Source organism: Carassius auratus, unplaced genomic scaffold (genome assembly GCF_003368295.1).
Source record: "Carassius auratus strain Wakin unplaced genomic scaffold, ASM336829v1 scaf_tig00215399, whole genome shotgun sequence".
NCBI classification, from domain to species: Eukaryota; Metazoa; Chordata; class Actinopteri; order Cypriniformes; family Cyprinidae; genus Carassius; species Carassius auratus.
This window is the reverse complement of record NW_020528066.1, coordinates 334,412-478,590: the sequence shown is the minus strand read 5'-3', so window position 1 is coordinate 478,590 and position 144,179 is coordinate 334,412. Positions and strand designations below refer to the sequence as shown.

The following is a 144,179-nucleotide window of genomic DNA, read 5'->3' as shown; positions in this document are numbered from 1 at the left end:
TAGCTCAGCAGGTAAGTGTTTGTTTGATTATTTGTTCTCAATTATTATTATTAGTAGTAGCAGCAGTAGTAGTAGTAGTAGTAGCAGTAATAGTTTATGGTATTTTTTCTTTCCCTGATGAATGTCATTAACTGGTATCTGTGTTGTTAGTTATTATGTGATGAAAGGAGTAATCTATACAATCTGGCTGCCCAACTGCATTCTTCCATCTTAGAAACATTGCCAAGCTACGAAACATGTTATCTGTTTCTGATGCAGAAAAGCTAGTTCATGCATTCATGACCTCTAGACTGGACTATTGTAATGCACTTCTAGGTGGTTGTCCTGCTTCGTCAATAAACAAGCTACAGGTAGTCCAAAATGCAGCAGCTAGAGTCCTTACGAGGTCAAGAAAATATGATCATATTACCCCAATTTTATAGTCTCTGCACTGGCTACCTATTAAGTTCTGTATCAATTACAAATTATTATTACTTACCTATAAGGGCCTAAATGGTTTAGCTCCTGTGTACCTAACTAGCCTTCTACCACGCTACAGCCCACTAAAGTCCACTAAAGGAGGTAGAGCTTTCTCACATTTGGCTCCCAAACTCTGGAATAGCCTTCCTGATAATGTTCGGGGTTCAGACACACTCTCTCTGTTTAAATCTAGATTAAAAACACATCTCTTTCGGCAAGCATACGAATAATGTATCTTTTAAATTGTGAGTGTAGTTGCATCTGATCAAAGGTGCATTTTTATTCATTAGCTTGGGTTAAACTAATTTTACTTTGTTGGATCAGCAGCTATGCTAACGATGTCTCTATTATGTTTCTATGTTTCTATGTTTACATCCCGTGGTTACTAGGATTTACACAAACTCCAGTCTGGATCCAGAACACCTGAGAAGAGATGATGCTGACCCTCAGAGGACCTCAGATGATGCTAACCCTGAATCAACAAACAGAACTAACAATTATTTCTACATGTGTGACTGCATCATATAATAACTTAATTAATAATATTGATAGTTCATCGTCTAGCTGACTACATCTTGTATTATTATTATTATTATTATTTCTAAAATCCTGTCAAATGTGCACAAACTACTAGCTACTACTAAATATTGTAGAAACATAATTTTCTGTAAAGTTGCTTTGTAACGATTTGTATTGTAAAAAGCGCTATACAAATAAACTTGAATTGAATTTAATTGAATCCATTATTACTGTAAGAGAAATTAAAAATACTGAATATTATGAACTGTACAGATTATACTTCATACAGAAACATACACTACTGTATAGTATGTATATAAATACTAGTCAGTATTGAAAAGCAAGTGTGAAAAGTGTAATTAAAGTTTAATAATTATTAAATAGTATTTATTTTTATTTTTTTGCATTTAGTACATTCAAAACAGATGAGCATTATGTTCCCTTTGAGTCGGTCACGTTCGACGTTATGAATGGGATCTTGACCGAGAGCCCAATCACCTTGAGTGGTACAATACGAGCCAATGGTACACAAAGTACTTTGGTCTGCGGAATTTGCATCGCGAGCTCCGCCCCGCCGAGCTGGTATATAAGGAGCAACGCGAGCAACTCGCATTCAAGCTTTCGCTTCGGAGCCGAGCACATCCCTTGCTGCAATCACCGGAGTGTTTACAAGCAAGAGCTGGTGTTGGTGTGACGGTGCGATTCAGCGGTTCGTCATGGGTTTCCTGCGACAGCTCTCGCGTTCCCCTGAGCGCTTCAACACCCCTAAAAGAGCAATTTATCTCACAAAAGAGATACAGCCCGATTTGCGTCTTTTTAAAGATGTCATTTTGCGCGAGTGTTTCTGGGTGCGGTCGATATATCGCTCCTCGTGACGGTCACGATCGCTGTGTCATGTGTCTGTGCTTCCAGCACGCTGAGACTGCGTTCGTGGATGGCTCATGTTCTCATTGCGGGGACATGACCATCTCGGCGTTGAGATCGAGACTTGATTACCTTAAAAGGTATAGAGTCCCCTCTGCCACACCCCGTTCTAGCTCTTTTTCTCGTAAGAGGGCTACTTCGGCTGGTGGTCAGGGTGATCTGAGGGTTACTGTGTGGGCTTCCCGGACGAGCGAACCTCCTCGGGCCACACCCCACTCACATACGCCGCAGCCAGTTGAGTTCCCGGGATTGGGGTTGCTGGACCCTCTCAGGCTCCTGACATCTCATTCGGGGCTCGCGAAGAGGACCGTATGTCGATCGCCGCATCACAAGGCGGGCTTGAGTCCTCGGGAGATGAGGGTTTGGCTGCGTTGCCTCCCTCGGGAGTGCCAGCGTTGTCCGAGTCCGATCCCGATCTGACGGCGTGCTTTCCCGGGCAGCGGAGAGCATCGGGCTTGAGTGGAATCCTCCACCCTGTCCTGAGCGCTCAAGGCTGGACAATTGGACCGACCTCGCTCTCCGGGCAACGAAGGTCACTGCGCGCTCCTTGGGTCAGGTGATGTCCACTTTGGTGGTCCAGGAGCGCCACCTATGGCTGAACCTGGCAGACATGAGGGAGTCTGATCAGGCTCACCTCCTCAACTCCCCGGTCTTCCAGGATGGCCTCTTTGGCGACGCAGTAGAGAGCTTTGCCCAGCAGTTCTCTGCCGCCCAGAAGCAGTCTGAGGCCATCAGACACATCCTGCCCCGGCGGCCCACTGCTGCTTCCACCCTGCCGCTGACACAACCGCCTCAGCCTGCTCGTCACCGAGGGTGCCCCCCTGCGGCAGCTCAGCTCATTAGGAGATGGTAGCAGGGGGAGAATCCTTTGTTCTCATTTTCTTTTTGTTCCGCCACTGGCCCTGCGGCCGGTGGTACCCAAACCTTCACTAAAAGAGCTGTTTCCTCCTCCTCCGGGTCCCAAGAGGCCACGAACGACAGTTGGCGACGTGCTTCCTTGCCGCTCTTGTTCTCCTCTCCCCTTGCCAGTTTCCATGCAAAGACGGCTCAAGAACACTTCGCCTTCTCATGCCCTCTTTGCTACTTGGAGTCAGACTAGTGCCCGCACTCCGCCCCCGCTAAGGGACGCTATGCCTCCCATGCCGGGGCTGTCTGCTCCACCATGCTTCCCCACTGTGGGTACGCCTGTAGTCCCCTTGACCCCGCTGGTTCGGTTCCTGGGAGCCTGGCTAGGGCTACCCAGGCCTTCCCGCTGGCTCATCCGGATGCTCAGGCTCGGCTACACGATTCAGTTTGCCCGGTATCCCCCCAGGTTTCGGGGTGTCCGCACGACGATGGTGGGCAAACACTTCGGATACACTCAGGTAGACCTGTTTGCCTCTCCAGAAAATTCCCACTGCCAGTTGTTTTACTCCCTGACCGAGGGCACCCTCGGCACGGACGCCCTGGCACACAGCTGGCCGCTGGGCCTGCGCAAGTATGCGTTTCCCCTAGCGAGCCTTCTTGCACAGATGTTGTGCAAGATCAGGGAGGACGAGGAGCAGGTCCTCATGGTTGTGCCTTTTTGGCCCGGCCGGACCTGGTTCCCCGAACTTGTACTCCTCACGACAGCCCCTCCTTGGCCAATTCCTCTGAGGAGGGACCTTCTTTCTCAGAGATGGGGCACCCTCTGGCACCGACGTCCCGATCTGTGGAACCTACATGTGTGGGTTCTGGACGGGTCATGGAAGGTTAAGGTACCTTGCCACCACAGGTGGTAGCTACCATCACTTCAGCTAGAGCCATGTCCACCAGACATGCCTTGTGGAACCTCTTCGTCACTTGGTGCTCTTCACGGCGTGAGGACCCCTGGAAATGCCCAATTGGGTCAGTGCTTTCCTTTCTTCAGGAGGGGTTGGAACGAAGGCTGTCTCCTTCCACCCTCAAGGTCTACGTGGCTGCCATTTCGGCTCACCATAACCCTGTTGATGGTAAGTCTCTTGGGAGGCACGATCTGATCATCAGGTTCCCATTTTGTAAGGGACCCCAAACGTTGAACGTGACCGACTGAAAGGGAACGTCTTGGTTACGTATGTGACCCTCGTTCCCTGAAGGAGGGAACGGAGATGTTACGTCCCCTTGGTACTTTGTGTACCATTGGCTCGTTTTATACCACTCGAAGGTGATTGGGCTCTCGGGCGAGATCCCATTCGTAACGTCTCCATTCCCTCCTTCATGGAATAAGGGTTACATACGTAACCAAGACGTTACTTAAGAGCTTGTAATTCATACATGTCCCAGCATTTCATTTCCCATGATGAGTTTCCGAACAGTGTTTCTGTTGCACAATAGCATAATATACTGACTTCAATCTTCAGCTGACTCATGTGCAGATAGAGATTACAGCTGTGCTTAGATGCTGTTAATCTGCCTTCCACTGACTGAGCTAAGCTCTTATAAGCATCTGAATAATAATACATCTATTCCAGTCCTTTTCCATGTTTTTTTTTTGCGGCTCCAATACATGTGAGTGCTACTAACAGTAAACCCACTGCAGGCACAGCTCAGTTTGTAGGAAGCACCTGGAGAAACAACTACTGACTGTTCAGACTGTGTGAGCACAACCTGCAGATAAACACAACATTTAGAATTATGAATATGAATATTTACACAAAAAAACTGTTTGTTTATCCAGGGGATTTACTTAGAAGATACAGCAGCCAGCAACAGCAAGAGAAATGAAGTGAACATGGTTTGTATGAAGGCTGAACCGGTGATGAGTCCTGCACTCCACCGTGTAGCTTTTTAAATTAGGGCTGGTTATTTTAATGCGTTAATTATATTAATTAATTATGGAGAAAAATAACGCATTCAAATTATTAATGCATTTAATGTACTTGCCCCGCCGCAGACCTGTGTGGATCATCTGCCATTTCATACGGTCGAATATGAGGCAGGGCAACAACTTACTGTGTGATGGAGCCTAGAGACCTAGGCCTACCTGTTTAAAATTGTGGCTCATATTTACATCACAAGTACAATATCATATGAGGTGCAAATGTGATACTCATCTTATACAACAGTTCATTAAGAAGTTAATATTGTACTATTTTAGATGCAATGTTGTCTGTTTTGCTCAATTTTGCCAACCAAAATATAAAGACAAATCAGAACTGTTCGTCCCCGAGCAATCTACAGCGGCATTTCATTTCTTAATCCACATTTTGAACGAATTCGGTGAACCATTTGGTGCATTGAACCATTGGCCATAGTCATGTTGGCTTTGAAGTGGCACTGCACAGACCGATCGGTGTTTGACATCAAAGTACAGCAAAAGCGATACAATAGCACAAGGAGTTGTCTGCTCTCTAAAGCTCATGTGGTTCCTTGACACGCACCGATCGGTCTGATGGTGATGACCCTCTTCAAGAAGAACAAGCCTATTGATTCAATGAACCATTCACAAATAACCATTGACTTCACTCCTAAATGAATCTGCCATTTGAACAAATCAAATGAATGCATAAATGTCTCGATGACTTAATCATCAAGACATTTACCACCATCTACTAGCAGTTTTAGTTTATTATTTAGAGTATAATTTTATTAGAGAAATAATTTTATATTTTTCATAGTAATAATAATAAAATTAAGAAAATAAATTATTAAAGTTATAGTTCACCAAACCAAAAATTACAATTCTGTCATCATTTACTCACTTGGTCCAAAAGAGTATATGTAATAAATTTTATCAAACAAAACGTTTCTTGCTGAACCTACTTTTTGTAATATCTGTTTGATGATTTGCACAACAGTAACTTCAGATTACCTTTTCAAAGTTGTTTCTACAAATTTGATGTGCGATTTAATTAGATTAATTAAATTAATTAATCTAATTAATTTTACAATTAAATAAATCACCAAGTCATGTAATAAATTTGATTTAAAAATGTAACTGCTTACCATCCCTAGTTTAAATGTGAAACAGACATCAGTTAATTTGCATTGAAACCTTGAATTAGCAAAAACTCAGGAGTTTAATCCAATGAGGTTCATTTCATGAACAATAGTATACCTCCTAATGATATGAAAATAATATTGTACATGCATGCAGCTATTTTTTTATTTTTATTTTTTTGTTTCTCCACATACTCTTTTAAAAATATTTTGGTATTTTAATCATGCAGAGTCCTATTACATCTGTTTGTTTAGTTTCTGCAATGTTATTTTGTTAAGATAGGCTCTAGAGACCTATTTGCTTGTTTTTATGTCACAGTACAAACATTACCAAACAACAGAATGACACGAGCTTTGTTGAATTGTCCTTATTCAATTATTTTGTGTAGACAGATATTTTGTCTTATCTGTCTACTTTCTTGGCAGGTTTTGTGGATAGTACTACAGTTATTTGAGTCACTGTGTCTCTCTTGCACAATAATACACAGCAGTGTCTTCATTCTTCAGGCTGTTCATCTGCAGATACACCTGCTTCCTACTGTTGTCTCTGGAGATAGTGAACCTTCCTTGGACAGACCGAGAGTAATGTGTTTCTTGGCCATCAGATCTGATCAATGCCAACCATTCCAGCTCTTTTCCATTCTTCTGTCTGATCCAAACCATCCAGTAGCCAGCAATGTCCAAACCAGAGGCTGTACATGTCAGTTTATGAGATTCTCCAGGTTTCAGGACTGCAGCCTCAGACTCAGTCAGTGTTTGACACCAACAATCTGCAAAATAAAACATGAGATCATTATACATTTGTGTACATTTAGATAAATATACAATCATATTCTGAACAGTAAAGTCTGGAATCATACATTGAGAAGCCAGCAACAGTAATGTAAATCCCAAGATTTTATGTTCCATAATTGTGTACTGAAATTTTGAGCTGTACAGTGATACAGAACTGATTATGAAGGGTTTAAGAAGGTCATAAATTTGCATAATTTATTTAAATATTCAGTTAGGAATGTATCGTATATAAGCAGTGGAATCATATTTCTGAGTCTCACGCACACTATATATTTATTTATTTACCTTTTTATTCATTTATTCATTTACTTCATTTTTTAGTAATTAATTTAATTTATCGAATTTAACGAATAAACCATATTAAGAATATTTTTATATAATTTATATTTAAGTAATTTCATCGACTTTTAATTATTGCCACATTTTGTTTCCAATAATAAATGTGCAGATTGTTTAAAGCGTTTATTGATTTAGGTCTTATTATTATATATCTTAGGTTTTGTTTTATTGTATTTAAATTTTTTTGTCCTTTAAAGTATACTGTGCTTGTAGATGTTTCTCTGGAGATGATGAACTTATTTTTTAATGAATCCTTGTAGTCTATTCCTCCTCCAGCATGGATCATGCCGATGAACTCAAGAATCTTCCCCTGAGTGAGTTGGATTCCCATGCTAAACATGGACAAAGTTTCAAAAATTAAGTTGTACATTTGAAGGAGTATTTTTGTTCCCAAAATACTCCTTCCGGTTTGTCACAAGTTTCGGAAAGTTTTTTTTTTGAGCATGACTCTTTGTCGGGGGGAAATAGTTCTGTGAAATTAAAGAATGGCACTACTCAAAGATTTAATTTGGAAAGAGGAGTTAGGCAAGGCTGCCCAGTCTCAGTTTACCTCTTTCTTATTGTTGCTCAGGTGTTTTGTCACTTTATTAAATCATCCAATTTAAAAGGAATTCAAGTTGAAGAGAGAAGTGTTCTGATAAGTCAGTTGGCTGATGACACGGCTCTTTTCCTGAAAAATGTTGATCAAATTCAGTCAGCGGTCAAGATCATTGAAGTTTTTTCCAGTGCCTCAGGGCTTTGTCTTAATTTACAAAAATGTGAACTATTTGCTTTAAAAAGTTGCCATTACAGAAATATATGTAATATCCCTGTAAAGGATTCTCCTACTTATTTGGGTATGGTTATTACTAAAAATGAGCAGGAGAGAATCTCACAAAATTTTGACCCAGTGATTAAAAAAGTAAAGAACATATTTAATATTTGGTTGCAGAGAGACTTGTCTCTCAAAGGTCGTGTTCTGCTGGCTAAAGCGGAAGGTATTTCAAGGCTTACTTATATAGCTTCCTCAATACACTCCGATAATAAAACAAATAAGATAATTGATCAAATTATGCTGAATTTTTTGTGGAAAAACCGTATACACTATATTAGAAAATCTGTTATTGTTAATTCATATAAAAATGGAGGGCTTGATTATTTAGATTTTTCTATTTTAAATAACACTTTCAAAATTAACTGGTTGAAATATTTTCTAAAAAAACACTGATTCTGTTTGGAATATGATATCTAAATCGGTTTTTGACAAACTTGGTGGACTTTCATTTTTGCTTATGTGTGATTATAAAATCGAGAAACTTCCAGTTAAACTGTCAGCTTTTCACAGGCAAGCACTTTTGGCTTGGAAGTTAATTTGCAAGCATAATTTTTCTCCACATCATTATTACATCTGGAATAATTGTAATATTTTATACAAACATAAGAGTATATTTTTGAAAACTTGGTTTGATGAGGGCATTCTTGTGGTTGGTCAGTTGTTGAATTATCAGGGGTATTTAATGACTTATGATGAGTTTCTTTCATACTTCAACCTCCCTGTTTCCCCTAAAGAATTTGCCTCTGTAATTGGTGCTATCTCTTTGGGTGTTGTTTCTCTATGTAGAGGTATTTCATACTCTAAACGTGTGTCTTTATTGCATCTTACTGATACGATTTGTGGTAAAGTTTGTTTTTCGACAAGCAAAAATAATAAGGCTATACGTTCCCTTTTTCAAAAAGAACTTGTAAGTAAAACACATGTTATTTCCTATTGGTCAAGGTTTATTGGAACTATTAATTGGAATAAGGTCTGGTTGTTACCTAATAAATATATTCTTACAAATAAGGTCAAGGAAATTTCGTTCAAGATACTAAATTTTACCCTGCTAAACATTTTCTATCCAAATTTAACAAAGACATTGATGTAAATTGCTCATTTTGTTTTTTGCAGCCAGAAACTGTACCTCATATTTTCTGGCACTGTCGGTATACCAAAAGGCTGTGGTGGGAAGTTTCTAAATTTATAAATAACAAATTAAATTTTAATTTTCTTTTGTTATACGAACATGTAATATTTGTTTTTTTACAATATGAAAAGAGTATGGAAAAGGAAGCGTATATTATTAATCTTTTGATTATTTTAGTTAAGTTTCATATTCATAGGTGCAAATTTACTAATCAGAAACCTTTATTTTCTGTGGTATTGAAAGATTTAGAAAATTATATGGTTTCCATTAAGGACAGTACAAACAAAAAAGCTGTTAAAACCATGTATTTGTTGAATAATTTTAAGATTTTGTGAAATGTCAAAGCCTTTAATTCTTTGTTTGGTCTATTGAGTTTTATTTTTATTCAATTTTTGTATTTTACATTTGTGTATCTTTAACCCTGGCATTTTATTTTATTTTCTATTTTCTATTTTTATTCTTTTTGTGTGTGTGTGTTCATTTTCTGTAATTGTTATTCATGCAATAAAAAAAAAAAAAAAAAAAGCATGGCTCTTTGTGACGTTAGATGGAGCGGAATTTCCTTACATGGGTCCTAGGGCGCTTCTGCCGGAAGAGCGCGCACTCCCCTAATAGCGAGGCTGAGCAGCACAGACAGTTCACTGATCAGAGCGATTCACTGATCAGAGCGAGAGCGTCGCGAAAAGTCACAAAAGGAGTGTGTTTTTGGTTGCCAGGGCAAGACAACCCTTCACAGATTACCAAAAAAAAAAAAAAAACAGCATTAAGGGACCAGTGGATGGAGTTTATTTTTACAGAGCATCAGCGGAGTTGTGCAAGTGTTTGTGTTTGTTCCCCTGCATTTCGAAGATGCTTGTTCACAAGGCCCAGTTTGACGCCGGATTTGCGTATCGTATATATTTCTTAAGGATGATGCAATCCCAAAGAAAAAGGGTCACGATCATGTGTTGGAACCGCAGGCGGTGAGTAAAACTGCTTCAAATATCTCTGCCTCCTTGTTAGTGCGTCCCCTCCCATGCCAGAGACCCGGGTTCGAGCCCCGCTCGGAGCGAGTCGTTGCTGCTGCTGCTTTCGTTCAGTTTCAGCCTCTGGATCTGATTCTGGATCATAAATAAACGGCTGAATCTGACTGTAAGCTATGGTTTGTTTTGGAGGATGGGATTTCCCTCACGGTAATGTCACAGCTTCCAAACGCTCTCAACGCAAAAGCCTATTCGCGCTCGTGATTCTTTAGCTCCGCCCACACGTCACGCCTCCAGTCGGTCGTGTTTTTCCGGGAAAAATCGGTACAGACTATATTTCTCTTATGAATATAATAAAACTAAAGACTTTTTGGATTTATGAAGGATGCAGTACTACTCTATATGTACTCAAGATTAACAGGATATTGAGTGAAAACGAGCATTTCACCCCCCCTTTAAAGATTTGTACTAACAAGGTGTGACAAACATCAATAGAATCACAAAACAGAAAAAAATCATGATTTTATTAGTGGTTCTTCTCAGCTTCATGGAAACTTAAGGGAATTATACACAGCAACTGTGGGGATGGGTATAAAAACTGGATAATTTGCATTTTGAGTATTGATAATGTGTGTGTGCACAGGGTAAATATTGAAAGATGGATCTCCAAGAAACACAAGTTTTGCCACCATTTACTCATTTCAGAAAGTTAATTGTGGAATTTTATATATATATATCTTTTCTTTGCACTTAAAGGTTCTTTTTTGAACTCTAAAGGTTCAATCTCTTCTAAGAGTGTGTATTTACATTTACATAAAAATTTAGCATAGCTTTTTTTGATATCTTGTATCACTGCTATTCTATGCATAGCTGATGTATATCCTCCACTGCTACACCGATTAAAACTTTATAAACTCATAAATCATGCAGTAATGACATCAAACTAGACTTTTATATTTTCTGAAGTGTTTGCCCATATAAATCTCATCCTAGTTGCCAGTGCTTAGTTGTAGAACAGGGTAAAAGGTGGGCCTATGCTTAATTTCTTAATTTAGCTTTATTAATGAATTCATTAATGAATAAACAAATTACTATGTTGTGAAAAGCTTTTGGCGATGATTCAGAACAGAAATTTAATTTTTTCATAATTTAATATGCCCTGAGATTAACAACTTGGTTAAGACTCTAAACACAAGATTGCAGCATTATATTTTCATATATTTAAGTTCATTCTTGTAACGGGGTCAGTAGTTTTTGTCAGGTCCTGCAGTATTTTGTCTTACTGTGAGTCTCTAGCACAGTAATAAACAGCTGTGTCTTCAATCTTCAGGCTTTTCACCTCTAAATGCAGCATGTTTTTGCTGGTGTCTTTGGTGATGGAGAACTTTCCCTGTAGAGACTGAGCATAATATGCACTTGAGCCAGTGTCTATAAATCCAATCCACTCCAGTGCTTTCCCTGGTTTCTGACGGATCCAGCCCATCCAGTAGCTGCTCACTGAGAATCCAGACACAGTGCAGGACAGAGTCACTGATTCTCCAGGCTTTTTCACCACAGAATCTGAGGAGGTCAAAGACTGACCACTAACAGCTGAAAAAGATAAAACAAATCATGTTAGATGATTTAGAAGAGTGAAACTACAACAGTAATATAGAACTAATGGGAGTTTCTCACATGAAATAATTATCAGCAGGAGTCCATACAGTAGCATCTCCATCTCCGCAGTAAAACAGTGATAGTTACACTGCAGATGTTTGTCACTGGACACATGCACTGACTGAAAGTTTAGCTTTTATCAGTTTTTGAGTGTGGGAGACACTGACCCTTCCCACAAAATTATTTGCATCTTTGCAGGTTTGCAGATCTGTAGTTTAATGCAGTAATCTGATAATTATTACAGTAGACAAGGGGAAAATCTTCACTTATATATTAATAACTGAGTTATACATGTAAATTATTTTACTTTTTTCTCAGTAATTATTTATCATCAGCATTGCTCAGTCTTTTTCCAAACAGTTTCTGGTTAGCAGGTAAGGTTTTTTTATTTTATTTTTGTTCTTTATCTTTAAGGTAAGGCTTATAAGATCTGTGTGTGATGGTGTTTCAAACAGGCCTTATACCACTTCAGAGACTCTTTTTCATATTGTATAACCAACATATCGTCAGTCCACCATCATGTTTCTCATGAATAGTTTTTGAACAGGTGCTTGTATTTGTGCTTCCACTGTGTCTCTTGCACAGTAATACACTGCAGTGTCTTCAGTCTTTAACTGACTCATGTGCAGATAGAGATTAGAGCTGTCCTTAGATGCTGTGAATCTGCCCTGAACTGACTGAGCTGAGTTCTTATTAGAATCATCATAATAATAAATAATCCATTCCAGTCCTTTTCCAGGTGCCTGACGGATCCAGTTCATGTAAGCGCTACTAAGAGTAAACCCACTGCAGGCACAGGTCAGTTTGTAGGAAGCACCTGGAGACACAACTACTGACTGTTCAGACTGTGTGAGCACAACCTGAGAGTCAATACCTGTGGATAAAAACAACATGTAGAATTATAAATATGGATATTTACAATAAAAACTATTTGTTTTATCCAGGGAATTCACTTACAAGACACAGCAGCCAGCAACAGCAAGAGAAATGAAGTGAACATGGTTTAGATGAAGGCTGATCTGGTGATGAGTCCTGCACTCCACAGTGTAGCTGTTTAAATATGAAACAGACATCAGTTCATTTGCATTGAAACCTTGAATTAGCAAAAACTGTGGAGTCTGTTGAGCTTGAGACCAGTGAGGTGCATTTTATGTTCAATAGTACCACCTTTTGATATGGAAATTGTACTTATGTGACAATAGTAAACGTTTCTGTTGTTTGATTTGAAATCTTTGTAAATTATATGTACACATTATGTAATAATATGTATTAATTTATTTGATGTATATCTGGTATATTTCTGGTATTTTTTATTGACTTTTAATTACAAATAAACAATTACCAGTTCTCTAAGGAATTATCATTCTGTCATTAATTATAAATTTTCATGTTATTGTCTTGCTTTCTTCTGTGGAACAGAAAAGTAAATATTCTGGCTGCTTTTTTTCCCATGTAATATAAAAGAGGTTTGATTCTGTCAAAGTCCAAAATGATTAAATGCCATTAAATATTTTATTATTGTAATCATTTAGCTTGAATTTCTGTGTTTTGAGAAGTAAAATCCTATAGGGTTGGAAAGACATTGTGACACATTGTTTTGATTTTGAGGTAAATTATTCCTTTAATATGATACATTCTGTTTTTGTTATGTGTATTATGGGAATTATTAGTGTTCATGTGGATGAGAACCTGACCAATAACCCAAAAATTTGAATTTTTCGCTACATAAGACATTAACTGATGATTTTGTTTTGGATTACATGTGGATTTTTGTTTTTGTTTAGTTTTTTTTTTCAGTTACAATACTGACAAAACAGGATTGGATGTAATGTCTGTACGTCTGTAAAACTGCCTAAATAAATCCCAGAGGTGAGAGATGTCTCCACAAGACTTGGCAAACCCCATGTTCTATTGTTTCTGCAGAGAGCAGTGTGGAGCTCAGAACACAATACAGCGCATCTGCGACTGATTCCACTGGCCTGGAGGCTGAAGTCAGGCGTTTCTGTCAGGCCTGCCCAACCTGCCAACGGACATCACAGTGGTCCCCCAGCCCGCTGATACCGCTACCCATCACTGAGGTGCCCTTCGATCGGATCAGGATGGATCTGGTGGGGCCGCTGCCGAAGTCCACCCAGAGGCATGAACACACCCTTGTCATCGTGGATTATGCCACCCACTAGCCTGAGGCCATCCCCCTCCGTAAAGCCACCATGAAAGCCATCGCCCAGGAGCTGTTCCTTCTGTGTAGTCCCATCACATCCCAGATTCTGACTGACCAGGGCACCCCGTTCATGTCCCGGATGATGGTGGATCTGTGCAAGCTCTTAAAGGTCCAAAAGGTTCAAGTGTCCCGAGCTCTCATCAGCGTTGCCCTGGAAACCGAGCAGTCGCACCTGGACCTGCTTGTCAATGGCTGAGCAGCCACACCTGCACCCCATCAAGCCCAAAATAATTGCTTTCAGCATTAAATGAAAGGATCTGTGATCTATTAAAGAGATGAAAAAAACAGACCAGAAATATGTGTTACAAGCACTTTAAGACATGTCGTTAACATCTAAGATTGTTTGATAAACAGATCTTTAACTTCATGTTCATCTGACTTCAGTGTTTAATGAAATTTGTATTTGTATAAATACTTAGTTCTTCAAGAATTTTACATGCATGTCCAAAATTTCTGTATTTTGGACAGAAGTTGAAATTCCCCGTTATGCCAGATGATTCCTGCAGTGATTAAAAAAGTAGAAAGAATAAAGATTTCTGAATTGTATTGTGTTTCTTAAAAACAAATATTGAGACACATGCAGTTCTGTCAGCACTGATGACTAAATAATATCAATTTATTGCTTGATTAATTAAAAAGTTTGCAATGTTTAGTGAAAAAAAAATAGTTAAAGATCAAATTAATGGAAGAAACAAATAACAAATGCAGCAGTAGGCACTTTTTATTTGTCTCCAACACTTTTGCATTGTGTTTCCAAGCTGTCTATGCAGAGAATATAATAATTCTTGAACAGGTCTTCAGGCAATTTGTGTCACTGTGTATTGCGTGCACAATAATAAACAGCTGTGTCCTCAGTCTGAAAGCTTTGACCTCGTAAGAAGACTGTGTTGCTGGAGGTTTCAGCAGTGAAACTGATCTTATTCTTCATTGTGTCACTGGTGCCTGTATCTCCAGAACTACAGAACCAGCCAATCCATTCCAACGCTTTTCCAGCTGAGTGTCGTATCCAGTTAGTACAGCCACCTCCTGATGCTGAATATCCAGTTATCTTACAGCCGATGGAAAATGATTCTCCAGGTTTTATAACCATGAGAGCAGGCTGATTCAGCTCAATGCAATTAACACCTGGGAACATACATTTGAAAACATTGTCATTAACTGAAATGAGTTGTGCACATTATTGTCACAAAACCTCTGAACATATTTTAAATAGTAGCAGCTACAAGACTCCCTAATAAACCCGTAGTATAGTGTTGATACTGTTACTCACTGGATGCTGTAGATAAAATCATTAGCAATAATCTAAAATACATGATTCTGTCTCTCAGGTGGGACCTGTGACTCTATCTAGACCGCAGGACTTAAAGAGCTCTTTATTGTGTCCACATGCACCTGTTTATATAAGGAAGGAGATTTGCATCAATACTTTTTAGTGAACAAATTAAATTCAAACTACAAAATGAAAATTTCCCTAAATTAAATTGAAAACACTGAAGTCTTTTCTGTAAATGAGCCATTAAAAATCATTAAATATCTTCTGTTTGTTTCCTCTTGACACCTATTTTACAAAATGTTTAGATGTAAAATCTAATTAAACAAAATTCTTTATTCCTTATAATGAGTGCATGAAAAATGAATTCTCTCTCACATTCATTTATTTTGATGTACTCATGGACTTTTTCTCCTTCTTAAATTAAATGCATAATGTTTATTTGCGTTTCTTTAGAATTTAGAAATTGGACAATCTCTCTGTCAAGAAAATTAACATTCATTCAGTGACATTTGAAGCAGTGAACTAAAACTGCATGACAAGAGCGCCACCTCTTGGAAAAGGAACAGTACTTCTGGAGCATCAGTGAAGTCAACAGTGAAGGTGGTTTTTGTATTGCTTTGACACTGAACTCATTCACTGTGACTCTCTAGCGCAGTAATACACAGCAGTGTCTTCAGTCTTGAGGCTGTTCATCTGTAGATACAGTTGACTGCTGGAATCATCTCTGGACACTGTGAACCTGCCCTGAACTGACTGGGAGTAGTATGGTGTATTGGATGTACTGATAGTTGAAACCCATTCCAGTCCTTTACCAGCTGCCTGTCTCACTACACCTGCCCAGTAGCTGCTGAATGAATATCCAGAGGCAGTACAGACCAGACGAAAAGATTCACCTGGTCTTTTTACCACAGCTTCAGACTGAGTGAAGGTCTGACAACGAATATCTGTGGAAGAGAAAGAAATATAATAAACTGAAAATTCAGGAAAAATGTATAACTATTTGCTTGCTAAAAGTATTTACAGTAATAATATTATTATTAAGAAAACAACAAACCATTTAAAAACAGTAGTATCAGGACTGAATTAATTATTGTTGCCATTGCTAATGATGCTCTTCAACAAAAGCCAGATACAATCAGTGAACAGAAACAGTTTATGAAAGATAAACATTACAGTTTTGCATGAACTCCTCCTCCAGCCTCAATTCTTCTTTTACATGTGCATAAAAAACAGACATTTGTATGTAATTAAATAAGTATGTGACATTAAATTTGTGACAATAAATTTGAATATGTGACATTTATGAGAAAACTTTTCATAGGTGTTAAATGACTATATAATATTTTTAAAGCATTTTTAGCTGAATGAAATGTGTGAATGGATTAATAAATCCTTATGTGTTAATGATTACTGTATACTGGCACAGCTTGTAAATGACTGTAATAATATTTATATGGGGACTGGTGTTGGATGCTGATGAAAGTCTAGAAATGCCCCTGGTGTTATCTATATCTGATTCTTGCATGTGTTCAGGTTTTTGTACAGAGCTGTGGCTTCTTTATTTTCTGTGACTCCCTGGCACAGTAAAACACAGCTGTGTCCTCAGTCTGAAAATTCTTCCCCTGTAGAAACACTGTGTTTTTGGACGTGTCCTGGGTGAAACTGATTTTGTTTTTCACTGAGTCTTTAATTTAAGGAATTTCTCCTTCTGTGCCTAAGACACACTTCTCTTTAGTACATGGAGTAGATGGAGAATTTGCATATAGTCATTTTGTTGTCCATGATGTGAATCTTCTTTTGCCATTTAATCTTTGGTCTGTTTGATATATTGTATAATCTGTTGCACCATCAGGTTTTTAGATGTCCAATAAATGCATTCTTAATATAAATATAAACCTTTTATTCTCTGATATGGAGGCCTATTTAGAGATTCTTACTGGTCGTTCAAGATGCATACATGTTTTTATTTTGTTGCCTATTTTTTTTTTTTTTTTTTTTTGATCATTTTAAACATTGCATTTTTATAGCAATTTGTAGTGTAAATTTGAGAAACCTCTTCATAAATCTATTGTATAATCTAGGTCTTATAATTTGATGCTTATCAACAAAATTATATAGTGAAAGTTGAAAAAGTGATAAATAAATGCATATACCAAAAATGTCAGACACCTCTAATGAAACAGCATGAGCACAACTCATATTCAACAAACAAATTTAGTTTAATATTTGGTATTTGATGTATTAAAAACAATAAAATATTAGGAACAGTTCAATATTTAAGCAGAACTGTGTTTCCTACTAGGCCACAGATCTGTCTAATCACAGTCAGGCGGATGTTTTGGAAAAACAACATGAATTCAAGTGTGATTTTACTTATATACAAAAGTTCGGTAAACAAAATAATACTGAATAACTTACAATTTAGTTTTGTCAGTATTGCAATTATCTTTGTTTTTGCTCTGTCAATGCCATCGAAAGAACAATTGTGCCTCACAAGTCTCTGCTGTTTTGTTACGGTTTATAAAAACTGGATACATGAATGCAATCCACTCCAGTGTTTTTCCAGGGATTTCTCTCACAACAGCTGCAGCACAGTTACTGAATGAAAATTCAGAGGATGTCCAGAACAGCTGAAAAGATTCACCTGGTCTTTTTACCATAGCTTCAGAGTCAAGGACTGACAATGAATGTCTGTGGAGGGGAAAAAAACCAAAGTGAACACACCAAAACATTTACAGAATCTAAAGCTGACGATAGTAAATTAAATTTAATCTGACTAACTAAGAAAATGGCATTATTTACTGAACATGTAAAAATAATATTAAGAAGAGTAAATTCATTTTTATCATAATTGTCAAATGATTGTCCAACCTGTGCTGTCAGCAAATACAGACACATTATTTGTTGCAGCTTAAGAAGAAAACACATTACTGTTTTCCATTAACTCCTCCTTCCATCTGCATTGCACATTTGCTTGCAATGAACTGAATGATAAACGAGTGCAAAGGATTTTTCTTTATATTGGTTCAAATGACACATTACTTGGTGATAAATAATGCATTTGTTTCATTATAAGGATTTCTTTGGAATTTTGTTGTACAAGCTGAATTAATGTCTATAATTTCATTATGCCATTTAAAAACCAGAAAGTCATCAGAAACACTTTTTATTTGTGTTATGACAATGTTTTTGTACAGGGAGTCTGTAGGCGTCTGTCACTGTGTTTCTTTGGCACAATAATACACAGCTGTGTCTTCAGCTCGCATATTCTTTCCTTGCAGTGTTATTGTGTTACTGGAAGTGTCTCTGCTGATACTGAACTTGCTTTTCAGAGAATCCTTGTAGTACAAGCTTCCATCATTCCAGATGATTCCAATCCACTCCAGAGCTTTTCCTGCAGGTTGACGAATCCAGCCTGTAGCATAGCTTGTAACTGAATAGGAGACTTTACAGTTGATAGTGAGAGTGGCATCAGGACGGACAGTCAGAGACTCAGGCTGAGTGAGTTCATATGAATCAATACCTGTATCAAATCAAATAATACCTGTGTAACCCCTCTCACCCGGGTCCTCGCACTCACTCCGAGCGGGGATCGAACCCGGGTCTTTCGGCATGGGAGGCGGACGCACTAACAAGGAGGCTAAATGGCTACAGCCACTAGCGTCTGTCGCTAGTGCGTCTCTTGAGATCGGGGAGTGAGGTTTACCTGCACAGCACTACTCGCTGGCCTCCGTTACACCTGTTAGTAAGATATCATGATCTTTTGATCAACAAAATTATGTATCACACAGAAAATAGACTAAACTTTCAGGATATGACTGCCAGAAGCAGCACTAAAGATGAAGAGATCATGGTTTGTTTCTCAGCACAGTTTGACTGAACTGAAGTTATTCTTCACTCCCTCTAGTGATCAGATGAATGTGTAAACTGACTCATGCCTGCTGTTTAAATATGCAATAGGAGATTTACATACTTTACGTGCATAACCCTGTCCTGAACATTATTTTCAAAAAGGCTTTTAGGTTTGAATTTAAGTCATTATTTACATTGAAAGAGTCATTGAGCAATGATCATGTAAAGTCAAATGTATTATTCCATTATCTAATCATGCAATACTCTAATGTAAATGAATGGAAAAAAAAATTTTCTCCTCATGTTATTATTATTATGACAGGGATCTTTTATAAACATTACTAACACTGAGAGTTTTTTTTTTAAGAGTTGAACACATAGAAGTGACAAAATTATAATGTATTTCTCTCATTTAAATATTTGTAACGTTGAACTTTATAAATTAAATGTTATTTTTTTCATTGCTCTACAAACGTCAAATTATTTACATCACATATTATTTATATATAAAAAATATTTTACTATTTTACTTTTTTGACAGTTTTGTAAATGTCTGTATATGTATTTTTATTTACTACACTTTTACTTATTTTAGTAACAGCTAGTTTTAACAAAGTTTACTTTTTTTATTTTTGTTTTTTATTTTTGTTAAAGTATTTTATTTAATGCAAAAATGATTTTTCTCTATTTTTTATGGTTTTAGTTTTAGTTGACTGTAATAACCCTCATTCTGAAAGTATGGATCTGTTGGACCTACATCAGAAAGACTGTAAATATAATTTATGTATAGTTATATTAAATAGTTATATATAAATTAACTATGTTAGCAATATGTTTTAATATATTGCATTAATCCTATAACATCACTGATCTGCTAAAATTTTAATCTGGCAGAGTGCTCTTCTATTGTAATATCATCAGTATTCTTGTCAAAGATTAATAACTTTGACATTAACCTTCACTTTATAACTGTGATAGTAGAAGTTATCTAAAAATGAATCATTTTGTATTCAAGTAAAAAATTATTGTACTGTTAAGTTACACCAACATTGGTCATTTCTCGGCCATTTGTTGGGCTTTAAAACACTCATATAAGTAAGAGTCGTTTTTTCATATTCCTACCGTATGTATGGGGACTTTTTATTGTTCTTTTCATTCAAGATGTTTTTGACCAGAACTGCTGGTTTTTTGTATCACTGTGTGTTCTCTCTCTGGCGCAGTAATACACAGATGTGTCCTCAGTCTGCATATTCTGTCCTCGCAGAGTCACTGTGTTGCTGGAAATGTCTCTTGCAATTTGAAATCTATTTTTCAGTTTATCACTGTAATATGTGCTACCATCACTACCTATCTCTCCAACCCATTCCAGAGCTTTTCCTGCAGGCTGCCGTATCCAGTGAGTCCAGTAGCTGCTGTCAGACACTGTATATCCAGAGAGTTTACATGACAGTGTCAAAACCTGACCAGGACTTAAGACCATAGAATCAGTCTGGATCAGTTCAACACAGTGGACACCTGAGGGGGAAAATATGGTCAATATTATGTATAACGATGAGTGTTTTTAATATGAAGTATCTCTAAAGAAGCATTAGAGACTTACGAGAAACAGCTGCCAGCAGCAGCAACAACCAGAGAGATGAAGAGATCATGGTTTGAGTCGAATGAGAACAAGCTGCGTGTCTTCATCTTAAAACTCAAATAAAGAGAGTAGGAGGAGAAATATTTGCATACATTACAGCATTTTGTGTATGAACAGTGCAACAACTGTATCTACTGTTATCAGACCAGAGAGTTTCAGGTACACCATGCTGTTTGGATTGTCTCTAGTGATCTATATTCGTCCCTCTACACTTTTAGCATACACTGTTTTACTGGCGTCATACCAGATAACCCCCATCCAGATGAATGTTTGTCCTGCTGACTGTCTGATCCAGTGCATGCCGTACTGTCCAAAATCAAATCCAGATCCTTTACACGAGAGATTCAGAGTTTCTCCAGGCTTTTTGGTGACAGGACTTGATGGGATGAACTCCAGGCTCTGATCACCTAAATCAACTCAAAGGTATAATGACCTGTGGTGTATGAAAAGCCACACTCAAGGAAAAGTACAGATATCTTACCAGAAATTGACTTTGGTGGAAATTGAAATAACTGTTTAAAATATTACTGAATTAGTCCAACATTGCCAACATTCACCAACATTGGTTCAATCGTAACATTGTGAAGTGATGAGAATACTCTTTGTACACAAAGAAAAAAAAATAATTACTTTATTAAACAATTCCTCTCCTCTGTGTCTCTCCAAATCATCATAGCACCATTTTGACAAATCTGACGAGTATGCAGGCGGTTTACACTCTTCTGTGTCAGCCACACCACAAGGACAAGTTTTTTTACATGTATTTACACTTTGGTTTGAAAGAAAACAGCGCAACGACACATCACGGCTGATAGAAAAGATTGTACACTGCCTGAGTACTAGTCAGATTTTAATGAGTGAATCACTTACCGTATTTTTCGGACTACAAGTCACACCGGAGTATAAATCGCATCAGTCCAAAAATACGTCATGATGAGGAAAAAAACATATATAAGTCGCACTGGAGGACTAGGGGGAGGGACGGAGGGCCAGAAAACATGATACACAGAGACAGGAGAACCAGGTAAAATGGGGAAACAAAGACAAAACAACCAGATAAAATGAGGAGACAGAGACAAGACAACCAGGTAAAATGGGAAGACAAAGACAAGAGAAGTGTAACACAAAACAAGGAGTCCAGGAGGGTGGTGGACCGGCGGAGGATCAGGGGGAGGGACGGAGGGCCAGGTCCAAAGAAGGAAACAGACAGAAAAACAAAAGGAAACAAAAATACAACAACATAAGTTCATGAAGGACATCATGTGATGCCCACCAGGGTGGAGCCGAGGACCACCACAACCATGTGGTCAAGGCAGAAGCCCCCCAGGGCAGAGCAGAAGACCACCACATCCTTGTGGTTGAGGCCGGAGTCCCCCAGGGCGGAGCAGAAGACCACCACATCCTTGTGGTCGATGCCGGAGTCCCCCAGGGCGGAGCAGAAGACCACCACATTCATGTGGCCAGACCAACGGGAGGATGAAACTCTGGCAATCCTATGTTGTTTCTACTGGATTCCAGAAGATTGGTGCTGACTTGACTCTGCTCATGAAGATTATTGTTGACTTGCATTTGTTCATGAAGATCCCCGGTGACTTGACTCAGTCCTTGAAGATCACCAGTGACTTGACTTGACTCTGAAAGGTCCACGAGCACCTGACAAGACTCTGGAGGTTCAACCGGAACCTGACTCAACTCTGGAAGGTCCACAGAAACCTGACATGATTCTGGGGAATCAACTGGAATGTGACTCGACTCTGGAAGGTCGACGGTGACTAACCCTGACTCTGGAAGGTCGACGGTGACTAACCCTGACTCTGGTGGGTCCATGAGCACCTGACTCGACTCTGGAGGGTCAACCGGAACCTGACTCAACTCTGGAAAGTCCACTGTAACTGCCATCCTCTGCAGTGGCTCCGGGCCGGTGGCCATCTTGTGCAGTGATGCTGGCTCCGCAGATGTGACATGAACAGTCTTGGGAATCTCTAGGATTTTTGACAGCCTGGAGAAATAATCCAAAAACGTCTCTGCTGCTATCTTGGGCGTTGGTGCTGAGCTGGCTGCCATCTTGCATTGTGGCGCTGGACTGGTGGCCACTTTGTGCTGTGGCGCTATGCTGGTGTCCATCTTGCCTCCTGGCGCTGGGTTGGCAGCCATCTTGTGCTGTGGCGCTGGACTGGTGGCCATCTTGTGCTGTGGCGCTGGGCTGGCGGCCATCTTGTGCTGTGGCGCTGGGCTGGCGGCCATCTTGGGCTGTTATGTGGGGTTGGCTTCCATCTTGCCCCGTGGTGCTGGGTTGGCGGCCATGTTGCCTCGTGGCATTGAGCTGACGGCCATCCTGTGCTGTGGTGTGGGGCTGATTTCCATCTTGCCTCTTGGTGCTGGGTTGGCGGTCATGCTGCGCAGCGGCGCTGGGTTGCAGGCCATTTTGTGTAGCGGCACAGGACTGGCAGCCATCAAGCATTGCATCGCTGGCTCAGTCGATTTGTGCCTCCTCTCCCCTCTCTGTCTACAATGGGGAAACGCCAGTTACCATCCGAACCCCGGGTCAATGGGAGGCCACAGTGGAGATCGCTGCCAGACCTCCTCTCGACTACACACTCCGGAGCGACCTCCCCTGGTTCCACGGAACACAACTAGGCGAGTACCCTCAAATCTATTCCTCTCCCATTTGATGGCTGGGGAGGAAATTGGAGCAGACATACCGCTGGATCTCTTTGATGGAGTCCTTCTGTAACGTTCGTGCACCAGAGAAACACAAGGAGAGGGAGAGATCCAATTGCAGGTACGTTTTATTAACAAAAAAAGGGTAATCCAAAACAAACAGTCCAAGGAGACAAACAAAACAAAAGAGGGATCCGGAAGGAACGGAATGGGAACTCGGAGGACGAGATAGCAAGGGTAAGTCTCGGGAGACGAGAACATTGGTAACACAAAGGGTAAGGCCTCCATACAAACAACAGGGAAAGGGTATTTATAAGGAGACTAATGACAGTAGATTTCCTGCACCTGGTGCAATTAATTGGAGTGCAATTACTGTGAAGACAGGACCAGACTAGAGGAATTATAGTGCCTATGGTGAAGTGCCTAAGGAGAAGTTAGCTCACTAGTGGACACCCAGGAAAACAGAAACTGACAGCGTGACATATGATCCCTAAAGTTCCAAAGACTAGAGCCCTCACGTCTACATCACAATGTGGGAAGATTTGCATAATGCCGCCCAAATGTTATGACATTTGAAAACATTTTGTGTTTCTGTGAAAATCAGACTGTTAAAGAAAGTCATCAGTAACACTTTTAATTCGTAATATGTGACCATGGACCACAAAACCAGTCTCAAGTCACTGAGGTATATTTATAGCAATAGCCAAAAATAATAAATAATAAATTGTATGGGTCAAAATTATGGAATTTTCTTTTAAAGATCATGTTCCATGAAAATATTTAGTAAATTTCCTACTGTAAATATATTAAAACTTAATTTTTGATTAGTAATATGCATTTCTAAGAACTTCATTTGGACAACTTTAAAAGCGATTTTCTCAATATTTTGATTTGATTTTTCTTTTTCTTTTTTTCGTGTTAATACTGTTACTCACTGGGTGCTGTAGATAAAATCATTAGCAATAATCTAAAATACATGATTCTGTCTCTCAGGTGGGACCTGTGACTCTATCTAGACCGCAGGACTTAAAGAGCTCTTTATTGTGTCCGCATGGACCTGTTTACATAAGGAAGGAGATTTGCATCAATACTTTTTAGTGAACAAATTAAATTCAAACTACAAAACGAAAAATTCCCTAAATTAAACTGACAACACTGACGTCTTCTTTGTAAATGAGCCATTAAAAAGTATGAAATATCTTCTGTTTGTTTCCTCTTGACACCTATTTTACAAAAAATTAAGATGTAAAATCTAATTAAACAAAAGTCTTTATTCCTTATAATGAGTGCATGAAAAATGCACAGATATCAAAGCAGCACTACAGAAATATGTTCTTTCTCACATTCATTTGTTCTGATGTACTCATTGACTTTTTCCTTCTTAAATGAAATGCATTGATCAAATCTGTTCATTTACAGATATTTAATATATATATTTTTATTATTTTATTTTATTTTTTACAAACATGCACACATGAGAATATAGTTTGTGATGGAGCTACGCTAGGTTTATTTGTGTTTCTTCAGAATTTCTAAATCAGACTATTTCTCTGTCAAGAAAATTAACATTCATTCAATGACATTTGAAGCAGTGAACTAAGACTCCTTGACAAGAGTGCCACCTCTTGGAAAAGGAACAGTACATCTGGAGCATCAGTGAAGTCAACAGTGAAGGTGGTTTTTGTATTGCTTTGACACTGAACTCATTCACTGTGATTCTCTAGCGCAGTAATACACAGCAGTGTCTTCAGTCTTGAGGCTGTTCATCTGTAGATACAGTTGACTGCTGGAATCATCTCTGGACACTGTGAACCTTCCCTGAACTGACTGGGAGTAGTACTTCTGAGAACTGGACGTGCCGATAGTTGAAACCCATTCCAGTCCTTTACCAGCTGCCTGCCTCACTACAGATGCCCAGCTGCTGCTGAAAGTGAATCCAGAGGCAGTACAGACCAGACGAAAAGATTCACCTGGTCTTTTTACCACAGCTTCAGACTGAGTGAAGGTCTGACAATGAATATCTGTGGAAGAGAAAGAAATATAATAAACTGAAAAGTCAGGAAAAAAAGTATAACTATTTGCTCGCTAAAAGTATTTACAGTAATATATTATTATTATTATTATTATTATTATTATTATTAAAAAAGCAACAAACCATTTAAAAACAGTAGTATCGGGACTGAATTAATTATTGTTGCCATTGCTAATGATGCTCTTCAACAAAAAACACATACAATCAGTGAACAGAAACAGTTTATGAGAGATAAACATCCCAGTTTTGCATGAACTCCTCCTCCAGCCTCAATTCTTCTTTTACATGTGCATAAAAAATGTAAATACATTAATATGTGACGTTAAATTTGTGACAATAAATTTGAATATGTGACATTTAAGAGAACATTTTTCATAGATGTTAAATGACTATGTAATATTTTTAAAGCATTTTTAGCTGAATGAAATGTGTGAATGGATTAATAAATCCTTATGTGTTAATGATTACTGTATACTGGCACAGCTTGTAAATGACTCTGTAATAATATTTATATGGGGACTGGTGTTGGATGCTGATGAAAGTCTAGAAATGCCCCTGGTGTTATCTATATCTGATTCTTGCATGTGTTCAGGTTTTTGTACAGAGCTGTGGCTTGTTTATTTTCTGTGACTCTCTGGCACAGTAAAACACAGCTGTGTGAATGATTGTTGAGGTTTCACAACCATAGATGAAGGTTGAGTGAGCTCAACACAGAAAACAGCACCTGAAAATAACAATAAAATAATGTATTATTAGTTATGTCTCAAAATGTCTGATAACAGAAGCTTATTTCACTGATATAGATAGAATAAAAGATCAGTCAAGCTCACATGATGCAGCTGCTGCCAGCAGTAATAGAGCTGATGAGAAGATCATGATTAAAAATGATGTGAATTTCTCCTTCTGTGCCTAAGACACACTTCTCTTTAGTACATGGAGTAGATGGAGAATTTGCATATAGTCATTTTGTTGTCCAAGATGTGAAACTTCTTTTGCCATTTAATCTTTGGTCTGTTTGATATCTTGTATAATCTGTTGCACCATCAGGTTTTTAGATGTCCAATAAATGCATTCTTAATATAAATATAAACCTTTGATTGTTTGAAGGCCTATTTAGAGATTCTTACTGGTTGTTCAATATCCATGCATGTTTTTTTTTTATTTTGTTGCCTAATTAATTTTTAATTAATAATATTTTTGATAATTTTAAACACTGCACTTTTATAGCAATTTGTAGTGTAAATCTGAGAGACCTCTTCATAAATCTAATAATCTGGGTCTTATAATTTGATGTTTATCAACAAAATTATATAGTGAAAGTTGAAAAAATGACAAATAAATGCATATATAAAAAATTTCAGACACCTCTTGGTAATGAAACAGCATGAGCACAACTCATATTCCACAAACGAATTTAGTTTAATACTTGTCATTTAATGTATTAAAAATAATAAAATATTAGGTACAGTGCCATATTTAAGCAGAACTGTGTTTCCTACTGGGCCACAGATCTGTTTGCACAGTCAGGCTGATGTTTTGGAAAAAACAACACGATTTCCAGTGTGATTTTACATATATACAACAGTTCAAACAAGATAATACTGAGTAACTTTACAATTTAGTTTTGTCAGTATTGCCATTTTCTTTGTTTTTTTCTCTGTCAATGCCATTGAAGAACAATTGTGCCTCACAAGTCTCTGCTGCTTTGTTCTTGAATTATTCGGTTTTTGAACAAATCAATCACTGATTCATAAAGACAATCACTTGTCGCGACCTACTGGTGAAACTGTGTACAAATGGTGAAAAGCCTCAGGGATCAGGGTCAGTAAATCAGCAATTTTGATGAGATTCGAAAACCAGAACTGACTGTTTTATAAACACTAGTTTGACTTTTCCAGTTTTTGTATCACACTGACTCAGAACTCATCCAATATGTTACTGCACAATAACAGACAGCAGTGTCTGTCTTGAGGAAATGGCATTATTTACTGACCATGTAAAAATAATATTAAGAAGAGTAAATTAATTTTTATCATAATTGTCAAATGATTGTCCAACCTGTGCTGTCAGCAAATACAGACACATTATTTGTTGCAGCTTAAGAAGAAAACACATTACTGTTTCCATTAACTCCTCCTTCCATCTGCATTGCACATTTGCTTGCAATGAACTGAATGATAAACGAGTGCAAAGGATTTTTCTTCATATTGGTTCAAATGACACATTACTTGGTGATAAATGATGCATTTGTTTCATTATAAGGATTTTTTTGGAATTTTGTTGTACAAGCTGAATTAATGTCTATAATTTCATTATGACATTTCACGAGTTCACATCTACGTATATTAATACAGTAAGGTTATGCGTATTTGGCGTGCTGTCCGGGTGGAGGGCTTCGAACTCTGGATGTGGCCCAAACCCAGAATACTCCCCCCAGTTGTGGTAAGAGTAGATGGACCTGTATTGAGGAGAATGTTGTGGAGGAGGGATGCTGAAAACTGTCAATGAACAGAGGTAGGTTCTGCTGTTATTTATACCTTGTCATGAGTTGATTACTGATTGGTCTCCACTTGTGTTAATCAGCTTAATGAACTGCGACTGCTCCTCCCGAACTTTGTTACAAAACAACATTTCACGAGTTCACATATACGTATATTAATACAGTAAGGTTATGTGTATTTGGCATGCTGTCCGGGTGGAGGGCTCTGAGCTCGGGATGTGGCCCGAACCCAGAGTACTCCCCACAAAACAAGAGAGCAAAAGGAAAGCCGCCGGACTACGAACCCCCCAAAACGCAGAGATTTGGTGGGCTGACATGTTTATGAAGTGTGGTCGTTGACCAGGAGATTTCACGTTGCCTCTGGCAGAAGCGGAGGAGCAGGCAGGTCCTATTGGTTAATAAATGAGGAAGAAACGTTTACAATGTCGGGAAGACAGGTTCTACCGTCTGCCTGTGAGATGTAATGATTTGTTGACTAGATACGTAATGTGTCCGCTGGGAGGCTGAGGCTGGCTGGACAGATAGGGGAAACGAATTATATCCCTGCGTCCGCTGGAAGACTTGGCTTGCTGGACGAAGAACAGAAAGAGATGGATTCAAACTGCGTCCGCTGGGAGACTGAGACTTGCTGGACGAGTAGAGTAAAAAAATAGGTATTTACTGCGTCCGCTGAGAGACTAGTGCTCGCTGGACAGACAGAAGAAACAAATACGTATTTACAGTGTCCGCTGGGAGATTGAGGCTCGCTGGACAGGTAGAGGAAAATAGATATTTACTGCATCCGCTGAGAGACTAGTGCTCGCTGGACAGACAGAGAAACAAATAGATATTACTGCGTCTGCTGGGAGGCTGAGGCTCGCTGGACAAACGGGGGAAACCAATAGATATTTCTGCATCCGCTGGGAGACTAGTGCTCGCTGGACAGACAGGGGAAAACAAATAAATATTTACTGTGCCCGCTGGGAGACTAGTGCTCGCTGGACATGCGGGGGAAAACAGAGCAGATATTTATTGCGTGGTTTACTCTATGAGGGTTTGGTGGACTTTTTTGATATGGAATCGGTTGGTTCTTATGTAGCTTTGGAAGGCATCTGAGGACCACCTTCCTAGAGCTTGGATCTGCTGCTGGGAGAGACCTTTTTCAGCTGCTGAGGTTGCTGCCCCAATGCGGAAAGAGTGGCTTGAGAAGTTTTTTGCTGGGATTCCTGAGTGTTGGAGAACGAATTAAGATGTTTCTGAAACCAGAAGCATGTCACTGGTTTGTTGGATTCGTCTATGAATAGGGGATCGAGATGGGATTTAGCTTGGGAAGTTCTCCACTAGTGGTATGCTTTGTAGTTACAGAATGTAAATCGGTTTTATGAAATTATACATGTAAATTCACTTTTTTTAGAGGCAATAATGAAACGCAGGTGTTTCCTTAGGGTCACACATCAGTAAATATGGCTCTTTTTTGTAGACACTCCCTTGTCTTCATATATGTCTGTTGCTTCAATACTAGAATAGTTTTTAATGTTTTTATTAGTCTTGCTAATAACTTACTTTGGTAAAAATGAGAATAAAAATTGGTCAACAAATAAACAATTCAAACATGACCTTATCAGCAATTAAATATATTCAGTGGTATCCACTTTTTTTCGACTGAAATTATATTACAGCAACCAAAGATGGCTTTTTGTCTGGTGCTGTTTCACCCCAATGCCTAACTGTACAAGATTTGACATTGGATTTTTTTTTTCTGAAAAATTTTAGCCTGAGGTGCAATAACATTTAGTCTAATGGCTGAAGCCTTTTAGTCTGGTATACAATGCCTTTTTGTCATATGACTGAGGTCAAAGGACCTAAGTCATAAGGTCCTAAATTGGGCACTGTATCACTGTCTTGTGAAATGTGCCATTAAAAAAAGCTACTTTACAGAAAATTAAGTTTCTACAACATTTAGTAATAGCTTATCAGTGGTGACTGTCAGTTTATATGCATATGGCAGAAATGTGTGGAAAAATTAAAAACCTAGTCAAACAGATGATACATATACATATAAATATGTCCTTTGTCTTTTCTGTATATTGTGTATTTACACATGTAAAAAAGCCTGATAAAAGTTTATGAATGTGATCAGCTTTACACCCTAGAAGGATTAATACACAAATTCATTGTCTCAATAAAGTTATAGAGACGGGTGAAAGTTACAGCTGCCCTCCAAGCTGCTGTGTACAACCTCAGCACTGGTGGGCAAAGGGTACTTGGCAGCGGATCAGGCTGGTGCATGTCTGCAAACCATGGTGTCGTTACAGATGTACAAAGCCGACATGCATAAGGAATTAGATGAGCAAATCCGAGGATATCACGATGCTCAGTGGGAGCGCTGATTTGTCTCTCCGTGCTGGCAAGGAGACCGCCTGTGGAGAGACATTTGTGGCTGACCCTATTCGATATGATGGACAAAGACAGGGTCTGCCTCATGGACACCCTGCTTGTGTTCTCGGGCTTGTTCAGTGACGCCGTTAATTTCATCGTCGACATGTACCAGGAGGCTCGCAAGCAGGCGGCGGCACTCCAGCGGTTTCTCCCACATCACCCTCTAATTCCAGATGTTGCCGGGCTATATTTTACACAGTACACAGTTTGGGCCTGTGATGGGCCTGTGATAATCAACAGAATCGTTTCTTTGTGAAGGTGAGATAAGTCAGAGGTAGGGTGATCTGGCTAAAGTTCAGAATGAACAGCATGTAAAAATTGGCAAACCCCAGAAAGTGCTGGACTGCTCTATGACTGTCTGGGGTGGGCCAATCAGCAACCACCTTTACCTTGGCGAGATCCACATGGATACCTTCTGGTGAGAGAATAAAGCCCAGGAACGAAATGGTACCGACTGTGCATGAAACTCACATTTCTCCAACTTGACAAATTAATGATTCTCCAGCAGCTGCTGGAGCACTTGCCTGACATGCTGGACATCATCGCGCTCATTCTGGAAGAAGATCAGGATGTTGTTTATGTAAACAAAAACAATCCGATCTACCATGTGTAACCAGGTGATGGTTGAGGTGATTTAAATACTTAAATTCACGAAGTATATATTTGCGGAGAATGTAATGACAGGTTCCTTTAAGAAATGTCAGGTGACGTCATTGCGTGTCTGGATGAGTGTGTGAGAATGCGCGCAATGTGGAAGTCACAGAGTTATACTCTGCGTGTCCGTGATTGCTGTTCGTGTGTAATTAAAATAGCATCCAGGTACGGACATCTTTGTATAACACTTTTATAAAAGTGTATAATTGCTGTCGACTGGAAGATTGCCTCGGATGTTGATTTATATTCACAGGGAGTTGGGTGTTAACGCAGAATTGCGTGGATGTGTGAGGGTGGCTGAGCTTCCTCACCGCATGTATAGACGAGGCCTGTTCACGTGGAAGAAGTGTTATATCACTGTGTAATATCAGAAACACAAGGAAAAGTGAGTAATATATTCACTACTGTATGTCATTTCAGGTGTATTTAGTGAGTGTTATTGTAGTCTAAATGTCTGTGCAGTTTTAAGATGTTATGTTTTCTTTATAGACTTCCACTACCGTATTATTGTTGCTGGTGTTTTATTTTGACATTGTTGTTTATTATTGCACACAATTGTTATATTATCTTTATTTTGGGTTGAACGATTTGATGTGTAATACAAGGATATTTTTGACATTGTATTTTGATTTGTTCTGGGTTTTCTGTCCCAAATACTTAAATGAGACTAAATAGAAACTCCTAACCAATTATAAGGAATAAAAATACGAACCTCACTCATATTTGTTGGTCCTGTGTATCATTTTCCTGTGCCCACAGTTTTGGTACCAGGAGTGGGGTATTCCAAGTGAGTTGGGAGAGTAAAGTTTTTTTTTCATCGTTGTGTGCAATATAAGGAAATGTTGTAAAATAATACGGTAGTGGTGAAGAGAAGACTGAAGATTCCTGCAGGCGAGGAGAGATTCTGGTGGTGAGGAGAGCAACGAATCGTCGTGGAGTATCGGAGGTCCAGCGCAATCTCATTGGCCAGGGGCTAAAAGATTATTTGACAGCTGTTGCATCAGATCAGAAGGACTTCAAGCACTTATCCTTTTCAGAGCTTTGCATAAAGACTTTTAAGGACTTGATATTTCACAATGTCAGATCCAGATGATGTCCATAGCGGAGCGAATTAAGCAGAACAAATCAGAGATGATGATCATGGTAATTTAACAGATCAAATTAGAGAGTTGCAAAGTAAACATGACCAAGCAATGGCTGCAATTTCCTCACTTAATCAGCGTTCTTATGTTTATGTTCCTAGAGAAAGGCACATATTACCATATTGTGGTGATATGGAGAAAGACGGCAATTATGCTGGTATGTAAAGCAGATGGCAGTATCAGGCTGTGTAGATTACTGCAAACTTAATCAGAAGACCAAAAAAGATGCCTTTCCCTTACCTTGAATAGATGAGCACTTTGATGCTCTGCGGGGTGCATGTTACTTCTCGACAATTGATTTAGCAAGCGGCTATCATCAAGTGGCAATTGCGGAAGGAGACAGGCACAAGACTGTTTTCTCGACCCCTTTTGGCCTCTATGAATTCTTGCGGATGCTGTTCGGGGTCTGCAATGGACCTGTAACCTTCCAAAGACTGATGCAGGCCACCATGAATGATCTTGTTTTCTGGATTTTGTTAGTCTACCTGGATGACATCTTGGTATATTCCTCAACATTCCAGGAACACTTAGTTAGGCTTGAAACAGTACTGAGGAGGCTGCAGGACACTGGTCTCAAGATAAAGTTAGAAAAATGCCACCTTCTTCAGTCAGAGGTTGTGTTTCTGGGACATCAGATATCAGCCGATGGTATTGGCACAGACCCTCAGAAAGTGGAAGACAGTGGCCAGTTCCGTCTACAGTAAAGGAATTGAGGTCCTTCCTTGGACTCTGTAGTTACTACAGATGGTTTATACAGGGATTCTCAAAGATAGCTGGCCCACTTCATGACCTGGTGAATTCATGCCTGACCCCTGAAAGCTCCAGCAGAACTAATGTCCTTTTAGGAAGTCTGTGGACTGAAAAATGTCAAACCGCTTTTGACACATTCAAAAATAAGCTTACTAGTGTGCCTGTCTTAGGGGTGGCAGACTATTCAAAACCCTTTATCGTGGAGATAGATGCAAGCAGTCACGGACTGGGTGCTGTTTTATATCAGCAACAGGGAAATGTAAAAAGTGCCATTGCCTTTGCAAGTAGACGGCTGAGAGATGCGGAGAGAAATGATAGAAATTACAGCAGCATGAAACTTGAGCTCCTTGCTCTAAAGTGGGCAGTTGTAGAGAAGTTTCGAGGGTATTTGTGGGGGTCCAAATTTACTCTAATAACTGACAATAATCCTCTGTGCCACTTGAAAACAGCAAAGTTTGGAGCAATTGAACAAAGGTGGCTTTCGCAGTTGTCCGTCTTTGATTTCGATGTTCAGTGTCGTCCGGGGTATCGAAACACAGTAGCTGACACACTATCTAGACAGCCGTTCGCAGTGGAGCCTGAGCTAGTTTCGGAGAATGCGGAGTATGATGGATGTGTGGCCGTCTGTGGTTGGATTCACCGTGGTACAGACCTTGACCCTGAACTTGTAGTTGCTGGGACATACAGCTGTAAAGTGAGGCATATGCGAGCTGTAGTGTCAAACTCCCTGGATGATGGCAATGGATGGGGTCAGGGAAATACTCCAACCTTTCCAGGTTATACAGCTGATGAATTAATTGGCTTCCAGCAGCACAGTTTTGTAATTAGTGGATTCAGAAAGTTTTGGGATCAAAAGAGAAGGCCCCATGGGAAGGAGCTAAAAGCTCTTTTAAAACCTGTTCAGTCAATGTTGAAGCACTGGAACAGCATCAGGGAGCGCCATGGTCTACTGTACCGTGTCTTTGAAGATGTCAGAAATTGGGAATCTTATTAGCTATTGTTACCTCTCAGCTTGAAGAAGCTTGTCTTGGAGTATGTGCACAACTCTATGGGGCACCAAGGTGTCGAGCTTACCCTCCACTTGTTGAGGCGCAGTTGCTTTTGGATAGAATTGCACAATGTGTGGAAGAGTGGATAAACATTGTCAGCAATGTGTGGCTATGCTGCCGCAGCCAAAGGTCCACCCTCCTATGAAATCATTCCTGGCTTCTAGACCTCTTGAGGTAATCGCTTTGGACTTCACTGTCCTGGAACCCACGTCTGACAGTCGGGAACATGTTCTTGTAATCACCGATATCTTTACCAAGTTCACTCAGGCCTCCCCTCAGATCAAAAAGCAGACACCACTGCCAAGGTGTTGCTTAGGAAGTGGTTCATGAAGTATGGTATTCCAACACGTCTGCATTCCGATCAGGGCCGTAATTTCTAAGGTGAGGTGGTGGCTGAACTTTGTAAGCTTTCTGGGGTGACAAAGAGCCGCACCACGCCATACCACCCCACTGGCAATGCTCAGTGTGAGCGGTTAAACAGGACGCTACATGACCTGTTGAAAACGCTGCCACCTGAAAAGAAACGCATATGGCCCGAAAACCTACTGGAGCTGGTTTACGCATATAATGCGACAACCCTTGCGACTACTGGCTATTCTCCATACTATTTGTTGTTTGGAGTTGATCCTTATCTGCCAGTGGATTCCCTGCTTGGTCAAGAGCAAGTTGTAAACCATAAACATGACTGGCTGTTGGTCCACCAAAGACTTCTGAATGATGCACATGCCAGGGCAAGGGAATATTATGAACAAAAGGCTGCTGAGCGCAATAGACAAGGATCTAGTATATTGCCCGAAGATTGAGATCGGGCATTGGTGTACCTGAGGAACAGACCAGTAGGTCGTCACAAAATACAGGATGCCTGGAGGTCAATCATATACAAGGTAGTAGGGATCTTGGACAACACATACACAGTGGAGCCGTTGGAAGGAGGGCCTGCAAAGAGAGTTAACAGAGTTGACATCAGGTCTTGTGTGAATCATCCAACTCCTGCCCCTAGGAGAGTGCGGAAAGCACGAGAGGAGAAGTCCGAGCCCCTTAGTGAAGAGGAGTCTGAGGATTCAGAAGAGGGTGTGGTTTTAAGGGAGGAGAGACCTCATGCACCTGTAGTAAAATATCTTAGTACCCAGTCTTTTGGCCAACAGGTATTAATCAGCAGAAAATTGGTTGATTCTGCCCATTGCCGATGTTTTAGCAGAGCCTGCCGAAGCCTTGGAGACTGAGGAAAGGCTGGATGCAGCTACTAGTGTGTTAACTCATCCTGTTGCTATACCACACAGTCGTAGTAGGAAGTCAAATGCTGGACAGCTTACAAATTTGCACCATGAGCCAAGGTCGGTTCCGGACTTTGCCTCTATAAATCCAGCAGCAGTTTCACAGATATTAGCTGACTTAAGTTCTGTTCTGTTTAGGGAAGCAGTGAGAGAGATCAGGAGTACGCTGGTTGTAAATGAGTAATCGAGGATGCTTACCCTGACGCAGGGGAGAATGTAACCAGGTGATGGTTGAGGTGATTTAAATACTTAAATTCGCGAAGTATATATTTGCGGAGAATGTAATGACAGGTTCCTTTAAGAAATGTCAGGTGATGTCATTGCGTGTCTGGATGAGCGTGTGAGCATGCGCGCAATGAGGAAGTCACAGAGTTATGCTGTGCGTGTCCGCGATTGCTGTTCGTGTGTAATTTAAATAGCATCCAGGTACGGATGTCTTTGTATAACGCTTTTATAAAAGTGTATAATTGCTGTCGACTGGAAGATTGCCTCGAATGTTGATTTATATGCAGAGGGAGTTGGGTGTTAACGCAGGATTGCGTGTATGTGTGAGGGTGGCTGAGCTACCGCACCGCATGTATAGACGAGGCCTGTTCACGTGGAAGAAGTGTTATATCACTGTGTAATATCAGAAACACAAGGAAAAGTGAGTAATATATAGGGAATAAAAATACAAACCTCACTCATATTTGTTGGTATCATTTTCCTGTGGCCATACATGTCTCGAGCACAGTTGTACTGGTTGTGTGGAGGCAGAGATGAAGCTCGAGACTTACTGAAAACTGCTCTCAAGTCATGGTAAGCCTCCGGTACATCTGCCAGGCTCACAGGCTCCTCCTGCAAGAATGCACAGAACGAGACAAGACTGGAGTGGAGAAAAAGCAGACACTGCACTAAACAGAAATGGCTCCAAGCCAAAATAAAACCATAAGCCCGATCAATATGGGGGTCATGTTTAACCAACCATGTGTGACCCAACACCACTGGAGCGGTGGGCGAGTGAATAAGGAGAAATAAAATCTCCTCAGCATGATTACCAGACAAAGATAATGCAACACACTTGGTGGTGTTGGTAATATTAGTGAGATGGGTGCCACAAAGGGTCCTGGCAGAAATAGGTTCGTCTAGGGCAACGGCCGAAAGCCCCAGACGTTTTGCCAATCTGACAACCATGAAGTCACCCTCCGCTCCAGAGTCGATTAATGTGGAAATTTGGAAGACACCTCCCCCAAACTGTAATGAAGTCTGAAACTCTGAACCACCAACAGGTGGCAGTTGAGTGAAAGTGAATCTCACCATGTGCTCTCCCTTGCATGATAAGCATCAAACCGCCACAGGGCACACCGCTACCACATGGCCCACCTCACAGCAGAAGAGACACATATGGCCAATAATTAAAAAAATTAAAAAATAAAGTGATTGCACCGGAGCAGCATGCACAAACACACAGTTAAGCATTACTACCTCGAGGATGCAGCCTGTTCATAATAAATCATAAAAAAAGTTCATAATATCATAATAAAATATAGTCAGCCAAACATGAAGAGAAAAAAGGGGAAAAAAAACCACAAACACACTGCTTAGTTTAAATATGTAGTAAAATCCGTTCCATTAAATTCTATCACCTTATCGCCGTGATGTTCTGCAAAATATTTAGTTTTAACATGAATATTGGAACGTGAGTGAAGTACATAATAAATAATAATTTGGCATTCAAATACATTGTGACTACAGAAACATTTCTGAACTCGCTCCTGAACTTGCCCCCCCTTCCCTCTTCTGCACCAGGCACCACAGAATTACTATGACCCCCCTCCCGCTCCCCCCCCCAATCACATCCCAGGTCCTTCCAATACAACCCCCATTCTACCACCCCATCAGTCAGTTTAAATAAAATAACTGCTCTTGCCCTTTGTCACTTTAATCAGACTAATTAAGCTTATATTTGCACTAAAAATCTTTTTATCTGCACTGTTTGTTCACTTCACTGGTTTGCACTTTAGCTGCCATGTGCCTTGCATGGCTCTATTTAACTTTATTTTTATTTTTATTGTATTTCTAGGGCTGTGCAAAAAATCGAATGTGATTTTCATGCACATCTCATCAGTAAAGACGCTCATGTAATTAGAAGTATATCTCCAGCACGTGCGTTCAGATCAGGGTTGCCAGGTTTTCACAACAAATCCTGCCCAGTTGCGTCTCAAAACTAGTCCAAAACTAGTCCAGTCGCGCTTCCAGGAGGTTCCCCTATAAAAAATTGCTTTCCGGGATTCAAATTTAAGTTTCATGGCATGGTTGCCTTGTTAAAGTTCGCATTTTAGGGGCTAAATATCACGTTATTTGTATTGGGGTCGCTTCGACCCGCGAACATGAAAAACAACCACAGACTTGGCAACATTGGTTGGCATTTACTACACAGAGCCGTAATTCACTGACAATCTACACAAAATCGATTTTAAAATCGGTGGCGATTCTTTGTCGATTTTGAAAGCAATTTTGTGTTAGTTGTCGGTAGACTATGGCTCTGTGTAGTAACTGCCGCTCCACCTGAACCAGTGTTGCCAAGGCTGCGGTTGTTTTTCATGTCCGCGGTTTGAAGCAACCCCAATACCAATAACGTGATATTTAGCCCCTAAAATGCGGATTTTACCAAGACAACCATGCCAAAAAACAAAACGTATATTTTAACCCCAGGAAGCAATTTTTTATCTGGGAACCTCCTGGAATCGTGATTAGTTTTGGACTAGTTTTGAGAAGCAACAGGGCAGGATTTGTTGTGAAAACCTGGCAACCCTGATCTGAACACACGTGCTGGAGATAATACTTCTAATTAAAGGAGCGTTTTTACTGATGAAATGTGCATGAAAATCGCATTCGATTTTTTGCACAGCCCTATATATTTCTTTTTTACATGCCCTTACTGTATAATTGTATCTTATATTTTATATTTGATCTAGATTTTTAGGCTCTATTGTTAGTGTTATCTGTATGCACCAAGGGTCTGAGAGTAACGCAATTTCGATTCTCTGTATGTATGTACTGTACATGTGGAAGACTTGACAATAAAGCATACTTGATTTGACTTGACTTGAGTTTTTATTATAGCTTAATGTTTATAAACATTTTGTGCATGCATTCGGCTATTTCTCAATGAATTAAGCTTATTTTTCCACCCTCTAAAAACACTTTCATATACACATAGCGTGTTTTAACCATGCAGCAAACTTTTTTAAATGTTTTGATAAATTACTGAAAATAACTTTTAAACCATTTACCTGATTGTATGATTCGGTCTAAAAATGTTTATTGATGGGCTGAAAATACTCACAGGGTAGAGATGCCAAAACTAGTAGTATTGGTAAGCGGTGCATGATGCTTGTTGTACTGTCACTTTGCTATGGCTCTGTAAAACAAAAATCCAGCAAACGTTAAAATCAGTATATCTTCAAAATTCTGTTTATACTACTTCATGGCCAATGAGAATACAAACAAAATGATAATTTATAAGCTACGAGCTAGGTAGCACAGGATATGGGCAAAGTTTAACTTTAAAATACACAACCCAAGACAATTGTTTCTTTATAAATGAAACAAAAGTTTATTTACTAACTGCTATTCCATGGAGCTATGCTAATGAACCCACACACATACACACACCTTCACAAACACACATGAAGTTTCATAACAAGGTTTGGGAGGAGCACTTCAGATACTTAGCCTAATTAGCACAGGTGGAGGACACTTAAGATAATCAACACTAGGGTATAAATACAGCTGACTTACCCATCTCCATTGACGGTTTATCAGCATCCTGGTTCGCTCTGTCTGTCATCTTATCACAGACCCAAATTTCCTACCAACAAAGAGATCTATATCGGGCATGAATTGAATGGGTGTATTAATTATGGGGGTGTGAAACACAGTAGACAGTCTGTCAGGGCTGAGTTAGATGATTTTTTCACATGTATGCACACTGTAACCCAGTACAACTCAAAGTCAATGTCTTTAAAGTAACTCTGATCTCTGAAACTAGAATAGGGTTGCAAAACTCTCCATGTGCGCTCACGTGCTATGCGTCTCTCTCTAAGCTGCGATTCACCTCTGCTTCATGTGACGCCATTGCAGCTGTTGAACTCTCTGATTGGTCAGAATCCTCCGGGACTTAGAGACGGTAGAGCCTTTTGTACAGCCGCCCCGAATTCAGGAACTGAATTCGCTCATCTAACAAAAGGTCTTAGTTGTCTTCGGGCAGTGCTGGAAGCTGGATGAGATGAGCCACAACTCATGTGTAGGTCTTCCAGTTGACATCTACACTGGCTGTCCGGACTCGACCATCTACACCGGGGAACACCTGATTGACTTTGCCTACAGGCCATAGGGCTCCAGGAAGTTGGGGATCAACAATCAAGACTACGGCTCCGATTTCCAATGTCTTCTTGTCAGTTCTCCACTTCTGGCGAGCTTGAAGATCTGGTAAGAAGTACTTTAAAAAATTGTCTCCAGAAGTGCTCCGCCAGCAGTTGGCTGTGGTGCCAGCGTCGCCGACTCAGCATCTCTGACTCCTGGTAGATGACTTGGGGTAATGATGCATCTCGACGGCCAATCAGGAAGCAGTACGGGGTGATCGGGTCAAGGTCAGCAACATCAGAGGAGGTGTACCCAAGAGGCTTTGAATTAAGGATACCTTTCCCCTCAATCAGGACTGTCCTTAACACTTCTTCAGTAACAGTCTGGGCTCAGATAGTCACTCTGAGCACTCAAATAAGTCCAGTTGCTGCGTCAAGCTCCGGGGAGTGTGTGATCAGTCTGCTTGTAGATAATATGGGTTTCCCAGACTTCAGAAGTCTCAGCTCATCTGGGAAGGACTCTGCTTGAGCTTGACGGAGGACTACATGTTGAACATCCCTTTGGAGGTCGGCACTGGAGGTGTAGGCTGCCCCGTGAAGCTCCTGCCCATAGGCATTCAGGCACTCTGCCAGTGTGTCATAGTGCTGCAGCTTAAGTGACGGTGTAGTAGTGGTCACTAACCCAGTGAATGATGACTGTCTTAGTTCGCAGCTTGGCTCTTCAAGCGATAAACGACGCTGCTCAGGTTAACTATCTGATGGAAGCTTAAGGAATTCTGGCCCCTGGCTCCACCTCCTTTCTCTGGAGAGGTCTCCAAGAGGCTTGCCATGAGTGATGTCGTCTGCTGGGCTGTCTGTAGATCTGACGTAGCACCAGATGGCGGAAGCTATCATCTCTTAGATCTATGCTACCCTTGTTCCCACAAACACATTGTAACAACATGAGCTGGATGTCAACCACGTAAGCACAGTGGTGGAGTCAGACCAGAATGTAGTGCAGCAGATAGGAATTGTAAGCTCTGTGGTCAGAAGCTGGGATAGCTGTGCTCCATTCAGAGCGGCACACAACTCTAGGCATGGTATGGATTGTTGCTTGCGAGGTCCTACTCGGGACCTGGCAGTAATGAAGACAACTTTGACTTGACCCTCTTTGTGCTCTATCCACCACTGAACCATATGCCTGCTCCGAGGCATCACAGAAAACATGAATGTCATGTGGATGTCTTGTTGGCCTTAACTGAGCCAGAGGTCATGGGAACTGGATCTGAATTGTAGCCGCACTGGGTTGTGCATAATAATTAACTCAAATGATATATAGGGAATTTGAATAATTAATCAGGAATATGATTAATATATATCTCAAATGACAGTTACACTAAATTTTGTTGATTATGAAAAATAGCTCAATTGCATTTAACAATAACTCTTTACAGGGCACTGTAATTTACACATTAATATGTCAATATTCCATTCTTCATATCAATTATTGTGATATCTCTTACTGTTAATTACTGCAAATCAAACAGTGGTTTGTCCAGCAAACGGCCGTAAGATTAACTTATCAATTTTCAATAAAGTTATAACTTCTTATAATTCAAGGAAAAATATTCTCTGGCCATGAAAACATTATCCTATCATTATGATAAATTTAGTTACTCAAAAATAAAGCTTGTAGCTAGATCAGGCATCTCATTGACTCGTAATGTGAGCATGTTAGACAAAGGCAATCTTGGGTATATATATATATATATATATATATATATATATATATATATATATATATATATATATATATATATATATATATATATATATATATATATTGGTTTTTAATAATTGGACTAATAATACATCAAACTACAAATCACACAGAGTAAATATGCGTATGACAATACAGACAGTAAACTTTGTACAAGACATAACGGAATCCAAATAAGGGAGAGAAAGAGAGAGAGAGAGAGAGAGAGAGAATGAATGAGAGATAAGGGACGAAAGAGAGGTGAGATAGAGCGTGGTCACAGAATGAGCTCAGTTATGCAAACTCACAAGTACAGTAACCCTTGGACGCCAACAACGACTCAAATCATAGACAAACTTTAAGTAGCATTTAAATCTCCATAGAAAATGATACTTGCAGAGTCTTTGTGTGACGCCAGACCGGCGCGCGTGTGTACAGCCCAAAGCCATTTGTTTTGAGAATAATGGCTGGCTGATGAAGTTATTGGCTGGCTAGCCGGCTCAGCCAAACCAAAATGGCTGCTGCAGCCGCCAAAGTTTTCATAGCTGCAAATGGCTGAAGCTGCCACTTCATGTCTACAGATGTCTATGTTATACTGATTAACTAGATCTCAATCTTTCCAAGCAATGCATGGCTTACACTATATTTCTACAAAATGCAATACAATGTAATAAAGAAAACACCAGATTTTACTTTCACAACGTATGCACATATTTATTTTGTAGTCTGTATGCTACTAGGCTACGTTTCTGTATTAGGCTAAATGGAAGTCGTGCTGGGAAGTTGTGGCCTAATGGTTAGAGTGTTGGACTCCCAATCGAAGGGTTGTGAGTTCGAGTCTCGGGCTGGATGGAATTGTGGGTGGGGGTAGTGCATGAACAGCTCTCTCTCCACCTTCAATACCACGACTTAGGTGCCCTTGAGCAAGGCATTGAACCCCCAACTGCTCCCCGGGCTCCGCAGCATAAATGGCTGCCCACTGCTCCGGGTGTGTGTTCACTGCTCTGTGTGTGTGCATTCCGGATGGGTTAAATGCAGAGCACGAATTCTGAGTATGGGTCACCATACTTGGCTGAATTTCACTTTAACTTAAATGTATGTAGGCTAAGTTGTATACAATAACTTGGCATTATCATTGATGAAGCTTATCATATTACACCTTAAAGGAGCAAGTGATGATAGTTTGCCATTGAGCAGTAGGCTGTAGGCAAGTGGAACTAAACATGTATTCCACCGGCACACTACCGTTATGCATATATTTATGACATGTACAGTAATTTGCTGTTCAACTTTATAGTTAAGGCGAGACACTACATGTAAAATTTTTAACTAGCAGATATCACCATGAAACTTTCCCAGTTGATTACTTACATTAAGATGAGAAAAAAAAAGATATTACAAGCTTTCTTTAATTTAATGTTTAAATATTATAAATAAATATTAAATATGTGCTAATTTGCATATATTAAAAAAAAAACGAAATCTGAGTATTGGATAAAGCCAGGTTAAAAATATATTTTTTAATTTTGTTCAAATATTAGATGGGTGAAAAATTACAGAGGGATTTATGGATATCTACTTTTGTTATCCTGTAAATCAGAATATTATATGACAATAGCATTAAAAAATGATTTTCGCCATGTTTTTTGGAATAACATGTTATATATATCAGGCTATGAGTAATGTATTTACAAATCCCTCTGTAAATGTCTTCATAATATAACTAGGTACTACTGAAGTGGAGATTTCAGACTTGGAGTATGAGAGAAAGGTCATTTTGAGAAAACGGGCTTTAAAGATTTATCATCAGCCAATGAGATCGCGCATTCAGTCTTTTTACTTTCACGATTGGTTGCTGATAAAAAGGAATTGACCATATTTGGATCCAACAGGATTGTACAGAAGAGAGAGAGCTTCCTAACGGTGCATGTGATGAGAGGGTGATGGCAGAAAATGGAGAAGTATGTTGATTAAGAACACAAACTTTTGTTGAATTTATGAGAAATCTACAGACGCAAACAGACAAAGTGTAGTAAAATAATGACCTAAATGTGTATTTCGGACTTTTTTCACCACAAGTCTGAAAGAAGACATGTTATTGAAGACAAATATCCAAAAATCTCAAAATTGACCAGAAAAAAAAACAATGTTTTTGCCTGCCGTGTCTCGCCTTAAATATAAACACACACTGTTATCAGTATTATTTTGGACAAAGTTTTGCACATTTCACTTCAATGTACAGCATGCGTCGTGAATTAGCAATGTGGAAAGGGTGGTTTGTTACTGCATTAATATCACGTTCAGTGCTAAATCTCTCCGTTCCAGAATATTTTGTTCATAACATCAATCTTTGAATCAGGTGTTTGTGCAACCGTGCCCTGAAGATTTAACAAAAGTCTGGGTAGGCCTAAGTTTTTTTAAAAAAGTAATTAGGAATTAGGAAAGTATGTGAGAAGTGAGATCAAAATTACCTTGCTCGCTTCTTTCCGCCATTTCACCTCAGTGCGAGAAAAAACTGCATCGATTCTTCTGCGAGCAACTTTAATTGGTCGTCAATTCACTGTGAGTCTGTGTATCATAGCAACGAGCACAGGCTGTGCTGTTATGAAACCAGTGGGAAAATAGATATCCTGTATTGTTTATATATTTCGTGTGTTATGTCTCTATGTGATAGAATTATTTTTATTATTGATGCAAATAATTCTAGCTGGCTCACCCAAACTTTATCAGATGGCGGCTCAATTTGGCTTAGGAAATTATTGGCTGGCGGCGGCAGAAATTCTAAATGTCTAAAGGTATTTGAAAGGTTTAACAAGGCAGTGTTTCAGGATCCGTCTTCCTCGTGTGGAGAGGCGAATAGGTGAATAAAATTAGTAATGAAAAGAAAAGAAAACAACGAAAATGAAAGCTTCCGAAGGAGCCATGAGAATGGCTGTCCTCTCAGCCTCTCAGCAGGGACGGCGATATTAGAGCGGCCCGAGGCCGCTCAGAGGGACGAGCGGAAGCGACCAGGGTCGAAGCAGGAGGGAAGGGAGTAAGAGAACGTAAGAGAGGGCGGACCTTCTTCGGTCAGCTCTTATGGCTTGAGATGGTTCATGCCTCTGTTCGCGTGAACAACCAATGAACGTCCACGATCTGAAGCGGGAAAAAGTTCCTTTGTCTCTGTAGAAACGCCCACCCTAATAAATTTGGGCTTATCAGATTTCAGCAGTGATATTCTATCAAGTTTGTAATTCAAGATTAATACATTTTTCATTAATTTGATTTAGATAAGTGAGTTCGTCGAAGCATGACGATTAAACAGACACCAAAAGTGACATATATAAATGATCAAAACATGAAGTTACATTCAAATGCAGAATTACACACATTTAAAGATTAACAAACGCTAATAAATTGTAGATAGTCCCAATTTATATGGGAAACATCTAATGCACCAACAAAAACAATACTATATACATTTAGACTACATCTGAGTACATTTTACCATTGTTTTTGTAAGAGTTATCCTTCCTGTCCTGTTTCCCAGTGGGATCATAAAGTTTTCGACCTTGTCAGGAGTGGGGTTACAGAAACATGACTCTATTTGAGAACCTTAAAATGAGGAGAAACATTTCCTATTTATAAGCTAGTAAAATTATAATCCTCGCATAACAAGGATTAACCATTGTACGCACAAACATATTCAAAATACATATTATTAATAAAATGACGAAGGTAAGGAACTTTAAGAAAGGTTTCTTTGTGTGTGTGTGTTCAGGAATGTGGGGGGGGGTTCGTTCTCCTTTGAGGCTCGCCCACGGATATCGTAAATAATTTAAGTCCAGCCAGGCTGGCGCCAGGCCAGGCATTTAGTGTAAAAAGGTTTCCTTTGTATGCCTGAATTTAACCCATGAATCGATGACCTGCATATCCGTTACAGGATTCAGCGGGGAGGTGAGTTATTACAGATGGACAATTGCTGGCCCACTGTCGAAACTCGAAGCCTCCTGTGGCTAGAAGTACTTGAAGTTGATCAACTATGTCCCTAGCCTCTTGGCGGGAGTGAAGACCGTGCTGGCAATTGTCGACGTAAAATGATCTCTGAATTATCTCTCTGAATTGGTCTCCCAGCTGACTGTGATCCATGACGTGTCTCTGCTGTGCATAAGTGGCACAGCAGGGACTGCATGTTGTGCCGAAAAGGGAACACCTGCCATTGGTACATATCGGGGGGGTCACTCAGGTTTCAAGTCTCGCCACAGGAATCGAAACAATGGCATGTCACCAGGGAGCAGCCTCACCTAGGGTGACCACCCTATTCATGCGTCCCACAAATTGAGACTGTGTCACGCATAATCAATGCTTGCTCAAAAAAAGCTGGTCCCTCTATATCCAGAGTCACCAAACCGTCGATCTTGGAAGCATTTAAGTCGATCGCGAAGATTTTTCAAAATCTGAGAAAAAAAGGTGCGAGCCTCCGGTGCGAGTTGGGAGCTGTGAGCTTCCGCTGACTGCACATGCACTTCCCGAAACAGACGAGACATTTAAACTGTTTTAGACTGAAAACCAGACCATACAACTGATTTAGACGCGGGTGCCGGTGTGATGGGATGTACTAATATCCGTCTGCTCGGGCATGATTGTTTTAGGCCTGTAATTGATTGATTATTGAGGTAGTAGGGGTGGCACGGGTTCGCTGAAAAAAACCAAACCGTTCTGTTCACCACACACGGTTCGGCACACACTTCAACTTAAATCTGACAAAGCATCTGTAATATCATCTGTAATATGGCTTGCTATAAATGGCACGTAAAAAAAAAAAAAAACAGGGTTCAGCTAATAAATGTTTCTGTTGATGCATGCGTATTCTGGCTTCCCAGACATTACAAAAACATGAGAAAAAAAAAACCCTGGACAAATCATTCACTCTTGTTCAATACGAATGCTGTATATGAGCAGTAATTTATTCCGACATCACTTGCTGATGGGTGCTGATATCTGTGTTTAAACTAAACTCATTTAAGCTTTATCAGTTTAAACATTTAAGAGCCAGAGGAAGCGAGTTCGCGAGCGCAGTGAGAAGATTTGTTCATGCGCTCATCCGAAGTGCGCAAACCCTTCAGCACGCTTCAGCACGCGGGCAAATATAAGCTCTCTCTGAAGTATTGTGTTTAAATGGACAAATTCACACAAAAATCATGTCAAAATTCCTGTTTTGGTAAGTATCCTACAGCAGACATAGCCAGCTGAACGTAGACCACTGTATCAGTGCATTCTCTTAAAGTGACAGTCTTTATATTAATCGAATAGCAACATCAAAGAAATCACTCACTGCTCCTGATTAAAAAGCTTTTGTAACTTTAATAAAGAACAATCTTTAATTTATACAGTCAAATATGCGATGCTGTTTTACATTTGATTACATTATTCAATTTATGTAGCTAAAAATTTATGTAGGTCTGTAATTTGTGTGAAAATATTTTTGAAGAATTGAAGGATGACTGTTGTCATAATATTTTGTATGCTAGTTGCAATAACCTGAGTGTTTCCATTTTGAAGTGTTTGAAATATGTTTTAAAAGGGAAAGTGAAACAGTACATTATTGGCTTAGGCCTGTAATTGACTGATTATTGTGTTTATATACAAGTAATAAGCCTGTGGAAATACTTTGTTATATTACTGTTGAAAATGTTGAATTATAGTTGATAGATTGTATAGTTATATACTATTTGTATAGTTAAATAATTTGCTAGTGACTAACAGGCAACAAGAATGTCAGAGTAGAACTTACATTGTGGCTTTTTAAATATTCTTTTGCAAGTGGTAGATCTTGGTTTACATTGGGACCTTGGATGTTATCTTAGGCTCGCAAAGGTTGGTGACCACTGCTCTACTGCTCCACTGCATACGTTTCCAATGATGCATCCCCATTTGTGATGATGATTTTACTAACTTTCAAGACGACTCTGTGGCTGCCAACCGAACGGTCTGCATACAAGATGCCTTTCATGGTACTCACAAGACACAAGTTATCCTTGGGATCAGTCTCAGCATTGGTATTCAAAGCTCGCTCCTTCAGGTCTGGCAATATAAACAGGTGTTTCCTGTTGCAGGTCTTGCACAGAGCCTTCAGTGTGCATCTGGAAGCATGATGATTGCGGCCACACCGCCAACACTTGTTGTTCTTGCGGATCCATGCCTCTTTCTGTTCTTTATTCAGCTCCTTGAAGTTTTGGCATCCATTAAGGAAGTGACTGCATTGTCACAATAAGGACAGTAGCCACATGACTTCTCTCTATACCTGACCAAGCTGGGTCTGGACTCTGGAGTGTGTGCTCTGCATTCACTGTCAACATTGGGCTTCTCAGCACCCAGCAGGATGCTCGTAGATCTGCCTGGAGGCTTTTTGTCATGATGACCTTCTCTTTTCTTGCTAGGTAAGGGTGGAGCATACATGACTGATTTGGCAGTATCATCTTGGACCTGAAGCTCATACTCTAACCAGTTTGCAAAGTCTAGAAGTGTAGGAACTGTTCCAACATACTCACTAGCGAGCCCACTGGAAGGGCAAAGAGTTTGAATGCTTTCACATCACCTGGCTTGAGATTGGGTCCTTCCAGTACTTCAGCGATACTCCGCAACACAAGCCTGTGTGGCTGCCCATACATCTTCACAAGAGCTTGCATTGTGTCTGTATATGGTCTCACAGAGTTACAGTAGGAGTCAGCCACTAGCAAGGCCTCTTCTAGCTCCAGAAGATCAGTCAGAATCTGAAACTTGAAGCGCTCACTCGCATCTGCTGGCAGAAGGTTTTCTAGTGCCATCCGTAGTCTGGAAAACTGTCAGGGATCTGCTACTGTCAGTTTAGTTTAGTTTTATTTAGAGTTTGACAAGGCAGGATATTGAAGAACAAAACCCTGAAATGTATCAAACAGAACACATACTCAAAACAACCTTATGTACAATTAATAAATTAATTAAACAAAACAGGTTTCATACAAAAAAATAAAACAAACTGTAAATTATTAATAAAACAGTTTAAGAGCATGTGGAATAAAAAAGAAAGTTCATGTATTTTTATTTACTCATGGGCGCAACAAACTCCCTATGCTGCCATAGTAAGTAATTAGGTTTTGGAGCCACATACAGGAAACAATGCAGAGGTGATGAACTGTCCTTGAGAAGTTTTGTAAAAGTACGTATAGTGGCCTTATCGCGCCTCTCACTCAGTAATGGGACAGTGGAAGTTGGAACACCTATTATCCGGCAGCAACGTTTTTGGACCCTCTCTAGCTCATCAGAGAGACCTTTAGGTAGTCCACCCCGGTACCGGGCTAGCATACTCAAGGACTGGCCATGTGAGATATACTTTCATTAAAACATCACTTTTTAGCAACACAGAGATAGTGTATTCTAGGACGCACCTTTGAAATCATGTACTTAACGTGGGCATCCCATGACAGGTCAGAAGATATTTGGACTCTAAGCAGTTTAAAGATGGAAACTCTGCCAATTGCATATCCTGATATTACGGGATAGGGAGGGCAGGGAATGTTTTCATCTTTCCTGGTGCTAATGATCATGTCCACTGTCTTACCTTTGTTCATTGCTAATGAAAATTCCTGTCCCCAATCCGCCACTGAGTCCAAGGCCTTCTGAGTTAACCTGGAAGGGATCCCATTAAAAATTCAGTAATTGTTAAATCATCAGCATATTTGACCGGAATTACTGAGGGAGGCAGAAAGGAATCCAAACTGTTTATGGCGATGACAAAAATCAGAGAGGATAAAAGACCCCCCTGAGGGACACCAGCTGCAATTGGATAGGAGTTAGACACACAGGAGCCCCACTTCACCTTTTGCTCTCTGTTACTCAGATAGCTCCTTACACTGAGCCAGAGCGGTCGTCTGACATTCATGTCAGCTAAAGCACAGAGCAGTTGACAATGATCAACTGTGTCAAAAGCTCGAGTAAAATCAACAAAAACAGCATGGATGTCAAATTTAGGATTGGTGTTAAGTGTGTCATGCCAGGATTGCAAAATTTGAATCAGAGCAGTGTCAGTTGATCTGTCCACCATGAAGCCGTGTTGTGATGGTTGAATTTTAGCAACTGTATCCTCCAGAATTGCGTCTCTGAGGATTCCTTCATACACTTTTCCAACACAGCTGAGTAATGAAATCTGCAGATAGTCTACTGGAAAACTGGGCTTAGTTTTTTTTTTTTGGGAACAGCCTTGACCACAGCCTGACCATCTTTTATTTTGCATGCAGGTGTTAAAAATATCACATAGCACCCGTGCCAGTTCCTCGTGAAAGGTATTGAATATCCAAGGAGGAATGTCGTCAGGACCAGCAGCCTTTGCAGCCTTCACTTTACGGAGTCTGACCTTAACTTGTCCAATACTCAAATGAGGTATACTACAACTGGATAACTTTGCAGGCAACCTCTTCCTCAGATGGAGAAATATGACTTGCATAATCCCACACAGATGCAAAGTGCTTTGCCAAGTTATCACACTCATATTGCATGATGTTATGATCCTGAGACACCACATCACTCTACTTCCATCCCCGTTAAAGCCTTCACAGAGTTAAACCATCGCTTAGGCTTGGTGTTTTGCAGTTTCTCAACCTCATGTTTATAATATTGTTTCTTTGCGTTCTTAATTTTTTTGGCAATAACTGTTTTTAGTTTGCTGTAGGATGTTTTATTGCCAGAACAAAAGGCATGCTGTCTTTCTTTTAGAAAATCTTTGATTTGTATGGTCATCCAAGGTTTATCATTATTTGTAATATAAACTTTCTTAAATGGAATTGTTTTATCTAAGATAGACTTGATCGTGGAAGTGAATGCACTAACCTTAGCCTCAGGGTCTATGCTTAGGTCCTCAATATATCTGTCCTTGGACATGCAGCATCTCCTTTCTAGGTGGCACCTGTGGACGTGAGGTTAAACTGAATTATCTCTCTCTCTGAAGATGACTGTGTCCGGGACCAGGCATCACTGAGTCATACTGTCCTGCTTCTGCAGGCTGGGCTGAGTATGTATATGACCTCTTTATCGGTGTGTGATGACTCTCATCAGGATCAGGCATCCTAGGTGAAATTGTAAGGTCTTCCATGTGTTTCGTCAGCTGCTCACACGGGGCAGGTCGGGGTGGAGGAACTTCATCAGCATACACAGCAGAACTTGTCCGACTACAGACAGATGGTGGCAGGTGAGTACGAGGGGCTGGTACTGGTGTTGCTGATCGATGAGGAGTCCCAAAGCTGGTGCTAAACTGCTGAATCTCCTTTCTCAATGAAGCATTCTCAGCCTTGAGTCCTTGCAGTGTAGACATGATCTCTGGTAGAATGTGGCTGCGAAGCTCATTGTTGTCCCTCTTCATCTCAAACCACATATACTTTATATCAGACAGCTGCTGGACTTGAAGGTGGCGCTCACTTTGCTCTGGCAACACATCTTCAAATGGCTTCGGCCATACATCTCTGAGAATAGATCATCTCCGAATGAGGGCTGACCCTGTGGAGAAGACGATCAGGATGCATTCTCTGGTGTGATTGCAGTGGCTTGGATTCCAGCTTCATTCAGATGTGTAGCTGATGGTATGCTCTTCACTAAGTTTGATCCATGAACTTGATAGTCTAGGTCGGACAACAGGAGGATCTTGCTCAGAACACAACATCATCTCTCTACAGTGATTCACTGATCCGGCTCGAAGGACCACATGAATTGAAGGGGTTCATTCATAAATTATGGGGGTGTGAAACACAGTAGGCAGTCTGTCAGGGCTGAGTGAGATGATTTTTCACATGTACGCACATTGTAACCCAGGATAACTTGAAGTCAATGTCTTTAAAGTAACTCTGAACTCTGATACTAGAATACAGTTGCCTAACTCTCCATGTGCGCTCATGTGCTCTGCGTCTCTCTCTAAGCTCCAATTCACTAAATTTTCTTGTTACTTGTTATCAGAAGCAGCTCATTGGATTTGCTAAACAATTATTCAAGTAATCCTCACAGCGTCTACCCTTGTAGACAACCAAATTGTTCTTAGCATTAATAATATTTAAAAAAAAAAACACTTCTTCACTGTCTGGCCAAATACTGGCCATTCAACTTTACCTTTGCGTCTTACGTTCGGAGGCTTTCCCGTTTGATGTCGTGAGTATTTACCTCCCGTCAGACGTTGATGAGACCCTCCCGTCTAGACAATATTACTTTTTCCTTTCTATGGTCGGCAAGGCTTACCCATTCAACGCTGTGAGTATTTAGCTCCTGTCGGATGTCAGTGAGAGTCTCTCGGCCAGACAACTTTTTTCATCCTATGGTCAAAAAAAGGCTTACCCATCCAACACTGTCAGTACTGAGCTCCCATGGACGTCCGGAGAGGTTTACCCATTCAGTGCCTTGAGTATTGAGCTCCCATCGGACATCGACGAGAGCCTCCTGGCTAGATAACCTTACCTTTTCCTTTCAACGGTTGGCGAGGCTTACCCATTCAGTGCCTTGAGAATTGTGCTCGTGTCAGATGTAGGCGAGAGTGCTTTACTTCGTTACATTTTCTTTACTTTCTGCCAACAAACAGGTCTTATCCATCTGATGCCGTGAATATTGATCTCCCGTCGGATGTCACAAGAGTCCTCTTTGTCGGCGGCCCAAAGCCTGTTTATCTGCTCAACTGAGAGGGCCTCCACGTTCGTCGTCCCAAGTCTTAATCTCCAGTCGGAGGCTTCATTTGCCCTCTTGGTCAGTTATCTGCCCTGGTTGCCCACTGATTAGGAGGGGCTCATGAGCCAGTAGAGCCTGTACCCCAACATCGTGACCTATTCCAGTCGAGGCAACTCGGGCCCTCCTGGTCGGGCTATCCAATCACACTGCTCCTCCTTCATTGGCTGGTAGGGCTCATCCGTTCCAATGCAGTGAGGTGATCCAGTTGAGCAACAGCCCTCCCGACTGGGCGCCCCAAATCACACAGTCCAATACAAGCAACTGGTAGGGCTTACCTCTCCAAATATGTAAACTTGTTCCCACCAGAGTACAGGCTCTTCCGACCTGCCAACTAGCTGACTTTCCAGATATCAGCCCCCGCCAGATATCAATGCTTGTGTGTGTGTGTGTAGGGGGTCCTTAGTCTGGTGGCTGTCCTTTCCGCAATTGCTTTTTGGGGTGTACTCTAGGTTCAGGCCATTCCCGAGCTCAGAGCCCTTCCCCGGAGAGCACGCCAAATATGCATTAAAATAGTTCAGCTAATTATATGTAAGGGTGAACTCGTGAAATGAAGTTTCATAACAAGGTTCGGGAGGAGCATGTCAGATACTTAGCCTAAATAGCACAGGTGGAGCCCACCTGATTTGTGTTTGTTGGTTGCCTGGTTATGTAAGAGCTTCAGAGTTTGTTGTCTGTAAGACTTGGAAGATTCCTGGCAGTCACAAAGTTTAAACAGAGCGTTTTAAGTTCTGGATGACAAGAAAGCTAGCAGTGTGTTGGAGTAGGTAGTTAAAATTCATGGCGAAAAGCAAGCACACTGAATTTGTTCAGACATTGTGGTTTTGTCCTAGCTGATTTGATCTATCCCATAACCAGAGGGGTAGCAGTAGGGCAGGCAAGGCAGGCAATTTGAGGTGGTCCCTGACAGCTGACCATTTGAACAATTTGAAATGTCATTATTAATATAACATGGATCAATAACCAGCTCTGCCCAGCAGCTCCCTTGACAATGTATGTTCTCTGATGAACAAGATGGATGAACTAAAGATCTGGACCTTCACACAGAAATGGCTTATGGACTGCAATGTTATGTTCTTCGCTAAAACATGGCTCTGTAATGATGTCTCAAACAGTGTGGTGCATATGGATGGACGCTCTTTCTTCAGGGCTGACAGAGTAGCAGCAGCCTCTGCTAAAAACAAAGAGTCAAAAAAATTGACTCTACAATTTTCATAGTCATGAAAATAAAGAAAACTCTTTGAATGAGAAGGTGTTGGTCTTCTTCAAACTTTTGGTCTGTACTATATATATATATATATATATATATATATATATATATATATATATATATATATATATATATATATATATATATATATACGTGTGTGTGTGTCCCATTTCTTGTAACATGTCTTGTTGATTAGAAAAAATTATTTGGCATAGGCCCTGAGTTTAGTCCAGATCCTATGGATGCAGATTTGGCTGGTCCTGCCTGTGGATGAAGGCAGGGACAGAGCCTACCCTCTGACAGCTGGACAGTGACCAGTCTGGTGGATGGAGAATAACATCAGCGTCTTCAACTGTGAATGTAAAAGAAAAAGTTCTTATATACTTCAAGTGTCAAACAGTGATTGACAAGAGCTAATAGTTTTGAATGAATGACATGCATTAGAATCTTTCTGGTAGAACTTTATTATTTCAGTTTTTTGTTTACATTTTAGTGGTATGCTAGTATCTTTTCTTTAAATCTCTAGACGAAAAGGTTTGTTTTTTACTGTAAATTAAGGACAATAAAGACAATGAATGAACTGTCAATCCCATCTGTTTCTGTAACCATATACAGAAATATAATATATATATATATATATATATATATATATATATATATATATATATATATATATATATATATATATTATAAATATTCTATAGCTATAACAGTTAGAAATATATTCTCCTGAGACAGGACTTGACCAAAGGGGGAAAAATAATACTTAGTATTTCTTTATAAAACTGTAATACAGATTAGTCTAGAGATTCAGCATTTGTCTAAGGGGACTAGGGTTCATAGCTGACACTACTGCATTCTGTTTAGTTAGACTGTATTCTCAGATAGCAAAACTGCAACTAAGCCTGAAAATAGTCACCTTGTATTTCTGCTTGTTTGGCTTTTTCCCCATAGGAAGTGGATAGATAGCATATATACAGATTGTATTGTTTAATGCTAATGGCCTAACAAAATGTGACTCTGTTGGGTTCAGACATTACCTGAGACTGGCAGCTTTTTGTGGGTGAATTCACTATTTCATTTCTCATACCACTTTAAGGAATGAGAAATGTAATGGAGAGTTGTTTGCTTTCAGATTTTGTGCAGTGCTGAAGCTGTATTCATCACTGTGTGTCTCTATTGCACAATAATATACAGCAGTGTCTTCATTCTTCATATTATTCATCTGCAGATACATCTGTTTCTTGCTGTTGTCTCTGGAGATGCTGAATCGTCCCTCAACAGCCTGAGAGTGGTATGTAGTACCACGAGATGAGATGTATGCCAGCCACTCCAGACCTCCTCCTGCAGTCTGTCTGATCCAAGCTAAGTTTGGGTTACTACTAAATCCAGAGAATGTACAGGTGAGTCTGTGAGACACTCCAGGTTTAATGACCACTGACTCAGACTCAGTCAGTGTTTGACACCAACAGACTGAAAAACAAACAGTTCAACATTTACAACAGCGCACATGAATATGTCTAATTATCAACAGGTTTTTAAGACAATCTTACATTCTGTGAGAGAAAACATGAAGATAAAACCCAGTTTAGACACAATATCCATTGTCATGTTATGAAAAGAGGAAGCTGAAGTATCAACGTCAAAAACAACAGAGTGGAGGCTTTTTAAAGAGAATGCAGAGAAGTAGGTTTGCATAGGGTGCCCCCTAAAGGTACATTTACATTTTATATGACTTAATTAACCTTCATAACCAAGTCTGCTTTTAAATGTATTTTTTGTTTATATGTAGTAGTTCAGAGACATAGTAGTGTCTCATATTGACTGTGATTGGCAAAGGAGATAATTAAACTAACAGTCTTTAATAACACTTCAAAAAACACAGGAAAACACAAAAGATAATATAAACACAGCCATGTAGAATGCTTCTTTACTACTATTATCATTGATTCTGCACTGGTAAGACTGAAAACCCGTTTGAAATATCATCATTCAAAGATATTGTGCTGAACAATTAACTTGCTGATTATAAATGTTTACATTATGTATATAGTTTTATACATAAACAGCTGTGTCTTCAGACTTCAGTCTTTTCACCTCTAAATGCAGTATGTTTTTGCTGGTGTCTTTGGTGATGGAGAACTGTCCCTGTACTAGAGACTGAGCATAATATGCACTTGAGCCACTGTCTATAAATCCAATCCACTCCAGTGCTTTCCCTGGTTTCTGACGGATCCAGTGCATCCAGTAGCTGCTCACTGAGAATCCAGACACAGTGCAGGACAGAGTCACTGATTCTCCAGGCTTTTTCACCACAGAATCTGAGGAGGTCAAAGACTGACCACTAACAGCTGAAAAACATGGAACAAATCATGTTACATGATACACCCCGAGAATGTGATTTCATCGTATTGCCATTCACTAGGGTTTTTTGAAACATCGCCACTGGGATAAAGAAGGAAAACACAGTACACTGGCAGCTGGGTTTCCAGCTAATGAATGCATTCAATTTCACCTCACTATAATTCATTAACATTTTCAGTTTGAATAGAGAATACAGAAAACATATACATTCTTTAAAAAAAAAAAGTTTTTAAATTAAAAATACCAAAAGTTAATCAAGATTTTATTGTTTTCAACACATCTAGCAATAAATGTAGAATGATTAATTAAGCTTGTTATAACAATGAGCTGTTAACTGGGACTGTTGATAAATTGTTGATAAATTATATATAATATATATAATACCACTTTAAGGAATGAGAAATGTAATGGAGAGTTGTTTGCTTTCAGATGAAAACGTAAATCAGGACTGAATTAATTATTGTCATTGCTGATGAAGCTCTCTACAAGAACCATGAAATACAGCCACACTTCAATGGCACAATGCAACGTGATCTCATGAGAATACGTGTGTATTTTTACGTTAAATGTGGTTCTACCACACGTACATTTGCTTACGTTTTCATGCACATAGAAACGTACAATTTAGACGTATTTATAGCAGTAAAACGTACAAATATTTACGTTTTAGGAGCTAAAAAACGTAAATATTCTAACGTAAAGTGTGAATGTATATGAATTCCCATGTATTAATATTAAAATAGTGGCTTTAATGATTTAAATCTGTTGTATTTAATTGTCATATCAATACATGTTTTTATTCAATTTATTGAAAGCAGTTTACTCGTCTACTTAATAGGAAATAACATGTCTGTGCATGCTGCAAACCATAGATACACAAAAGCACAGCATAAAATTACAAATCACATCAGTATTTTTTTTTTTTTTGCTGTACTGCATATCTTTACAATCCAGATGTTTGCAAGGAACATATCCATATCAATCGATCTTCATCTTCATTCTCAGCAACAGCGTCCATCACAGTCAAAGCTCGCGCTCGTTATGATTCGAATTTGAAAATAGCGCCAGTGCGCCACGTTACGACATGGTTTACGGCACTGATATCGAACGCTCATTGGTCCTCATCCAATTCGTCACAGATTGCGACATGTCGTGTTTCAGTTTATGACATTAGAGTTTTTACTGTCTATGGTGCCAGTGCGCCTTCACGGAGAGAAGACATATACATAATTTCATGGATTAATAAATTAAATTCTGCTCTGTACCCTATAAAAACTATTACCTCCATATAGAGGACTGCGACTGGAACTCATTATCATTTGAACTACTTTTGGTACCACTTTTGATATTTTCGCAAAAAAAAAAAATATTAACGTTATGATTGTCTGTCTGTTATTTGTTTATTTATAACAGTAACGTTGTGTAGTTTTAAGAAATGGTTATGGGTAGGTTTAGGGGTAGGTGTAGTATTAACGTTAGTGGCTCAAAATATCGTTTTAAATTTATATTTTTACTAAATTGTGTTTTATTATGTTTTATTCTTTTAACATTCTGTATAAAATGGGTAGGTTTAGGTTTGGGTGGGGTATAGGGATCTTACATTTATAAAAAAATATTTAAAAAGGGAAAATATACATAAATATTAAAGAAATTAATCAGATACGCATCGAAAAGCAGCTTCATGAGCAATTTTTTATGGATAACTGACTGTTCAGAGAACACGTTCTATCTGTACGTATTTGAGGTTGTTTTTACGTAAATTTCGATACGTATCGAACCTGTAATTACGTCCAGATAATACGTAAATGACACTTTAAATATGTAAAGGCACATACGTATTGGACAGTTTTAATTTACGTCTAAATATGTACGTTTTGATTGTGAGATCAGGCTGCACAATGTAACTTATGAGAGAGAAACATCACAGTTTAGCATAAACTCCTCCTTCAGCTTGTCAGTTCTTTTATGTACTTATGATTATGATTTTTTTTACATGAATTAATTGATTGATTAATTGATGATTGAAAAACAATGTCTGATTTTAAATGGGTTTTAAAGGATGAATTTTTATATTTTAAGTTTACAGTCTATCTATAATTTCTGATAATTTCTAAAATGTGATCGAGAAAAAGGCAACAAAGAAGTCTTTTTAAACAAAGGTCAAAACTCCAGTTATAATTTATATTTTTGAGGGTGCAGTCTTGTCATAAATTACTCGATTACTTTTGCTACATCATTTTTAACAAAAAATATAGGTAAAATATGTATTTGGGAGTCTTAGATCTTTCTAACAATGTATAGTTTGTCAAGATTAGATTAGATTTCATTGAAATATAGTGAAGTAAATGTAGGCGTCCCACAGAGGGGACGGGTGACAGTTAACAGGCTAGACCCTTTTACTGTGCCAGAAGTCCTTATGTGTTAATGGATGTTAATGTATACCAACCTGAGAATTATAATTTATTTATTTTTCCTGATATTACAATTTAAAGCATCGTGTGTGACAATGTGTGTTTTATTTCCCTTGTTTAGAATCGGTGACGATGCCCGATTCACGAATATTCACAGAATTGTTTGCAGCTGTTTCTCAAACTAAAATAATAATGGGAACTTGTGCTGGATACTGATGAAAGGTTTGAAATGACTCTGGTATTATGTATCTCTGATTCATGTGTTCAGGTTTTTGTACAGAGCTGTGGCTTGTTTATTTACTGTGACTCTCTGGCACAGTAAAACACAGCTGTGTCCTCAGTCTGAAAATTCTTCCCCTGTAGAAACACTGTGTTTTTGGACGTGTCCTGGGTGAAACTGATCTTGTTTTTCACTGAGTCTTTAATGTTAGTGCTACCACCACTACAAAGATATCCAAGCCATTCCAGTTCTTTTCCAGTGGGTTGACGGATCCAATTAATGCAATAGCTTGATTCTGAAATCCTGCAGGAGATGGAGAATGATTCTTGAGGTTTCACAACCATAGATGAAGGTTGAGTGAGCTCAACACAGAAAACACCACCTGAGAAAAAGAGAGAAAAAAAAGAATGTGATATTATTAATTATGTCACAAAACTTCACAAAACAGTTATGAAGCTTATTTAATTGCTTTAGTTTAGGATTTAAATAAAACATAAGTGAAGCTCACATGATGCAGCTGCTGCCAACAGAAGTAGAGCTGATGAGAAGATCATGCTCTGAAGTTCACACATCTTTATTTGTTCTACTGATCCACAAAGCAGATACTCCTCTTTTGTACAAAGAGCAAGTAAAGAATTTGCATACAGCTCTTTGGTTATCCAAGATGTTGCAGAGTTATTCATTTGCAATAATTTATTTTTACAAAACAACATCTGTGATCATATAAAATGATGAGGAAAACACACCAGGAAGATATATTATGGCACTTTAAAACATTTTAGCAACATCTAAACTTGTATGTCAAGTGTCTGTTAAACGTACTGGTAAAATAAATCTGTTGTGGTCCAAAAAAAATTATTTAATGATCATTTTTAACTACAGTAGATGCAGGCCTGCCAGACAAGTTTCACAATGAATTTATGTAGTTTAAGGTGAAGCGTACTTTCTTCAGACTTATATTTCTAATATTCACATAGGGATTGAATATTTGTAACACGTTATAAGTGTGATATTCCAGTAGTACTTGTTATAATGTAGCCAGTTGGCCATGCTGCAAGTTTGAAGTAAAGATATAGTCCGGGACAGTCCTCTTTACCTGTCTCTTGATTTCATGAGATGTCAAGTATAAGAGAAATAAAACAACTTCCACGCATTAGAGTAGCTTCATCATTATATATCTTTTTATATTTGTGTTTGTACAAAGCATTTTTTTTAAATATCTGAACATTGGCAGCTTTGATAAATGCAATAAGTGCCATCGATCAAACCTGATAATTTACAGATATTTAAAAAACAAAGAAAGAAAAATCCCCAATCATACTTTTTAGACACAAGAACAAATTTCATGATGAAGCTACTCTAAGGTATATTTCTGTTTCTTCAGAATTTCAAAATCGGAATGTCTATTTCTCTGTCAAGAAAACAAACGGTCAGTCAGTGACATTTGAAGCAGTGAACTAAGACTGCTTGACAAGAGCGCCACCTCTTGGAAAAGGAACAGTACATCTGGAGCATCCGTGAAGTCAACAGTGAAGGTGGTTTTTGTATTGCTTTGACACTGAACTCATTCACTGTGACTCTCTAGCGCAGTAATACACAGCAGTGTCTTCAGTCTTGAGGCTGTTCATCTGTAGATACAGTTGACTGCTGGAATCATCTCTGGACACTGTGAACCTGCCCTGAACTGACTGGGAATAGTACTTCTCAGAACTGGACGTGCCGATAGTTGAAACCCATTCCAGTCCTTTACCAGCTGCCTGTCTCACTACACCTGCCCAGTAGCCGCTGAATGAATATCCAGAGGCAGTACAGACCAGACGAAAAGATTCACCTGGTCTCTTTACCACAGCTTCAGACTGAGTGAAGGTCTGACAATGAATATCTGTGGAAGAGAAAGAAATATAATAAACTGAAAAGTCAGGAAAAAAGTATAACTATTTGCTCGCTAAAATAATAGATTATTATTATTATTATTATTATTATTATTATTATTATTATTATTAGGAAAACAACAAACCATTTAAAAACAGTAATATCAGGACTGAATTAATTATTGTTGCCATTGCTAATGATGTTCTTTAACAAAAGCCACATACAATCAGTGAACAGAAACAGTTTATGAGAGATAAAGATCCCAGTTTTGCATGAACTCCTCCTCCAGCCTCAATTCCACTTTGTACCTATGTGTACGAAAAAAAATTATAATAATTATTATTACAAACATTAATATATGTTAATAAAATTGTGACAATAAAATGTAATATGTGACATTTATCAGAATATATTTTTAGAAAAGGTAAATGTTTATGACTATTCATTATTTTTAAAGCATTTTCTGCTGGGTGAAAAATGTGGATGGATTAATAAATCTTTACGTGTCATGGAGATTTCTATATACCGACCCAAGAATAATTTTCTGTGATATTATTTCAGTCAGAACAGTGTTTTCTTTCACCTGTTTAGAATCTGTACTGGTGATGAAAGATTCATGAATGATCACTCAAGCACAAAATAATTTGCAGCGACTTCTAACATTAAAATAGTAATAGTATATTGTATGAGAAATAAAACAATAAGATCGCTGAATTCAAGTTTAATTCAATTCAAGTTTATTTTTATAGCACTTTTTACAAAACAAATCGTTACAAAGCAACTTTACTGAAAATTATGTTTCTACAATATTTAATAGTAGCTAGTAGTTTGTGCACATTTGACAGGATTTTAGAAAAAAATAAAAATAATAATAATAATACAAGACGTAGTCAGCTAGACGATGAACTATCAATATTATTAATTAAGTTATTATATGATTCAGTCACACATTTAGCAATAATTGTTAGTTCTGTTTGTTGATTCAGGGTTAGCATCATCTGAGGTCCTCTGAGGGTCAGCATCATCTCTTCTCAGGTGTTCTGGATCCAGACTGGAGCTTGTGTAAATCCTAGTTACCACGGGAAGTAAATCCAGTGGCGAAACATAGAAACAAAATACAGACATCATTAGCATAGCTGCTGATCCAACAAAGTAAAATTAGTTTAACCCAAGCTAATGAATAAAAATGTACCTTTGATCAGATGCAACTACACTCACAATTTAAGAGATACATTATTCGAATGCTTGGCAAAAGAGATGTGTTTTTAATCTAGATTTAAACAGAGAGAGTGTGTCTGAACCCCGAACATTATCAGGAAGGCTATTCCAGAGTTTGGGAGCCAAATGTGAGAAAGCTCTACCTCCTTTAGTGGTATTTGCTATCCTAGGAACGACCAAAAGTCCAGCGTTTTTTGACCTTAGGGTGCGTGATGGGTTGTAACGTGGTAGAAGGCTAGTTAGGTACGCAGGAGCTAAACCATTTAGGGCCTTATAGGTAAGTAACGATAATTTGATTAGATTAGATAATTGGGAAGTTTCATCTGGTCTCGTTGAGATATATAGCTGAGTATCATCAGCATAACAGTGGAAGCTATCGTATTTTCTAATAATATTACCAAGGGGCAACATGTATATTGAAAATAGAAGGGGACCTAGGACGGATCCTTGTGGCACTCCATATTTTACTGATGATAAATGAGATGACTCCCCATTTAAGTAAACAAATGGTAGCGATCGGACAGGTAGGATCTAAACCATCTTAGAGCCTGACCTTGAATACCTGTATAGTTTTGTAATCGATCTATGAGTATGTCATGATCTATGGTGTCGAACGCAGCACTAAGATCAAGTAAGACTAGAAATGAGATGCAGCCTTGGTCTGGCGCAAGGAGCAGGTCATTTGTAATTTTAACAAGTGCAGTTTCTGTGCTATGGTGGGGCCTAAAACCTGACTGAAATTCTTCATACAGATCATTTTTATGCAGGAAGGTGCTCAATTGAGCAGACACAACTTTTTCAAAAATTTTAGACATAAATGGAAGATTTGAAATAGGCCTATAATTTGTCAGTACACTAGGATCTAGTTTTGGTTTCTTAATAAGAGGCTTGATAACCGCCAGCTTGAATGGTTTTGGGACGTGACCTAAAGATAACGACGAGTTAATGATATTGAGAAGTGGTTCTTCGGCTACAGGTAACAGCTCTTTCAGTAATTTAGTGGGTACAGGATCTTATAAACATGTTGTTGGTTTAGATACAGTGATAAGTTTATTTAGCTCTTCCTGTCCTATGGTTGTAAAACACTGCAGTTTATCTTTGGGTGCGATGGATGAAACTGAAGTGTTAGATTCTGTAGAATCTACATTCGCTATTGTATTTCTAATGTTATCTATTTTATCAGTGAAGAAATTCATAAAGTCATTACTATTTAACGTTGGTGGAATATTTGAATCAGGTGGCGTCTGGTAATTTGTTAACTTAGCCACTGTGCTAAATAAAAACCTTGGATTGTTTTGGTTATTTTCAATGAGTTTGTGTATATGCTCTGCCCTAGCAGTTTTTAGAGCCTGTCTATAGCTGGACATACTGTTTTTCCATGCAATTCTAAAAACTTCTAAGTTATTTTTTCTCCATTTGTGTTCAAGTCTACGAGTTACTTTCTTGAGAGAGTGAGTATTACTGTTATACCATGGTACAGTACGTTTTTCTCTAACTTTTTTCAATTTGATCAGGGCAACAGCTTCTAATGTATTAGAGAAAATAGTGCCCATGTTGTCAGTAATTTTGTCTAATTCATGTGTATTTTTGGGTACAAATAGCAGTTGAGATAGATCAGGCAGGTTTTTGCGAATCTTTCTTTGGTGGCTGGAACAATAGTTCTGCCCAGACGGTATCGCTGCGACATATAGTTAATATCAGTTATACGCAACATGCACGATACAATGAATGAGGTGGATATACATTAAATCTATTGTAGGAAACAAAACTTGCAAATATATTTTATCGTTTATCAACAACAAAGCAGCTCTTTATTGCATGTGCAGCTTGTAAACGACACTTCAGGTAAAGGCTTTTTATATCCATTTTTATCCCATTACTGTTTCAAAACAGAGTAGGAGCAGGGCTGGTGTTGGATGCTGATGAAAGGCTAGAAATGCTCCTGATATTGTATTTATATGATTCATGTGTTTAGGTTTTTCTGCAGTGTTATGGTTTGCTTAGTCATTGCTTGCACGTTGATATGCAGTATAAAAGTTCTTTCCCTGTAGAAACACTGTTTTTTGACTCTTAATTATGTCAAAACATTTTACATAATTAAAATATTACTGACACTTAATCTGAAAGTTTCCACCCACGGCACCGCCATTGTGTTTTTGCAAACTTTGCTTTAGCATGCTTACTGCTTAGAAAACCCTATATCAGAAGATTAAACTAATATGGTTTAATATTCATGATTAAACAGATTATTTTCTCCAGAGTAATGGAGTTTCCAGCTCTAAAGGTAGCCCTGTTCTGGAAAAGGGGGCGAGTAACAGCAGCTCATTTGAATTTAAAAAGACATGCTTGAAAACATTTTTCTGCTTCAACTTAAGATAAGTGTTTTTAAAATGATATATAAAATGACCTTTTTTTGGGGGGGGGGGCTGGGTTAAGATGAAACTTCACATTATGGGGACATCTGAGACTTATATTACATGTTGTAAAAAAATTAAAAAAAAAAGCATAATAGGTTTCCTTTAACACAGATTTATTACTCCTGATCCACAAAATGAATGAATGAATGGATGAACTATAAAGTCATCTTTATAGTTATTGTTGGTGGTGGTGCTTCCTCAGCAAGTTCATCTGACACGTCTCTTTCCAGTTTTGAATTGTCTTTTGACATTGAAAATCAAAAATCGAAACCCAAAAATTATGATCAAAGTAGATACAACTCTTATCCATCTGGAATCCATATTAATAGAAGTCCTCAGAGACCCTCATACAGTGGAGGAAGATGGAAAGATTGAGGATAGAATTAGGGCTATGCAAAAAAATCCAAGGTGATTTTCATGTGCATCTAGTCAGTAAAGGCGCTCCTAGTATATATCCAGCACGTGTATTCAGATCAGGGTTGCCAGGTTTTCTAAACTAAACATGCCCAATTGCTTCTCAAAACTAGCCCACTCGTGTTTCGTTCCGGGCGATAAAATACATATTTTTTTGCGGAGTTCCCTTGGTAAAATTTGCATTTTAGGGGCTAAATATCACGTTATTGGGATTGGGGGCACTTTGACCCACGGATATGAAAAACAACTGCAGACTTTACAACACAGAGCGGTAGTTCACTGACAATCTACACAAAATTGATTTCAAAATAGCAGGCGATTCATTGCCGATTTTGTGATTTTGTGTAACTTGTCCGTGAACTATGGCTATGTGTAGTAAATGCTGCTCCAAATAAACCAGTGTTGCCAAGTCCGCGGCTGTTTTTCATGTCCGCGGGTCGAAGCAACCCCAATCCCAATAACGGGCAACTCTGCCAAAAAAACGTGTATTTTAACCCGGGACGCAATTATTTATCGGGGAACCCCCTGGAAATGCGATTGGGCTAGTTTTGGACTAGTTTTGAGAAGCAACTGGGCAGGCCTTGTTGTGAAAACCAGGCAACCCTGATCTGAACGCATGTGCTGGAAATATACTACTAATTACAGGAGTGTCTTGATGAGATGTGCATGAAAATCTAATTAAATTTTTTGCACAGCCCTAATAGAAATACAAGTGATACTGTGAGGTGAAAATAATCATCACAGTTTTATTGTAATGTTACAATAATGCCATATATTTGGTTTGATGAGCAGAATTTGAATTAGAAACCTTTTCTAAATTGATATTAGAGTCATCAGGTCACTTAATTTCTTCTGATATCAGTTGCTGAGAAGATATAAGAATATAGCAATTTCATGATTGTATAGTCTTCTATTTATGTTTTAATAAACATGTTATTAGCTTTAACAGAAAGTATTTTAGTTGTTTTCTGTATGCTTTGTAGTTACAGAATGTAAATAATTCTTATGAAACTATACATGCATATTCACTTTTTTTTTTTTTTTTTTTTTTTTTGGCAATAACGAAACGCAGGTGTTTCCTGAGGGTCACACATCAGTAAATATGGCTCTTTTTTGTAGACGCTCCCTTGTTTCCATATATGTCTGTTGTTTCAAAGATAGCATAGTTTTTAATGTGTTTATATTAGTCATGGTAATAAAATACTTTGGTAAGAATGAGAATGGATCAACAAATAAACAATTAAATCATGACCTTATCAGCAATTATATCTATTCTGTGGTATCCCCTTTTTGGACTGAAATTATATTATAGCAAACAACGAATCCAAACATAGTTTTTTTTTTTTTTTTTTTTTTTGTCTGATGCTGTTTCACCCAATGCCAAACTGAACAAGACCCAAAACTTGACATTGTTTTTTTCTGAAAGCCTTTCAGTCAAAGGCACAACAAAGTTTAGTCCAGTGGCTGAACCCTTTAGTCTGAGGTGAAATGCCTTTTAGTCATAAGACTGAGATCAATGGATGTCCTAAATTGTGCACTGTATCACTATATTCTGAAATGTGCCAAGAATACACTTGAAACACAAATAATGTATCAAAAGGCAGGCTGGAGAAGACAGAGATATGAATGAAAAGATCCTTATTTTAACTTTTTTGCTAGCAGATTTTAGAAGTTTAGAACAGAGCCGCAATAGTTTTGCCTCATAATAAATAGGTCTATAATACTACATTTTAGAGCTAGAAAGCATTGTGGTTCATTTTTATGTGAAATCAAAGATATTAATGCTAACTTATATAAATCATTTTTGTGAACACTGAATGTAACTGAAACTCAATCAGAAATACTGTAGATTTGAGTGTTTTTGTGTGCCAAGTGTTAGAGAGGTTTTTTGAACAAGACACTTGCTGCTCTGTCTCACTGTGGCCATCTAGCTCAGTAAGTGATGTTTCATAAACAAATTTCGGGAGGAGCATGCACGGATAATTAACACAGTCAGTCCATCATTACTGATTACACCATTTACCAACAGTTCAAGAGAAAAACACCTATAAATAATCAGTATGTCCTATCTTCATTATCTTAGAATCCCTCCGCCACCCCGATCCCACACCTTCAGCCAAGTTCCTACCACAAATCGGGGGGAGAAGCACTTGGGGGAGCACTTTGGTCTTGGCGAGAAACAGAGCTCAGACCCCTCTCCCTCAGAGCTCTCATCCATGGATATCACGCCAAATACACATAACCTTTATTTAATTAAAAGTAAATGTAAACTCGTGAATACACAGATGTGTCCTCAGTCTGCATATTCTGTCCTTGAAGAGTCACTTTGTTGCTGGAAGAATATCTGGTGACTTGAAATCTACTTTTCAGTTTATCACTGTAATATGTGTTACCGCTACCACATATCATCCCAACCCATTCCAGAGCTTTTCCTGCAGGCTGCAGGCTGCCGAATGAAGCCAGTGCAGTAGCTGCTGTCAGTCACTGTATATCCAGAGAGTTTACAGGACAGTGTCAAAACCTGACCAGGACTTAAAGGGCTAGTTCACCCAAAAATGAAAATTATGTCATTAATAACTAACCATCATGTCATTCCAAATGTTCCAAGACCTCCGTTCATCTTTGGAACACAGTTTAACATATTCTAGATTTAGTCAGAGAGCTTTCTGTCCCTCCATTGAAACTGTGTGTACCGTATACTGTCTATGTTCAGAAAGGTCATAACAACATCTTCAAAGTAGTCCATGTGAAATCAGAGGGTCAGTTAGAATTTGTTGAAGCATCAAAAATACATTTTGGTCCAAAAATTACAAAAACTATGACTTTGTTCAGCATTGTTTTCTGTTGTGAGGAGCTGATGATACTGCGCATGTGTGATACAGTGTGAAGCAGACCGACACACAGTCTGAACCAAACTGATTCTTGTGGTGATTGATTCTGAACTGATTCTGTGCTAATATTATGAGCCCAGGTAAACCGAAGACTTCAATGAAGGGCAATCATCGATAATGATGTCATTACATCGAGCGCAAAAGAAGCGGTGAACCGTTTTCTTCAACCGGTTTATTAAATCAAACTGTACGAAAGAGCCGAACTTCCCATCACTACTGGTGATCCGAAAACTGATGCAACCAGTTCTTGACTCGAGAACGAGTCAATCTTTTGTTCGTTATCTGGCTCGGCTCAGTGTTCATCTTCAGTTCTCTCTTCACAGCAGTTCAGTCAGTGTACTGTTTGAGTGCATGCATTACTCTGGGATATTGGTTTGTTTTAACTCAGAGGGAGTGTCAGCCACGTTAAAAATGTTAACAGCTTAAGTCTTTTGTGGATTAATGCATATTGGAGACGCAAACCGTTTCAAACGATTCAGTTCGATTTGGTGAACTGGTTCATTTAGTGATTCGTTCGCGAACCGGATATCACGCACTGCAGTTAATGCGCTCACAACAGACACGGAAGAGAAGACAATGCTGAATAAAGTCGTAGTTTTGTTATTTTTGGACCAAAATTTATTTTCAGTATACCGTACATACATTTTCATGGAGGGACAGAAAGCTCTCGATCTAAATATACAATATCTTAAACTGTGTTCCGAAGATGAAAGGAGGTCTTACGTGTTTGGAACGACGTGAGGGTAAGTTATTAATGACATAATTTTTGGGTGAACTATCCCTTTAAGACCATAGAATCAGTCTGGGACAGTTCAACACAGTGGACAAATGAGGAGAAGAAAAAAATATGATCAGATATGACCATGAAAAATATGGTCATGTTAGAGATATAAATATGTATAACCATAGTATTTTTATTATGAATTATCTGTAGAATTTGCAATGAGCTTCAAAGAATCAGCCTGAAGAAAATGATTTTAAAAAAAAAAAAAACACTTAATTTGTGATATGATGATGGTGTTTTTGTACAGGGAGTGTTTTGGAGTCTGTCACTGTGTTTCTTTGGCACAATAATACACAGCTGTGTCTTCAGCTCGCATATTGTTTCCTTGCAGTGTTATTGTGTTACTGGAAGTGTCTCTGCTGATACTGAACTTGCTTTTCAGGGAATCCTTGTAGGCTGTGCCTCCACTATTCCAGATGATTCCAATCCACTCCAGAGCTTTTCCTGCAGGTTGACGAATCCAGCCTGTATGCTCACTTGTAACTGAATATGAGACTTTACAGTTGATAGTGAGAGTGGCATCAGGACGGACAGTCAGAGACTCAGGCTGAGTAAGTTCATATGAATCAATACCTGTATCAAATCAAATCATACCTGTTAATAAGAGATCATGATCTTTTGATCAACAAAATGATGTATCACACAGAAAACAGACTAAACTTACAGGATATGACTGCCAGAAGCAGCACTAAAGATGAAGAGATCATGTTTTTTTCTCAGCACAGTTTGACTGAACTGAAGTGATTCTTCACTCCCTCTAGTGATCAGATGAATGTGTAAACTGACTCATGCCTGCTGTTTAAATATGCAACAGGAGATTTACATAATCATATAGAGCTTGTAATCAAATCTACATGCTACAAAAAGAGTCATGGTTGGGTCAATAATTATTTCTTACTCTCAATAGGGACTTTTAGATTTATTATAATAATAATAATAATAATAATAATAATAATTATTATTATTATTATTATTATTATTATTATTATTATTGTTATTATTCTATAATTTTTTCATGAATTTGAATTGATTTTACATAATTTTCTTCTTCATCTTTTCTGAATAATTTTGATTCCTTTGAAAACTTGTGCACTGACAAATGCTGAAAAAAATCTTTGGGAATATGGTGAGATTCATATGCACTTTTATATTCATATATGTGAGGAACTGTTTGACTTCTTTGGAGAACTTTTGCAGAACTGCTTGTGGTTTATCACTGTGTTCACTCTCGTGCATCATAAGACACTGTTGTGTCCTTCATCATCATATTCTGTCCTTATAGAGTTATTTGTCTCCTTTAATAGTCTCTGGTGACTTATAGTATAAGTCAGATTTTTAGTTTGTCGCTTTAACATGTGTAAATGCTACCAAACATCTACACATGAAAAGACACACATTGCGTTAAAGGAATCGTATATGCCTTTGTGCTGTATAATGTTGGAGCTGGATAGTGAACTTCACTGCATACTTTAACATCTTCAGCGATGGTAAATCATTTCATTAGGTTGCATTTTGTAGTTTATATAAATATATATATATATATTATTCTCTGCTGCCACCTGTTGACTTCTAGAGAGAAAAAAGTCAGTGTGGTTTTTGTTCAGCTGTGCAAGACCTTTGTGTCACTGTGCTTGCTTTGCACAATAATACACAGCTGAGTCTTCTGCTGTCAGGCCTGATAGTTTCAGATACACCATACTCTTTGAATTATCTCTGGTGATTTCAGTTCGAGCTTTAAAGGATTCAGAGTAGTCATAGCCACTGCCGCCACTATGAACACGTCCCATCCACACAAGTGGTTTTCCAGCTTGTTGTCTGATCCAGTGCATGCTACAGCAGCTAAAGCTGAACCCAGATCCTCTACAGGACAGAGTCAGAGTTTCTCCAGGCTTCTTCACAGTTGTGCTTTCAATGGACTCCATACTTGACATTTATGCTAAAAAGAAGATTGAAAAGACTGATTTAATTTGGAATCTGTATTCCCGTAGATCTGATAATAGACGTGTGAAAACTCACGTTGTAGGCTGAATGAGAGCAGCAGTAAGCAGAGTGTATTCTTCATCTTGACAGTGGTGATGTAACACTTCAGATCCAGTCAGCAGCACATAAATACTAAACAGATGTCCAGGGCTTTGATTTGCATTGGGAGGGTCACTTTCCTGACACTAAACATTTAATAAAGAGTCTGTACAGGTTTTATTTTTAAAGGGGTCATGAACTGAGAAATTGTTTATGGGTTATGTTGTCTTTAGTAACGTTGTGCCAGTCGCGTATGCTGTAGACACGGGGTAAAATTAAGGAAGAGCTCCAGACCACTTCAATGAAACAATGTTTGTTTGTTTGCTTGCTTGCTTGAATTACTGCACATTAATTTTTAAACAAGACAGTTTGATGCAGACTTTTCAGAGAGACTTTAAGATGTTGCACTGTAGTGTCATTTTTTATGTAAATCTCTTGCTAAATTTGATTTAATATTTGGGTCCTCAAATTTTTTACAAGAATTCTGTGAATCATTAAATTTGATTGATTGGTTCAAGTCGCTTAGGGAAGAAACAACTAACTGGTATTGCTTAAATTAATAACATCATTAGAGCAATAATTTATCATTCATCATCTATCATGTATTTAAATAATAATTTACAAACACAGTTTGCATACATTCATCAGATGTTTTTTCAGGCAGAAAAAAGAAATCTAGCTGTTTGCTGGATGTTTGCGGGGGTGGGGGGGGGGTTATATATTTTTTCTTTCATTATGATGTAGACCTACAGTATGTTGGTTCCCTCAGTGGAAAACACATCACAGAAATAGGTCATTTTGTGGAATAAACCCTGTGTTTCAATGCCTAATTTAAACATCTAATCTAACCTCATCATATAAAGTTAACGTAACCTACAAGATATATAACTACCAAGCCCTACTTTTGTATGGTATTGTGGCTGCAGTTAATAAAAGGGTAATGAAAGTAGTTCACACAGTTTTCACACCACAAAGGTCAAGTTAATGGAAACTAACAGTATACGCATTCAGGACAATATAAAAGAACAGAAACATGCAGTAACACACAACAGAAGCAGCAGTTTATGAATGACTTCTTGCTGATTAATATTTGTTATATTTTTCTCGTGTGGCAAGCGGGGCAACGCTGGTGGATCTCTCCACTCGATGTTTCAGAGAACCGGGGTTACGACAGTAACCTATTGTTCTCTTTCATCATCTCGTGTTCGAGATCCACCTATGGGAGAGAAATGGACAGCTCCCCGATTGCCCAATACACTCACAGTGAGGTTCTGAAAGAGAGGCGGTGCCTGACACGTCCCATACTCATGAACCTGCAATACTGATGCACAGTCGTGACTGCTGTGCATATGCAGCACATGAAAAAATGTTAGCATCACACATGATAACCAATGTGCATATAAATACACCCAGAAAAGGAATGTAAAAACATGCTAGTGACAGGGATGTGCATGGCCAGCCGGCCCATTCACTCCTTCTTCACCTCTTCCAGCGAGGTTGCAGGGAAGGGCTAAGAGGACCCCACCCCTAAAACCGAATGTGCTACCGAGATGCTGGTGACAACCAGCCAGTAATAACGCACAAAGGTATAAGGAGAAGACCAAATGGCAGCGGAGCAGATGTCCTTTAGTGACGCTCCCTGGTGGCTGCATTCCCTTTGATTCATAAGCCAAAGTTATAGCATTCACAAGCCAATGTGAGAGGCGTTGCTTAGAAATAGGATTCCCTCCATGAGTGGATGCCCATGAAATAAAGAGCTGGTCGCTCTTCCGGAAAGCACTAGTCCTGTTCATATATGTCCGTAAAGCAACTTGCATTTCAGGGAATTCTTGTAGTATAAGCTTCCATCAGAATAGATGATTCCAATCCACAGTGCAAAACCCATCACAGATATAGGTTATTTTGTGGTATAAACCTTGTGTTTCAATGCCTAATTTAAACATCTAATCTAACCTTATCATATAAGGTTAACCTAACCTACATCATATATTACAACCAGCCCCACTTTTGTATGGTATTGTGGCTGCAGTTAATAAAAGGGTAATGAAAGTAGTTCACACAGTTTTCACACCACAAAGGTTGAGTTGATGGAAACTGACAACACGCATTCAGGACAATATAAGAGAACAGAAACATGCAGTAACACACAACAGAAGCAGCAGCGAATGAATGACTTCTTGCTGATTAATATTTGTGAACATAATGCAACATCAACACATGTATGAGAATCCCTCTCAGGATTCTGGCAGGGAAACTGTGGCAGTTGAAATGAACAATTTCTCAGAGGCAGATAATAGAGTGATTTCACCTGAAGTTGTCTATGTGAGGGTAAAATTGAAAGGAAAAGATTACATGTGCTGCTCTGTGTTCAACATCATGTTTTGCAACTGTTTGTTTCTGGGTTTTGCTGCATTGATATGTTCATTAAAGGTAAGTGAGATGGCCGGATGTTTCTTTCTAGAACAACATGCTAGTCTTTATTCAAAATTACTCAGTTTTACCAAGTTTTCCTTTATTTTTCTAAAGGCGAGAAGCAAGATGAATGAGGGAGACATGGTGAAGGCTCAGGAGTACAGTCGACGTGCATGTAGGATAAACACAGTGGCTGTGATTGTGACCAGTGCAGCTCTAACTGTGTTCCTGGTCTTCTATTGTGGAGAAGTCTTTAATGATGGAGTTATCTTACATAATTTACCTGGGGCTTCCTCAGCGAGTTCAGCTGACTCGTCCTTTTCTTCTATTGATCTGTCTTTTGATATTGAAAGGCAAAAATCAAAACCGCGAAATTATTATGATCAAAGTAGACACAACTCTTATCCATCTGGAAGCCACATTAATAGAAGTCCTCAGAGACCCTCATACAGTGGAGGAAGATGGAAAGGGTGAGGACAGAAATACAAGTGATACTGTGAGGTGAAAATGATCTTCACAGTTTTATTGAAATGTCACAATAATGCCATAAGCTTAGTTTGATTAGCAGAATTTGGACTAAAAACCTTTTCAAAATGTATATTAAAGTCATCAGGGTCACATTATTTGCTTCTGATATCACTTTCTGAGAAAACATAAGAATATAGCAATTTCATGATTGTATTATCTTCTATTTATGTTTTCAAAAACATGTTATTAGCTTTAACCGAATGTATTTCAGAGGTTTCTATATGCTTTGTAGTTACAGAATGTAAATAATTCTTATGAAACTATACATGCATGTTCACTTATTATTTTAGAGGCAATAACGAAACGCAGGTGTTTCCTGAGGGTCACACATCAGTAAATATGGCTCTTTTTTCTGTAGACACTCCCTTGTCTTCATATATGTCTGTTATTTCTATACTAGAATAGTTTTTAGTGTTTTTATATTAGTCATGGTAATAAATTACTTTGGTAAGAATGAGAATGAGAATGAATCAACAAATAAACAATTCAATCTTGACCTCATCAGCAATTAAATCTATTCTGTGGTATCCACTTTTCTTTTCTTTTTTCTTTTTTTTTTTTTTGACTGAAATTATTCTTCATTATTACAACAACCAAAGACTTCAAAGATAATAATAATAATAATAATAATAATAATAATAATAATAATAATAATAATAATAATAATAATAATAATAATAATTCCTTACATTTATATAGTGCTTTTCTAGGCACTCAAAGCACTTACGTTGTCAGAGGGTATCTCCTCATCCACCGCTAGTGTGCAGCATCCAGCTGGATGCGACGGGAGCCATAGTGTGCCAGAACGTCCACCACACACCAGCTTACTGGTGGAGAGGAGACAGAGCGATGAACCAATCAGTGGATATGGGGATTGTTAGGAGGCCATGATGGTCAGAGGCCAGTGGGCGAATTAAGATGGGTTTTTTTTTTGTCTGATGCCGTTTCCCCCAATGCCTAACTGTACAAACCTGACACTTGACGTTGTTGTTTTTTTTCTGAAAGCCTTTCAGTCAAAGACACAATAATATTTAGTCCAGTGGCTGAAGCCTTTTAGTCTGAGGTGCAATGTTTTTTTTTTGTCATATAACTGAGATCAGTGATGTCCTAAATCGCGCACCGTATCACTGTCTTGTGAAATGTGCCAAGAAAACACTTGTAACACAAATACTGTATCAAAAGGCAGGATTATGTAATTGTAATGAGTTTGTGTGACAAATGGAGAAGACAGAGATATGAATGAAAAGTTTAAAAGTATCCCTATTTAAACCTATTTCTAGCAGATTTTAGAAGTTTAGAACAGAGAGGCAATAGTTTTTGAACAAGACAGTAGCTGCTCTGTGTCACTGTGAGTCTCTGGCGCAGTAATACACAGATGTGTCCTCAGTCTGCATATTCTGTCCTTGAAGAGTCACTGTGTTGATGGAAGAATCTCTGGTGACTTGAAATCTACTTTTCAGTTTATCACTGTAATATGTGTTACCATCACCACATATCATCCCAACCCATTCCAGAGCTTTTCCTGCAGGCTGCCGAATGAAGCCAGTGCAGTAGCTGCTGTCAGACACTGTATATCCAGAGAGTTTTCAGGACAGTGTCAAAACCTGACCAGGACTTAAGACCATAGAATCAGTCTGGGTCAGTTCAACACAGTGGACACCTGAGGGGGAAAATATGGTCAGAAATGTTAGAGATATGATAACATTATGTGTAACCGTGAGTATTTTTATTCTGAAGTATCTCTAAATAAGCTATAAAGACTGCAAGCAACAACAACCAGAGAGATGAAGAGATCATGGTTTGAGACGAGTGAGAACAAGCTGCTTCTATTCATCTTAATACTCAAATAACACGGAGAAGGAAAAGGAATATTTTCATAATTCATTACATCCAATTACTATCATGATGCTTAAGCAATATTTTATGTGCAGTGAAATGTGAAAGTTTTATTTTTATTAGTTTTTTTTATTATTTTGTTTTATTCATTTTGGCACAAATTATATTTGATTATTATTATGCATTTACTTGAATATATTAGGCCTGCCTTAAATTTTTATTTTGATGAATTTTTTGATGAGCTTCAACAATTGCTATGCATCTGTAAAAGTCAGACTGAGGAAAATCTTCAAAAACACTTTTAATTTGTGATATGATGATGTTTTTGAACAAAGAGTCTGTTGAAGTCTGTCACTGTTTACATTTGGCACAATACACAGCTGTGTCTTCAGCTTGCATACCAGTATCCTGTCATTGCAGTGTTATTGTGTTACTGGAAGTGTCTCTGCTGATACTGAACTTGCTTTTTAGAGAATCCTTGTAGTCTAAGCTTCCATCATAGTAGATCAATCCAATCCACTCCAGAGCTTTTCCTGCAGGTTGACGAATCCAGGCTGTGTCATAGCTTGTAACTGAATATGAGACTTTACAGTTGATAGTGAGAGTGGGCATCAGGACGGACAGTCAGAGACTCAGGCTGAGTGAGTTCATTTGAATCAATACCTGTATCAAATCAAATCATACCTGTTAATAAGAGATCATGATCTTCTGATCAACAAAATTATATATCACACAGAAAACAGACTAAACTTACAGGATATGACTGCCAGAAGCAGCACTAAAGAGATCATGATTTGTTTCTCAGCACAGTTTGACTGAACTGAAGTGATTCTTCACTCCCTCTAGTGATCAGATGAATGTGTAAACTGACTCATGCCTGCTGTTTAAATATGCAACAGGAGATTTACATAATCATACAGAGCTACTGATCAAATCTACATGCTACTAAAATATTCCTGTTAGGGTTAATATTATTTATTGCTCTCTTGAAATATGGTATGAACCATTTGCACTTTTATATTCCTATGTATGAGGACTTTTTTTACCTTTCATTTTTCTTTTTATTCAAGAGAGCAGAACTGCTTGTGGTTTATCACTGTGTTCACTCTCGTGCATCGAAAGACACTGTTGTGTCCTTCATCATCATATTCTGTCCTTATAGAGTTATTTTAGTCCTGTAGTAGTCTCTGGTAACTTAAAAATCAGATTTTTAGCTTGTCACTGTAAAGTGTAAAACCCCACCCGGATTAAATTACATGACGAACTGCCGTGAGACTGGGTTGGTAAAACCACTACCACAAATCTATACATCAAAATATATTTGTTGTATTGAGCTTATAGTGAACTTCACTGCACATCATCTCATTAGGCTGCATTTTAAATATTTTTTATTCTCTTCTGCCACCTGTCGACTTCTAGTAACAAAAGAGAAAACAGTCAGTGTTGTTTTTACGGTGGCCGAGACAGCTCAACACACTGCATCATAAGAAAACACATGCAAATTGAAAAAACATCAGCAAGTGAAGAAAACATCTTCATCAGTTTGACAACACAAGTGTTGCAAATCCTCACAACACACGCATAAACGAAACGATCTGTAAATCATCACAACACATGCATTTAGCGAAGCGCGCTGCAAATCATCACAACACATGCATAACGAAACGCGCTGCAAATCATCACAACACATGCATATAACGAAACGCGCTGCAAATCATCACAACACATGCATATAGCGAAACGCGCTGCAAATCATCACAACACATGCATATAGCGAAAAGCACTGCAAATCATCACAACACATGCATATAACGAAACGCGCTGCAAATAATGAAACGCTGCAAATCATCACAACACATGCATACAACGAAACGCGCTGCAAATACTTCACAACATATATAAATTAAGAAACGCTACAAATCCTCACAGCACATACACATTAAGAAACAATTAATGAAGCATTGCAAATTTATTTTCATTAACCTCGAAATTATATTTAGATGAGGATATTAAAGTTAAAACCATTTTAAGATACGTTTTACATTTTATCATGTAATTATTCAGCACGTTTAGTTTATGCATGTGCTGTGATGATTTGGAGCGCGTTTCGTTATATTCAGGTGTTGTGATGATTTGCAGCACGTTGTTGTCTTTGTGTCACTTGTCCTTGCTTTGCACAGTAATACACGGCTGAGTCTTCTGCTGTCAGGCCTGATAGTTTCAGATACACCATACTCTTTAAATTATCTCTGGTGATTTCAGTTCGACCTTTGAAGGATTCAGAGTAGCCATAGCCACTGTTGTAACTGCTATAAACACATCCACTCCACATGTAACACCATCAGCAGCACAAAAATTCTAAACAGACATTTAGGGTTGTTTTGATTTGTATTTAGAGTCATAAGGTGCAATCATGAATTAAAGGCCAAACTATTAATTTAAATATTAAATATTTTGCCAGTGTGAGTGATGAAAAATCTATTAATTATATTCTGAATATGTATTTTTTTTTTTATTTACTGTTATATGCCTTATAAAGAATTATCTGTAAATGGGACACAAATTAACAAAAACTATTTAATGGATTTTATCTATCTATCTATCTATCTATCTATCTATCTATCTATCTATCTATCTATCTATCTATCTATCTATCTATCTATCTATCATAAACCTTATTTTTATATCTGTTTTATTTTGATTGTTGATTAAATATTATACTATAAATATATTATGTACTCTTAAATATACTCTTATTTGTATTATGATGATGTTCTTGTACAGGGAGTCTGTTGGCGTCTGTCAATTCACCATTACACTCTTGGTGCTTTTGCCAAAATAACATGGATGGTTTGGCACAACACCATGGTTAACAAATGCTTAAACACAGCATGACAGAAATGAAGACCTAATGTTCCAAACATTAAAGGTACAATTTGTAAGATATTTACAGTAAAATATCCAAAAACCACTAGGCTAGTGTTATATTGTCACGTTTATGAACTTTCTGTTTCCTTTTTTGGTCTTCCTGTTCTTGTTTTGGTTAAGTGATTGATGCACCGGTTTCCAGTTCCCTCATCACCTCCTGAGTGTTTAAATACCCGGTCTGTTCAGTTCTCCCTCGTCCGTGATTAAATGTATTAGAACCTAACCTGAATGTTAATGTTTGAATGTTGATATGTTAATGCTGAATGTAATCTTATATATTGTCTGTATTCTCCTTCGTCATCAGTAAACTCCTTATTTGTTCCAGATACTCATCTCGCACTTTGTTTTTACGTTTAGCACTACCATAATTTGTAACATATATATTTTGTCCAGCTGATTACTAACAATACCTCTAATGTTTTCAACTACTTGTACATCATGAGAAAATTCCCATTTTAAACAGTGACACGGGGCAGTGCAGTCACCTGTCAATGACGTTAGTTACCCTTTGTTACCGCCTTTACTGACGTAGAAACCACATGACAACAGTGTCGTGGACAAATGTGAAAGTAGCTTCACGACAAACTTCAACTATAAGGGTGAAAATAGAACTTTAATCAAATTAAAAAATAATAATAATAAATTGAATTATTAACAAATTACAATTGTATCTCTCAACATTTACCTATGGCTATAACTTTATTATGACTCTAATTTATTTTATAGTCTCAAGCATTCAGAAATCATACAAAAGGAAATTAAGAAGTTTTACTATGATAAACGTACTCGGTTACGAACGTAACCTCGGTTCCCTGAGATACGGAACGAGTACTGCGTATGGGGAAAAGCTCCTTTTTTCCTCGATACTGAAGCCTTTTTTCAATAACGCAGTGCAACTGCACTGCCATTGGTTTAATCTGTAAACTTTTTTAAACCAATGACAGCGCTGCGTAGCTGCGCGAGCCTGTGGCGATGCAGCGCGCCAAAGCCCGCCAGAATGGGCGGGGCGAATGGCTATATAAGCAGGCAATCGCCAGAGGAAATCAGGTCATACGACTGAAGCGACGACACTGAACCCGCAGCCTCGTGGCACGGCATATAACGCAGTACTCGTTCCGTATCTCAGGGAACCGAGGTTACGTTCGTAACCGAGTACGTTCCCTTTCGATACTTCACTCATACTGCGTATGGGGAACGAATTCAACCGCGCCGTGCCACGGTAGGGAACGACAAGACTTAACTTGAACACCCTGGGGTCCAGAGGATAAGTGAGAGGGCCGGAGCCATCGAACCCTTGACGCTACACTGCTGAGAGGGAGCTAGCTCCCTGGAGGTGGTATGATGACAGAGTCTGCTAGAGGCTGTCGTATCAAACCGAAAGAACCCGAGCATGCAAGGTCGGGATATCCAAGTTATAGAACCTGACAAAAGTGGACGGCGAGGACCAGCCGGCCGCCTCACAGATGTCCTTGATAGAGACACCACTAGACCAGGCCCATGAAGAGGCCATCCCTCTAGTAGAGTGGGCTCTAACTCCTATGGGGCACTCAAGGCCCATAGAGGAGTAACATAGAGCGATAGCTTCAACTATCCAACGCGAGAGGCGTTGCTTTGAGACCGAAGACCCTTTGGTGCGGTCACCAAAGCAGACAAAAAGCTGGTCAGATTGCCTGAACGGCTGAGACCGCTCAATGTAAATTCTCAAAGCCCTCACTGGGCAGAGTAAATCCAGCTCCCGCTCACCTGACAACGGAGGCAGAGCTGAGAGGGAAATTACCTGTGCTCTGAATGGCGTCGAGAGCACTTTAGGTACGTAGCCATGCCTGGGTTTTAAAATGACCTTAGAGTCATTGGGCCCAAACTCAAGGCATGCAGGGCTCACCGAGAGGGCCTGCAAATCGCCAACACGCTTGACCGATGCTAGAGCAAGTAGCAGAGCGGTTTTGAGCGTTAGGGGCCGAAGGTCAGCTGACCGCAGCGGTTCAAAGGGAGGTCCTTTGAGTGCTCCAAGGACCGTGTGAAGGTCCCAAGTGGGAACGGTAAGAGGGCGTGGGGGCTTCAACCGCCTAGCACCTCTCAGGAAATGCACAATGAGGCTGTGTCGACCCACTGATTGGCCAGCAATAGGAGCATGAAATGCTGCAATGGCTGCTACGTACACTTTGAGTGTGGAAGGGGTGAGACCCTTTTCTAGACGCTCCTGGAGAAATGACAGTATTGGAGATACATCACACTCAACAGGGTCTTTGTTTTGTGCTAAGCACCAGTCAACAAAGACTGACCATTTTTGGGCATAGAGGCGTCTTGTAGACGGGGCTCTTGCCTGAGCAATGGTGTGTAGTACGTCCCCGGGGAGGCTCAGAGGCTCCCATCGAGGGACCATACATGCAGAGCCCAGAGTTCTGGCTGTGGATGCCAGATTGTCCTGTTCGCCTGAGAGAGGAGGTCCCGCCTCAGGGGGATCGGCCATGGGGCTTTCATGGAAAGCCTGAAAAGCTCCGAGGACCAAACTTGGGTCCTCCAGAGTGGGGCCACTAGGAGGACTCTGTGTCTGTCTTCCCTGACTCGTCTGATGACCTGAGGGATCAGAGCAATCGGGGGGAAAGCATAAAGAAGGAGGCTGGGCCAGTTGTGGGCCAGTGCATCTGTTTCCTTTGAAAAATAAGTTGGGCAATGAGAGTTGCTTTCTGAGGCGAAGAGGTCGACCTCTGCCTTCCCGAAAATCTCCCAGATTTTGAGAACTGTCTGGGGATGGAGCATCCACTCGTCCGAGGGGACATTGCTCCGTGAAAGCATGTCTGCTCCCAGATTCGTTTTGCCAGGTATGTGTGTCGCCTTGAGCGATCGCAACCTGGGTAATGCCCATTCCAAGAGGCGCTTTGCCAGTGCGCAGAGGCGGCTGGACGAAAGGCCGCCTCGGTGATTTATGTAGGACACCACTGTCATGCTGTCCGACTGGACTAGGATGTGGCGCCCTTCCAAGATTGCCTGAAAGGATTGAAGGGCTCGTTCCACTGCCAGCATCTCGAGGCAGTTGATATGAAGATGGCTTTCTTCGTGCGACCACGAGCCGAAGGCTGGTCTGCCCTCGCACAGAGCACCCCAACCCAGGTTGGACGCATCTGTTGAGAGTACCGTCCTTCTGGAAACCGCCTGTAGGGGTACTCCACGACTGAACCAAACAGGGTTCATCCAAGGCTCCAGGGCTGCTAGACAGGCCTGGTTGACCCTGATGCGAAAGCGGCCGTGCCGCCAAGCATGAGGTGGGACCCGGAGTTTCAGCCAGTACTGCAAGGGCCGCATTCGTAGGAGGCCGAGCTGTAAAACTGGGGAGGCGGAAGCCATCAGCCCTAGCATCCTCTGAAAGAACTTCAGAGGGAAACAGGCTTTGTTCTTGACAGAGGCCGCGAGCTGCTGAAGTACAAGAGCGCGCTCTGGTGATATGACCGCCCTCATATTGACGGAGTCGAAAACTGCTCCCAGGAACGTAATACGTTGGCTGGGGAGCAGTGAGCTCTTGGCGAAATTGACCCTGAGTCCTAGGCACTGTAAGTGGCTCAGGAGCATGGATCTGTTGTGGTCTAGCTCGGTTCGTGACTGGGCTAGAATGAGCCAGTCGTCGAGATAGTTCAGAATGCGAATTCCCATCTGTCTCAGAGGGGAGAGCGCCTCGTTCATGCACTTCGTGAAAGTGCGGGGAGCTAGAGACAGCCCAAAGGGAAGGACTGTATATTGGTAAGCCACACCCTCGAACGCGAACCTCAAGAATCGTCTGTGATGGGGGGCTATCTGGATGTGAAAGTAAGCATCTTTCAGGTCCAGCGAGAAGAACCAGTCCTCGGGGCAAATCTGCGTGAGGATCTGCTTCAGTGTCAACATCTTGAACTTCCGTTTCATGAGAGAAAGGTTCAGATGTCTGAGGTCTAAGATGGGTCTGAGACCGCCATCTTTCTTGGGGACAAGGAAATAACGGCTGTAGAACCCCGACCCGCTGTCTGAGGGAGGAACTATCTCTATGGCTCCCTTCCTTAACAGCGTCATCACTTCGGTGCGGAGGACCTGAGCATCGTCCGGCTCTACCGAGGTGGGAATCACTCCGCGAAAACGCGGGGGTCTTCGGGCGAACTGCAGTGAGTATCCGTGTTTTATTATCCCCAACACCCACTTGGACACTCCGGGGATGGCCTGCCAGGCCTCGGCCCGCGTGACAAGGGGCTGGATAGTGTCGGATGGCAGACCGCTGATCAGGGGCCTGAACACCGACGAGTGTGGAAGAGGAAAAGTGCTCTCTTTTTGAAAATGTGAAATATTTATTGTGTTCGCCATAACAATGGCGCTTTGCGTGGACGCAACAACAGTGGGCCCAGGTCGCACAGCAGACAGGCGAGAGAGCTTCTGGGGTGGTCCGGCCGCAGCGGGACTTTGCCCCTTCCTCTTTCTTCCCCAACGATCAGGAGGATTTAGAGGGCGTCGGGTCCAGCACAATCCTTTGCCGGGGGCCCTGACGTCTAGGCGGTTTAGCGCGCCTAGTGGGGCGAGCTGGGTGCTGCTCCTTAGGGGGTGCCGCCTGGGGGGTAGAAGGGGCAGGTTTGCTCTGGTGCTGAGTCGGCGCAGTCCTGGGGCGACTCGGGGCAGAGGTGGAGCGCTTGGGCAGGAAGTGTCGCATGGCTTGGGACGACTTCTGTGCTGCAGTGAAGCGTTCTGTAAACCCTTCTACCGCTGGTCCGAAGAGGCCGCATGGAGAGACTGGGGCATCGAGAAAGGCCACTTTGTCGCTCTCCTTAATCTCTGTTAGGTTGAGCCAGAGGTGGCGCTCCAGCACAACCAGGTTGGCCATGGATCGTCCGATGGCCTGGGCCGTGGCTTTCGTGGCGCGCAGAGCCAAATCAGTGGCGCTGCGGAGGTCACGGAAAGCAGGTTCACTACAGCTAGACTCATCCAGGGAACGGAGAAGCTTTGCCTGGAACACCTGCAATATGGCCATGGTGTGCAGAGATGAAGCGGCTTGGCCCGCAGAAGTGTAGGCCCTGCCAGCCATGGCAGAGGTCGTCCTGCATGGCTTGGAAGGAAGGGCTCTCTTATTTTTCCACCCCACAGCCGCGGGGGGACAGAGGTGAGCAGCCACGGCCTCATCCAGGGGCGGCAATTGCTCATAGCCCTTCTCCTGAGAGCCATCTACTGAGCTGAGAGCTGCAGAGGAAGTGCGTAGGCGGGCCGAGTAGGGGGCGCGCCACGACTTTGTCAGCTCGTCATGAACCTCAGGGAAGAATGGGGCAGGTCGCTGGCGGGGGGCCTGGCGGCGTCCTGGCAGGTACCACTCGTCCAGCCTGCTGCGTGTCGGCTCTTCAGGGGGGGGCCCACTCCAAATGGAGTTCCTCAACGGCCTTGGAGAGGATGCGGAGAAGCTCGGCATCCATCCCAGCTCTGGCGTCGATGGGCTCCAGTGACGGCAGGTGGGCGGGGTCAGAATCGCCGGCCCAGTCCTCCGTTTCAGAAGCCGCGAGTGACATGGAGTCGTCAAGCGGCTCGTCCTCCGATCCGCCAAAAGAGACGAGGTCGCTCGCTTCAGCCGAGGGACGCTGCTCTGGGCGTGAGAAGAGGACAGGGGACGGCTCTCTCATTGGAGAGGGTGAGGCACGCGGGCGCTGAGCCGGCGTGAGCTCACCCAAATCCGGGCGCTGGGCCCCTCTTCCCCGCTGTCTTTTCCTGGCCGGCTCGCGGGAGGAAAAAGACGGGAGGGCGCGAGGGGCGGGATTACTTTCATTAAAGAAAGCAATCCGCGAGCGCAGAGAGGCGAGACTCATGCTTTCACAAAAGCAGCATGAAGTCTCAGTGAGTGCAGCCTCAGCATGGGGTTTACCCAGGCAGAAAACACACTCACCATGGCCGTCGTCCTCATGCAGAGGGGCTCTGCATGTGCCACAGCTGTGGCGCGGCATGGCCGTCGCCGTTAAAACGGCGTTAGAAACGCTCTTTTAGAGCGGTGAAAACCGCTGGAAAAAGCTCTTTTAGGATCGCCGGATGGCGGCAGGAGATCGCTGAGAAGCGGCCGGAAGCGGGAAGCGGGCGGCCCGAGATCGGCGCTGAGAGCGGCTGTCTGCGAGTACGCCGGCGCTGCAGGCGGTCGGCGGTCTCAGCTGGTCCGCTGCGGTGCCTCTTCGACGGCGAGAGCTCGTTCCAGGCGAAGGCGTTCAGCAGAGATCCAACGAAGTGAAGTCGTCGCTGAAGGAGTAAGATCTGATTTCCTCTGGCGATTGCCTGCTTATATAGCCATTCGCCCCGCCCATTCTGGCGGGCTTTGGCGCGCTGCATCGCCACAGGCTCGCGCAGCTACGCAGCGCTGTCATTGGTTTAAAAAAGTTTACAGATTAAACCAATGGCAGTGCAGTTGCACTGCGTTATTGAAAAAAGGCTTCAGTATCGAGGAAAAAAGGAGCTTTTCCCCATACGCAGTATGAGTGAAGTATCGAAAGGGAACCATGGTTTAGTTTTGTAAGTGTTGTGATATGCACGTTTTTTTTTTTTTGTTGAGGAAATTATAAAGGCTGTGTCATCTATAGCAAAAAGGTGCCCAAAAATGAAAGATTAAGTCAATTTTTGAATTAAATGTTTGGCCAGTAGCCTAAACAAGGATTTGATTGTACTGTAAGTAATCAGCAATATGTGTCATTTGGCTTCCTGTGCAGGCATTTGTAATAACATGTACATAAATTGTTTATTTTGTATTACATTATGTATTTTAACAGTGTTATTATTAACCAATCATTATTGCCTCATGGTTTTTTTTTTATATAATGCATTTTAAGTAATTTTAAAGGCTATTGATGGCTTAGGTCAGTTTTATAGCAACAACAAAAACAACAACAGCAAAAATATTGCAGTACATTAATACTTCTTTGTAAATTATTATTTGAAGTAACAAAACCATGGTTAATTTGCAGTTACCATGGCTACAAGAATGATGATTTGTGGTGTTACAGTTTTTCTCAGTCGCTTTGGTACATTTCTCGAATCATTCTTGACATTTGCAAAACAGTAAGTGCATTTCTCAAAACAACTTGTGCAAATAGCAAAACAACATGGATTACCTGCTTAATCCTTGGCTCATCTCTCAAAAATAAATATCTGTGTCAATGAACAAACATGTCAGTGCCATCAGAATGACAAGTCCTTGTGTCATAGTTTATGGATAATACAGTCAAATTGCTTAGTCATGTTGTCAATATAACAGTGTACCCTGGAGGGATGTTCTGATGTAAACTACTTACAGTTTTTCTCAGTCACTTCGGTGCATTTCTCAAATCAGAAATGAAATTCTCAAAACTACTTGTACAACCTCCACATCATCTATTCCCCCCTTCCTCAAATCTTGCCCTGGAGGTCCAATGCACTGCCGAGTTTAGCTCCAACCCTGATCAAAGTCACCTGTTTGCGATTTTCGAATGTTCCAAAAGACATTGATTGGCATTGATTAGCCTGCTCAGGTGTGTTTGATTAGGGTTAGAGCTAAACTCTGCAGGAAAGTGGATCTCGAGGTCCAGATTTGAGGATCCCTGATCTACTCATTTATACACATCATAAAACCAGTTTCTCATTCTTTTGAACAAGTTGCGATTGCTTTTGTACATACATGCAATTGATTATGCACATTTATCTGCGGTTTCCTACATTATCAGTTGCTAAAAGTCATGTTGCTCAAAATGTATTATATAGCTGTATATGTGCAATAGCCTTACCCCCTCAAAACATCTAGTCTTTAGTGCATTGTATAAGTCATTAAATGCAAAATGGTTAATTGTCATAAACTGCCAAGCTTTTTAATTTGTATTAATTTAACACTTTTTATTTTTATTTTTACACATTATTATTAGACTTTTTGTAAATTTGGCATGAATTGTGCAAGTGAATCGTGACTAATGAAGAGAATGTAGATGATAAACCAATGATAAACCATTTCTCTGAAATAGCTCTCAGGAATCTTCAGTTGGAAAGCTTATATTGTATAGACAGAGGACAACACAAGAGTTACAAATTCTGACAATGGACTTATTTTTTATCTTCATCTTTGTGCCCATATTTCTTTTTCCTTTTCTATATGACATTGTAAAGGTGTGTTAAAGCATGTTATAAAAACATGTGTTCCTCTAGCTCAATTGGTAGAGCACTAGGTTGGGGGTTCGAATCCCCGGGAAACACATGATAGGTAAAAATTGATAGCCTGAATGCACTGTAAGTCGCTTTGGATAAAAGCGTCTGCTAAATGCATGAATTTAATTTATAAATTTAATTTAATTTAAAGGTTTTTTTTTTTATTATTATGAACTTCATGTGGGAAAAGTATAAAAACAGGCACACAATGTTTTACCACATTATAGGAGCATGACATACTTACCCATAATTCTGATTTAATGTCAGTAAGGGTCTAATGAAGGATTGACAGTAATATATTTTAGCTTAGTAGCAGAAATATAATGCATTTTTATAGTTTATAGACTCTTGGGCTATGAAAAATAAATATTACAAACTTAGTGTCAGGTCTGGCTGAGTGTCTGTGTTTCTGGAAGAGACAATGAACATTTTAAATCTACTTCAGTATGTCACTTCTGTCATACAACCATCCAACAGAGCCGCCTGTCTTGCCCAGTGAACACAACTCAGAAAAGGTGATTTAATGGCAAAAATATATATTTTACACATATTAAAGGGGGGGTGAAATGCTATTTCATGCATACTGAGTTTTTTACACTGTTAAAGTGTAATTGGATTCCCATGCTAAACATGGACAAAGTTTCAAAAATTAAGTTGTATGTTTGAAGGAGTATTTTTGGAACAGAAATACTCCTTCAAACGTACAACTTAATTTTTTAAACTTTGTCCGGTTTGTCACAAGTTTCGGAAAGTTTTTTTCGAGTATGGCTCTGTGTGACGTTAGATGGAGCGGAATTTCCTTATATGGGTCCTAAGGGCACTTCTGCCGGAAGAGCGCGCGCTCCCGTATAGCAGAGCACTGAGAGCACAACAGACATTCACTGATCAGAGCGAGAGCGTCGCGAAATGTCACAGAAGTGTGTTTTTGGTTGCCAGGGCAAGACAACCCTGCACAGATTACCAAAAAAAAAAAAACTGCATTAAGGGACCAGTGGATGGAGTTTATTTTTACAGAGCATCAACGGAGTTGTGCAAGTGTTTTTGTTTGTTCCCTGCATTTCGAAGATCCTTGTTTTACAAACAAGGCCCAGTTTGACCCCGGATTTGCGCATCGTTTATTTCTTAAGGATAATGCAGTCCCAACGAAAAAGGGTCACGATCGTGTGTTGGAACCACAGGCGGTGAGTAAAACTGCTTCAAATATCTCTGTGTTGTTAACTTTGGTATCGGCGCGTAAGCACATCAAGTAAACAACATGCGATGTTGTCATCAAACTGCACTTTCCACATGTACAGCTTAAAAAAAAAAAAAAAAGACGACAAAGTGGACCTTAGTCATTTTCCAAAACCGCTAAGCAAATATAAACAGTTTAAGTACATACCACATAGAGACGTCATTGCTGATGCTGCTCTTGTTAAATTTCAGCCTCTGGATCTGATTCTGGATCATAAATATACGCTGAATCTGACTGTTAGCCATGGTTTGTTTTGTATGATGGTTTTTTCCTCACGGTAATGTCACAGCTTCCAAACGCTCTCAACGCAAAAGCTTACTGGCGCTCGTGATTCTTTAGCTCCGCCCACACGTCACGCCTCCAGCCTGTCGTGTTTTTCCGGGAAAAATCGGTACAGACTATCTTTCTCTTATGAATATAATAAAACTAAAGACTTTTTGGAGTTATGAAGGATGCAGTACTACTCTATAGGTACTCAAGATTAACAGGATATTGAGTGAAAACGAGCATTTCAGCCCCCCTTTAATGGCAGTAATAATTTTATATGTTAAAGGGGTGTTTTATAACAAATGTCTGTTTGAGCTCTTTAAGGGACAGTGAACTGTAAACATCAAATTCAGTCATAATTTACTCACCCTCACATGCTTGTAAAAATATATGTATATATGTACAGTATGTATGTATTTTTCTACAGTTTTTTGCCCATATAATAAAAGTCAGTATATCAAAAACAACAATGGATATCACTGGCCTAATTAAACAAAATGATAAGCCATTATGACCAAATATTTTGTTTAAATTTCAAACCTGTATGACTTTATTATAATAAATCTTTATTACTAAAGATGATTATATGTTACAGATAGCAGACATGTTATTATATCTGAAAACCATGAAAATATACCCAAAACTTCCTTTCCAAACCTTCAAACATTATTTGAGTTTTGTTATAAAACACCTCACAGGTTTTGTTGTAGCTATTCTGTGGCTTTTCTGCTTATTGGCCCTAATGTAAGTCTCCTACTCTTTCAGCTTTGTGTAAGTCATGTATAAAAATACACAGGATGTGTTTATTAGATTGTATGAGCAATATGTGGTACCATCCACCTGTCACTAAACCCGAGGAATAATTCTGTTCATTAAAGTCGGGCAATGGAAGATTTTCAAATTGAATTTCCAGAATTTGATGTTCCAGAAATTGAAATTCCAGAAACAGAAGTTCGAGAAGGGAACTTTGGGGATGTGGAGATAGAAATGAAGGCATAGAAGATGAAGAATCCGACAATAAAAGACAATCACGTCCAAAAGCTGCAAATCCAAAACACCAAATCCAACACAATCACCAAATGAAGCAAAACCATCAAATCCAGCACAATTGCCAAATGAAGCATAAACGCCAAGGTCCTCGCAAAGTCCAAGTAAAAGTGAAAGACTACTTACGCCTCTCTGTGTTCACCACTAAATTATGCAACTGCCTGTTTCTGGGTACAGCTGCATTGATATGCTCCTTGAAGGTAAGGAATTTGACTCAGAATCTGACTTTTCAATTCAAAGAGCCATATTTTGGGCATATATTATCATCAAATGGCAATTTAATACCATCAAAAAAAAGTTAGTTTGCCTTTTGGTATTCACAGGCAATTAACAGGAAGTGTAAAAGAGATGTCAAAGGAGCAAAGAAATTCAGCCGCTGTGCTCTGGCTGCCAATATTTGTGTCATCATCACAACCATCATCACCATTATTGTTGTTGCTGTTGTTACTGTAATTTTTAAGAATGGATCTGGTAATTATAACCATACACTCACCTATAGGATTATTAGGAACACCTGTTCAATTTCTCATTAATGCAATTATCTAATCATCCAATCACATGGCAGTTGCTTCACTGCATTTAGGTGTGTGGTCCTGGTCAAGACAATCTCCTGAACTCCAAACTGAATGTCAGAATGGGAAAGAAAGGTGATTTAAGCAATTTTGAGCGTGGCATGGTTGTTGGTGCCAGACGGGCCAGTCTGAGTATTTCACAATCTGCTCATTTACTGGGATTTTCACTCACAACCATTTCTAGGGTTTACAAAGAATGGTGTGAAAAGGGAAAAACATCCAGTATGCGGCAGTCCTGTGGGTGAAAATGCCTTGTTGATGCTAGAGGTCAGAGGAGAATGGGCCGACTGATTCAAGCTGATAGAAGAGCAACTTTGACTGAAATAACCACTCGTTACAACCGAGGTATGCAGCAAAGCATTTGTGAAGCCACAACACGCACAACCTTGAGGCGGATGGGCTACAACAGCAGAAGAGCCTCATCTCCACTCTACAATTTACATGAGCTCACCAAAATTGGACAGTTGAAGACTGGAAAAAATGTTGCCTGGTCTGATGAGTCTCGATTTCTGTTGAGACATTCAGATGGTAGAGTCAGAATTTGAGAACATTCATAAACAGAATGAGAACATGGATCCATCATGCCTTGTTACCACTGTGCAGGCTGGTGGTGGTGGTGTAATGGTGTGGGGGATTTTTTTTTGGCACACTTTAGGCCCTTTAGCAGAGATGTATAGTAACGAAGTAGAACTACTTCACTACTGTACTTAAGTACTAAAAGGCGGTATCTGTACTTTACTGGAGTATTATTTTTTTCTCCTACTTCCACTTTTCCCTCGGTACATATTTTCGCTGAGTTTAATACTTTTACTCCGATATTTTTTTTATGTGCTGCATCGTTACTCGTTACAATTATAATAATGTTACGAATCATTCCATTACAAACCACTGCCAGAACTGTAGATGGCAGGTTTGATGAAGCTGGCACATCATTGAGCGAATCAAGCGATTAAGAAGACTGCGCGTGCTGACTGAACTGCTGTGAAGAGAGAGATGAACACCGAGCCGAGCCAGATAATGACTCGTTCACGAGTCAAGAAACGGTTGCATCGGTTCTCGGATGACCAACGTTAGTTCTTTCTGACAGTTCGATTCAATAAACCAGTTGAAGAAAACAGTTCACCGATTCTTTTGCGCTCGACGCAATGGCGTCATTGGCGTTGACTGCACCTGGGCTCATGACATTAACACAGAATTAGTTCAGAATCAATCACCAAAAGAATCAGTTCAGTTCAGACGCTCTGTGTGTCGGTTTGCTTCACGCTAAATCACACATGCGCAGTATCATCAGCTCCTCGGTTCACGAATCAGACGCGTCTGACAGAAACGGCTCTTCACTCGTGAATGAGTCAGTCGTTCGTTCTCTGGCTCGGCTCGGTGTTCATCACAGCAGTTCAGTCAATGTACTGTTTGAGTAAATGAATTACTCCTGGATATTGGTTTGTTTTAACTCTGAGGGAGTGTCAGACACATTAAACAAGTTAACAGCTTAATTCATCTGTGGATTAATGCGTATTGGAGACGCGAACCGTTCAAAACGATTCAGTTCGATTTGGTGGACTGTTTCAAAAAGATCCGGTTACATCGAATGATTCGTTCGCGAACCAGATATCACAAACTGCTTTGTTTTTAACTGTCTTACAACAGACACGGAAGAGAAGACAATGCTGAATAAAGTTGTAGTTTTTGCTATTTTTGGACCAAAATGTATTTTCGATGCTTCAAAAAATTCTAAATGACCCTCTGATGTCTAATGGGTTTGAAACAACATGAGGGTAAGTTATTATTGACAGAATTTTGCAAATTGGGCTAACTAACCCTAGTAACCGTTTTTTGTTTACAAGAAGTTACAGTCAAAGGAATTGTGATTGTCCTTTAGGTTAATCATTTGAAATAGTAAAAACAATATATTCAAACTTTTGACTACTTTCTTTAATAGCTACATAACACAATACTTCTACTTTTACTTTCAGTACTTGAGTAGTAAATTTTAAAATAGACTACTTGCAATACTTAAGTACAAAAAATGTTGAATACTTTAGTACTTCTACTTAAGTGTGGTGCTTAAAGAGCACTTCTACTTCTACTCAAGTCACTTTTTTGATAGAGCACTTGTACTTTTACTCAAGTATGGGTCTCTAGTACTTTATACATCTCTGCCCTTTAGTGCCAATTGGGCATCGTTTAAATGCCACGGTCTACCTGAGCATTGTTTCTGACCATGTCCATTCTTTTATGACCACCATGTACCCATCCTCTGATGGCTACTTCCAGCAGGATAATGCACCATGTCACAAAGCTTGAATCATTTAAAATTGTTGAATCGATGCTACGTAGAATTAAGGCAGTTCTGAAGGCGAGAGGGGGTCAAACACAGTATTAGTATGGTGTTCCTAATAATCCTTTAGGTGAGTGTATATGTTATTTCATTTAAATGTTCATATCCAGCCATTACAATGAAACATCGGAATCAGAATTAGCTTTATTCGCCAGGTGTGCGCAAACACACAATGCATTTGTGTTTTTTTTTTTTTATGGTGACATCAACACCAAAACTTGTAGCTCTGGCTGTATGAAAGGCTATATGATGCAATCTTCAATTGTCTTCATTAGTTTTGTGTCTTTTTTTCTTTTATTGTTACTGATTCTGCCCTCGTGTCCTTGATTTTCCTCTAGTCTTGAGGCAGGATCATGACAGGCCTGTGTTTTGTGTACAAGAACAAGGCCTTGTCTTTGGGCCATGTGCTTCTGTTGTCTCGTTTCCTTGTCCCGCCCCCTTGTTATCCTAGTTTGGTCATTATTGCTTTACCTGTTTCACCTGTTATGTTATGATTAGTCTCCCTATTTCTATCCCCTTGTGTTCACTGTCCTGTGCGGTTCATTGTTACATTGTTGCACTTTGAAGAAGACGTTGTGAAATCGGTGATTGTTTGTCTGTACTAAGAGTTCCTGTGTTAAGAGTCTTTTGTTTATCGTGTCTTCCTAGTCTTGTTAAATTATCTGTCTTTGCCCTAGTCGTGGTTTTCCCCTTTTTCCCTATAATAAACCCTGTGTGTCGTGCATCCTGTCTGCGCCTGAGTTCATCCCAACCCTCCACGTGACAACTGTTTAATGCTTCTTATTAAACATTGTATTCAACTGTACATATTTGTGACTTCATTGGATGTTTGTTAATGAGAACTATACTGACATTTATCTTTACACACTATTACATCTGTGAACATAACATAGAGGCAGAGGCAAGCCAAGGCTCATTTTGAAAGGGGGATATTTATTAAAGAGTTACTTAAGAGTTAATAGAGAGGAAAAATCAGTTTAGTTTTCCATTAGTTGCCAGCAAAAGTCCCACAACAGCTTCCACCATCACGTCAGCATTTATTCCACTCAGCTCATAAGGAACACAGGCGTATGAAATCAGCACCTAATAAATGAAGATAAAATAACAAAAACTCTCGGCCATAGGGCAGCCATATCAGTACAAGCCATTACTTGTGAACAGAAATAAAATTACATCCACATGTAACACACACATATATTATATTATACTCTTTGAAGCTACAAGCTACAGAATGAATTTACTTTTGTGTTGAACAAGCACTAGACTTCAGATCAACAGCACATCCTGAAAAAGGGACCTTATTGGGGAAGTCGTGGCCTAATGGTTAGAGGGTTGGACTCCCAATCGAAGGGTTGTGAGTTCTAGTCTCGGGCCGGACGGAATTGTGGGTGGGGGGAGTGCATGCACAGTTCTCTCTCCACCTTCAATAGCACGACTTAGGTGCCCTTGAGCAAGGCATCGAACCCCCAACTGCTCCCCGGGCGCCGCAACATAAATGGCTGCCCACTGCTCCGGGTGTGTGCTCACAGTGTGTGTGTGTTCACTGCTCTGTGTGTATGCATTTCGGATGGGTTAAATGCAGAGCACAAATTCTGAGTATGGGTCACCATACTTGGCTGAATGTCACTTCACATTTCACATGTGTGCATTATGTTGTATGTACAGACATAAAGTTTATTTGTTTTCATTTCATGAAGGAGCAAAATTAATAAACTATGTATTTGAGTGTTTGTGAAATAAAAATGAAGCATATAAATGAATCTTGATTGTGAACAGAGTGTCTCATTAAGTTTTGAGAAGTTAAAAAACAAAGTATTCTGACTGTATGTGTCACTGTGTAGTTTCTTTGATTGTGTGTCACTATATATATATATATATATATATATATATATATATATATATATATATATATGTGTGTGTGTGTGTGTGTGTGTGTGTGTGTGTGTGTGTTTGTGTGTGTGTGTGTATACTGCAACGTACTGAAACATAAGAGAACTGCAGTTTTAAAGTAAAAGTGTGTCTACCAGTTTTTGTATCATTGCCACATACATGTACGTTAGTATCACTGTGAGTCCTCTTCTGTCAGTCCAGACAGTTTCAGATACATCATGCTTTTTGAATCATCTCTGGTGATTTTAACCCTCTCCTTAAACGATTCTGCCTTATGTCCACTTCGAGAACTGTAGGCCACACTCATCTACAGCAGTGCGTTTCCAGGTTGTTGTCTGACCCAGTGCATGTCATAGCCTCTGAGAGTAAATCTTGATCCTCTACAAGAAAGTCTTAAAGTTTCTCCAGGCTTTACCTCTGATACAGAAGAAATGGACTCCAAATTCTGACCTTTCATTCCTATTGAAAAATAAAATAGAAATAAGTACAGAACATCAGGTAGAGTGAATATTTACTGTTTCACATTATGACACACACTTGCAAAGGCCAGTAAAAACAGAAGGTAAAGCAGGTTGTTGCACATCTTTGATTCAGTGAAGTGAACTCATATGAGATCCAGTGGAGAAGAACTGATCACATATATGTTCGACAAATGAAGGGTGGTGACGTCATACTTATAGAAAAAAAAGGAAAAAGACAAAATGGATGTTTCAAAATATACAAACAGGCTAATTTGTTCAATTATATCAATACCGGCAATATGTACAGTTAAAATCAAGTTGTCTATTGGAGAGTTATTCTATTTACATTCTAAATATACATTTATGAATAATAGCAACATGATTTCTCATGGTCTATTTTTATTTATACTACGGGGCAGTTTAATGCTTGAAACTGATTTGCTGAGGTGTGCAATTATTTTTCTGGGAAACGCACGGTGAACATCGTTTCAGGCAGCTCTCTTGACCGCATTACAGTTCCACATCACTTTGCATAGTTAACAGTAATAACAGTCTCGCAGTTTGCACAAAAAGGTGTTGTCAGCACTGCCTTGACGATTCATCAGTTAGCAATAAAAGGCTACACGTGACATTTCTCACTAGCGAGGTAATAACATCGCTGTTTAGAGACGCTGCAGCAGTTCCCTTTCATAGGTCACTTCGATGCTACGGTGACGTCACCACGTATGGGAACACCTTGGGTGTGACGAATGTCTGAAGCCCTATACCATCCCGCCAATCCTATTGGCCAACTAGCGCTTGGCACCGCCCCACGCATGCGTACGCATATATACCTGGTGCCACGCGCCATTTCACTCAGATTTCATTCCTTCAGTAAATGAAGCGAATCTTCTGTGCCCTAAATATTCATCTCGCGTTCTCCAGCGATTCTTCGAGCAGTCTACTACTCTCCGCGGACGCGATGAGTTTCAGGAAATGCAAGGAGCCGTATACCAGGTACATCGTGAAGATGGACACTCATGACAGGTGCGTAGTTTGCCTAGGTTTGCACCACGCACAGGCGGCGCTTAGCGGCCTTTCTTCCTGTCCCCATTGTGATGGCCTGCGGCTCAGAACACTGCGCTTGAGGGTAGATGTATTTACTGATGTTGCCCCCGTGTCTAACCCCGCCATGTCACTTCTGCGACTGCCGAGGCACCGCACGAGGTGATAGCTTGGGGTGACACATGCGACATGGAATTCGAGGAAAGCTCAGCGCTGGATTATTCTCCACTTTGCTCGCTCTCCCCTACCCTGGTGCAGAGTAAAACTTTTATCGAGCCTGTCATCTTTTCCAATGAGGATTTATGGCCCACGCCGGAGGCATGTAGTGCCATCTCCTTCGGTTGTGGACACCATGATGACGACGTTTTATCCACCACGGCCTCAGGGTCTGAGGACTTCGCGGCCGACACTAGTCCTCTCCCTCCTAGCGGACAGGAGAGGATGTGGTTTCTCGTGCGGTGGGTAAATTGGGGCTTGAGTGGGAGGTTGAGAAGGCCGAGGCCCAGCCTTCTTCTAAGCTGGACGACCGTTTTCTAACTAGGCAGACACCTGCACAGCCCCGGAGGCCTTTACCTTTTTTCCCGGACCTCCACCAGGAGGTTTCGATGTCCTGGAAACAGCTGTTCTCGGCACGGATTACAAACGCTGCGACTGCGGATTTCGCCACCATTTCCGACATGGCGAACCATGGCTATGCAGCAATACCCCCGGTGGAAGAGACCCTCGCCGAACACCTCGCTCCTAATTCGGCCGTGGCGTGGAAGTCTCGCCCCCTTCTTCCCTCTAAGGCATGTCGAGTCACGTCCAGTTTAGTTGGGAAATCCTACATGGCCGCTGGCCAGGCGGCTGCTTCGCTCCACTCGATGGCAGTCCTTCAGGCCTACCAAGCGGAGCTATTAAAGGATTTAGACGAAGGGGAAGGTATCACACCCGAGGCGGTAAAGGAATTCTGCTACGTGCTACCAAACATACCGCTCGTGCAGTGGGCCATTCTATGGCCGGTTTGATCACGGTTGAGCGCCACCTATGGCTTAATCTCACCGACATCAAGGAAAAGGACAAATCCTTTCTCATGGATGCCCTTGTTTCCAAGGATGGTTTGTTCGGAGAGGCTGTCACTTCAGTGGTGGAAAAATTCAGGGCAGCGAAACAGCAATCAGCCGCTTTCCGCCAGCTGATTCCCCGCAGACCCAGAGAGGTTGAACGCCGACAGGTGCCCGCGCATTCTTGCTCAACCTCTTCTCAACACCAGCGAGCAGCCTCTCGGGAGGAGCCTTCACCTATGGCGCCCCCTCGCAAAGAGTGGGTCCCTAAGGTTTTTCCACCGGCTCAACAACGTCAGCGTAAGAGGTTGAACCTGAGTTCAACGGCTAATGCCTCTCGTTCTCGGGCACCGAATAGCAGCTCCTGATCTTTTCGCTGCTTGCTAGGGACTGTGCCCTCCGCTAGAGAGCGCTGTTGGACCGCTTTCGTGCATCCAACACTCTCACTGCAGTCCCCATGCTCAAACTCTGACTGTCTCGCCGCAAACAGCGCCTCGAACAGCATTGGATCGAGCTGTAACGCCAAACGCTCAGACACTCTGCGCAATCCAGCCTTCAGAATTCGAGGGGTGATGCAAGGGTCCTGCACAGATATGGCCCGGTTATGACGGCTCGCACAGCCGCCGCTTTTTCGCTAGCGGCAGAGCCCGATGTTCAATCTGTTTGCCTAATTCCTGCCGTGAACACGTTTCAGAATTATGCACAACGAGATGCAACGACTCTTACGCATACACTTCCCCTGTGCACGGATGCCACGAGTTTTCCGTGCCCGGACGTTTTAACGTGTGTGACAGCGTTGCGGGAAACGGACATTTTGAGAACGCTAATATTGTTACGGGCCGCGTGAGAACGCTTGCCCGGCATTTCTAGATGGGTGTTTTGCACAATTTGTCACGGATACACCATTCAGTTTCGGAGAGGCCCACCCCCTTTCTGCGGAATTTTTTCCATGGTGGTGAAACCGATGGACATAGCGGTGCTGCAACAGGAGATGTCGGCTCTGCTGAACAAAGGAGCTATAGAGCAAGTACACCCCTCTCAGATGGAGTCAGGGTTTTACAGCCGTTATTTTTTGGTACCAAAAAAAAAGACGGCGGATTACGACCCATTCTGAATTTACGCCGTCTGAATCTTGCACTCAGGCCGAGCAAATTCGAGATGTTGACGGTAAAGTCTATTTTGTCTCAGATTCAACCAAACGACTGGTTTGTCACGATCGATCTGAAGGATGCATACTTTCATATTCAGATCATCAAGAGACACAGGAAGTTCCTCAGATTCGCTTTAGAGGGCAAAGCGTATCAGTACCGCATTCTTCCCTTTGGCTTAGCGCTAGCTCCCCGTACTTTCTCAAAATGCATGGAAGCAGCTCTGGCCCCGTTGCGGCTCCAGGGGGTCCGTGTTTTGAACTATTTGGACGATTGGCTGGTGTTAGCACAATCGCAGATTCAAGCACACTCTCATCGGGATCTTGTGCTGAGTCATTTAAACAGCCTGGGCTTACGCACGAATTTCCAGAAAAGTGTTTTAATCCCCTCTCAACGGATAAACTTTCTGGGAATAGACTTGGACTCTCACGCGATGACAGCAAAGCTTTCTCTCCCACGCGCTCAGTCGATTGCGTCATGCGTGCGGCGCTTCAAAGCGGGTCGCGCAGTGACAGTGAGATTGTGCCTCAGACTTTTAGGTCTAATGGCAGCGGCTCTTCCCGTAATTCGTCTGGGATTACTTCACATGCGCCCTTTTCAGTGGTGGACGAAAAGACGAAAATATTTCACCCCAATTGTCTTCCGCATCGAACGATCTCGGTGACATGGAGGTGTGTGATGTCGTTAAAACCATGGATGTCAACCGAATTTCTCCTAACCGGGGTTCGGCTGGGGATCTGTGCTTCCCGAGAAACGGTCACGACGGATGCATCTTTGACCAGTTGGGGAGCTGTTTGTCAGGGGCGCCCAGCCCACGGAGTGTGGACAGCGACACAACGCAGTTGGCACATAAACAGATTGGAATTACTGGCGGTTTTTCTGGCTCTCCAGTATTTCTCGAGTCTGCTGATCGGCCGTCATGTACTGATCAGATCGGACAACATAGCGGTTGTGTCATACCTGAATCATCAGGGAGGATTACGCTCTCGCCCCCTGTGCAGGCTGGCGAGACATATTCTTCTTTGGTCTCACAACAAATTTCTGTCGATCCGGGCTGTTCATATCCCTGGACGATTGAACTTCGGAGCGGATTTGCTATCCAGACAGACTCTGGAGCAAGGGGAATGGAGATTGCACCCACAAACGGTGAATCTCCTATGGCAGATTTTCAGAGAAACGAAAGTGGATTTATTTGCGTCGAACACGACATTGCCCGCTATGGTTCTCCCTATGCCCTCCATCCCCCCTGGGCTTGGATGCGTTAGCTCACAACTGGCACAGGACCAGTTTGTCTCCGTTTCCCCCAATTCGTCTGATCCCAGCGGTATTATGCAGAATACAGCTGGACAGAGTGGAACAGCTGCTGCTGGTGGCTCCGCGGTGGCACACACAGCCGTGGTTTGCGGATCTGATCATTCTGTTAGCGGGCTCTCCATGGGAGATTCCCCTCAGACAGGATTTATTATCGCGAGCACGGGGACTGATTTGGCATCCGAGGCAAGATCTATGGAATCTGTGGGCGTGGCCTCTGAGCGGAGTGAGTTAATATGTCCCGGTCTTTCTGCTGAAACTACCGAGACTATACTGAATTCTAGAGCAGCTTCTATGAGACGCTTATATGCTTTCAAGTGGAGACTGTTTACAGCCTGGTGTGGAAATCGTAATGTGGATCCAGTTTACTGCCCAGTGGCTTCAGTACTGGAGTTCCTTCAGGACCATTTTTCAGATGGAGTGACACCAGCCACCTTAAAGGTTTACGTGGCAGCCATTTCAGCTTACCACGAATATATAGATGGTGCCTCAGTGGGCCGTCATCCACTGGTTTCTTGTTTCATACAGGGTGCGCGACAGCTGAGTCCTTTCCGTCCTGTGCGAGTTCCTTCATGGGATTTATCCATTGTGTTGCATGGTTTATCAGGGCAACCGTTTGAGCCCTTGGAAACTGTACCAGATAAAATCCTGACTTTGAAGACACTTCTTCTTATGGCTTTATCCTCCCTCAAGAGAGTTGGGGATTTACAGGCTCTCTCTGTCTCACCGTCATGCATGGAGTTTGCACTGGACTCTGTGAAAGTGTTATTGCGACCAAGGCCTAATTATATCCCTAAGGTTGCATCTAATCCCTTTCACTTTCAGCAGGTGGTCCTGGAGGCTTTATCCCCTGCTGTGGCGGAGTCTGGAGATCTAAGTCTTTGCCCTGTGAGAGCTTTAAAGACTTATGTGGATCGTACTGCCCCATGGCATGAGTCTGACCATCTGTTTGTCTGTTTTGGACACAAGAATAAAGGCCATGCGGTTACAAAACACTTATGCGGCACGCGGGCTCGCTTCGCCCTTAGGAGTTAAAGTGGTAACACTTTAGAATAAGGTTCCATTAGTTAATGTTAGTTAACTACTTTCGTTAACATGAACTAAGCAAGAACAATCCTTCTACAGCATTTATAAGTCTTAGTTCATGTTAATTTCAACATTTACTAATGCATTATTTAAATCAAAAGTTGTGCTTGTTAACATTAGTTAATGCACTGTGAATTACCATGAACTAACAATGAATAACTGTATTTTCTTTAACTAACATTAACGAAGATGAATAAATACAGTAATAAATGTATTATTCATTGTTTGTTCATGTTAATTAATACATTAACTAACATTAACTAATGGAACCTTATTCTAAAGTGTTACCGTTAAAGCTCATTCCACAAGAGCAGTGGCTTCTTCTCAAGCTTTTCTCAGTGGATCTTCTATGGATGATATTTGTGCTGCGGCAAGTTGGTCCTCACCGAGCACATTTATCAAGTCTTACAGTCTGGATTTGAGGATGGCTCCTGGCTCCCGGGTTCTCTCCGCTTGAGCAGATGCTTCCTTGGATCCCAGCTATCAGGTACGTCAGGCGTTATGGTATAGCGTTCCCATACGTGGTGACGTCACCGCAGCATCGAAGTGACCTATGAAAGGGAACTTCTCGGTTACATATGTAAGATTAATAATGTAGACTTATCTTTAGATTAGTAGACTATTATATAATTTCAAAAGACTACATCTATCTGTCTTTAAATATATGCAGTTGATGTTGTGGTACAAACCTAAACGTTAATCAGATATGAATTAAATGATTTATGCATTCATCAAATTTTATAGTATTATAATTACTGAACTACGAAACTACTAACTATGACAATACCAACCTTTATAACTTGGTAGACAGTAAAAGTTTTCTGAAGAGATGTTGTGTTCAGTGAGAACAGCTGCTCCTCAACAGGCACTGAACAGACACTTTAATACAGATTACTGATATTATTGTAGTAAAAGAGATTCATTTTGATTTTTTTTTTCATAGTCATGAGCTTCATAAGAATAAATCAGTAAGTAAACAATACAATGATGACAGTATCTGTAATAATATCTAGATTGTCTGAAATATTTTAAAACCATAAAAATAGACTTTACTATCATGAAATAATGAAAAATAATTATATTTTATATCTGGAAAGAAAGTGCATTAATGTTTGAGTCATTTTATTAATATTTAATGAGCATTTATCAGTATTTAATCTGCATCTGAACTGAATCAGTAATTAGAACTGATAGCATAAAGCTGTTTATTTGTGTGCCGAGTGTTAGAGTAGTTTTTGAACAAGACAGTAGCTGCTCTGTGTCACTGTGACCATCTGGCGCAGTAATACACAGATGTGTCCTCAGTCTGCATATTCTGTCCTTGAAGAGTCACTGTGTTGATGGAAGAATCTCTGGTGACTTGAAATCTACTTTTCAGTTTATCACTGTAATATGTGCTACCATCACTACATATCAGCCCAACCCATTCCAGAGCTTTTCCTGCAGGCTGCCGAATGAAGCCAGTGCAGTAGCTGCTGTCAGACACTGTATATCCAGAGAGTTTACAGGACAGTGTCAAAACCTGACCAGGACTTAAGACCATAGAATCAGTCTGGGTCAGTTCAACACAGTGGACACCTGATGGGGGAAAATATGGTCTTGTTAGATATATGACAACATTATGTATAACCATGAGTATTTTTATTATGAATTATCTATAGAAGTTGCAAAGACTTACGAGAAACAGCTGCCAGCAACAGCAACAACCAGAGAGATGAAGAGATCATGGTTTGAGACGAGTGAGAACAAGCTGCTTCTCTTCATCTTAAAACTCAAATAAAGAGGAGGAGGGATAATATTTGCATACAATTCTGCATATGCAACCCAGTAAATGAGTATCTACATTTTTTTCTTTCAGAAGACAGCATTGACCTCTGTGACATTAACAATATAACACATTTAAATCAACTTGATTTTTTTTTTTCTTATATATTCTCTTAAGGTCATTCATGGCATATGTATCAGCAATCATGACATTTAAATAGCTTATATTCTAGGTAAATATAGGTAAATATTGGCCAGCATATCATCCTCTAGGATAAGATGTCTTTGGTCTGTTTCTTTGGCTCAGAGTTGTCTTGTGCTGCAGCGCCATCTGCTGTTACTGTTGTTATTATTTTATTATATTTAATCTCATTATCCTCCCTGGCCTGTTTTTGTACAGCTCAGTGCTGTTCTGCATCATTGTGTGTATCCTGCACAGTAATATACAGCTGTGTCTTCTGTTGTCAGACCAGAGAGTTTCAGGTACACCATGCTGTTTGAATTGTCTCTAGTGATCTCTATTCGTCCCTCTACACTTTTAGCATACACTGTTTTACTGGCGTCATACCAGATAACCCCCATCCAGATGAATGTTTGTCCTGCTGACAGTATGATCCAGTGCATGCCGTACTGTCCAAAATCAAATCCAGATCCTTTACACGAGAGATTCAGAGTTTCTCCAGGCTTTTTGGTGACAGGACTTGATGGGATGGACTCCAAGCTCTGGCCGTTAACACCTAAAACAAAAATATATAATGGCCTGTCAGCATTATCATATATACAGTACATCTATTAATCTATTAATGAAATCTGAAGCCAGAATTAAATATTATTACATAGACAAACAGACTGTCTATACATACTAGTAAAACACATCAGGAGAAAAAATAAGAATGAAATGTCTGCCATTTCAAATGATGCAGGAAGGTCAACTTCTACAATCTCATTGAACACTGCTGGTAGAAATACTGTATGTCATATCATTTACATGTGGTCGAGCTTTAAAATGTATAAAATGTGTCACTGTTGAAAAATATAGTATATAATAATATTAACGTCACGTCATAATATTAAATTACCATAATATTTTGTAATTTAATTTCCATTTAAAGAATTATCTTTTTTTCTTCTTCTTCTTCTTCTTCTTCTTCTTTTTTATATTGTATCTGAAAAAAAGTAATATTGTGTCTTTGGCTATACTGTTAAATAACAAGATGACCTATACATCTTATCTTCCACATACTGTAAAGAACTAGCAAATAGCAAAGGTGAAGTTGTGGTGTTGGTGAAGTACTGCAAAAATTGATGAGTGTTGAGTTTCACTGGTTTCTTTATTTCGGTGCAAATTATTTTTAGTGATTACACTTTGGAAAATGATCAGAAAAACTTAATTCGTCATATGATTATGGTGTTTTTGTACAGGGAGTCTATTGGCATCTGTCACTGTGTACGTCTGGCACAATAATACACAGCTGTGTCTTCAGCTCGCATATTCTTTCCTTGCAGTGTTATTGTGTTACTGGAAGTGTCTCTGCTGATACTGAACTTGCTTTTCAGGGAATCCTTGCAGTACAAGTCTCCATCACTCCAGATGACTCCAATCCACTCCAGAGCTTTTCCTGCAGGTTGACGAATCCATGCTGTTTCCTCACTTGTAACTGAATATGAGACTTTACAGTTGATAGTGAGAGTGGCATCAGGACGGACAGTCAGAGACTCGGGCTGAGTGAGTTCATATGAATCAATACATGTATAAAATCAAATAATACCTGTTGATAAGAGATCATGATCTTTTGATCAACAAAATGATGTATCAAACAGAAAACAGACTAAACTTACAGGATATGACTGCCAGAAGCAGCACTAAAGATGAAGAGATCATGGTTTGTTTCTCAGCACAGTTTGACTGAACTGAAGTGATTCTTCACTCCCTCTAGTGATCAGATGAATGTGTAAACTGACTCATGCCTGCTGCTTAAATATGCAACAGGAGATTTAAATAATCATGCAGAGAGCTTTTAGCCAACTTCACATCCATCACCCTGTCCTGAGCATTAAAAACTTTTAGTTTTGAGTTTATTGAGGTCATTTTTTACAGGGATAGAGTCAATGAGCAGAAATGTAAACAGTTTGCAGACATTGTGACTGTAATTATTTTTTAACACAAGCTAAACACCTAGAAGTGACGAAGAATATAATTTGTTGCTTATATTAAAAAATATAAGGCATTAAATTGAAATATGTGGACTACCTGAAAAAAATGTTTACTTTTTTCTATTTTATTTTAATTTAGTTGAAATGTATTTTATTTCAAGTAAAGCTGTCAAAGCTCAAACTAATTTTTAACGACATTAATTATTAACGCACGATTAACTCAGCTCTTATATTCTGTTTAGGCCTACTTTTTTTTTAGAAGTAGAAGTAACTGAAAATTTTATTTTGTGTTTGTGTTGTATTTTAGCTGTAGTTAAACAATGAGTCCGCACACCAGAAAATGCTCCTTAGCAATTATAATGATTGCTCACCACGTGTAACGTTTCGGGTCCAAGTCCTTCATCAGACATGAAAACAAGTGGGGAGACACACCTCCATATATACAGCCATGTATGATCACATGATCACATACATCCATGATTAATCACATGACCAATCAAGTTAAATTGCAATTACATCAGGAAAACAGATAAAAAAATATATATATATATATATATATATATATATATATATATATATATATATATATATATATATATAAACCGACATTTGTAATACAAAAGATATATAAGATATATTAAGTGGCTAAGAGAAGGCTTCCAGTGCTTGAAGCATAGCCTAGAATTTTTTTTAAAAAATGTCTCTACCACTGTAGGCAGTCATGATAGATGAGCAAGAATGTAAATACATAAGTGGTACCACAAAAGTGTGTTACATATGTCAAGTCAGCAGAACTATAACACAACATTTACAATATTAACCCTTGTGCATCCTTGAGGACATTTTTGGCTTTTTCAGTTTTGTTTTTTTGATAACTTTGCCTGTGTTAATGCTAACTGCATACAATTTGCCACAGGTGTGTATTTTTATTGGAATTTTAATATTTCACCTTCATTTCCTTTAAAAAATCTATTTTCTACTAGATACACAAAATACTTCCCCTCAGGACCTTTTGGACAAAAATGTCCCCATTGAAACCCATTAAAACTGCAATTTTTAATCCCGGTGACATTCAACTATAAAATGATGCAATCTTTGTCAACAGGCTTTCATTCTGTTGGCAAGGCTTCAAAATTTACATTTTTACTATATTTTACCAGATGGTGCCATTTTTTCAGTTTTGGCATATAAAGCAAATTATCGCTTTATTGTTGTTTTCTGCTGTTTTCGGATTATGCATATTATAGAGCCAATTAGATATATTATGAAGCTATAATTGTGTGGGCCTGTTGGTTATGGATGTCAGAGTGTGGTTTGTGTGTACTGAAAATCTTATGTGTGTGTGTGTGTGTGTGTGAACAGTTTGAATGAAAAAAAATATATATTGTACTGGAAATCACAAATCCCACCCCATGTAAATTAGTCATACAGAGTTACAGACCCTGTCATGTGGAAACTGAATAAGGTGAAAAAGTTACTGAGCTTTGAAGATTTTTTTCATTCAAACACATTTCTTATTACTTGTTTGCACTTTTTCATTTGTTATTGTTTTTGTTCAAAGAAAAAATGTGAGCTTGATTTTGATGTAGTAGTTCAGAAGCCCCTCAAAACCTTGTTTTTGTTTTCACCTCGAGAAAATGGCGATTGTTTTGTCTGGTAGATTTTAGTTGAGACGGGTGCTTTCACAGCCAAACCTATAAATATCAGTGGCTTGAGTGCCTTGTCATTTCATAGTTTGCAAGATGAAGAGAGGTTTCACAGCAAGGGAAGCTCTGGATCTAGTTGTGGCCACCAACAGTGAGCACCCGGGTACATGTGTAAGTGAGGATGAATAATTGACTTCAGAGGATGAAGTGGAGTTTGCATTAGAGTCTGACTCTGATATCTCTTGTTCCTCTGATGACAGCACTGAGAGTGAGGAAACAGAAGAGACTGCAGATCTTCAGTCGAATTCAAAAAATGGGCAGATTCTCTGGTCTTCCACTCACACTTAGACGCTGCGCTACAATCCCCGGGTCCCACACACTATGCAACTGCTCGCATCACAACTTTGCAGTCCTGCTTCGACCTCTTCATCACCGAAGAAATCATTCAGCTTCTTCTGGAGAACACTAATTTACACGGGATGCGTTTTGTGATGGATTGGATTGATTTCGATTCCACTGACATTCAGGCATCGGGCTGCTGATTCTGGCCGGCGTGTACAAGTTCCGAAATGAATCAACAAGAAGCCTGTGGGATGTGGAAAACGGACGTTCCATTTTGCGAGCCACCATGTCCCACCGTAAATTCAAGCTCCTGAGCTCCACCCTGAGGTTCGATTTCAAAGGCCGATGCAGATTTCACCAGTACATGCTCAGCAAGCCTGCCAAGTATGGCATAAAAATTTGGGTCACCTGTGATGTCACCACATCCTATGCATGGAAGTTGCAAATTTACACGGGGAAGTCTCCTGGAAGTCCTGCGGAGGTGAACCAAGGAAAAAGGGTCGTTCCAGAAATGACGGAGGGGTTCCAGGGGAACACTGTGACCTGTAACGATTTTTTCACCTCCTATGGACTGGCGGAGGAGCTTCTAAAGAGGAGAATGGCCCTAGTTGGCACAATTCACAGGAACAAGCCAGAGCTTCCCCCAAAGTTGCAAATAAAGCATAGAGCACTTCTGTCCTCCCTCTTTGCTTTTACTAAGACGCACACAGCTGTGTCTTACATACCCACGTTTTTGTCCTTTTGGACCTGAGTGGTAGATTTTATTTTAAATCTGATACTGCATAAAAATATGAAAGCATAAAAATGAATGTCGTAGTTAACCATTTACATATCCAAGGATGTAATATTTAAAGAAAAAAAACTGCTTAGCATTTAGTATATGGAAATGTTTTATTATTATTATATTTTTTATAAAAATCAACAGTGGCATTATGTAAAGAAACCGACGTTTAAGGTGTTACATTTCTGAAAATTAATGAACGTTTGGTTATTATGATTAGAACTGATGCTGGAAAAAAATCTAAGTCAGTGAAAATGGAAAAAAATATTAATCTATAATATTTTTATCACACTTTTTTTGAAAAGGACATTTTTGTCCTTTATGGGCCTGAGTGGTAGTTTTATTTTTAAGCTGACACTGCAAAAATAATATAAATGCATCCAAATTAATATTGTTGTTAATAATTAACACATCAAAGACTGTAATAGTCAAAGAAAAAAAATCTGCTTAGAATTCACTATATGGAAAATAATAATTATTATTTTTATTTAAAACAAAAGTGGCATTATGTAGAGAAACCAGCATTTAAAGGGTTAAAATTCTGAAAATTAATGAATGTTTGGTAATTATGAATAGAACTGGCGCTAGTAAAAAATCTAAGTCAGTGAAAGTGGAGACAAATATTAATCTATAATATTTTTATGACACTTTTTTGACATGGACATTTTTGTCCTTTATGGACCTGAGAGGTACTTTAATTTTTTTATCTGATACTGCATAAAAAATATGAATGCATAAAAATTTATGTTGTTGTTAATCATTGACATATCCAAGGCTGTAATAATCAAAGAAAAAATAATCTGCTTAGAATTTAGTAAATTGAAAATAATTAAAATGTTTATTTTTTTTCATAAAAAAACAACAGTGGCATTGTGTAAACAAAGCAGCATTTAAAGGGTTAAAATCCTGAAAATTAATGAATGTTTGGCTATTATGATTAGAGCTTATTCTGGTTAAAAAAATGGCGTCAGTGAAAGTGGAAAAAAATATTAATCTATAATATTTTTATGACATTTTTTGGACATGGACATTATTGTCCCCTATGAACCTATGTGTAACTTTTTTTTAATTGATGCACAAGGGTTAACAAAATTACAATAGTTATTTACAGAAATGGCCTCAGGTCAAGCACTTCCTGTATTGTGGATCTCATTGAAATTGTGCTTACATCTAATTATTTCATTTTTGGCTCGGACTTTTATCTCCAGGTGTCAGGCACGAGCATGGGAGCTAAAATGGCCCCAAGTTTTGCATCCCTATACTGCGGATTCCTTTAAAAGGAAATCATCCTGAATCAACAATGCAACCCACACCTATCCTCAATTTCCAACTGGAGGAGGTACATAGATGATATGTTTTTCATTTGGACTGGTTCTGAGACTCAGTTAAAACAGTTCCATGAGTTTATCAATGCTAACAGCTGCCATTTGAAATTTACAATGGAATATGACAAGCACAGGATGAACTTTTTAGATATCCTTGTTTACAGAGACTTGAATAGACTGGGATCCAACCTGTACCGAAAAAGCACTGACAGAAATTCTATTCTTCATGGACATTCTTTTCACCCTATTCCACTTAAGAGGAGTCTGCCTTTGTCTCAGTTCAGTCGCATTCGCCGGATCTGTAGTTCTGATAGTGATTTTATAGCCCAGGCAGCTGATTTAGAAAAACGTTTCCAACAGAGACAATACAAACATGATTGGATTACCAAAGCACGTAATCACTTTAAAAATATATCGCAAACTGATTGTCTCCGCAAAATCAGATCCAGAACTTCTGAGTCTAGAGTTAACTGCATTGTCCAATACTCGCCTCTTGGCAGAGATTTCGAATCCATCATTAAAAAACATTGGCACATTATTGACTCTGATCCAGCACTTAAATGCTTCACTACATCACCCCGCATTGTGTACAAGAGAGCACCTAATCTCAAAAACATGTTAGTGAGAGCGTATCTTCCACCATTGACTCCACCACATTTTCTGCAGTCTATTCCCTTTGGGAATTACAGATGTGGTAATTGCCCTCAATGCAACTTCACACATAAAACTACCACCTTCAATCACCCATGCACTGGAAAACTCTATGACATCAAAGGTGTGATCACCTGTAACACAAAGAATGTCATCTATTTACTTAAATGCCCATGCGGCTTGGCCTATGTTGGTAAAACGACCAGGCCACTGAAAACAAGAATTTCAGAACACAGATCAAATATTCGCAACCATGACATCAAAATTCCAGTAGCGGTGCATTTTTCACAAACCTCTCATAACGTTTCCTCTCTCAGATATTGCGGCATTGAACTTGTGAAACAGCCCTCCCGCGGAGGAGATGTTAATTGTCTGCTACTCAAAAGAGAAGCACTCTGGATCTATACCCTGGACACTTCAGCTCCAAAAGGGTTGAATGAAGACTTTGACCTGAGGCCATTTCTGTTAATAACTATTGTAATTTTGTTAATATTGTAAATGTTTTGTTATTGTTCTGCTGACTTGACATATGTAACACACTTTTGTGGTACCACTTATGTATTTACATTCTTGCTCATCTATCATGACTGCCTACAGTGGTAGAGACATTTTTTTTTAAATTTCTAGGCTATGCTTCAAGCACTGCAAACCTTCTCTTAGCAACTTAATAATATTATATATCTTTTGTATTACAAATGTCGGTTTACATATATATATATATATATATATATATATATATTTTTTATCTGTTTTCCTGATGTAATTGCAATTTAACTTGATTGGTCATGTGATTAATCATGGATGTATGTGATATACTTTCAGATTTTTATTAAAAGTTTAGTGTTTGTGTTTTTTTTGCATCATAACATTACTTTCAGGGGAAAAAAAACAATATTCATGAATATCTCACTGGTCTACATGCCTACACATTGTCCCTAATACTGATAGTTTCAAACCATTTCTGGGCACAGTAAGGCACCTGAAGGCCACATGAAGCATCTCTAAAGAAGCCATGAAGACTTGAATCCCGAATCCAGTCCCTCCACCCCATTTTGTTACATTGGTTTTTATCCTTTCTATTCGGTTCACGATTGGCTTGTGGTGTTCTTGGTGGCCAATCATGTCAGGAGGAGGAGGTTATAGCTCGAACGTACCCCCTAGCAGTGCGTGACGCCCCGTTTGGGTTCACCCAGTTTGTGGTGGTGTTGCAGAATTCCTTGCTGTGTTGCGGCTACCCCATTTTCCATCGGTTTGAACAGTGTTACTTTTGCTGACTCGCACACTGCGCATTGCCTGCGAGATTGGTGTGTCAGTGTGCTGTTGCTCATAGCAAGGAAGTGTTTTCGGCCTGCCTTGGGGCAGCTGCTGCTTTTCTTTGTGCTGTTAATGCACGTCTCCCCTATGTGTGAACTTTTTTTTTTTCAAGTTACTGGACTGAGTTCATCTTTCAAAGACAATCCATTATAGGCTCCTTGTGTGGCCAACTGAGTATCTGCCCTCAGATTCAGTTATCCACGGATGCATGTGTTTGTTAAGTGATTCAATTGTGATCGTTTGAGTGGGTTGTGGGGAGTGTTTTTGTTTCTTAAAGTTTACTCCATTTGTCTCGTTTATTTCATTGGTCAGCCTTACTGTTGTTTGTAACATTTCATTTTCTTTGTTGTTGTTTGTTTACTGTCATTATTGGTAAAGTTATTTTGTTTTGGTCCTTGTGGTGTTAGTCTGATTTATGTTGTGAAATTATGATCTGTAGTTAATTTGGTTTATTCTGTTCTTGTTATATGTTTAGGAGCTGAGTGCTGACGGTGGGGACGGCGTGCTCGAGGTGGTGGGCCCTCTTTGGTGTGTAATGTGGGTACATTCACCGTGAGACCGTTGATGTGCTGGTTGTGTGGTTGTGCACGTGCATTGGGGTGGATTGTTTGGATACTCATGCCCGAATCTCTGGACGCTCAGTTAGCCTCAAGCACGGTTTCATTGGTGTGCGTGGGTGAGAGACTCCATGTCAGTACTCCATTGGATTGCTGTGAATTTAGATATATTGTGATACGGTATTGACTCTACCCAGAGTGTGGTGCTTTAGGAATATGCTGATGTCAGCTTTCAGAATGTTTACTATTATTGCTGTGAAATTTATCAATAAAATGTTATTTTATTTTTTTGTATGGAACAATTTCTTTGTTTGTTCAGTGCCTGAACCTGATTGCCTAATTCTATAGAAGTCTTGGTGGTTACTTACAGTTCCCCAGGTTACAGGTAGGTCTCGGGTGGTGTCAGAAAGACCATAGGAACGGAAATTAAGAAACGGTTTGTGACGGACTGATATTGTAGTTGCTACTTCCAGTAGGCTGATGCAATAGCCAGCTCCAGACGTGCGCTCTCCATTATTGTTCAATGTTGTGCGTTCATGCAAACAAATACCACACAACGCAATAACCTATGTCAAATACTGCCATTTGATCCATCACATCTTCAGATGATGTTGTAATGGATATCACTGCTTACCTGAAAATTACTATTAAAGAAAAGCTTGAAAGGATTCACATCGACCATGCCTGATTCTCTAACCGGAATCAATGTCCATATTTGTCCGCCAGTAGAACTGAAAATTTAACAAGGTTGACAGAGGTGGTATTCTGCAACAGGTGGTGTAGCCACACCAGCAGCAGCAACAACCAGAGAGATGAAGAGATCATAGTTTGAGACGAGTGAGAACAAGCTGCTTCTTGTAGAGGCATATTTTATTCATATTTCAGTATTATACATCTGAATTATTTTTTTTGTCAAGTCTGTAAATTTACTTGCGAACATATGCAACTGTCGTCAAAGCTGGTGACCAAAAGCTCAAACAACAAGAATTCTGAGATTATGTGGCATTATACGATGAACTTTATTTATTTACTTCAAGTAATTACTGTAACATTTATTATTAGGAACCATGCACACTGTTTAAAGCAGTTTGTTGATTCACTGTAAGAGCGATTTTATGCTTTTAAAAGAGAAATAAATATGATGATTATATGTTTGATCACTCAAATTATTCAGTAATGTTCCAGTTTTTTTGTATTCGCTTTGTCTGTTTTTCGTGTGTTTTCTTGTTCCAGAATGAGTCTGTGCATTCATTGGTGTGGATTTTGCAGTGATTCTGTCTCAAAGGTAAATTGTTATGACAGTTAGTAGTGACAAGTGACTTTTTGAGTGAATCTTTGATTCATTTATCAAACTAAGTCATTCAAAAACCCTCCTGAATTATTCAGGATTCAGGAAGTAATTGTTTCACAGAGAAGTGATGATTAATTTTGCCTTGGCTTCTTTTGGAGTTATTTTAGTTGACAGAACAAATAACTGGCAACACTGTGTCTAAAAGTCAAATTACTCAATATCAATTTAATATTAATCAAACTGTTGTATAAAACTGTTTTGTTGTGAATATTATCACAGCTGTGATAACATGGATATTCATACCTACAGCCGAATCTTAGCTGTACTCTACTGATAACAACAGTCCTCCTGCTCACGTGATACTGTTTAGTTAGTAATTGTTTGATGCATATTGTCATCTTGAATGTGGTTCAGTAACAAGTGGTTAGGTCATGAGCCACTGCAGGTTAACCCCTTACCAGTCACCCCCCATTTTTTGGCATGGAGACAGAAATGACATACCCAAAATAAAAATGTTTCTGCTCATGATTCTTTCTGACTAGATAAATAATCAACATTTGTTCACAAAGCTGACACTTCAAAGTTAACTGTTCAGGAATCAGAATCACTCAGACTGTTATGATAATAAAGATATACGTATAAGCTCAAACATAAAAACAAAAATAAAAATATTAAAAACATTTTTTAAATGTATTGAAAAAATTGTTGATGGAGGATATGAGTTTAGAAACACAGTGTAGCTAAAGCCCCTAGTCTACCAAAGCTTCATATGAAAATGTCATAATCTAATCTGTAAAACTGCAAATTTTATGAAATATTTTCTAAGGCCATGTCATGTGTGGTTTTAGAGAAGGCTAATCAGATTGATTTATGGCACTTGTCATCTCTGTAAGATCTCACATGTAAACACTCCTGTGTGCTTTGTCTATGTTTTTGTCTCTGAAAACTCCCCGATTCATGGTTCTATTGTTCTCACCAAAAGAGTCTTTCACACCTCTGCCAGGTATGACACATTATCCACATTATTCTTTTATCATTATTCTTTTGCTTTTATTCCACCTTTATCAGCCTTCGTTGTGGTATTTCAAGCTTTACAGAGCCACCAAGCTGCTATCTCACTTCAGTCTCTGTATGCATTTAGCCCTTATTTATCAAAAGTCTTACTATAAAAATACAACAAAACATTTTCTTACGACCTTACGTGAATTATTGTGACAGAAATGCATTATGAAGAAGAAATGCACCTGCTATTAGTAGCATTAGAGCTAACGTTAGCATCATGAATGGCTGAGAACAGATCACAGCATTTCACAGTTTGCATGCATAAATCAAACATAGCTCTGCTAACACAGAATCAGTGTTGTATTGGAAACACATGAAATTGAATATTGTAAATTTTTATTAACAACCTAACACAGGTAGAATGTGCATTATAATTGAATATTTCTATGCGATGAAATGCGGTTGATCAGTCAATATTCATCACCATATGTGAATGAGGAAGTTGTTTTTGTATTGCTTTGACACTGAACTCATTCACTGTGACTCTCTAGCGCAGTAATACACAGCAGTGTCTTCAGTCTTGAGGCTGTTCATCTGTAGATACAGTTGACTGCTGGAATCATCTCTGGACACTGTGAACCTGCCCTGAACTGACTGGGAATAGTAGATTGGAGAACTAGCTGTGCTGATAAATGCAATCCACTCCAGTCCTTTTCCAGGGCTCTGTCTGATCCAGCTCAGTTCGAGACTGCTGAAAGTAAATCCAGTTATTGTACATGTAAGTTTGTGAGACTCTCCTGGTTTTTTAACCACTGCTTCAGACTGAGTGAATGTCTGACAGTCAAAACCTGTGGAAAAAGAAACAATATTAAATGTAATGAAGTATATTTAAAAAAGGTTGCACTATTGTTGTTTGTGGTGACTTACGTGGTAAAACGTTCAGAAGTACAAATAAAATACACTTTTTAAACATGGTGTATGTGAAGTTTAAACCAGAAATATAGCCTTAGTTTCCAGAGTTCAGATGTCTGTTCAGATCACAAAGATGAACTGTCACATTTAAAGAAGTAAGCTCATTTGCATATTCAATTCACAGAACTGATTATTTAAAATGCTGACCAGATTGAGATTTGTTTGTGGTTAATGTTTGATCTATATAAACAGACAGCATTATTTTGCTATTATTGGAGATAAATGCCATCTTTGTGTTGCATTACTTTTAATTGTATCTTGTTTAATGGTTTTTAATATAATTGCTTTTTGTCTTAATATGAAATATCAATATTATCAAATATGAAATTGCAGAAAATTGTCTATGACAGTATAAATTCACTTGATAGATTACTGCAGTCTGTTGGTGTTTAAGCAGGCGGCTCACATCTCTTACAGACCTCCTGACTCACATCACACAGACAGAATAAACACTTCAGTTCATTTACTGACACAGCTCTGACGATCAAACCCTCAATGCTGATAAAACAGTGCTGAAACTACTATACCTCTTCTGAGACAACAGTAAAACTTTGCTCTCTTCTAATGGGATGAAAGAAAAATGATGCAAAATATAAGGGATTTTACTGACTTTCTGCTGAAACATAGTTTCTGATTATAGTGCTTATTTATTTTATCTAATTGTTTTGATTATTTTATTAGGAAATTGTTGTGTTGATGAAGATCAGTTAATATCAGTTAAAGGAAAAAGCATGATAAATACTGTAATGTCAATATGAAGATGTTTTTGTACAGTGAGTCTATTGGCATCTGTCACTGTGTACGTCTGGCACAATAATACACAGCTGTGTCTTCAGCTCGCATATTCTTTCCTTGCAGTGTTATTGTGTTACTGGAAGTGTCTCTGCTGATACTGAACTTGCTTTTCAGAGAATCCTTGTAGGCTGTGCTTCCACCAGAATAGATAACTCCAATCCACTCCAGAGCTTTTCCTGCAGGTTGACGAATCCAGCCTGTATGCTCACTTGTAACTGAATATGAGACTTTACAGTTGATAGTGAGAGTGGCATCAGGACGGACAGTCAGAGACTCAGGCTGAGTGAGTTCATATGAATCAATACCTGTATCAAATCAAATAGAGATCATGACATTTAAAAAGTGTTAACAAGCTTTTGATCAACAAAATGATATATCAAACAGAAAACAGACTAAACTTACAGGATATGACTGCCAGAAGCAGCACTAAAGATGAAGAGATCATGGTTTGTTTCTCAGCACAGTTTGACTGAACTGAAGTGATTCTTCACTCCCTCTAGTGATCAGATGAATGTGTAAACTGACTCATGCCTGCTGTTTAAATATGCAACAGGAGATTTACATAATCGCACAGAGCTAATGAACTTAATGTGCATAACCCTGTCCTGAACATTATTTTCCACGAAGGCTTTTAGGTTTTGAATTTAATTATGTCATTATTTACATGGATAAAGTCAATGAGCAGAAAATGTAAACAGTTTTCAGACAATGTGACAGTAAATTTAAACTACCAAGTTAAAACTATAATGTAAAGTGAACTGTATTATTTCATTACCTAATCCTGCAATACTGCTTTTTATTCTCCTCATGTTATTATTATTATAGCAGGGATCTTTTATCAACATCACTGAATTATAATGTATTGCTCTTATTAAAACATTTATGGCATTGAACTTTATAAATTAAATGTTATTTTATTTACTGATGTGTTACCCTCAGGAAACACCTGCGTTTCGTTATTGCCTCTAAAAAAATATAATATTTAATCCCGGGTTGCTATGGTCACGCAGGTTTGTTTATGCATTAAACTTGTGGCCTCAAGAAAAACATGTTGTTCCCTCAACATAAGAAGTCGTGGCCACAAGAAATGGATGTCGTTACCTCGACAAAATGATCTCGTGGCCATGATATAATATGACAATGCCACAAGTCAATATGACGTTCCCACAAATTAATATCTCGTGGCCACGACATGTTATCACGTTCCCATGAGTTGGCCACGGCAAAACTAAGTGAACCAACCATGTCCTCTTCCAAGCGCCGTAGTAAAACACTGATGTAAGTAAGAGTCGTGTTTTGTATTCCTACAGTATGTATGGGGACTTTTTATTGCTCTTTTCATTCAAGATGTTTTTGACCAGAACTGCTTGTGTTTTGTATCACTGTGTGTTCTCTCTCTGGTGCAGTAATACACAGATGTGTCCTCAGTCTGCATATTCTGTCCTCGCAGAGTCACTGTGTTGCTGGAAATGTCTCTTGCATTTTGGAATCTACTTTTCAGTTTATCACTTTAATGTATTTAACTGACTCATATACAGATAGAAATTAGAGCTGTTCTTAGATCCTGTGAATCTGAGCTGAGCCTTTGCAGAGTCTATATAATAGTGTAAGATCCATTCCAGTCCTTTTCCAGGTTCCTGGCGGATCCAATGCGTCGTCACTAAGAGTGAATCCATTACATACACAGATCAGTTTGTAGGAAGCACCGAGGACAGTTACTGTTACCCCTAAAACTTCTTAAACTCTTTAAAAAATAAATAAAACACTCACTGTGTATGGCTGCCAACAACACAAAGAGCTTTAGGGAAAACATTGTCCCTCCTCTTCAGATAAATCTCTCATTTACTAGTTTTAAATAGAAAATATGGCAGTTGATATTTGCTAATGCATGGTGACAAACAGAGTGGGTGTGTTCAAACCTAAAGGATTTTTTTTTTTTTTTTTTTTTTTGGAATGGTATCCTCTTTTGGCATATAAATTATTCTTTCAATGGGTCAGTTGAGCATTCAAAGTTATTACATGCCATTTAGTGGATGAATTTGACAAAAGAGTATTTACAAAGGCTAAAACATCACCTGACTAATTCAGTGTTCGATATTCATTTATTTATTTGCTTTGATTTTACAATACTGTGGTTATTGTGAGAAAATATGTACTACTTTATAATATGAAAAGGAACTGTTTATTGAAAAAATGTTTCGTTTAGTTTTTGTTCAGGTCCTGTGGCAGTTTGTGGCACAGTGCATCGCGAGCACAATAATACACAGCTGTGTCCTCAGTGTTGAAATTCCTTCCTGTTAATATAACTGTGTTGCTGGAGGATTCAGAAGAGAAACTGAGCTTATTTTTCAGAGAATCTTTGGCACCATTGCTACTGGAACTGTAGTACCAGCCGATCCACTCCATGGGTTTTCCACTTGAATGTCTGATCCAGTTTGTGTAGTCTCCACCTGAGGCTGAATATCCAGTGATCTTACAGGAGATGGTAAATGTTTCTCCTGGTTTTACAACCTTTACAGGAGGCTGATCCAGCTCAATACAGAAAAGACCTACAAACAACAAATATAAATTTTCAATAATACAAACTAAACTCCACATTTGATTTTATATATATATATATATATATATATATATATATATATATATATATATATATATATATATATATATATATATATATATATATATATAAATATACACACACACACACACACACACACACAGTAGTATACTCACAGGGTGCAGTTGCTAAAACTAGCAGTGCTGATGTAAGGTACATGATGCTGCTTGTATTTTCACTGTGCTGCTTTAAAACACAAAGAGCTTTTATTCTGTCTGTGTCCTCCTGTTAAGGGTTGAGATTTGCATTGATGTAAACATCTGATATTTACAGAAGTTCTAAACGGCCGTGCATTATAATTTTTTTCCTTCTTGTTTTCTCGTTATTACGACTTAATTTTCTCGGTATCTTAACATAACGAAAGTCGTTTTCTCGTTATAACGACTTGATTTTCTCTTTATCTCGACATAACGAACTCGTTTTCTTGTTATAATGACAGGACAGTTTTTACTGTTGCTATAGTAACGAACTCAACTTTGATAGGCATCTGATGGACAACCATGCAGGCGCTCTTACTTTAGCCTATTTCAGCAAATTTAGCTTCGCCTATATATAGGTAATAACGTCTATACATAAATAAAGGCGGATCAATCACTGTTGATTTTTCCAGAGACAGTACACTAAACGTTTTGTTTTTGTAATTAACATGTTTAAATGGCAACATGTAGGCTACCGCGAACACTTCAGAAGGATGCAGAACTATTTTAAGATCTTTTAGAGCTGCTTTGATTAACCTCACTTTTAATTCTACCTTTATTTGAAATAAAATTATATATCATTTGTTATTTTTAGTAGTTATTATATGCTGTGACAGATATACCATGTGCGTTACAAGCTTCTGTTTGAAAATAGCGTTCATGTATACGTGAAGTGTGTGTGTGTGTGTGTGTGCAGAAAAAAAGATTACAACACTACACAGCAAAATCAGCAGTGCTAATTCAACACCTACAGAGTTAAATTCAACACTTTAAAAGTGTCTATATTGGTCCACACTAGATCGAGTTAAAACACTTTACAAAGTGTTAAATATTTAACACTTTGACAGGGTTGCAGCAACTCTCTAAAAAGTTAACATTTAACACTAGTCAACACTGGTTAGTGTTGAATTTACATTTAACACCAGTGCGTAGTGTAAAAATTTAACACCAAATGTGTGTTTTTCTTTCAACACTACAGAGTTGTTGCCATATTAACACTACATAGGTTGTAAAGTTCAACATAAAATGCAACTCTTTTCTAATATGTGATTTGTAATACAATTGGGAATCAATTTACCCCCCCCCCCCCCAAAATGCAACTCATTAAAATAATTTACAAAAAAAGACAAAAACAGGGAGATTGTAGTTCAAGTGAATCTGTATATTAAAAAAAGCACACCATCCACAACAAAGCATTGGCTTTACATTAACAAATGGACAACCAATCCTCTAGCACAGGTCACACAAAATGGCAATGTGGCACTACATATGTTTTTTCATCCATCTCATTAGAAAACTGTTTGTCATACGGTCTGTAATAAATCAACTCATCAATAGAAATAACAGAAAAGGAATCATCTCTCTCCTCAATACAATATGCATTAAAGTGGTCATCAAAATAAAGTGTGTCAACTCTGCATGTCAAGATAAAAGCTTGATCTTCATTAATAATGATATTTGTGATCTTTCTGAACACAGGAATTTCCATATCTGTTGTAATACACACAAACATACCAATTTGATACTCCGTTCCAAAGTTGTTCACCCAATTAGTAGTTGACACATCAGAAAATGCATTCACCTGAAACTTAGCACTTAAATTCTCACCACCCTCCAAGTTATCGATCATTTCTTTCCTCACTGGACCAAACTCAAATCACTGAAAATTAAAATTCTCCCAGTGATAAGCTAACTGTCTCTGGTGTTGTTTTACCAAGGTTTTTGTGATATTTTTGAAATTTTTAACAGATCGTTTAAAAACATTATGTTTGGCCTCAAACCTCATGCACCATACATGGATAAGTGGACCTATTTTACGAATGCACCTTGGATAATGGATCATAAAATGATGCTTTGGAATTAATCTTCTGTCAGGAAACAAGGATCTGAACAGCTTGTGGTGATCATTAATCAAATGCTTCAAATAATACGTCAAACCATTAGTAACAACTGGTGAAAACACTATATTCACTATCTGAATCAAGAGGAGGAGCAAGTTCCAGTAACTGTTATTTCTTTCAATTACATCACCAAAAATCAGGGGAGCATTTTGCACAAGACACCACGACTGAATTGCATTCAATCCCAGATCTTTACTACTCTCATCCATTTTCAACCCACTTGGTCTGTTTTTTCGCTCAATATAACCGTAGTTGAAACTTTGGATCCTCTGTGACAATGTTTCTAAAGACAGGTTCTTGTTATTGACCAGGTATTGAAATACTAGTTTCAATTCGTACTGCACTACACCTTCAAGTAAATCATGCATGATGTCAACTGCATAGTTATCAGAGATGTGGTAAAAACATAGTGTATTGAGCAAGCATGTCTTCTTGACACCAAATGTTGATGCCAACATAGGATTTTCCTGTAGAGATGCACAATGTTCTGCATGCATTTCTTTTGTACGGAAAATTAAGCAAGGGTTATCTTCAGTGAAGACAGATTGTGACTCTTCCTTTGTAGTTAAACAAAATCTACAGAAATATGTTGCACTGAAGGATTCAATCAAACCAAACAATCCGTGCAAACCTAGATTATCACCTGTTACTTGAATAACAGTCCCTCGCAATGGTGAGTCTGAGAAAGGTACCTCTATTCCTTGCATTTCTAGTGTTTTAACATCATCAATGAGAGGCTTTAGTATTTCATCAAAACCATATTTCCTCAGGTCTTGTGAATGAAAAAGTGCCACAACATGAATATTCATCAGAACAGAATTACATTTTGGGGGCAGGTTCCTCGATATAAAGTAAATGCAACCAAGCTTGTGTATCCCTTTCTTTGAACCCAAGGGATTTGCCGTCTCAAAATCATCGTAATAAAGCTGAATCTGTAGAGCATGTTTTTGCTGGGAAAACAAATCATTACTTTTGAAGTATGAACCATCACATATATCTTTATAAACACCTTCTTTATGTTGCTTGACTTGAAGGAAACTTTCACATAATTCACTATTCTTAAACATAGATTTCAGGGTTCCCAAGATGGGTACATACACAAATTTATCTGTTACAGGGATCTGATTGTAAACTCCTGTTGTCCGATCTCTCCGCAAATCAAAACGCACCCCAAGAACATACTCTACAGGTTCAACTATTTCCCACTTTTCCTCAAAGAACTTCTGTCGTTTGGCTGCTGTATTTAAGACTGAGAAAGGATTTTCCAATTAATCAAAACAATTTTCCACCTTTTCTTCCAAATCGGTTGCTTGAATCTCTGAAGAAGTACAGCTGAGAACAGCTTCTCTTGTTTGCTCATGAATGTCATTTACAAGCTCTTCCATTGACCCTACCATTGCTTGGACAGTGCTCTCAGCAACACCTGATGCTTGCAATTGTGCTACAACAGATCCACACAGGTTTAACAAATGATGCTTGTCAACAGAGGTCCGGCTAGTTACTGGAGTGTCTGTACAGAATGCCTGAGAACTTGAAGGCTCATCACCTTCACTTTGAGCGTCCACATTGTCAATAGTATTTGGTGAACAAGTGGCCCTGTGCAAACGAACGAGGTGTTTATTTGGTGAACAAGTGTCCCTGTGCAAACGAACGAGGTGTTTTTTGAACCCTGAATACGTACAAAAGGATAAAGAACATCCCGGTTGTCCACATTTCAAACGTAATGTCTTTCCTGGATATAATCAATGGTGAAGTCTCAAATGCTGACAAAGCAATGCAGAACTTTTCTGGTGTGCCTTACAAATAAAACATATCAGCATATTTGCAAACAAGGACGTGTATCAGCTCAAATATTAGTGTGAAACAGCCTTGCTCTGAGTTCCTTTACTCTGGGACTTTCCTTGGTACTTCCCAAGTCGATGTTAAACACTGTGGTTTGGATGAATGTGTAGAAGCTGTTGAGGGATTCATGGTAGTTAACACTGAAGATGAAGTGTGCCTTGAAAAGCTAATCGAAAGCTGCCAGGGATGTTTGCGCCTTGCAAGGGATGGCCTTCTGGTCAACGATGACATAGAACCTCTGAATGTTGTTCTTCTGTTCACCCACACAGAGGAGGAAGGGCTGTCCTGGTTCCAAGCTCCCTAGGAAGGCCTCAACACTGGCTCCAATCTGTGACAAACACAGAGACATAAAATATTAAGTTATGCAACACAAGCAACGGCAGTATGAGAACAAGTGGATGAAAAACATTAAACACAAAATACCTTAAGATATCGCGCCACATGGTTGACAGCTTGATATGAGCTAATCTTAGCACTCTTCTTGTGGCCTTTTGACGTAGGGGGGAGCTGGTGAACCAGCAGTAGAACGCTTGACAGGTCACTGTCCCAGCCTAGGAGCAAAGTAGAATTAAGTGTAAGATGTTCAGAAACATTTCTATCTTAAAATATTATTTAAAAAAAGACAGATTATGCCAAAGACAATACTTAAGGTAAGATGATAAGAATCTGTTGTGTAAATGTTTTAAAGGCAGAATGAGGGACACTTACCAGACTCATTTGAGTTTTGCTGCGCAGACAAGAGTCTTTCAACATGCTCATTAGAAGTCCGGTTCTTGCAGTCTGCCAGGAGCCTGGGTTTGAAGTACGTCGGCCATTTTGCCAAAAATCTGCCAGAAACTTCTTCTCCAAACATCATGGTAAAATCTTGGTCAATCTACAGAAGAAACACCTTAAATCCTTGATACTGAAAGAATATTGAGTCATAATTGTTCACTTCAAAAATATGCTGATCAAACAAAGGTATGTCTTTCTTACCAAGCCGGGGATGTCGAGAAACCGCGGGAACACATCCAAGACTGTTGCAGAGTTTTGCTGGTTCTGAACTAGCGTCTGGCGGTATTGAAATGTTGCCATCATCTTATCTTTGACAACTGACACACCAGTTGAATGTTTCAATAAGGATATTGCCTCACGGCATTCCTCGCCGAACAGTTGCTTGTCAGCCAGGAGAAAATCCCTCTTGCTCTTTGGACTATACGTAGTGCTGGTGGAGCATCTCCGAGATTGAACTGCAGTGTTGCGCTGGACGGTCTTTATCCTCCAGGCCAAGTAGCCAGACCCACTTTCTGCATCATAGTAGTGTTCCTGTAAAACCCAAAGAGAACAAAAGTATGCAACACAGGGGTCACATCACCAAATGGCAAAATAAGAAATTAAGAACATACACATTATCCATATATTGCAATATAAGCCATTAATTAAAAAAAAAAAAACTTACATATCCGTTTCCAGAGTATGGATCACTAAGGTTGGGAAATAGAGTGGTGATGCCAACAGCATATTTTGTTCGCACATGGGTTGGTGGTATTCTCCTTTAAAAGTAGAAAATATATTATTGTTCAAGCTTTTTCCCCCTTCAAGAGGGATAAAAATATGGACTTAATGCCTATCAAACAAAACGGTAACACTTTACTTGAAGGGGTGTGTTTATGACAACTGTGTTTATGACAACTGTCATTAAGTGTCATTAGCTCAATTATTAAAAATGTAATAATTGAGTGAATGATACTTAATGACAGTTGTCATAAACATGCATAAAACCTCATGACATGTCACATTATGAAGGTGATATCAGTCTTATGCACACCCTTCAAGTAAAGTGTTACCAACATTGTATACTTACCCATGTACTTCCATCATGTCTGCAACCAGGAGGTTTACCATTTGTCGCCGTGTAGCATCCGTCAATGTCTTTGTTTTGTCATACTCGTGCAAGATTTTTTCTCCCCCCGGCTTAGAATGGAGAACGTTTCTCACCATCTAAAACATGAAGAAGAATCACAAAGGTAGTCATCATGTTAGACATTCCTGCAATAAAACCACAGCTCTTCTACAGAATCTTTGTGTTTGAGGAATAATAACTAATTTCATTTATTATTGAAATTCCCCAATACCTCATTTGCTGATTCCCGCTCAATGTGGGTTCTTTTATATACATTGTCATGATATCATGAATCACTGTTGCATCTGATGAATCAGACGCCACAGAGGATGACGTGTCGACACAAGCAACTCTGACGTAGAATGTGAGAAATCTTGATTAAGCACAACTGAAAGACATTTAAAAGAAACATACATGCTCACGAACCTCTAACAACTTATTTTAGGTTTGACAACCAAACGGTCTAGCATATTAGGGCACAACAGGCTAGTTCAGCTTTACTTGAACTTTGAAAAACAAACACTCTAACGGAGCAAAGTCTTACCTGTAGACTTTTCTGTGGACACATGAATGATAAGATTCCCTGCTTTTAAAAGCTCCTCATACACATCCGCATCCACTTCTGTCCCAGAATCATCTGTGACATGCAGCTCGGTCTGCAATGGAAGACCTTACTTTTCTATGACTGAGAATAATAAAGAAAAACAGTGCATTTCCCATTATTAGTAGTATTAAAACATGTTAACAATTGTAGTATTCTGAGCAGTGTCAGGTGTTTTTCTTTTTCTGCATTTTGGATTCTATATTTGGACTGCTTGACAAGAAATTATTACTGCCCAACACAAACACAACTTGGTTTCTGGGGCAGTATAACCAGATTACAGTCCCATTGTAAATGGAAAATAAATTTTAGAAACTGATGACTTCAATGTAATGAAGTGATGAAAACCTTTCTGAAGAAATGTATTGTAGTCTTCATAGCCCTCTTCAGTTTGGGCAACTTTAACATACTTCTGAGTTTCACCAAATCTCACTTTGACCAACATGATGTGCTGTAAAGAAAAAAAAATACATTCAGAAACGTAATGAATGAGAAAATGTGCACGTTACCATGACAAGCACCAACACAGAGGAGGTAAAGTTAATAGAGAGAGGAGAGTTCACATAACTTTTACAAACTTTTCGTAACATTTCGCTCGGAAATGTGACTAACCTAAAAATAAACCCGTACACTTATTTACACGATATCATTAGAAAATAGTGACGCAATATCAACAATCATAAAGGTTCACATGAAACATGATAAAGGAAGCCTAAACGGTATTCTTAAATAATGAAGGTGGATGCTTATATCCACACAAAATTCTTCCAAATTGCACAATGCCCTGTACGCAACATCTTGCTATACAGCAAGTGCAAACTTTTTAAACCTGGGCAGCAAGCACAGATAAACTGTTCATGGAAAAGAAACAAGTGAGCCAACCTCCATGACTGTGCGTTCACAGTCACACCAGATGCGCGTCAAATTCGCGCCTGCCGTGTTTAAATAATTTGAATCCATTCGCGCGTAAAAAAAAAAAAACACGTTTGAAGCGAAATTTACGCGACGGAGGCGAAATCCGTTGGGGGCCATCTTTTTTACAAGATATTTATGTATATTAGCGGGAAAATATTTGTAAAATGGCAGCACAGCAGCTTTCTAGCTGGTTAGTAGGTCAATAACGTGACTCAAATGTGAAATTTGTACATCTTACCAGGTTGTACAGTCTCCTCACTAATCCTCTTCCAAGAGAGGTGATTTTTGTTCCTGTCTCGAAGCACGAATGAGGCGTATTTGCGTCTACCGCGCCGCGCTCATTTTACCCGCCCAAAGCCAGAAAGGTTTACGTTACACACTTCCGAACATGTGCACCTGATTTAGTTCAGCTAACGTTAAAGTTAGCTATAACGTTAGCTGAAACCCTCACATATAAAGTGTTGCAACTATTTATACTGACCGTAAGCTACCTTCGTCCAGCTGTAGAAATGATTAGGTGCAACATATGAGGTTAACTTACACCAAGCACGTTAAACATGTTAATATATATTTGAAATACAACACGAAGTTACAAACAGCTAACGTTAATTTCACCATATATCCTTATCCTGAAAAAATGCTAACGTTACTTCGATCTAATTTGACTAACGTTAAGGGACCACTTTAACTTACTGGTTGTTCTGATTTCCCAATAAGAAAATTTTCACTGTATTTGTTCCATACATTGAGCGTTACGTGAAATTGTACACATAATATATCCTTTTGAGCGTGGTAATAACTGTTGCATGGTGAACTGATTAGCTAGCACTATCAAACTAACTAGAATATTAAGCATTAGCTAACTTAATGTTACCTGTCGGAAAAAATAGGCCCACCACTACAAATATAATTAAATAAACATAAGTTACTGGTTTAAATTTACTTACTTATGAATGCTCCCACTCACGAGCGTGTCCAGTCCGATCCAGTCGAGTGAAAAAAAAAAGCTGTCTGGTTTCCCGCCTCACTGCAGGCAAGTAACGGAAATGATAGACTTCAGGCGGTAACACTAGCTTTTGAGTTGAAATCAACACTGTAGAGTTAAACCATCAATATGGCATTTAACTCCCGGTGACAACACCAACTCTTTTTGAGAAATAACTTTCTTGTAGTTAAATTAGATTCAAAAAGAGTTGAAATGACTCTACATTTTTACTCTCAACTCTAACACTGAAAATCTAACACTTTTGATTTTGCTGTGTATAGAACAAAACTGAATTAAATTAGCCTATGCACTTTACATATACATCACATTTCTCACCATATGGTTAACCATAAAAATTAATAATAAGGAAAAGAAGCACATCACAAATAGCCTACTGTAGATAAACAGAACATCTTCGCTTATCATGTGCCTAAATGAAGCACAAATAAAGATATAAGTGCAAACAGAATACAGAGACGTCAACCTTGGTTTTGATGAGCAGTTATTTTATGACACAGAACGCGTTGGTGAAACTCATGCATCTAGCAAGAACTTAATACACTAAATAATCATATTGATTCAATTAACATTTATGAATTAATTAAATGTCAGAACAAGACTGCACAAGTTATAGCGATCACGAGGAAGGTCCTCGTGGATAGTGTACAACACCCCATCAGTTATATTCAGGTCTATAGTGCCACCTGCTGGCGCAGTTTTGTATCTTCTTAGAGAAAATTAAGTCGTTATAACGAGAAAACAAGAAGGAAAAAAATTATAATGCAATGGCCACTTAGAACTAATTAGTTCTTATAGTAATTTTTAGTGATAATGCAAAATTATTTATCTGATTATACTTGATTTATAAAAGAAAGTCTTGAAAAAGATGTACTGTACTCACAATCTCACTGCACTCACACAGATAAGACAGGGTTCATAAGTGGAATTGTATAGTACACTGCAATGAGTGTGTTGCCTTAAAGAACTATTTATGCCTTGATCTTACCATAAAAATAACTTTTGTTGGTATAGGCATATTTATTCAGTCATATTAAATAATATTTTTAGTTGAATAGAACCAGTTGATGTACATTTGTTCAATGTGTTTAGACTTGTTTTTGTACACAACTATAGCTTTTTTAGTCACTGTGTCTGTCCTGCACAGTATTAGACAGCTGACTCCTCAAGTCTCAAAATTCCTCCCCTGTGTGTCCTGGGTGAAACTGATCTTGTTTTTCTCAGTCTTTAATGTAAGTGCCACCATCAATAAAAATATATCCAAGCCATTCCAGTGCTTTTCCAGTGGGTTGACGGATCCAATTAATGCAATGACCTAATACTGAAATCCTGCAGGAGACGGAGAATGATTCTTGAGGTTTCACAACCATAGATGAAGGTTGAGTGAGCTCAACACAGAAAACACCACCTGAAATTAACAATGAGAGAGTGTGTTATTATTATTAATTGTGTCGCAAAACTTCTACTAACAGTTATGAAGCTTATTTCATTGTTTTAGTTTAGAGTTTAAATAAAACATCAGTGAAGCTCACATGATGCAGCTGCTGCCAGCAGAAGTAGAACTGAAGAGAAGATCATGGTCTGAAGTTCACACAGCTTTATTTGTCCTATTGATACAGATACTCCTCTTTTGTACAAAGAGCAAGTGGAGAACTGGCATACAGCTCTACATTTAAAAAAAAAATTGTTAACTGAAATGAGCTGTGCACTTATTGTCACTCCCTAATAAACCCGTAGTATAGTGTTGATACTGTTACTCACTGGATGATGTAGATAAAATCATTAGCAATAATCTAAAATACTTGATTCTGTCTCTCAGGTGGGACCTGTGACTCTATCTAGACCACAGGACTTAAAGAGCTCTTTATTGTGTCTGCATGCACCTGTTTACATAAGGAAGGAGATTTTTACAAACATGTAAACATGAGAATATAATTTGTGATGAAGTTACTCTAAGGCTTACTTATGAAAAAAAAAAAAAAGTGACATGTCATACAGCCAAGCATAGTGACCCATACTCAGAATTCATGCTCTGCATTTAACCCATCCAAAGTGCACACACACAGAGCAGTAATTTATGCTGCAGTATCCAGCGAGCAGTTGGCGGCTCAGTGCCTTGCTCAAGGGCACCTCAGTCGTGGTATTGCTGGCCCAAGACTCAACCCCACATCCTTAGGGTTAGGAGTCAAACTCTCTAACCACTAGGCCACAACTTCCCCTCTTTTATGTTTCTTCAGAATTTCAAAATCGGAACTGTCTGTTTCTCTGTCAAGAAAACAAGTAAATGTAAGCAGTCAGTGACATTTGTAACATCAACAAAAACTGCTTGAAAAGAGCGCCACCTCTTGGAAAGGAACAGTACATCTGGAGCATCAGTGAAGTCAACAGTGAAGGTGGTTTTTGTATTGCTTTGACACTGAACTCATTCACTGTGAATCTCTAGCGCAGTAATACACAGCAGTGTCTTCAGTCTTGAGGCTGTTCATCTGTAGATACAGTTGACTGCTGGAATCATCTCTGGACACTGTGAACCTGCCCTGAACTGACTGGGAATAGGAGATTGGAGTACTGGATGTGCTGATATATGCAATCCACTCCAGTCCTTTACCAGCTGCCTGTCTCACTACAGCTGCCCTGTAGCTGCTGAAAGTAAATCCAGAGGCAGTACAGACCAGACGAAAAGATTCACCTGGTCTTTTTACCACAGCTTCAGACTGAGTGAAGGTCTGACAATGAATATCTGTAAAAAAAAAAAAATCAGAAAAAAGGTTTAACTATGTGCTTGCTAATATTATTTATAGAGTAATATATAATTATTAATATTATTATTTAGAAAATAACCAACCATTTAAAAACAGTAGTATCAGGACTGAATTAATTATTGTTGCCATTGCTAATGATGCTCTTCAACAAAAACCACATACAATCAGTGAACAGAAACAGTTTATGAGAGATAAACATCCCAGGTTTGCATGAACTCCTCCTCCAGCCTCAATTCTTCTTTGCATATGTGTATGAAAAACAGAAATTTAAACAGAAATTAATAAGATGTGAACATCGGACATTTATGAGAACATATTTTAATGTTCAGAAATGTTACACAACTATGATTATTCAATATTGTAAAGCGTTTTCAGCTGGATGAAAAGTGTGTATTGATTAATAAATCTTTACATGTCATGGAGATTCCTGTATTTTCTGATTTTCTTTTCTCTGATGTTATTTCAATCAGAACATTATGTGTGTTTTCTTTCACCTGTTTAGAATCTGTACTGGTGATGACTCAGGCACAGAATCATTTGCAGCGGCTTCTCACATTGAAATAGTAATGGTAATATTTTATGAGAAATAAAACAATAAGATTGCTGAATGAGGTGGATATACCTTAAATCTATCTGGTTGTTAAGTCGTGACATAACCTCTCTATTTCCGGGTCCAAAAACCAGGACCTCTATCTACCGCTTTCGCCTGCTTTTTTATTTACTGTACCATGCCACAGTGCTGTGTCCTGTGTTGTTTGAATAGATCAGAGTAAAAAAAAAAACAAGTCACATTCAACTCTCATTTTACCGCTTTCCCTGTGATGAGAAAGAGAAGAGGAAATGGCTGCAGTTGGTAAGGTAAGTTACAAATCTTAAATGAATGAAGAAACTTTCGGCACCAGTGGGTCATAACGTTAGTTTTGGCAACAGTCACTGGGCAAGCCAAAGATGTGATAAGTTACGTAGCAGAGAAAACCATTATACTAGTTCAAGTATGATAATCTAGTAACGTTTCTCATTTCTATAAAAATTTAGCATTGTTGGAGGAAGTACGAGATATAATATCAGAATCATATTTAAAGGCCAGGTATAAGTTTACATATTTATTAGGCTTGCCTTGAGGTTTGTTTTTGTTTTTTGACCAGCTGAATTAATGTCTAGAATTTTTGATGAGCTTCAGACAACTGCTATGCACCTGTAAAAGTCATACTAAGGAAAATTATAAAAAATAAAAAAATAAACACAATAAACAATATAAATAAATAAACACTTAATTTGTGATATGATGATGGTGTTTTTGTACAGGGAGTCTGTTGGAGTCTGTCACTGTGTGTCTCTGGCACAATAATACACAGCTGTGTTTTCAGCTCGCATATTCTTTCCTTGCAGTGTTATTGTGTTACTGGAAGTGTCTCTGCTGATACTGAACTTGCTTTTCAGAGAATCCTTGTAGTCTGTGCTTCCACCACTCCAGATGAATCCAATCCACTCCAGAGCTTTTCCTGCAGGTTGACGAATCCAGCCTGTATGCTCACTTGTAACTGAATATGAGACTTTACAGTTGATAGTGAGAGTGGCATCAGGACGGACAGTCAGAGACTCAGGCTGAGTGAGTTCATATGAATCAATACCTGTATCAAATCAAATAATACCTGTTAGTAAGAGAGCAGGATCTTTTGATCAACAAAATGATGTATCACACAGAAAACAGACTAAACTTACAGGATATGACTGCCAGAAGCAGCACTAAAGATGAAGAGATCATGGTTTGTTTCTCAGCACAGTTTGACTGAACTGAAGTGATTCTTCACTCCCTCTAGTGATCAGATGAATGTGGAAACTGACTCATGTCTGCTGTTTTAATATGCAACAGGAGATTTACATAAACATACAAAGCTTTTAATAATTTATATATGCTAAAAAAATATTCATGTGTGCAGTGTTCAAACTATACCGTGTCCTTTGGGGGAGCACACTTTTTGTTTTGGGGAGGTGGGGTTGTGCGTGCCTCAAATAAGGACTTACAACAGCTACAAGTGTATTCACTATTATACATTATCGACACAAGTGTCTCAGAAAAGGACTTACAATGACTTACAAAGATACATAACAGCTACAACTGTATATGCATTGTTAAACTTTATCAACACAAATTGATAGAAGACAGCATTTACTTAGCCACCATATAGGCAGACCTGAATGATGTTGCAGTCTCCTCCATTAATTTAGAATCCACCTCAATTACTTTATTTGGCACAATCGCCTTTTGCTAAGACAATGGCCCTCTTGTGTGCAATGCTGTCCCTGTGTTTATATATATTTTTTCGCAACATGTTCTGAGCAGCGCTGCTTGTTTCCTCCCCATTAATCCACTCCTCTGACAAGTGAGTGCCAGGAACCTTTTCAGACAGAAGCTGGTTTTTTGTATCCCTACATGCAATGCACGCCAAGCTTACATCCTTAACAAACAGCCATGTATTTCGGCTCTTCTAGTCTCTCCACTGCTGGCTGTTCCAGTTTAACGGGAGAGAAGACTCGGAGCAAGAGGGGTTAGGATCATGACCGGCCAGCTGTTACCATCTTCAGCCAGAGATGACTTTTCTTCAGCTTCTTGCGTTGTCACAGTGGGTGCGGCAGGAGGTCTAAGTGCTTGCAGCAGGTGAATCAGTCGTCATCACTACACAATTTCTTAATTAAAACCAAAATTAATTAAACTGCCTTGTTTTCTTTTTGCCATGGCTATGATGCTATAACTGCAGAATGAATTAAGGACTTTGTGCGCGATAAATGGCCTCCAGCGGTTATTGTTTTCTACGAATCTATGACGTACTGTCATATGTGGAATTTGCAGCGCCCCCACACCTTGATGCTCATTACAAGAATAGCATGTATAAAGTAAACTTTATTGAAGTAAATTAGGTTTTAATCACCGTCATGCACACACATTGTGTTAAAAAAATCAGATATACCTTTGTGCTGTATAATGTTGGAGCTTTTATAGTGAACTTCACTGCATATGTAACATCTTCAGTGATGGTAAATCATTCCATTAGGTTGCATTTTGTAGTTTTTTTTATTTATTTATTATTATTATTATTCACTGTTGCCACCTGTTGACTTTTAGTAACAAGAGAGAAAAAAGTCAGTGTGGTTTTTGTTCAGCTGTACAAGACCCTTGTGTCACTGTGAGTCTCTTGCACAATAATACACAGCTGAGTCTTCTGCTGTCAGGCCTGATAGTTTCAGATACACCATACTCTTTGAATTATCTCTGGTGATTTCAGTTCGACCTTTGAAGGATTCAGAGTAGTCATAGCTACTGCCGCCGCTAGAAACACGTCCCATCCACACAAGTGGTTTTCCAGCTTGTTGTCTGATCCAGTGCATGCTACAGCAGCTAAAGCTGAACCTAGATCCTCTACAGGACAGAGTCAGAGTTTCTCCAGGCTTCTTCACGTGTGACGTGTGAAAACTCACATTGTAGGCTGAATGAGAGCAGCAGTAAGCAGAGTGTATTCTTCATCTTGACAGTGGTGATGTAACACTTCAGATCCAGTCAGCAGCACATAAATACTAAACAGATGTCCAGGGCTTTGATTTGCATTGGGAGGGTCACTTTCCTGACACTAAAAATTTAATAAAGAGTCTGTACAGGTTTTTTTTAAAAGGGGTCATAAACTGAGAAATCTCTGTTTATGGGTTATGTTGTCTTTAGTCACGTTGTGCCAGTCGCGTATGCTGTAGACACGGGATAAAATTAAGAAAGAGCTCCAGACCACGTCAATGAAACACTGTTTGTTTGTATGTTGCCTTACTGTTAATTCGTTTTTAAACAAGACAGTTTGACGCAGGCTTTTCAGAGAGACTTTAACATAATGCAACATCAACACTTGTATGAGAATCCCTCTCAGGATTCTGGCAGGGAAACTGTGGCAGTTGAAATGAACAATTTCTCAGAGGCAGATAATAGAGTGGTTTCACCTGAAGTCGTCTATGTGAGGGTAAAATTGAAAGGAAAAGATTACATGTGCTGCTCTGTTCAACATCATGTTTTGCAACTGTTTGTTTCTGGGTTTTGCTGAATTGATATGTTCATTAAAGTTGAGTCAGATAACTGGATGTTTCTTTCTAGAACAACATGCTAGTTTTTACTCAAAATTACTCAGTTTTACCAAGTTTTCCTCTGTTGTTCTAAATGCGAGAAGCAAGATGAATGAGGGAGACATGGTGAAGGCTCAGAAGTACAGTCGATGTGCATGTAGGACAAACACAATGGCCGTGATTGTGACCAGTGCGGCTCTAACTGTGTTCCTGGTCTTCTATTGTGGAGAAGTCTTTAATACTGGTGTTATCTTACATAATTTACCTGGGGCTTCCTCTGACACGTCTTTTGACATTGAAAGGCAAAGTTATTATGATCAAAGTAGATACAACTCTTATCCATCTGGAAGCCACATTAATAGAAGTCCTCAGAGACCCTCATATAGTGGAGGAAGATAATACAAGTGATACTGTGAGGTGAAAATGATCTTCACAGTTTTATTGAAATGTCACAATAATGTCATAAGCTTAGTTTGATTAGCAGAATTTGAATTAGAAACCTTTTCTAAATTGATATTATAGTCATCAGGTCACTTAATTTGCTTCTGATATCACTTTCTGAGAAAACATAAGAATATAGCAATTTCATGATTGTATTATCTTCTATTTATATTTGAATAAACATGTTATTAGCTTTAACCGAATGTATTTTAGAGGTTTCTTTATGCTTTGTAGTTACAGAATGTAAATAATTCTTATGAAACTATACATGCATATTCACTTATTATTTTAGAGGCAATAACGAAACGCAGGTGTTTCCTGAGGGTCACACATCAGTAAATATGGCTCTTTTTTCTGTAGACACTCCCTTGTCTTCTTATATGACTGTTGCATCAATACTAGAATAGATTTTAATGTTTTTATATTAGTCATGGTAATAAATTACTTTGGTAAGAATGAGAATGAGAATGGATCACTAAAATAAACAATTCAATCTTGACCTCATCAGCAAATATATCTATTCTGTGGTATCCACTTTTTTTAAGGGAATTATATTGTAGCAAACAAAAGAGTTCGAAGATGTGTTTTTTAGTTTTTTTGTCTGATGCTTTATCAGTAAATAAAATACAAACCCAATTCCAAAAAAGTTGGGACACTGTACAAATTGTGAATAAAAACAGAATGCAGTGATGTTTTATTCAGAATACAACATAGATGACATATAACATGTTTAAACTGAGAAAATGTATCATTTTAAGGGAAAAATCAGTTGATCTTTAAATTTCATGTCATCAACACATCTCAAAAAAAGTTAGGACAAGGCCACGTTTACCACTGTGTGGCATCCCCTCTTCTTTTTATAACAGTCTGCAAACGTCTGGGGACTGAGGAGACAAGTTGCTCAAATTTAGGAATAGGAAAGTTGTCCCAATCTTGTCTAATACAGGCTTCTGGTTGCTCAACTGTTTTAGGTCTTCTTTGTTGCATCTTCTTCTTTATGATGCATCAAATGTTTTCTATGGGTGAAAGATCTGGACCGCAGGCTGGTCATTTCAGTGCCCGGATCCTTCTTCTACGCAGCCATGATGTTGTAATTGATGCAGTATGTGGTCTGGCATTGTCATGTTGGAAAATGCAAGGTCTTCCTTGAAATAGACGACATCTGGATATACCTTTCAGCATTGATGGTGCCTTTCCAGATGTTTAAGCTGCCCATGACACACACACTCATGCAACCCCATACCATCAGAGATGCAGGCTTCTGAACTGAGCGCTGATAAAAACTTGGGTTGTCCTTGTCCTCTGTAGTCCGGTAGACAAATTTTGATTCGTCTGACCACAGAACAGTTTTCCACTTTGCTACAGTCCATTTTAAATGAGCCTTGGCCCAGATAAAACACCTGCATTTCTGGATCATGTTTAGATACGGCTTCTTTTTTGACCTATAGAGTTTTAGCCAACAACGGCGAATGGCATGGTGGATTGTGTTCACTGACAATGTTTTCTGGAAGTATTCCTGAGCCCATGTTGTGATTTCCATTACAGTAGTATTCCTGTATGTGATGCAGTGCCGTCTAAGGGTCTAAAATCCACGTAAGTGGTAAGTGTGCACACAAGATTCTGCCTACCTTCTGAAATCCTGTACGGTAAGGGTTACGTGCTCAGCCTCGTTCTCTTTCTTGAGATGTATAGATTTGTATTAAGTCATAAGGTGCAATCAAGACTTAAAGGCCAAACAATTAATTTAAATATTAAATATTTTACCAGTGTGAGTGATGAAAAATCTATTAATTATATTCTGAATATGTATCTATTCATTTACTGTTATATGCCTAATACAGAATTTTCTATAAATGGGACACAAATTAATAAAAATATTTAATGGATTTTATCTATCTATCTCTCCACTTACTCTTATCCCATTGGTTCTTCATTAATCTTCATTTAGTTCTGGATCGTTCTCGGTGCCAGAAGGGTACTTTTAATGTACACATAGACTACATTAAAAATAAATATACAATAACTAAAACATGTTACTTTTTTTAAGGTGTGTACCATTAGGCCAGACTCCCATGTGTTCATACTTAATTGTGAGTTGGTGTTAACTTCATTGGATTGGTTTGTCTTTACATTGAAATTTCATATACCATATAATCTGCTTAAACATTACAGTCAAAATGATGTCATGTGACAATGCTCAGCACTTCAGTATCAGAGTGCTATACTTTGTAGAACCTTTTTTACTAAACCAAAAATGTCTCTGTTTATGGTATTTAATACTCATTTTCATATTTTGAAATTGTGGTATTGATTCTGATTACTTTCATGTAACTGATCAAGCTCTTAGGAAGTAAGTATGAGCAACAAAATGCTTTCTTTGTGTCCAGATTTGACTAACGAAAAAACGTACACTTCAAATAGAAAAAAATAATTCATTCATTCATTCAGTTTTGATTAAATATGTCTTTAATGATGGCTAAATATGTATCCAAATTAAAGTAACAAATTATGTGGGAATAACGTTCCCGGCCACCAGGGAACACACAGCCATGTTTATGTTTATTTATAGAATAAATTATATATATATATATATATATATATATATATATATATATATATATATATATATATATATATATATATATATATATATATATTAAAAATTAAATTAAATTAAATTAAATTAAATTAAATTAAATTAAATTAAATTAAATTAAATTAATACATTTATGCATTTAGCAGTTGCTTTTATCCAAAGTGACTTACAGTGCATTCAGGCTATCAATTTTTTACCTATCAAGTGTTCCCGTATATATATATATATATATAATTTATATATATATGTGTGTGTGTGTGTGTGTGTGTGTGTGTGTGAGTGTGTAACAGAATCCACACAGTCATGATGTTTAATGTTTCCTCTTAACTGTGCACTAAATATGCAGCATAATTAGCCTGTGTATGTGCACATCTATAAATAAGGAGGAGTCATGAAAGATTTGCATAATGGAAATTCTCTTTACACAAAAAAACATATACTCTCATTTATTTTTTTTGCTGAATGCATTAGTAGTCATCCTTTAAGACAACTGCAGCATATTTTATAAAGAAAATTGCACTGCACAGATAAAGCCTACATGTTGTTTGAGAGTTAATTTTAGTATAATTTTCAGCTATTACCACTACAATATGCTTATCTAGAAACTATACACACACCACAGATGTGAGGTTATGCATGAAGTTTACATATTTTGCCTTTTTGGTTTTCATGTGGGACAAGTAAAAAACAAGCACACAATGTTTTACCACATTATAGGACCATGACATACTTACCCATAATTCTGATTTAATGTCAGTAAGGGTCTAATGAAGGGTTGACAGTAATATATTTTAGCTTAGTAGCAGAAATATAATGCATTTTTATAGTTTATTGACTGTTGGGCTATGAAAAATAAATATTACAAACTTAGTGTCAGGTCTGGCTGAGTGTCTGTGTTTCTGGAAGAGACAGGACATTTTAAATCTGCTTCAGTATGTCACTTCTATCATACAACCATCCAACACAGCGTTATACAGCAGCCTGTCATGCCCAGTGAACACAACTCAGAAAAGGTGATTTTAATGGCAATTTTTTTTTACACATATTAATGGCAGTAATAATTTTACAAGTTAAAGAGTCAGACGTTAAAGAGATGTTGCATAACAAATGTCTGTATGAGCTCTTAAAGGGACAGTGAAATGTAATCATCAAAATTCAGTCATCGTTTACTCACCCTCACATCCTTGTAAAAATATATGCATATATGTACAGTATGTATGTATGTATTTTTTATCAACAGTTTTTGCCCATAATAAAAGTCAGTATATCAAAAATAAATCTTTATTACTAAAGATGATTATATGTTTATAAGTACAGATAGCAGACATGTTATTATCTGAAAACCATGAAAATATACCAAAAACTTCCTTTCCAGATCTTCAAACATTATTTGAGTTTTGTTAAAAAAACACCTCACAGGTTTTGTTGTAGACCACGGCTGTGGGTTTTCTCAAATACAGAGGGAGGAGCCATGGAGGAGACAGGAGCAGGAGGAGCCAGATGGTCCACCAGAGACCAGCCAGGACAGAGATCCATGGTGGAGTCGACGGCGGGAGGAGCCATGGTGAAGAAGGGGCCGACGACATCAGGGGGCTGACAGGCGGAGACTGCACCGGTGGGTGAGGAGCCCAAGATGGAGCAGCACAGCCGCAGAGCCAGGGTGACGTCGAGGATCCGGAGGGCCTAGGTGGAGCAGAAGGCTCAGGCGACCAAGGCGGAGGCGGGGTCCTGGAAGACCGCTGTGGAGCCGGAGCGACTGAGGATGGAAGTGGAACCAGAGGGAAGAAGGAGCCTGACAGAGCCGGAGGGATGGAGTGACGAGGAGAAACCAGAGGAATGGAGTCCCGAGGCAGCGGATGGTCGACGACTGACCAAGGTGGAGCCGGAGGGACGAGGGAGCCCAGTGGAGCAGGTGGGATGCCAGGCCACGGTGGAGACGAGGGAGCTAAGAGCCAAGGCGGAGCCGCTGGGTCGAAGGACCAAGGAGGAGTCCAGGGCTCGGAGGCTGGAGGCGGAGACAGGGCCTTAACGCACCAAGGCGGAGCTGGAGACTGGCAGTCCAGCGGCGAACCATCGCACCCAGATGGCGCGTACTGAGGGTGAGCTGCGGGACTAACTGGCACCAGCAGGGATGACGAGGAACTGGCTGTCTAGGAGGAGGAGAGAGAGGAAGGATGGGAGGAATGACAGGAGGATCAGGGCTGGACGGAACCAGCAGAAGTGGAGCAGAGGGACCGGCATGTCCAGGAGGAGGTGGGAGAGGGAGGCCGGGTGGGAACACAGGAGACTGGGCGCAACCAGCGGAGACTTGGAGTTCAGGCTGATGTTATAGAAGGTGCAGAGAGCATAGTCCGGGTAGCTGGTGGCATTCGCTAGCAGAAGAAACCGTCTGGTATGGTCCTCAAGAGAACGTCCTTCCTGCTCCAGCATGAGGAGGAGGAATTCGGGCATTAGAGGGGATCCATCAACACACTACGGAAAGAAAAAGACTGAAAAAACGGAAAACAAAACGGAGAGAAAACACGCAGTTTTTAAACTTTTTAGGTCGGGGCTTCTGTTACAGTTTACGCTCCCGGAAGAAACACGGAGCCGAGGATAAATGAAATAAGGCTTTTAATATATCCAACACAGGGGATATCCAACATGGAGCACAGAGGTAGACACACGTAAGTGGTTAGTAGACCCGACAAAACAGAACTGAAAGGACAAGGCTTATGTACAAGGGATAATTGGGGAAACACAGGTGGATGGCATGACTAAATTAACAGGGACATGGAACACATGGGGAAAGAATAGACAGACCTGGGAACTAATCAAACCAAATACGGAAGACAGAAACTGGGTCACAGGGGCAAAAACACACTAAATGAGTCCAGGTATGTAACTGTTTCTGGGTACAGCTGCATTGATATGCTCCTTGAAGGTAAGGAATTTGACTCAGAATCTGACTTTTCAATTCAAAGAGCCATATTTTGGGCATATATTATGATCAAATGGCAATTCAATGTCATGTCAAAAAGTTAGTTTTTTTTATTTTGGTGTTCGCAGGCAATGAACAGGAAGTGTAAAAGAGATGTCAAAGGAGCAAAGAAATTCAGCCGCTGTGCTCTTGCTGCCAATATTTGTGCCATCATTACAACCATCATAACCATTATTGTTGTTGCTGTTGTCACTGCAAATGTTAAGAATGGATCTGGTAATAATAACCATATATGTTATGTCATTTAAATTTTCACATCCTGCCATTACAATGAAACATAAGAATCATAATTAGCTTTATTCGCCAGGTGTGTGCAAACACACAATGAATTTGTTGTGTTTTGTTATGGTGACCTCAGCACCAAAACTTGTAGCTCTGGCTGTATGAAAGGCTATGTGATGCAATCTACAATCGTTTTCCTTAGATATGTGTTTTTTTTTGTTTGTTTGTTTTTTTATGTTACTGTTTGATGCTTATTATTAAACATTGCAATCAATGTACATATTTGTAATTTCATTGGATGTTTGTTAATGAGAACTATACTGACATTTATCTTCACACACTATTACATCTGTGAACATAACATAGAGGCGGAGGCAAGCAAAGGCTCATTTTAAAAGGGCGATATTTATTAAAGAGTTAAAGAGTTACTTACAATAATAGAGAGGAAAAATCAGTTTAGTTTTCCACTAGTTGCCAGCAAAAGTCCCACAACAGCTTCCACCGTCACGTCAGCATTTATTCCACTCAGGTCATAAGGAACACAGGCGTATGAAATCAACACCTAATAAATGAAGACAAAATAACAAAAACTCTCGGCCATAGGGCAGCCATATCAGTACAAGCCATTACTTGTGAAAAGAAATAAAATTACATCCACATGTAACACACACATATATTATATTATACTCTTTGAAGCTAGAAGCTACAGAATGAATTTACTTTTGTGTTGAACAAGCACTAGACTTCAGATCAACAGCACATCCTGAAAAAAGGACCTTATGTGTGCATTACGTTTGTATGTACATATGTTTTGTATGTACAGACATAAATAATGTTTATTAGTTTTCATTTGAAGGAGCAAAATTAATAAACATATTTGAGTGTTTGTGAAGTAAAAACGAAGCATATGAATCTTGATTGTGAACAGAGTGTCTCATTAAGTTTTGAGAAGTTTAATACAAAGTATTCTGACTGAATGTGTCACTGTGTAGTTTCTTTGATTGTGTGTCACTGTGTAGTGGACAACTCCTTGTCCACAGAAGAGAACTGCAGTTTTACAGTAAAAGTGTGTCTAGACCAGTTTTTGTATCATTGCCAAATATGTTAGTATCACTGTGATTTTCTTGCACAGAAATACACAGCTGAGTCCTCTTCTGTTAGTCCAGACAGTTTCAGATACATCATACTTTTCGAATCATCTCTGGTGATTTCAAGCCTCTCCTTAAAGGATTCTGCATTATGTCCACTTCGAGAACTGTAGCCCACACTCATCTACAGCAGTGCGTTTCCAGGTTGTTGTCTGACCCAGTGCATGTCGTAGCTTCCGAAAGTAAATCCTGATCCTCTACAGGAAAGACTCCAAAGTTTCTCCAGGCTTTACCTCTGATACAGAAGAAATGGCCTCCAAATTCTGACCTTTCACTCCTATTGAAAAAGAGAATAGAAATAAGAACAGAACATCAGGTAGAGTGAATATTTACTGTTTCACATTATGACACACACTTGCAAAGGCCAGTAAAAACAGAAGGTAAAGCAGGTTGTTGCACATCTTTGATTCAGTGAAGTGAACTCATATGACATCCAGTGGAGAAGAATTGATCACATATATGTACGACAAATGAAGGGTGGTGACGTCATACATATAGAAAAAAAAAGACAAAATGGATGTTTCAAAATATACAAACAGGCTAATTTGTTCAATTATATCAATACCGGCAGTGTCTTTACATTAGTTAAAATCAAGTTGTCTGTTGGAGAGTTATTCTATTTACATTCTAAATATACATTTATGAATAATAACAACATGATTTCTCATGGTCTAATTTTATTTATACTACGGGGCGATTAATGCTTGAATCTGATTGGCTGACGAACGTTCTGAGGTGTGCAATTATTTTTCTGGGAAACGCACGGCGAACGTAGTTCCAGGCAGCTCTCTTGACCACATTACAGTTCCTTATCACTTTGCATAGTTAACAGTAATAACAGTCGCGCAGTTTGCACAAAAAGGTGTTGTCAGCGCTGCCCTGACGATTTTATCAGTTAGCAATTAAAGGCTACAAATGAAGAGTGTTTAGAGAAGCACAGAGCTACGCTTCGCAGCGTGGCCGAATAACCACCTCAGGTGTGCATTATTTTTTAAATAATTAAACGGCCCGGAGTCAATTATTCCCTATACAGAAGCCCTTCAATTTCATGAATGTGTGGCCGCTCTATAAGTGGATGACACTTATTTAAAACAGATTAGAACAACATTTAAGGACCGATAATTTTCATTTTGTGGTCATTCAAAAGTAAAAAGGAGATTTATTTTTTTGTATTCAAAGTATTCATTATAACATAATAGGCCTAAATGACTATGTATTTGTTTGTTCATTAATTTAAGCTTAATCATGTAGACTTATCTTTAGATTAGTAGACTATTATATAATTTCAAAAGACTACATCTATCTGTCTTTAAATGTATGCAGTTGATGTTGTGGTACAAATTAAAGAGTTAATCAGATATGAATTAAATGATTCACGCATTCATAAAATTTAATAGCATTATAACAACTGAACTACGAAACTACTAACTATGAAAATACCAACATTTATAACTTGGTAGACAATAAATGTTTTCTGTAGAGATGTTGTGTTCAGTGAGAACAGCTGCTGCTCAGCAGGCACTGAACAGACACTTTAATACAGATTACTGATATTTTTGTAGTAAAAGAGTTTCATTTGGATTTTTTTTCATATGAGCTTCATAAGAATAAATCAGTGAATAAACAATACAATGATGACAGTATCCGTAATATTCAATTCAAGTTTATTTGTATAGTGCTTTTTACGGTACAAATCATTACAAAGCAACTTTCCAGAAAATTAAGTTTCTACAATATTTAGTAGTAGCTTATAAGTGGTGACTGTCAGTTTGTGCATCTATGACAGGATTTTTTAGAAAAAGTAATACAAGACGTATAGTCAGCCAGACGATGAACACTATTAGCAACAATTATTATATGGTGCAGTCACACTTGTAGCAATATTTGTTAGTTATGTTGTTGATTCAGGGTAAGCATCATCTGAGGTCCTCTGAGGGGTCAGCATCATCTCTTCTCAGGTGTTCTGGATCCAGACTGGAGCTTAAATCCTAGTTACCACGGGATGTAAATCCTGTGGCAAAACATAGAAAAAAATAGAGACATCATTAGCGTAGCTGCTGTTCCAACAAAGTAAAATTAATTTGTTTAACACAAGCTAAAGAATAATAATGCGTATTTGATCAGATACAACTACACTCACAATTTAAGATACATTATTCAAATGCTTGGCGAAAGAGATGCGTTTTTAATCTAGATTTAAACAGAGAGAGTGTGTCTGAACCCGAACATTATCGGGAAGGCTATTCCAGAGTTTGGGAGCCAAATGTGAAAAAACTCTACCTCCTTTAGTGGACTTTGCTATCCTAGGAACTACCAAAAGTCCAGCGTTTTGTGACCTTAGGGAGCGTGATGGATTGTAACGTGTTATAAGCCTAGTTAGGTACGCAGGTGCTAAACCATTTAGGGCCTTATAGGTAAGCAATGATAATTTGTCACGGATACGGAACTTAATAGGTAGCCAGTGCAGAGACTGTAAAATTGGGGTAATATGATCATATTTTCTTGGCCTGGTAAGGACTCTAGCCGCTGCATTTTGGACTACCTGTAGCTTGTTTATTGACGAAGCAGGACAACCACCTAGAAGTGCATTACAATAGTCCAGTCTAGAGATCATGAATTCATGAACTAGCTTTTCTGCATCAGAAACAGACAACATGTTTCTTAGCTTGGCAATGTTTCTAAGATGGAAGAATGCAGTTTTTGTAACATGGTAAATATGGTTTTCAAAAGACAAGTTGCTATCTAATATAACACCCAGATTTTTGATTGTAGAGGAAGTAACAGTACATCTGTCTAGTTGCAAACTATAGTCTACTAAATTCTGTGTATTGTTTTTTGGTCCAATAATTAACACCTCTGTCTTATCCGAATTTAATAGGAGGAAATGATTGGTCATCCAATATTTTAAATTTTTAACGCACTCCATTAGTTTAGATAATTTATAAGTTTCATCTGGTCTCGTTGAGATATATAGCTCATCAGCATAACAGTTTAAACTAATCCTGTATTTTCTAATAATATTACCAAAGGGCAACATGTATATGGAAAATAGAAGGGGACCTAGGACGGATCCTTGTGGAACTCCATATTTTACTGGTGATTATTGAGATGACTTCCCATTTAAATAAACAAAATGCTAGCGATCAGACAGGTAGGATCTAAACTATCTTAGAGCCTGCCCTTGAATACCTGTATAGTTTTGTAATCGATCTATGATTATGTCATGATATATGGTGTCGAACGCAGCACTAAGATCAAGTAAGACTAGAAATGAGATGCAGCCTTGATCTGACACAAGAAGCAGGTCATTTGTAATTTTAACAAGTGCAGTTTCTGTGCTATGGTGGGGCCTGAAACCTGACTGAAATTCTTCATACAGATCATTGTTTTGCAGGAAAGAGCTCAACTGAGCAGACACAACTTTTTCAAAAATTTTAGACATAAATGGAAGATTTGAAATAGGCCTATAATTTGACAGTTCACTAGGATCTAGTTTTGGTTTCTTAATAAGAGGCTTAATAACCGCCAGCTTAAATGGTTTGGGACGTGACCTTAAGATAACGACAAGTTAATAATATTGAGAAGCGGTTTTATTTTTTCTTATATATTTACTTAAGGTAATTCATGGCATATGTATGAGCAATCATGGCATTTAAATAGCTTATATTCTAGGTAAATATAGGTAAATATTGGCCAGTATATCATCCACTAGGATAAGATGTCTTCGGTCTGTTTCTTTGGCTCAGAGTTGTCCTGTGCTGCAGCGCCATCTGCTGTTACTGTTAGTGTCATTTTATTTTATTTATTTTATTAATATTTTTATTTTTTATTTTATCTCATTTTCCTCCCTGGCCTGTTTTTGTACAGCTCAGTGCTCTTCTACATCATTGTGTATCCTGCACAGTAATATACAGCTGTATCTTCTGTTATCAGACCAGAGAGTTTCAGGTACACCATGCTGTTTGAATTGTCTCTAGTGATTTCTATTTGTCCCTCAACACTTTTAGCATACACTGTTTTACTGGCGTCATACCAGATAACCCCCATCCAGATGAATGTTTGTCCTGCTGACTGTCTGATCCAGTGAGTATCGCGGGTCACCAGACACCAAGATAGGTGGATAAGCATGAGAGTTGGTCTGGAAGTGCAATGCTTCAGTCACGCACCAGACATCATACCCATGAAACAGCTGATTGAAACGCAGCCGTCTTTCCACCATAAACCATCAATCATACGGGCGATCCTCATGTGCAAACAAACGGATTACGCCTCTGATTCAGGTACGACACGCTCCATTTAAATACAACTCCCTTCCGCCGTTAATTGACACACTCCAATGAAAGTGAAAATGGAAAATGAAAGTGAAAGTAACCAATGTCGTAGAACAGATTCTTTTGTTTGCCACAAGTGCATGCCGTACTGTCCAAAATCAAATCCAGATCCTTTACACGAGAGATTCAGAGTTTCTCCAGGCTTTTTGGTGACAGGACTTGATGGGATGGACTCCAAGCTCTGGCCGTTAACACCTAAAACAAAGAAATATAATGGCCTGTCAGCATTATCATATGCATCTATTAATCTATTAATGAAATCTGAAGTCAGAATTAAATATTATTACATGGACAAACAGATTGTCTATACAGTAAAGCACATCATGAGAAAAAATAAGTTGTGTTGTATTGGTGAAGCATTGCAAAAATTGATGATTGTTGAGTTTCATTGGTTTCGTTATTTCGGTGCAAATTATTTTCTCTATCTATCTATAATCTAAATACTCTTATTTGTATTGATGTTTTTGTACAGGGAGGCTGTTAGAGTATGTCACTGTGTACGTCTGGCACAATAATACACAGCTGTGTCTTCAGCTCGCATATTGTATCCTTGCAGTGTTATTGTGTTACTGGAAGTGTCTCTGCTGATACTGAACTTGCTTTTCAGGGAATCCTTGTAGTCTGTGCTTCCACTACTCCAGATGATTCCAATCCACTCCAGAGCTTTTCCTGCAGGTTGACGAATCCAGCCTGTACTATAGTCTGTAACTGAATATGAGACTTTACAGTTGATAGTGAGAGTGGCACCAGGACGGACAGTCAGAGACTCAGGCTGAGTGAGTTCATTTGAATCAAAAAGTCCAAAACTAGCCCAATCACGTTTCCAGGAGGTTCCCCGATAAAAATTGCTTCCCGGGGTTAAAATATACGATTATTGGAAGGGTTTCCTTGGTAAAATTCACATTTTAGGCGCTAAATATCAAGTTATTGGGATTGGGGTTTCTTCGACCGGCGGACATGAAAAACAACCATGGACTTGGCAACACTGGTTCAGGTGGAGCGGCAGTTACACAGAGCCGTAGTCCACCGACAACTAACACAAAATCGCTTTCAAAATCGAGAAAAAAAACGATTTTGTGTAGATTGTCAGTGAATTACGGCTCTGTGTAGTATATGCCAATCAGTGTTGCCAAGT

General features: G+C 39.2%; 2 long non-coding RNA genes and 9 gene segments (V, D, J or C); all 11 read right to left on the bottom strand.

Annotated features, from left to right (window-relative positions):
• Positions 1–11,977: 11,977 nt before the first annotated feature.
• Positions 11,978–12,656, bottom strand: LOC113094494 (immunoglobulin heavy variable 3-30-3-like). The segment is given in 2 exon segments: positions 11,978–12,407; positions 12,491–12,656. Coding segments are annotated over 2 exon segments (411 nt in total).
• A 2,954-nt stretch (positions 12,657–15,610) lies between these two features.
• LOC113094508 (Ig heavy chain V region 914-like) lies at positions 15,611–16,156 on the bottom strand. The segment is given in 2 exon segments: positions 15,611–15,971; positions 16,082–16,156. Coding segments are annotated over 2 exon segments (357 nt in total).
• A 3,592-nt stretch (positions 16,157–19,748) lies between these two features.
• LOC113094504 (Ig heavy chain V region 914-like) lies at positions 19,749–20,588 on the bottom strand. The segment is given in 2 exon segments: positions 19,749–20,394; positions 20,480–20,588. Coding segments are annotated over 2 exon segments (408 nt in total).
• A 4,228-nt stretch (positions 20,589–24,816) lies between these two features.
• LOC113094507 (immunoglobulin heavy variable 3-7-like) lies at positions 24,817–25,387 on the bottom strand. The segment is given in 2 exon segments: positions 24,817–25,200; positions 25,335–25,387. Coding segments are annotated over 2 exon segments (360 nt in total).
• A 32,945-nt stretch (positions 25,388–58,332) lies between these two features.
• On the bottom strand, positions 58,333–59,199 carry LOC113094511 (uncharacterized). The gene is made up of 2 exons (XR_003288109.1): positions 58,509–59,199; positions 58,333–58,382 (listed from the first exon to the last, which is right to left on the bottom strand). It is a non-coding gene; the product is annotated as an uncharacterized LOC113094511 (long non-coding RNA).
• A 195-nt stretch (positions 59,200–59,394) lies between these two features.
• LOC113094506 (immunoglobulin heavy variable 3-7-like) lies at positions 59,395–60,168 on the bottom strand. The segment is given in 2 exon segments: positions 59,395–59,882; positions 60,018–60,168. Coding segments are annotated over 2 exon segments (360 nt in total).
• A 7,367-nt stretch (positions 60,169–67,535) lies between these two features.
• LOC113094510 (Ig heavy chain V region 5A-like) lies at positions 67,536–102,640 on the bottom strand. The segment is given in 2 exon segments: positions 67,536–68,169; positions 102,512–102,640. Coding segments are annotated over 2 exon segments (351 nt in total).
• A 10,852-nt stretch (positions 102,641–113,492) lies between these two features.
• Positions 113,493–114,056, bottom strand: LOC113094509 (Ig heavy chain V region 5A-like). The segment is given in 2 exon segments: positions 113,493–113,807; positions 113,905–114,056. Coding segments are annotated over 2 exon segments (351 nt in total).
• A 1,529-nt stretch (positions 114,057–115,585) lies between these two features.
• LOC113094505 (Ig heavy chain V region 3-6-like) lies at positions 115,586–116,295 on the bottom strand. The segment is given in 2 exon segments: positions 115,586–116,051; positions 116,239–116,295. Coding segments are annotated over 2 exon segments (390 nt in total).
• Positions 116,296–125,821: 9,526 nt separating this feature from the next.
• LOC113094512 (uncharacterized) lies at positions 125,822–126,074 on the bottom strand. Its single transcript, XR_003288110.1, has 2 exons — positions 125,996–126,074; positions 125,822–125,871 (listed from the first exon to the last, which is right to left on the bottom strand). It is a non-coding gene; the product is annotated as an uncharacterized LOC113094512 (long non-coding RNA).
• A 2,459-nt stretch (positions 126,075–128,533) lies between these two features.
• Positions 128,534–129,058, bottom strand: LOC113094497 (Ig heavy chain V region 5A-like). The segment is given in 2 exon segments: positions 128,534–128,856; positions 128,948–129,058. Coding segments are annotated over 2 exon segments (351 nt in total).
• Between the last annotated feature and the right edge of the window lie 15,121 nt (positions 129,059–144,179).